The sequence below is a fragment of the Drosophila biarmipes genome, chromosome 2L (assembly GCF_025231255.1).
Source record: "Drosophila biarmipes strain raj3 chromosome 2L, RU_DBia_V1.1, whole genome shotgun sequence".
Taxonomy (NCBI): Eukaryota; Metazoa; Arthropoda; class Insecta; order Diptera; family Drosophilidae; genus Drosophila; species Drosophila biarmipes.
In genome coordinates this window covers 1,070,712-1,213,803 of record NC_066612.1, presented here as the reverse complement: position 1 = coordinate 1,213,803, position 143,092 = coordinate 1,070,712, and the positions used below count along the sequence as shown (strand labels likewise).

General features: G+C 46.7%; 5 protein-coding genes across 16 annotated transcripts; 4 read left to right on the top strand and 1 right to left on the bottom strand.

Annotated features, from left to right (window-relative positions):
- The first annotated feature begins 18,369 nt into the window (after positions 1–18,369).
- On the top strand, positions 18,370–19,247 carry LOC108029039 (uncharacterized). Its single transcript, XM_017101090.3, has 2 exons — positions 18,370–18,991; positions 19,048–19,247. Exons 1-2 carry the CDS (start codon positions 18,474–18,476, stop codon positions 19,139–19,141), a joined length of 612 nt encoding a protein of 203 aa, XP_016956579.1. The 5' UTR covers positions 18,370–18,473; the 3' UTR covers positions 19,142–19,247.
- Positions 19,248–40,425: 21,178 nt separating this feature from the next.
- On the bottom strand, positions 40,426–42,037 carry LOC108029030 (protein arginine N-methyltransferase 8). The gene is made up of 3 exons (XM_017101079.3): positions 41,765–42,037; positions 41,478–41,707; positions 40,426–41,163 (listed from the first exon to the last, which is right to left on the bottom strand). Exons 1-3 carry the CDS (start codon positions 41,975–41,977, stop codon positions 40,527–40,529), a joined length of 1,080 nt encoding a protein of 359 aa, XP_016956568.1. The 5' UTR covers positions 41,978–42,037; the 3' UTR covers positions 40,426–40,526.
- A 4,250-nt stretch (positions 42,038–46,287) lies between these two features.
- On the top strand, positions 46,288–86,830 carry LOC108029073 (protein turtle). 9 transcript variants are annotated; one of them, XR_007763575.1, is made up of 14 exons: positions 46,288–46,385; positions 47,747–48,045; positions 58,470–58,898; positions 62,614–62,735; positions 66,758–67,040; positions 68,094–68,335; positions 68,775–68,849; positions 70,696–70,966; positions 71,219–72,082; positions 72,410–72,493; positions 77,596–78,009; positions 81,681–81,812; positions 82,020–82,049; positions 82,476–82,567. XR_007763575.1 is itself a non-coding variant. In XM_017101148.3 (14 exons), the coding sequence occupies exons 3-14, from the start codon at positions 58,532–58,534 to the stop codon at positions 82,502–82,504; spliced, it is 2,937 nt and encodes a 978-aa protein (XP_016956637.1). In that variant the 5' UTR covers positions 46,288–46,385; positions 47,747–48,045; positions 58,470–58,531; the 3' UTR covers positions 82,505–82,656. The 9 variants fall into 9 exon arrangements, 6 of the variants coding, with proteins under 6 accessions (XP_016956637.1, XP_016956636.1, XP_016956640.1 ...); XM_017101148.3 differs by lacking the exon at positions 72,410–72,493 and adding an exon at positions 75,451–75,534 and having other exon boundaries at positions 81,698–81,812; positions 81,979–82,049; positions 82,476–82,656; XM_017101147.3 differs by having other exon boundaries at positions 81,698–81,812; positions 81,979–82,049; positions 82,476–82,656.
- Positions 86,831–87,694: 864 nt separating this feature from the next.
- Positions 87,695–95,592, top strand: LOC108029240 (protein borderless). Of its 2 annotated transcripts, none has more exons than XM_017101435.3 (6): positions 87,695–88,275; positions 92,412–92,919; positions 93,136–93,545; positions 94,068–94,296; positions 94,510–94,716; positions 94,777–95,592. In XM_017101435.3, exons 1-6 carry the CDS (start codon positions 88,045–88,047, stop codon positions 95,358–95,360), a joined length of 2,169 nt encoding a protein of 722 aa, XP_016956924.1. In that variant the 5' UTR covers positions 87,695–88,044; the 3' UTR covers positions 95,361–95,592. The 2 variants fall into 2 exon arrangements, with proteins under 2 accessions (XP_016956924.1, XP_043950202.1); XM_044094267.2 differs by lacking the exon at positions 87,695–88,275 and adding an exon at positions 89,397–89,486.
- Positions 95,593–97,970: 2,378 nt separating this feature from the next.
- Positions 97,971–109,311, top strand: LOC108029127 (ATP-binding cassette sub-family G member 4). 3 transcript variants are annotated; one of them, XM_017101247.3, is made up of 7 exons: positions 97,971–98,517; positions 100,300–100,758; positions 105,788–106,102; positions 106,247–107,550; positions 107,613–107,713; positions 107,795–108,083; positions 108,149–109,311. In XM_017101247.3, the coding sequence occupies exons 2-7, from the start codon at positions 100,490–100,492 to the stop codon at positions 108,358–108,360; spliced, it is 2,490 nt and encodes an 829-aa protein (XP_016956736.1). In that variant the 5' UTR covers positions 97,971–98,517; positions 100,300–100,489; the 3' UTR covers positions 108,361–109,311. The 3 variants fall into 3 exon arrangements, with proteins under 3 accessions (XP_016956736.1, XP_050740868.1, XP_016956737.1); XM_050884911.1 differs by lacking the exon at positions 97,971–98,517 and adding an exon at positions 98,542–98,665; XM_017101248.3 differs by lacking the exons at positions 97,971–98,517; positions 100,300–100,758 and adding an exon at positions 105,387–105,710.
- The last annotated feature ends 33,781 nt before the right edge of the window (positions 109,312–143,092 follow it).

The window sequence follows — 143,092 nt, the reverse complement described above, 5'->3', positions numbered from 1 at the left end:
AAGCCTTTAACCTAAATGTTTTCTTAAGTAAATAATCTCTTAATTATAAATTATAAATAGTTTTCAACTTGGTATATAGGAGTAGCTCAAATTACGACTAGTTTCAAGTAAATAATATATTCATATTAGTCTCTTAGGAGCAGCCCAAAATGTCTTCTTTTGAGCCTGCGAATTGGGATAATTAATATAAATATCGAAATACATTTTTGTTTTAGTGCACTTTCAAATTGCGGGTCACTCGCAGCATTAAGCAGATAACACATGCAAATAGGCGGCTGGGAAAATTCAGCAGTCTGTGCCGTGGTTAAAGTGCAGTTTCGGTGACTTGAAAACGCGTAAGAATCCACACATCCGGACGAGAGACGAGGTGGAGATGGTGCATAAAACTCCATTAGAGCCATAAAAGTTAAAAGCATTTCGCCTGGCAACTGGCAACTGCCAACTGCAGATTCCCGACCCGGTGCCTCCGGCTCCAGACTCCAGAATTCTGGCTCCAGGATCTGCCGCATCCAGCATCCAACATCCAGAGCCCAGACTGTCGACTGCCAAGAGCCGGGAGCGTTCGATTGTTGCTGCTCAGTGATTGGAAATGGAAAAGGACTGGGGGAAAATGGGTGCTCGGATGGCATTCTACGGGTAATGGCAAACGCAAACGAAATACAATAAAAATAAAACGAGTAAGCGAAAAGAAAACGTTTGCCGGAGGAGTGGGTTTTGCGAGGAGGAAGACGACGCATTAACCAAACACCGTGAGTGCCAGAGGCAACAATAACCATGCTGCTTGGCCCCTTCGCCGGTTCTCAAAGCCCCCCACCTACGGTGACATGTGCATGTGAGCGAGAAGGATCCTTGGTCCTGCACAAGTGTTGCCATCTGCGCGGTTCAAAAGTCATCTGAACTACTACTCCAACGTACTTAAATGGTTCTTATATAAAAATATTTTGTTGCAACTTGTATATATCTAAAATCGAAATCGTTGTCGGTCTTTTATTAACGAATTTCTAAATATATTTCTAAATGTATAAACTCTATAAAAACAAGTGGCATACATTTTTAAAAAACCTTTTTAAATAAAAGTATCAGAAGTTTACTTTTTTTTTTTTTTTTTTTTTTTTTTTTTTTTTAATTAACATCTTTATTTAATATAATCCAGGAACAGATCTAATTAAAGCCTTTAACCTAAATGTTTTCTTAAGTAAATAATCTCTTAATTATAAATTATAATTAGTTTTCAACTTGGTATATAGGAGTAGATCAAATTACGACTAGTTTCAAGTAAATAATATATTCATATTAGTCTCTTAGGAGCAGCCCAAAATGTCTTCTTTTGAGCCTGCGTAGAAGTTTACTAACGTTTTAAAATATGTTATAAAAGTGTCTAAAAGTGTGCTCTAATATTTTTCCTGCATACTTTTTTACACATTTAATATCCCGGTATTGGAAATATCTAACTTGAGTCTTGAGCACTCCTTATAGGACCAGATTGAAATTGGCAAAACTGACAGCACTGGCCTCTCGATTTCCCCTTTGACTGGCTAGAAATTTGCCACCGGCGGCAGCTGCATCCTTGGGATGCCGAGAGTCAGAGCACCGTATGGCGGATGACAGCGGAACTGGACACTTAATGCGGTTCCGCGGCGTAATTAGCAAAGCAGGCCAAGCGGGCCAAACAAATGTGAACTTTTAATGAAACGGGACGGCCCCAGAAAGGAGCTGCGTGACCGGGGTGGGTTCAGATTGCTTATGTATCGATCTGGCCTCCATGGCGGTGGCCCGGCCAAACAGGGGGCCCACGCACGTGATTCCCGCCATCTAGTCTGGTCCAGGGAGCCGGAGCTAGAGCTGCCTGGAGCTTTTAATCCAACCCACATAATAAACGAATCCGACACGTCCCTGCAGTTGCTGGTTTTCTGTTCGCCGGCATCGGGTTGTCAAAATAATTAAAGACGACAGCCGAAGGAAAATGATTATTTTTTCGATACAAGCCCGCATCCACATGCGACCCCCGGGCAGTTGCCCCTTTAGATGAGTTGGAGAGGAACACTGGAAAAAAGTGTTATCTTCATACATTTCAAAAGGGTTCTGTTAAGGAAAGAACTAATAAGTGTGTAAAAGTACGCAATCAAATATGTTCAGCTCGAAAGATCCGCATACCGACGTACCATTATTTACTGCATACTTTTAGGTGGGCTTAAAAATGATTTTGATAATAAGGTGATATCGCTGGAACCTAAAATAAAGAATACAACTCATTGATAAATTGAAAAATGAAAATCTCAATCCAACAACGATGGTCGATTTTTGCGAGTGCTAGTGTTTTATTTTCTGCATGTGCGCGGTGCCTCAGAGGTGTTCACCTCGCTCGCTGCGCTACCTTTGACCCGACCCGGCCAAAACAATTCCAGCCAACCAACCATCCAGGCCATCCATCAATAACCACATCACGTTTTTGTTATAAATTTGTTTTATATATTTTTCCATGGCAAAGGAGCTCTCTCTGCCGCCCACGAGTGCCAGCCGCTGAACACTTTATGTGCAAATTTATATGGCAATTCGGGCGAACACACACATGGAGGTGTAAATCCTATTGCCGAGCGTGTGTGTGTGCTTTTAATCAAAGTTCTTGATGCGTCAAATCCTTGTCGCGATGCCTACAAATTAACTTTTCTGCCAGCGAGCCTCAAAGTCAAGCCGAAACTTTTCAAAAAAGAAATTAGCCCGATTGCGCGCCTGTTCATTGTGCGAATGTTTTTTGCTCGAAATGGGGCTTCTCAATGAGCTCTCCTCCTCGGAAAATAAAAGGGGACGGGGATCTCCGAGCAGCACTCAAACTGCAATTATGGAACTTGAAGTAAACTTGCTGTGAAACTCAAGCTGCAGTCACAAAAGCTACAAGAGGGGGCGGTTCGGCACTGCACGTTGCATACATGGTAGTAACCATTAATGCAACATCACGGGGGGAAATACATTTGTAAGGAAACTTCTTAGTACGACGCATAAAAATTCCACACTGAAAAAAAGCGGTTAGGCAATAAAATGTCGCAGAGATTAGCTACCGAACAAATGTCATAGGGCTAAATTGACTGAAGGTGTCTAAAAGTGTGCAACAATATATTTCGAAAACCGTCTTTTAATTCTGTGGCAAACTTTTAGACACCCTTTAAGCTGATTCCAATGCCTTGGCCTTATCGAGCTGTTTTTCTATCTGTACAGCCCACTTTAAAGTGCTTCGCCCCATCGAGATCCTTCTTTAAGCTCACGTTCATTTGGGTAATGACATTTTATTCACATCGCAAGCATAATGAAAAATCTAGCGAGAAAGAAAGAAAACATTTCCTGTTTACATTCTCAAAATTGCCAAGTTGCAATTTATGGCGCGATTTGTTTATTTTCATTTTTTGCTTTGTTTCCTTTATCAAATGTGTGTACACACGCTGTGCCGAATGCATTTGTGTCTGTGTGTCGGTGTTTGTATTTGTGAGGGGGTGTCCTGCTCTGGTTGCTGTGGGCGTTGTACACGTGGGTGTGTGGGGGAGTGGGCGTGCCGGGCTGCTACATATTTTACAGCTTTGTGCGCTTAAAACGTGCCTGCTGGACATTAGTCGCCATTCGCATTGAGCCCGGTCCACTTGTCGAACGTACAAGGAAGCGGGTTTTCCAGGGGGCTACGGGTAGGGTCAAGGGGTCAGAGGAGCTGCACACATTGAGCAGAAGAATGCAATAACACATGAAACGCAGCAGGGAAAACAGAGCGGTCAGACAGGCATTTCTTCTCGAGAAGAGCGCACAATAACAAGCTAGAAATAACACTGGAAAGGTGCTTAGTCGACAAGAATATACTTAGTATTGAGCGGCCTTGTAAGGAAAATCCTGCTTATGTGAAAAATTCTGAAACTAATATGTCTAAATATTATGAATGGCAAAAAAGGCCGTAATAAAAACACCTTTTCTTTCAAATTACAAATAAGTGCGTTTAATACTATGTGACATTTCATACTTGGTGCCAAACACCAGTGGGATTATTCAAGAATTTCTTCTAAGATGTTGAAAAGTATGCAATCGTATAGTTGGGATGCAGAAGTTGGATGGTTTTATTCGGTAAGGTTGGGTAATATTTTTAAAAAATACCTACAGGCATTTATAGCTATATATGGGTGTCTAAAAGTGTGGAATTATATAGTTTTGATGTAAATGCTCGAACTATGAATTCTTCCTTTTTGCGTACTTTAAGGCATATATAGTAAGAAAAGAGGACCTCATATTACCCTTCTGATGGAAAATCTAGCAGTTTAGCCAGGTATGTGGCAGCTACCTTCTGTCGACTGCCTGGCAGAAGGCGTGATTGATTGGCACCCTCTTGCCGCGCTACGTATACGCCCCGTGGAGCCTCAACTACAAGCATCACTCATTATCTCTCGGTTCGTGGGGAAGGCATATGCACCACCCACGGAAAGCACCACACCACCACCCACTTAGAGCCACCCACAGCCCACCCACTGGCCATTTTCCACACTCTTAGATAACTTTTCACGCTGCGCTCCCTGGGCACGTCTTTTTGTTCTGAATACAAAAACGCGCACAATGTGCAAAAGTGTAATGAATTTTTCCGCTGTTGGTGCACATAAAAGAAATGGACAACAACAGGAGCCAGGAGCAGGGCGCTGGGAGCCAGGACAAGAGCAAGAAAATGAGGGAGAAGGACCAAGCACCAAGCACCAAGCACCAAGGACCCAGAGCAGCTGCATAGAAATTTACTTTTTGTTCCAGCACTCACAAAGAGCGGCTAATTAATGTCATTGTTTTTTGACAGCGCAGCGTCCGTTGCATTATTAAAAATGCATTTGGCAGAGGACGAGAGGATGCGTGGGTGTTTTGGGTGTTTTGGGTGGGCTGTTTGGGTTCGTTGGGCACTTGTGGCACTCCTTGGAAACCCTTTTCATGCGTGTCCTTCGCCTTCGGCTCCCCGCTTTTCGGCCGCTTTGTCTGGCCAAACATCACATCCCATCACTTTCCTGGGCAAATAAGCGCAGGAGACTCGCATACAAAAGGACTAAAAGGCTGTTTGCATAACAATTTCTATTGATTATTTTTGTTTGTATTGAACAACCCCCCTTCGTGGCAAACAATGCAGCAAAGTATGCCGGGAATTTCTATTATAACCGCAAAACAAAGGACGCACACAGCGCAAAAAGAAAGTTTCCAATAAAAACCCATGCTCAACTGTTAATGCGTGAAAGTTGGCAAATATTATCGCTCCGAATAATTCCCAGCCGCCAGTGAATTTTCAGGACCTCGGCTAATTGAATTAGTTAACTTGGCAGCCCATCCTGGCACCCCCTTTCGGAATGCCTCCGCCTCTGGACGTGCAACAAATTCATTTTGCAACTCCAGTCCTGACTGTCTGCTGACTCGACTGCTGGTAATTATAATAAACAACAACTGTGTCCTGTTTACTTCATCATAATTAACATAATGGGACTTCAAGTACAAAGATGTTGACAGTAAACAAGAAAAATATGACAAGATTTTCATGTTGCCGTCGCCGGTTTACGACGCTGATGCCGATGCTGGGCTCCTCCTCTCATCCAGGAGCAAGTCCTAGGGGCGAAGGAGCAGCAACTCTTTGCCGGGCTCGTCCTTGTGCCGTTTTGGCCATTTTTCCCTGTTACTCGATGTTTGTATTGCCATTGTCTTCGCCTGGGCCGCCGCGTGTGAGTCTGTCAAGTGCACGGCGCGAAAATTGGGCGAAATTCACTCAATGAACTAGAACTAGGCCCGATACATCAATTATTTCATAAACATTTGCAAACCGTTGAGAGCAGAGCTTATGAATGAAGATGACGGTGTACTCTAAGGGTACTCACTGTAAAGGTATAATATTTCTATTACATAAGGCTTTCAAAAGTAGTCACAAAATGTTTAAATCTAAAAAATATGATAGTACACTTTTAGACACATTTTCTAATGTATTTAAAGCTATAGAGATTCCTGTTTCAAGTTTGAGTTTCTAAATAACTTGATATTTCTATTAATTATTTCAAATGGTATTCCTAAGTATATGAAAAACTATTCGAACACAGGATTCTTTTTCACTGTACCCTTTCGCGACTCTAAGTGTGTAAAGGAGTTGCTGTTGGTCTCTGGATCCGCTTGCTTCGCCGGTCCCGCCAGCTCCTTGTGCTTCATCTGTGACGGCTTTGTTGCGCTCCGTCCGTGCTGCCGTGTCCTTCCGCGTTGTCCTGTGTAACGCACTCAAATTAATGCGACTTCATTAACACTGTTTACCCGTAAATGTGTCTCGTGGTCAGAGGAGGACGGCGGCGCCAGTCGGCGCGGAGGAGAGTCGGGTGTTTCCAGCATGCAAATGCTTTCACTTTAAGGCTCGCATATTCAAATTACACCGCAAAAGAACAGCACGAGGCAGCCAAAAAACCAACAAAGCACTCTAAAACAATTTAACCACCCATCTTCGTCTTTTTATTTTGTTTATTCCCTTACAGGAGCCTGGAGCCTGAGCTTGACGTTGACGTTGACGCAACTTTAAAATGCGACATGTCATTTCGTACTTTTCGGTATTTCAGTATTTCCCACCGAGCTGACGGTAATTTGGTTGGGGCCACGCCCCCACCATTTCGCCCCTGTCCCGTGGGAGTAATTTTGCGTTTTGTATTCTGCGGTTTTTGTGTGCTCAGATCCTGTTCAGCAGCTCCTTTTTTCGCGCTGCCTGCGGCTGGTTTTTTATATCACAATTTCACAAATTTGCCGAGGTCTTCATGTGCCCATATGCTTGTCCGTATGTGCGTGCACAGCAAGAAAAGCTAATTATATTTAGTTTAAAAATAATTTCGGAAAGGCTAGCCGAAAAAAGGAGTAGACTGCCTGACGGAGTGCTGTATACAATTTTTAGAAATATATCATCGTACACTTTAAGAATTTTTGTAATATATTAATCTATTATAAATACAATTTATTTGTTAATATCTTCTTCTATCTGTGTGCACTGAACGAAAAGCAGGCGACCGCATTCGGCGGAGTATCTGTTAACCGCGGCGCTGGCAGATAGGCTTTAGTGTGTCGCACTAATCAAACTTTATCTGAGCAAGTTTATGCTTGACTTTGTCCCACCCCCAAACTCAGCCCTCAGCCTTATTTTCCCGGCTCCAAAAGCCGTAGTCAAACACAAAACACACACAAAATTTTGGCCATGTAATCAAACACATGCGGACCAGGAGCAGAACGAAAAGGACGAAGGACGAGGAGGAGGATGCTCCGCTCTTACATAACAGCAAACAGACGGATATACAGAAACTGGCGCTCTCGCATGTATTTGTTTTAAGATGAGTTAGAAATATTCGTGCTTGGTTTGTTTTATGGCACCATAAATGCTTGTTTCATTGCAAAGTCGCACATTTATTTCCTTTTGGCGTTTTGCGGTTTCAGTTTGCGCCAGGCGCATCCTTCCTTTCGCATTTCTCCCGATAACCCCATCCACTCGAGCGCACATTAAAGCCAGAGCAGATTGCTTTAAAGCTTCCGCGCATGCAAGAAATCGAATAACCTTACTTTATGCCCGATTCGAGTCGGTATATTGAAGTTGATGTTCCAAAGAGCCAGAGGATGGAGGAATGGGCCAGTCAACGCGTTGTGATAATAAACGCAAATGACTGCTACGGGAATTCGGGAACAAGCGACGCCTCTGCCCCTGGACAGAAAACGGAAACAGAACAGGGAGCTGGGAGTCGGGAGCACCTACAAAGCAAGGGTGTCCGGGACGAACGGGACCACAACGGTAGCCCCAAGTTAAATACAGTGGGAGATACATTTTTTGGTTGGTTGTTCCTTCGAAGTCTTCCTTTGTTCGGAGCATAGCCTTGTGTGATTTTAAATCAGGTGTCGAAAAGTAAGCTGTAAGCTAAACAAAACGTTTCTATTTAATAAATTGTAGTATACTTTTAGACACTTTCTTTTTATTCCAGTACTTGACGAAAAAAGTCCTTTCTAAAAACGGAATTTCTTAATATACTTGCATTTCGTACAGTGTAGCACGCATTCTCGCTTTTAGAGCGCGCGGCAAAATGATTTTGAAATTACAAAACAAGAAGAAAGCGAAGAGGCAACCCGAGCCCCGGCTCATTACGCATGCCAGCGTTTTGGGAATACGGCAAGTTCAAAACACAAGATGATGCTGCAGTGGGTCGGGCGGGTGGCTGGTGTCAAACAGGAAGCAACTCCGAAAGGACAAGGGCTGCGACTCCTGGAGAGGCGTGCCCTGTCCGTCGCAGTCGTTTGGCCGTAATGAGCTAAAAATAAGTTGCCTAGACCACAGCAGAAGTAGAAGCCGGAGCCCGAGGACTGAGGTCTGAGACTAAAAACCCGGACCACCACGACACCGATGTGATGTGAGCTGCCTGCTGATGTCTGTGCATGGTTTATGCATTAGCATCAGGAGCAGCAGCAAAGTAAACCTCAATCAAGCGCGAGGGAAGATAGTACAGCGAGAACGCCCCTCGTTGGGCGCCATTAACGTCTTCAACTTCCTGTTAGTGAATATTTCAATTATTAATGCCGCCGCTCACACCGACCGCCGCCCTTTTGGCACCCGGAATACACACACACCCATAAAAATGTAAAGCAGCGTACCTGGGTCCTGTGTCCTTTATCCTTCTGCGTCTTCGTCTAGAAAACTTTAAGCTGATGACTACGGGGGCGTTTCGAGCACTGATGACGTCGTTACAGTCGTCGTTGGGTTTCCCCTTTCCTTTCATCTCCCTCTAAGCTCCGTGTGTTGATGGCACATTGTGCATTTTTCATAATATGCCTGCAATCGTAAGTGGGAAATGTCGCCCATGCCCATTAATGCAGTGGGGTTCTGAATGGGCAGCGCGACGAGGTGCAGGAGCAGAGACCTAGAGACGTCTTGGGTGCGTCCGTGGACCACACAAAAGTGGCTTAGCGCAAAGCTGGAAGAATGCGCGCTTTCCGCAGACCCAGAGACCCAGCTGAACACTCCACTTCTCCTCTTCCGCACTGGTCCTGTCCCCCGGGTTCGGTGTGCCCAGAAGGCTCTGTGGTCTGTGCGCTTTGTTAACTTATCCGCCGGGATTGAAAACAAGCTGGGTTCCTGGTTATAGCTGAATGACTCACTGACTGACTGAGGGACTGAGTGACTGACAGACTGACTAGCCGACAGATAGAGAACGGAGCAGTCCGCAGCGGCTGGCATCTTGACTGCCGTTGACATTTGAGGCAGTGGCCAACTGGGAGAAAGAGTGCCACACTCAGGAAAAAACTGGACAACTGGGGTCAGTAGGCTAGGTTTGTTGAACCATTCTAAGGGGAGAGGTTCGGAACACCGTCTTGCCGGCTACAGCTCGTCATATGTGAGGAGGGTTCTCTTTTTATGTTATTCTTGTTGTTCTACTGCTAGAAAACTTATTTTCAGCTTCTCTCGGTGTACTGAGCAATTTCTTAGGATCTAGGAAACGCCCTGGGATGCAGTGCTTTGAATTATGCAGATGGGTAGAGTCCGAGTCGCGGGTAGTGAATTAGGGGAAATGGGGCTAGGGAGATTGATGCCCTCTCTGGGGTGGACCATTCAAAGTCGGCCAGACGACAGCGAACAGACCACGTGCTCGGCATCCCGCCGTGCCCTCATCAGTCATTGATACGCCTTCGTAATCGTTGTCATTGCCGCAATCTACGCCCAGTTCGGCAGCTCGATTCCGGTCGGTGGGTCGTCTCTGGCATCTTTGGCATATACCCGGACTTCATTACGGCGCAGTGTGCACGGCGAATTCATTTACATTGGTCCTCAGGTTAATTTTGACAAATGGCTTCGATCTCCCTAATGTATTGGAGTAATTTAGCAAAATTAATGCCCTAATTAATCAGGCAGCATCTTCGTTACCATACCAGGGGGTACCAGGCCCCTCCCATTCCCAATCCAATCCCCGCCCAAAGACAATCTGTCCGTTATCTCGGCCTTATCGATGTGTATTGGCTGCCTGTCTATTTAGCAATCAGTTGCGCAGCTTGTCTGTGTCTTACCGGTACTGCGATTGGGATCGGGAGTGGAAGAGGGATGGGAGCGGGAATGGGAGCGGGAGGTCGTATAATGAGGCTTAGTTTGTAGCTTAACTCGGGCGCACGAGGATGAGGATTGGGGCACTGGGAGATGGGGGCTGCGAGCTCGGAACACGGTCTACGTGAGAGCGTGAAAGGAAGTGTGCGGCCGGAGTGAGCACAATACGCCAATCAGTGTGGCAAATAAATTGGTGTAGTTCGAGCCACCTTCGGATGGGCACCGTATGCGGGTCGGCTTGTGTGTTTGGCCTGATCTAATACGCAAAGTTTCTGACTTAATGCCGCCGACGGCGATGGCGGACAGCCGAGTCCGCATTACGGCCGTAATTTGAGATACCACATCTTGGCGGCTCAGAGTACCGAGTTTCAAGTGAGAAGGAGTAAAGGAGCTCAGAATTTAAACAATCAATGATGTATATTCAGAAGGCAATGAAATCAGTATGCGCCTGAAATCACTCATAGGGGCCTCTTAAAAAATGCCATAAGAGAAGGTTTGCATGTTTTAAGTTTTTTAAGGATATCGAAAAAGCAATGAAAAGATACTTTACTAATTTTAACGCAATGCCATTAGTCACTTTTTGACACTTGAAATTTAATCTTAAATTTGGGGAACCACACGGCGTACCGGAAACGCGACTCCTTGCCTAGGCACGAGATCGAAATCAGCAGCGATAGGCCCGGTATTTTATTGCATAATTATGTCATTAATATTGGAATCATAACAGTGAGACGGCGAGGGGCTGCTTCCTTCGCGGGGCGCAAAAACCCAATTGGTAACAAAGATATTTAGCAATTTCCGGGAGCTGCGTTCCGGGTGCCTCCACGCCGTGTTGATAAATTCGCCCGAAAATAATTTAATTTTGTAATTTTGCCGTTACGGCAACGTCGACGGCGATGACGACGTGGCGCAAAAGAGCCGAAAGACCTTGCCTCCTCAGCCGCGTAATTTTTCCACTTTCGCTATCGACTTTTCCGATGTCGCGGCGTCGTCGGCGTCGCCGTCGAGTTGTCAGCTCGCCAAAACGCAAATTGGCATAAATGCTTTCAGCATTGACAAAACGGTTTTGGCATAAACACGAAGCCCTATCGCTATCCTTGATCTAAATTGTGCACAACCGCAAGCGATCAATAAGGACCTGGACTTGGATGAGTGTATTACAGGTCTAGGCGCCTCCTATCCACGAGGTCAAGGATGAGGATGCGGTGGACGAGGTCGGGTCGTGGGAATTTGCATGGGCCGGAGCTGTGGCGCCAAAGTGCCCCTGGCATTCCGCCGCTGCTACCCACAATAAAACGGGTATTATGAAATTAACAACTTGTAAAAGCAATTTTAATAAGCATTTGTGATAGTAATTGCCGTTGTCTGCGACTTTTAGCTGCAACTGCACATTCGGGTGACAAGATAGGAGAGTGCTTCTGGCTGTCGCACGTTTTCTGCTGCGCTGGCATATTCTTTTAATTTCGCAATTAAATATTTAATGAGCTGCGCCGGGCGACAGCAGACTCAGCAGCATTGCGGCAGTCTCATTAGGAGACCAGAGAACCTGGGAATCAGGGAATCGGGGAATCCAGGGGAATCTGCAGATCTGAATAATTGTGGCCCGTAACGAGGCAGTCCTGCATTTTGGGCGCACTTTAATTGCCAGCATTTAGCATTTGACATTTAAGCCAACTTAGACACAGGCCCAGGAACAGTTCGCTTCTATGCAGCAGCAGCCGGGATCCGTATCAATGATTCACCTCGAATTTAATTTCAGAAGTGACGAATGCAGTTCTCCCTAGTTCGTCATGCAAATGAGAAGACGAGTTCAACGGCAAGAGCAAGATAATTACCCTGGTCCGTGGTCCCCATATCGATTGCATACAGATAGGAGAAAAACTTTGGCCAAAAACTTGAGAAGGCTGAAATCGCTAAAAAGGTATCTAAAAGTATGCTGTACTATTTTCTAAGATTTAAAAGGCTATGCCCTTATTTACTGATATGCTAACATCGAATCAATCGTTATTTGATATTTATTTTTAGGGCTAAAAAAGTGAAAACAGGTGCCCAAAGGTATGCACCTGTAAGGCGAAAGAAGAGAACCCACTATTTAAAGCATAGTTCTAAACACTAAGAAAAAACCATTAGATTAATCTTCCTGCATATTTCTTTTCCGTGTACCGTGTACCGAGCCCGGATTCGTGGAGCCTAGAACTGGGCCTGGTCAGGTGCTTAATTGTTCCCCTGTGCATATGGAATGTTACTGCGAATTCGAATGCCATCGTTTTATGTGCACTTCACATGCAATTGCAAAATTAATTGCATACTTTCCAGCTGCTCAGCTGACTTTAAGGCTCCGTTCCAGCGCGTTCGTGCCGGATCCCAACCGCAAAAACTGGGCTTTAATCGCTGCTCGACCACGCCCAATCGCCCACCCTCGCGATTCGCGACTCGGGACTGGCGACAGCCAGTGCCATGTGCAATGGTCTTGCAAATCGAATGTCAATTTTCGACTCATTTCACGGAACACTTGAATTGGTTTGCAGGAATAGGAATAGGAGTACGAATGGGAACAGGAACCGCCGAGCAGCACAGCAAAGCAAAAGCAGGGAGAGTGGACCGTCGACTCGTGGAGGACTTGTGTTTGTGCTCTTTTCGTTTGGCTTAATCGCAGAACTTCTGTTTTCGATGGCATCGGCGACAAGCCCACTACACCATGTCCCAGTCCCAACCCTGACCCACCATCCGGTTTTGTTTTCCCTGGCTTTATTACTGCTGCCTAGCTCAGAGCGTTTAGTGGCGAGGGCTGCTCGGAAATATATAGTTGCCATTGGCAAATCAAAATTTAAAAACATTTTACTGTCAAAAGGTGGCCACAAGCCAAAATAACCACATTTAAAACATTTTATTTTAATGCTTTAAAATCTGTTTTAAAATTACGCATGTCTCATTTTTGGCTTCCAAGAAGGTAGCTCAAAACTGCCCTTCCACTGCTTGTATATTGACTAAAAGTATCCCTTTTTAAAGGGGGAATATTGGAGTATTCTCAACATTCTGCTTTAAATGATATACTTTGTCCAATCTCTGTTGTTTTAATTCTGACTAGCTTGAAGAGGTGATCCACAACTGACCTGCAGTAGCAATAACTTGTCACATAGTATTGCGACACTACATTATGGTTCCTCCAAAAGCTTGTGGCTTTATTTCCTGTCCTGTAAGGTAGGGATTTCGAATTGCTATCCCTATAAAATCGTTGGTGCAGCCCTCGCAGTGCATGCCAATACCGATTCCGCCGTAATTGCGCCGCGGTTCGCTTTGGTTTCGCCGGTCCGCCGTTCGCTTAATGCTTTCAAGTTTCAATATATCGTCGATGGGCGCCGCGCCCACATACTTCAGCTGCAGATAGCAGATAGCACATGGCATACAGCGCAGTTCAAGGCCCGTCGGCCAGTGGTTAAGCCCCCTAATTGCGTGGCCCGTGAGGCCAGATTCTCGGTCGAGTGTGTGTAAGTGTCCCAAAAGTGTGTCAGATGGGGAAAACCGGGAGGGATGGATCGGGGGACTCGGCGGGCGGCGTGTGTTGCAATTTCTGAATCGCTTAAGTTGTTGCTGTTTCTGCGGTCGATTTTCCATTAAATCGAATCGTCCTGGCACTCGTATTGGTTTTGCGGTCATATCACCGCCGTCCGGTGGTCATCTGCCCCAGCTTCCCAGCTGCCCATCTCTCCATCCCCCCACCCAATGGAGAGCCCCCACCACATCATCGGCTGCTGTAATGGCCGTGGTCTTGGCTATCGAGTGTTTTCGGTAGTCAAGGAAATGGACTGGCTCTCCCGCTTGGGGATTCTGTTCCTCAGCTCTTCCGAGATATTGTAGGACACGACAAAGTTGCTCGCCGCATGGTAATTCCGTTCGCTGCACTGATAAAAAACTTGTAGGGTTATGGGATTCCCTAAAGAGTTGGTATGGTTGCGGACAAAGTCAATTCGATGTGTGCGAAAATGTCAGGAGTGAGAAATAGAAACGTAAACCAACTTAATACTAATTAACAAAGTCGGCCAAATGGAAGTTGGTTTTTTTTCCCGTGTATGCATATTGTCCTTGCGAGTTTTTGCAGTGACGCATTTTCATGGGAGTTCAATAAGCGCCCAAGTTGCTGGAAAAAGTGCGGGAATGGAAATGAAGTTATGCAACAATGTTTTTACCATGGCACATAAATTATTATCGCTCGAGGAGGAGCGGGTTTTGTCAAAGTTGTATTATGATGTTTAGTGTTTAGTTTTTCCCGACGCCCGGGGGATTACGATTAAGGCCCACTCCCAGCCCGCTCGGTGGCCTTGATGTAGCCCTCTGCGAAGCCGAGGGTTCGCCTTCGCCTCCATGTCCTTTGTGCAGCGAAGTGCAAAACTTTTCAATGGGCAGCCGAGTGGAATTGACTGCACACGTAACCGAACCAAGCCGAAACGCAGGAAAAGTGCTCTTGGCAATGCCAGCAGCTGGCTGCCGGGGCTTTCCACTCCTTTGGCAGGACTTTTAACGAATTTCATTTAACAAACTGAGGCTCCCCGGACACATAAAAGGTGTCGCTCCAGAAAGGGCCAAACAACAACCACAAATGCGCCAATTGTGTGTGTTATTTATGGCTTAAAGCACAGAGAGAGAAACTGGAAAGTACAAAGTCAAAGGATGAGTCACTTTAGGAACCTGGAAATTCCAACATAATAAAAAACTAATTTCATGTATGGGGCGGAAGACACTCAGTTTTTCCCGCAGTGCCGACTGCCTAGAACGCTCGTTGATTATTTATGGGCCACCGAAAACGGGAACATTCATTAAATTTGTATACTACCAACGAGTATGAGGACGTTGGATATTTATGCTGCGCTTCTGCTGGTAAATTGGTACATTCTATTTGGGGTCCTCCCGAAGAATGGGTTATGGCCACCCCTTCGGCCCCGTTTCCCCCGCCATCCGGCGTACATACTCGTATACTCATTAGCGCGTCGCCCGTTATCATCAATTTGCATTAAATAACGAAACGCTAAAAAAGTTTAACGACTAAACAAATTGCCAACTCCCCAGCACAGTCAAACAACAACAGCAGCAAAGGCAAAGTCTTGGGGGCAGGGGATTTCCCATTTGCCGTTGATTAACAGTTTGTGTGCCGTTCCCCTTTGCCCTCTGAACTCGAAGAAGGGCGTGCGTGGGGTGGTGCCTCTTGATGTATTTATTTATGCGACACGCGAAATGATAGATTTCTGCCCCCCACATATTTATCAAAATGAAAAGCAGCAGAGGAAGAAAAGAGCGGGAATGAAAACAAAGCTCAAGGGAGCTGGCATATCCGAACGTGTACGGCGCTGCAGCACTGAGAGAAAAAGGGATATATTTTCGTGTATTGTTTTTGATATTTTAAATTTAATGATCCAGCTCAAAGGACACTGAAAGTCTTACTTGATAGATATAAAAATGATATAGCTCCATGGGTTCGCGTATATTGGTTATATAATCAATGATCCGGCTCGAAGGACCAAACAAAGGGCATTTCACGGTTCTTGAGATAGAATTAAGAGTCACAGCTGTCGTAACTATCAATAGTACAATACCAGAAAGTAGTCCAACGCAATTTTACAGCGGTGATGGTTTCTGGTAGAAGCTAACCTCCGGTTACTTACTGTGCACGTTCCCATATATGGTTTTTGGCATTTGAGTTGGGGCAGGCCATGTGCCACTTGGTGGCACTGCAGGGCAGCGAGAGCAGACTTTTTTTGGCCTTTCAGGCAATGTCAGGACGCGAGTTGAATGCCAAAAATGCGCTGATAAATTATATGACATGGCATCATGTGTCACACTGGGATGGCTGGGGAGGTGGCTGCCGGGAAATAGGCAACGAATCGGGAATCGGGAGAGCAAACACAAATAGACGTGCCAGGTTTTCGAGGAGACGACGACTCCTCCTCCGAGGTGACGACTGTGACGGGCTGTCAGATTCGAGAAGTGGGAAATAATTTGAATAATCCCCATTGTTGGGGGAATTTGTCTAGCTTCGGATTCGGAATAGCGCTCGGGAGGAGGGAGGACTGTGGATCGCACCTGAAAGCTGGCGGGGAATGCTGAGCGCTGAAATATTTCATCTTTATGGCTTTAATATCCTGTGTGGCTGCAAGCAGCTGCCAATATCCTGTCTGCACTTTGCTAAATTTCAAGGGATCAAAGGAGGAGTTCCCACCCCCAGATCAAACATATTAACTTAATATTTCGCCGCCCGCCAACGCTTCTTCTCCCGACAAAAGGGAGCGTTATATGAGCTTGTTTGTATGAGTATGAAATGACATTTTAATGCCACGTTATATTTTCATTGTTGTTGCTGCTGTTTGTCGCCATCATCGTCCTGACGTCCTGCGCCCTCACGTCCTGTGACGCAAGGATTCAGTCGCCGAGCGAGAGTGAGCAGGGAACGCTTTGTGGCAACATGTAAAATCCATTTATTTTGACATGAAACACATAAATCTATATTTGATCCATTTCGCTCTCTCTAACTTTGCGGAGAGTTGAATGTGTGAAGTCATTTCCTTGGCTATAGAACTTCCCCGCTTTGTCTGCTTCGGCTCCCTTCCTTTAAAAAATCATATTTGACGTCTGCTATAGAGAATGACATTTATGCCTTTCCCTAATTGAAGTTAGCCCGGGATAATACCCCGAGTGTTCCAAATCGAATGGAATTGGATCCATATATGGTTCGCCCGCCATCGATGATGTGCTTCCGACTCCTGACAGCTGAACACTGCTTCGTTGTGGGCGAGCGTCTGGCATCGGTGGTTATAACCCATCCAGCATAATTGATTGCACACTGTGTTGCAGTTGCAGTTTCAGTGGCAGTGGCAGATACTCTCAGTGCATCTAGCTGCAACATAAAGTACGTCCTTCTGGTCTACGCCCCCGTGGCAAAACAAGTGTGTGTCATTAGTACTCTTCATTTCGGCCAAGCCCTGGCAGTGGATTTGTTCTACGGCTTGCCATATCGATTTGTTGACGCTGAGGATTTACAAACTTTTCTTTCCAAATGAAACTCTAGTTCACACCATGGTCTGGTAATCAATTTTTAAGTTTCGAAAAACAATATGTAACTTTACACTTTGTTTTAGAAGCAAAAAATAAAAAAATTGTAATCAGTATATACAATTTTCAACGAAGCACGTAAAGTATTTAAAATATTGTCCATACTTATAGAGAATCCGTCTCGAAGGACCACAGAAAACCTATGTTTCTTATTTATTCTAATCTGGCTTGCTAAGCGCTAGCAATGGCATAGGTAATCATTATTGTACCTTCTAGTACTAAGTGTTTCTGACATAGGGCATTGCACACGCGACTCTGCAGGGCGTTAATGTGAATTATGTTGTTAGCAATGCTGCAACAATATTTGCTCCGCAAATGTCATTTTCGAGGCTTGCCACGAGGGAGGTCTCTAATTCTAGATGCGATCCTGATGCCGGGACGCTGTTTCTGTTTCTGCTCCTGCTGCTCTGCTCTGCTGTTGCTTTAACAGCATGCTGTTTCTGCTTGGCCTGCTCTTCGATGATTAATTATATTGCTTTTGTTCTATTTCTGCTGCGTCCTTTGCAATCCAACTGAGTGTGCCACTATTTGTTATTGTACGCGTTCGTGTGGGCGGTTGGGAGTGGGTGTGCCAACTTTGTGGGCCGACCGCCCGTATCTCGTATAATTTATACGTATCTGCGTACTTATGTGCTGTATGTTATATTCCTGTGCTCTCGCATGTACAATTTACATTGTTCGCCAGCGCTGCATTTAAACAATGCGGTTTAACACTCCACACTCACACGTTTATTGCGTTTGACATTGTTTCAAAAGTTAAGTTGGGCTGTGGCCACATCAGCTCACAACTTGTGTCTGAAAACAAGTCTGAAACAGCCGTGTGTGTGTGGGCAATGAAATCATAAATCTGGCACGGCAATTGTAATCATGTTCTCAGTTAAATAGTATTTGCATCTGCCGCAAGCGCAGGTCCTTCCAATAAATATTGTACTCTGTTAGGAACATGCAGACATAAAACCTGTGAACACAGGGAAAAACTTTACTTCACTATATTTGTTATAAAAGTATTTAAATTTATTGCATAAATAGAAGAAATCTCTTATAAAGCTGTCCAAAAGTATGCAACAACATATTTTTAATCCAGAAAATGTATGCTTTAATTTTGGTTTAAGAATGTTTGTGGTTTTTTGTTGTTTTTTAAATGACAATGATTACCATAGCTTTTGTTTTATTATTTAGCATATAGATGGCCTTTCTAAATATTTAAAAGTACAGGGTTTGTCAAAGCTTTAGAGCCAACCAAAATTTTTCAGCAAAAAAATCATTCAAAATCAAGCAACAACAGACCATTATGCTTTCAACAAAGCGAGTTCTCTCCAAATCGATGGCCAAAAAGAAGACCACCGCTAAGAAAGTGCCCAAAACGGATCCACAACAACAGCGTTTCTTGAAGACCCGGTTTAAGGCTAATAAGCCCATTAAAAAGCAGTCCTCGGTGCCGCCTAGCCAACGGATCTGGCGCAGGACAGCGGTTCAGACGAAACCCAAGCTAACAAAGAGGATTCCCAAGCTATTTCGCATGGATCGGCACACGGGACTTCCTGTGGATTACGAAAGGACTGTTCAGCGGGTGATGCACTATGTGAATCCTCATTTGGCCAATAGACCTAGGACCGAACAGGTTCTGGAGGAGTTGCTGGCCAAATTGTTAGCCGAGGTGGTGCGTCAGGGTGGTCATCATCAGAACACCCAACTTAGGTCCTTGCTTAAGGATCACTGCAATTGCCGTAGGAAGGATATGGTTCGTAGTAAATCCGAGCAACGCAGACGCGAAGCGAACGAGAGCTTGGACCAATTTCATAGCGCCTGGTGAGTTCGCTCGAGAAGTCCATCCCTTGATTTATATATATACTTCTCCTTAAAAGCAAACGGGGACCCTTCCGGTTGGCCAGCCCCAAACTTGGTCCCACCTGCATTAGCAAGTTCAACTTTAACCAGCTGAGGATCAAAAGCACTTGAGTTAGGGATAGAAAGCGGCCTGTTAATAATATACCAAGATGTCACGTTTCGGTTCTATGAAGTAGCAAATATTGCTGAGTCCAATAAATTTCTTTCCACTTTTAAACTTTATGTTTAGTTCTGCTAGTGGTTGGATTTGTAATAATCTGAACTTCAAGCTGGGAATGAATAGTTCTTATTTCCAATTTACTAATGAAATATAATCTTCAAAATCATTTCCGTTTTTCCGTTTTTCGAGTAAACAATAATGTAAGAGTGTAGGTCTTTAAATTACCTGACCATCTAATAAGACAATTTCTTTTCACAACTTCCTTTTCTCCTATTAAAAGAGTTATAGTCTGAATATTGATAGCTTAACTCGAAGGAAATTTAATTAAACGAAAATTTAAAGCATCGATGAGTAATCGAGTTATGGAATTTAAGTCTATAAATTGGACAGGCTGCTCAATGAAGATATTTCTCCGCTCCAGCGCATTCTCCCTCCTTATGAACCGAATTTTCCACCTTCCGCAATTAAATGGCCTCAAAGGCAAACATCAACATTGATTTAAACCGAGATTCCAGAGCTGGGCCCCTAAATTAAATTCGGAAATTGCATTAGTTTGTGTGGGCTACACAGAGCTATGCAACATTCTGTGTAGAGGCTCTCGTAAAAATAACAACTGCCGTAAATAAATTCGTTCAAAGTGCAATGTCCAATGGTCAGTTAGGGTCATTCGGCTCATATCTATGAATTTATTTGCGCTGGCAGGACAAAAATGAAATGAGATTTATGGCTGGGCTGTGTGGGATGCCAAGTGGCTTTGATTCGTCGGGGTCACCAACTGCTCACCGCAGTTCATCCGGACAACCAGCTCTGGCAATTATCGCCGCAGACAATGGCACTCGAATGCATTTAACAAATTGAATACACATTCCGACGTGGCCCCGCGTTTTCCTGCTACCGTGGCCAAATACCCAATCAGTGGGCAAATCTTTTAATTAAGAAGTTTGCTCGCTCAAGGCACAGCTTTCCGCCCTCGAGTCGCTACCTGGCATAATAAAATTCACGCTAAACTTAACTAATTTCGCGAAAACCCGATTGAACGTAAATAAAACCCAAATGAAAATTTCGCAGCAAGACGCCTTTGCTCGCTTCCTTGTTGCCTTTGGCTGGAAGCCCGCGCGCGAATCAATGCGTTGGCGAATAATTCATAAAGGAGCAAAAAATAATATCAGTCGAGCGTGCTAACAACTTGGCAGCCACGCCCACTGCCCCCTCCCACGCCCACTGCCCCTCCTACGCCTCCTGCCCCAGCCCCGTTTCACCTTCATTCCGAATGGAAGGCGAAGCTGTCGGCTTTAGTTATTGATGAGGCCGCTGTGCGTGTGCCGGCAGAAAATGGCAGAAGCGTCGGCGCTTTTGCGGCATTACGTATACGTAATGTGCAATCAATTCTCGCACAAAGAAATCTGTTCGCTTGTATGCAGATTGCATAAAGGGTTTTGAGCCTGCTGTCCGGACAGCAAAAGCTGCTTTCAATATGACACGGCATGACTGCCTCCTGCAGAGAGAAAAAAGGAAGCTATGTAATAATATTCGCATTAAAGTGTACTCAATTGGGTAATTTCGTATTTTCTTTTGTTTCAACCGATAAGCCCTCAATAAAATGAGTTTCTTAGCCTAAGAAGATTTAAAGTCATTATAGGGCTTGTCTCAATAAATTTGAAGGCTTTTGTTATCAGAAACTCGTTCACCTTTTTCACAGACATCTTTTTCAGCCCAAATCTTTACAAAAATCAAAATATGAATAACATAGTCTGACGTGAAAGGTGTTTGAGTAAAGTTCATAAATCAATCAACATGATGAATCGCATCTTACAAAAACTGTCGAAATTGGATGACGGGTAATTCCTGAATCCGAATTATGAACGCTTCTGATAAACACATTAAGAATTTAAATTTAAGGTTGCATCGGTTTAAGTGTTACATTAAGCTGTTACGTTTGAATTTAAAAGTGATACATTAATATTTCGAAGCTTATATTTGTAGTTTTCGATTGGGAACAGTTTTGGATCATTTTAGCTCTATTGGTAACAATTTACATTGTTGTGAGCTAGGGCTTCTATATTTCAGACAAAATTAAGTGAATAAAAAATGAAAAACTCGAAAAAGCCTTTCTGATTTTGACACTGTTGAGCTGGTTTTTTGGAACAGTGCGCTGGGTGAAGAGGATATCGATGGCGGGGCTTGGTGCCCAAAGCGCGGGCCACGCCCATTAGTTATTCACTGGAAATTATGCCAAAGTGTTTGGCCAACACCACCCACTTGGTCCTTCGTCCCTGGGTCCTTTTCCCCGCCATCCCTTCGCCGCTCAGGGCTGCTCATTGGGCGCGACAGCTAAAAAGCCAGCTGCGATGCATTGATGTCAATGATGGCGACAAGTGCACTCCGCTTCCTCATCCGCATCCGCATTGTGCCGCTGTCAGAGGCGGGAATCGATCGAGTGGCGATGGCCCGGAGGAGCAGCTATTGGCCAGAGATTGGGGGAACCACTTGAGCCAAGTTGACAGACAGCTCGCAACGAGCGCGCATTTAACATTGTCTGAACGAGTGCCATTGTGGAGCACTTTTGCCAGCGGAGTGGCGCAGCAGCACTGCCAATATATATTTTCCCAGCAACCACCAGCCGGCAGTCCCGCTCCCGTGCGTGCGGAAAGTCGGTTAAGCGCCTGGTAAATACGCCAAGTAGCCAACTAGACCCACTTCCACTTCCCATTTGCCATTTACCCTCCAATTCCCCATCCGCCGGAGCTTTGTGTGCACTAATTTGAAGGGGCAGCTCCTCCATCCCGGAGTGGAGGCTGCTCCTCCGGCATAATTTGATGCGTTTTTAAAGGCAATTCCACGCCGTTTTGCGCAATACATTTGCCGGAACATTGCCAGCCAGCCAGGAAACTTCTGACCCGAGCAAATGTACTCGTCGTCGATGGATTGGCCAACTCGGCCAGCGGGAAGCCATCATAATGGGGAGCGAAGACGACAGGGTAAATATTCGAGTGGATAGTTATGATGGGGCCCTGCATACACCGGATGAAAAGAAGCCAGTATTTTGTTTGGATTACTTGCCAGTCTAAGACATTTAATAGTCATCATAAAATCAAATGTATCCAAGAAATCTCGAAACTAAAACAAAATGGTTTTAAAACACTCAAAAGGGTGCATTTAAGTATGCAGTAATATGTACGACTTTAAAATATATTATTGCATACTTTCAGACACCTGATGATTTCTTATAAATTAAAATTTATATTGTAAAGATACTACTTTTGCTTCAGTGTAGGAAAAGATAGGCCTCTCGACTCTCGTTCCGTTTGCTCTTGACTGGGCCAACTTAAAAATGTATAATTTAATTTTGTGGAAAATAACGTTGCGCGTGGCCGCTGAATATTCATGGCTAATTTATCATCGTCCTCTGCGCTGCGACTGTGACTCCTGCTCCGGCTCCTAATTAGCATTTACAAGAGCTAATTGGCATAAATACCCAAGGAGCTGGACAGACAAGGATCCTCGAGAGGTTGCTCCATTTGGCGCTGCAGTGCCGGAGCCTTTGGCCCTGGGATGACCAGATGGATGGCTCAATCTCCCCAAGACTCAGTTTTCCCTCCACTCAAGGCGTGTTTATTTTGGGCGAATGTGTATGTGTCCACTTAAGCTTAGCAAGAATGAGAAGGAATCGTGTTTGCCCAGCGAATGAGCACTGCTCATTGAGCAGGACTTACAATCCACAATCATCCTTATCCCCAGCGAAACGCGCTATTTGCTCGAGTCGAGCTCGTATAGGGCGTGTTCCGACCCTTGAGAGCTGAAATCGTGTTGCACTGTCTTTCGAGTCCTATTTGACTTTCCTTAAAGTTGTCTTCCGTTTTTCCGAAAATCTTTTCTTTGCCTTTTCAGGCCGTGCAACCATTGCAGGAGCACTAAAAACTTTATAGTGAAGTGTTGTTTTGTCCACACACTAATTACTATATCAAACAGGAAAATGGGTTGATAGAGTTGGTATTTAATGTCAGAATGTGTAAGGAAAATAAAACAAACATGGTGACCCAGAAAGGTGGCCCAAAAATGGTGTCAAAAATCTTTGACCAATCCAATCCCCATTTAAAAGGTTGTACTTTAAATCTTTGATATATTTTCCCCGCTTTCATATCACCAATGCTATCTCTGCTGTTCGACGGGTGATACCAGGTTGTGTACCTCGACTTCGAGGCCTTCCTTGAGAGCGTTAGGAACGAAGTGGACATGGAGCTGACTGGCCGGCGACAGATGGCTCCGTGGTGTTGCCGGTCACTTGGGAGGGCTGCTGCGTGTCGCCGGCTAAATAAACAAACTAGTGGACCCCGCACCGCATCCTTCGCCGGCATTGTGTCCTGCTGTCCCGCTGTCCTGTTGCTCTCGAAATCCCACCATCCCGTCCGCTTGATTGCTTTGTTGTCCTGTTGCTGGCGTGCAACAATATTGAGATATCGTCTCAAGTGTAAATTGTTATTGACACTCTGCGTGGCCCTCTGTTCGGCAGAAATATCACCGATGCCATCGCCCAGTTATTTCTCCATGGTTGTCGGTTGTTTACTCCGAGGTTTGTTTGCTTTGTGCATTTGATCAGCGCCAAACAACTGGGCAGATATCTTGCTCATTCGCCTGAAATTTTAATTAAACTGCAAAATTTATTTCCTTCTTCTTACGGCGCCTGCAGTTAATTAAAGTCCAGCTAGTATTTTGAGTCTCTTTAAGCCCCTTCATCTGACGAATCTGACGAGATGGATCAGAATGTCTCGTGGACTTGAGTGGGGTTCTTTGTCTCTAAGACTGAGCTCCATGAGCCAGTTGTAGAGTAGATATATAAATTTAAGACAGACGAAAGTGATTGAATGGAACGTCACCCGCCAACCCGCTCTCCTCGTGAGCTGGGAAATTCGCAATAAAGTGAATCGTTTCCTTGAGCTCATTTCAATATTCTGTTTAAGCATTTTATAATATTATCATTGTGCCTTTATATTAAATTCCGAGCAGCGCACGACCAGCAGATTCATTTTTTATGTGCCACATCCTGGCTCGACGACGACGACGACTCGAAATCGTCCTTTCGGCCTGAGTATATGTTAATAAAGTGCGTAAACTCGACCAAAATATGTACATTGGAGGCCAGGGAAATATGCATGATTGTGCCTTCCCCCCATAAAGCAAACACACGTACGGCCGGGAAATGGGAAATGCTGGCGTGCATGCGAGGAGGACATAAACCAGGCCGAATGACAAGAAAATCGTATAAAACCCGTCCGTTCTGCCCGCCAGCAGCCGTAAAGTGCAACGCAGTCGCAAAATAAAGAAATATGGAGTCAATAAAGGCAAATGTCCCACCAGCGATCCCTTGATAAGGAGGCAGGAGAACTCTTCTCCCTAAGACTCCACAAGGAAGTTCCTAAATTAGGATTTTTCCCCCAACGTATGACTTTATAGGCGCAAGCTCGCTAATCCGCTCACAAAGCCCGGCAATCCCTTATTGCGAACTAAATTCAAACCCAAAACCATTTCCAATCCAGCAACTTTCTATTAAGCATAATTTGTTTTCATTACACAAAAGTTCCTCTGGAAACTTTCCCTCTACTCCCATGGCCGGCAGAAATTTAATTGGGCCTACGCAGAGGAGTCCAATGAAATTTATTTGCCGGCCCCCCATCATCGCCAAGGCCAAAATCATACAAAATCAGAAGCCAAAAATCAAAAAATTGCCCCGGGCCTGTTATTTGTTCTAGTGGGGCAAATGGCGGGGGTACGGCCATGGGTTCGGTTCCGCAACCACAGCAAACTTACAAAGTTAAATGTAAAACTTTCGGAGGTCGAGGCCCGGGTGGAGTGGAAGTCATTTTCATTACTGTCGCGGCGATTACTCAGCGGGTGATTTGTGTTTGATCTCTGGGCCACTTTCCAGGGGCGGCGATGTTAAACAAATGATTCGGCATCCTGACGGGGCGATGGAACGGTAACAGTTCATTGCCTCGCCCGCCCGGCAACTTCTAGTGCTCTAATGAACGATATCCTGCCAGATATCCTGTCGGGTGTCCAACTGGCAACTGGTCTCGTTTCGGCCCCAAAAGCGGGGCTAATATGCAAAGGCTCTTATCTGAAGTGTGACGTGGGTAGGCGATGCTCGATGGTGGATGCTCGATGGTAGATGGCGATGGTAGATGGTGATGGCTCGGTCCAGCCAAAAACAAACCCGCACAAAGCCGGAAAACGTGGCAATTGTGTGCCGGCCCAGCATCTCCAAAGCCTCTCTCCTTCTGTATTTACACCTAGAGAAAACTGAACCCACATATCAAAGTGAATGTTAGATTAGGTAAGGTAAAATTGATACTGAATATTTCAATTTATCGATTTCCCTTATTTACTCCCTCAAGGTGTTTTCAACTATTTAATCGTGTGTTTTATTTTCAAGATATTATTATCATTAAGCCGATTGATTGTACTTTTGCTTTTAAAATAATTTTTAAATTTTATATAATATAATATTAATATTCAGCTTAGTTCTTTCGAGAAGTGGAGGCTTCCCGGAGGCTAAGGCGAAAATTGCCATTGTCTTCGACTCGTTGTTGGTGTCGTTGCCAAAATACAAATATTCATTTGTGTATAAGCTGTGAAGGTCGTTTTATGAGAGCGGCCAAACCGCAACAAGCCATTCCAGCGAATCCAGCGAAGCGTGTAGTCCTGTAGTCCTGTGGCCCCAAACCCAAGCCCGGACTCGAACTCGGGACCCTGCCATTCATTTGGTTCGTTGTGCTCCATTCATTAGCTTGCTTTCCGTTTCCGCTTCATTCAATCCACCCGATGGCTTCGCCACTGCCTTCTACTGCCTTCCACTGACTTAATGCCACCGACATCGACTTTGACTTCGACTTGGACCCGTAACCGTAGCCGAAACCGTAGCCGTGGTCTATATCCTGCGTTAAATGTTGGCTGATGTTTATTTCTATGCGGCAATTTTCGACTGACTCCCTGGGCCCCCAGCCGCCATCCTCATCCCCGTCGCCACATCCACTTCGCAATTCATTTTCAATTTATCTTGCCTAATATCGACATGCTCTTAGGTATCGCCTTGCCCAGGATGCTGGCTCCTTCTGCTCGGAAAAAGCTGCAGAAAGGAGTCCTGTGTGCTCGCCATTTCGCGTAGCTTAGCTGCCATTTCACTTCTTGGCTTATCGACTTTTATTCGAGCATTATTTCAGAATTAATAATTCAATTTCGAGACGCTGAAAGTGGAGCAGGCCGAAAGCGACGACTCTGCCTGGGGAGCCAGCCGTTCAGGAAGTTTTCAATTTGGGCGTTCCTTCTCCGCATTTTGACCCGCTTTCGGGCCGAATCGGAATCTCGAATTCCGATTGATTCATTTGTGTGTCAACTGCACTACACAACGGCCATTTGCTCGCTCCCATTGTGGACGCTGTAAATCTTTTGTTGCACTGCCGTCGCCATCTCCATCTCCATCTCCTCGAGATCCCGATCCCCCACTTTTTGTATTAACAATTCCGGCAAAGTGCTCCTCCAGCCAGCTCAGCCGGCTCTGCCCACTTTCATCTATTTTAATAAAGTTAAAAGCCACCCGAAAATGGCTTGAGCTCTGCTGCACGGATAAAAAATACTTGTTCATGGCGTTTTGATGGGTGAGTTCAATAAGGTAGATTTTAAGATCTCTAAAAATATCAGAAATACTTACTTCCAAGGTTTTTCATTGTAAAATTAAATCTATTTGAGTTTTTATTAAACCCTGAAAAATGCGTATACAAACTTTGTTGCATACTTTTAGGTACTTTTGAAGGTGCTTTGAATACCAATCTTATTTCCATTGCACCTTCTACTCTTTTGGCATATTTGACATTTAAAATTGAATTCCTAATATCTAAGTCCCTATTTTGTTACAGATGTCAGACATCAACATATTTTTCTGTGTAGACTGGTAGTGTGCTGGTCCTTTCGGATGCTTGACACATTGCCAGGCGCTCCTTGCAGCGGAGGATTCAAAAATTTAAAACAGTTTTTTGGTTATATTTACCGGTTTAGTATATTAGAGAGTGGCTGGGAAAATCCTTTCCCAGGGTGGAAAGGCGGAGAAAGCAAAAGGGAAAGCAGCACACACAGTCATTCATAAACATGGAGCTGCAGCTCCTGGTTTCTCCCGCTTCTGCCAAGTCAGCCGGCTGAGTTTTTCCAGTTGCACTTTTCACCGCTCCTAGTTCACACTCTTTCCCAAACCCTCCCCCTTTCGTCCTGCTGGCAAGTGGAAAGTGCTTACATTTTTCTGGCAGCGGAAATGCATATTGCTTCCGGCCTTTTATTCATTTCCCCTTTGCATTTTTTGCGCATTTGCCTCTGCTGCTTTTGTTGCTCCTGCTGGGCAACAACTATTCCTAGTTTTGTTTTTTGGGAGGTAAAGGAGGTTGGTTTTCAGGCTCCAGGTTTCGGGAGACCCGTCGAGGGGCTCTTTACAAATTTTTATGCTGCGGTCATGCCAAAATGCATTGTAAATGGAAGGAGCTCGACGAGTATATGAGTGTGTGTACGTGTCCGTATGGCAGCCTCAGTGTAAATAAGTTTTGAGTTTGTCTTTCGCTGATGTCGACCGCACACGGTCCCCCTTTTCAGTCTCCCTCGTTTCGAAAGGCCAGTGCGAAGAATCAGCGGCAAAAAACTGCAGATTGTTATGGCTGTCAGGACCCGGAGCGCGCTACCCACACTGAGCGAAATATTGTAATTATACATATGTTTGAAATAAGTATATTTTGGGTGAAAGCAAAATCAGACAGAAAGGTGTCTTAAAGTATGCTACGTTTTAGTCAAAGTCCGTATCAAAGACAGGCATTTATCATTTTTTAAAGCATTCTCCAAATCACCTTTTTAAAAGCCTTCAAAACTCCTAATATCTTGTCACTGTATAAACACAAGTGCGAAATTGAATTGGGAACAAAGATCTAAAAACTTTTCGTACTTTTATTTAATCCACCATTGCGAAATTCACAGCAGACTGTTTAGTATCTTTTTCCATTTGAATAAAACACAACAAAGAGAACACACTTACATTTCTTCAAAGACCACATTCCATGGCTTTCCACTTCCTTTGAAGGCCGTTTTCAAATTCCGACTCGGGCATTAGCAACACCATATCGAGTTCTTGAACAACATGACCCGTACATTTCGTTTTATGGCGGTCTAATTTAAATTTTTCCAGTGCAACACGGTTTCAGTGCCAAATTTCACACACAGATACTGAGCGGTTTCCCTTGCTTTTTCGACGTTTTTCTTTCTTTTTTAGTCGACTCGACTCGCTTTTCTCCTGACTGCTGATGATGTTTTTGTCGTTACGCTTTGTGCGGCTGTGTGTCGTTGGCTGGAGCTGATGTGTTTCTGCGGGTCAGGGGTCAGCTGCTCAGTGGAGTGGTGGTGGAGAGGGTATCGCCACGAAGCCGCTCCTGCAGGCCATCATTCGAGAGTGCTACACTAGAATTAATCTTTGTCAAACGGCGTGGCTTTCGAGTCCAGATGAGAGCCACAGCCCGAGCCCCCGCCGCATGGCAATTGAGATACATTGACTGGGTTCTCGACTGCAAATCGAAGGAGCAATAGCAGCGGCAATGGCAGTGCCGGGACCAGGATACGTGGGCACATGGATACGTGCACTATCTGTCGATCGAGTTGGACAGGCCTAAGCCGGCAATTCCGCCTGCCTCTTACATGGCCGAAAGCAACCCTTTTTGCCAGTCCATCCAGGCAGCTCATATGCATAACGTTCTCGCAAATGCTGCCCTTGCCAAGAAGGCCCGGCAAACAAATTTGCAACCAAAGTGCTCCGCTCCGTGCACATTGGCACATTTTTAATACACTCCACTCCTTTCTGAGTGGGTGGGCGTGACCTTTTGGGGTGGGGCTATGGATGGGGTAATACACCGAAAAATGGCACTGGGTGTTGTGTGCTAACCTACTGACTTTTGGACTTTAACTCAATGATTGAGAATTAAAACAGCTTAATGGTGCTGCAGTACGTTGGTGAAGTGTTTTAGATTTAACTTTTGAGTGGTGACATCTCTAAGACCTTTTTAAATAATCAATATTTATTCTAAACGGTTTTGTTTCCAATAATAATGTTATAAGATAAAGATAATCTTTAAGATGAATATACATAATAGAGCCTAAGATACGGTACATGTTTACTAAGGTTAATTATTTGTAACTTTTAATATTTCTAGAGGCTCTTTTGACAATAACTGATGGATTTGCAATGTTTTTCGCACCCAAAACTTTTTCTTCCAGGGTGCAAGGTGCCGGGTGAGTAAGTCTAATCTCGTTCCGCACACGGAGTCGCCTGCCCTCGAAATGCGGCCCTCCAGTAACACGTGTCTGGTAGTTTTCAAGTGCTTGCAGCTTGATTTGATGTAATTTATTGAAAATTTATACAAATTTGTGCTTGTCTTTGCACAATAGCCCTCGTGCCCAAGACCCCAGACTCCCAGACTCACAGACTCCTAGAGCTCCATCCCCAATCCCAGCCCGGGCAGCCTTCCTCGTCTGAACTCGTTTGTACTCTGTTATTGGCAAAAACTCCAGCCGAGAGTCTTGTGCATGTGGGTCACGTAGCCATGTGACTTATACGAAATGCAAATGAAATAGTATATTCAGTGGGTGGTGGTCCTTCGGAGCCGGGCTGGCCTGCGCTGCCCGTGTGCCTGTGTCACGGGTGCAAGTGGCAAACTGCCCAAAAGAGTCCGGCTGCCGTGTCCGTGGACACTTTGTGTGCCATGGCCATGGAATTCGAAATCCTTGCCAGCAGCTGTAATAGAATTGCTCCTCGTTCGCTGTTTCTTCTGGCTTGCATAAGATAAATGTGCGAATTTGCGCCAAGTGAAAGTGTTTTTGATAAATGTGCGAGGGATTGGGACTACGGCGGCCATCGTAAATCGTGGCCGGAATCGAAGGACGCCCGGAGTGATCCTTTGATTATTCAGCACAACAACGGGGTCCTTTAAAGAACTCGCAGCGATTTCCCGACTCCATGGCTGCGCTGCCCAGCTTCCCATTGCCCGTCGTTTTGATGCTTGTGCCATCCACACTTGTCCAGTGTTGGTGTTCCTCGAAAGGACCTTCGTCCTTCGTCCTTCGTCCCTCGTCCACCCACTCGCCTGCTTTATGATTTCGTTTGATTGTTTGGTCGCTGGCGCTACTTTGTTGCCATTCTGCGCTGGGGCCAACCCAGCTGACTGTCTGCAACTTTGCTGATTTCATTGCTTGATTTCCTCCCGTTGATACCCTGCTAGCGAACCAGGGGTTCCATAAATCATGGCAAATCAGGGTTTGAAATGTGCCTTCACTTCCTGAAGCCGAGGCGTCAGTTAACTTTGATGCTCATTAAATGTGTTGTTCCTAAACATAAAATATTTATTCAGACAAATACATATTCCATTCCATAAATAGCAACATCAAGCTATATAGTAATTACAAGTTTCAGTTAGGTAATCTTTACCCTCTGCAAGGGTATTTTCCTTACCTGCCCTTTGAAAGCCAAATTATTTTCCCAGTTTCCTGCCTTATTTTCCTTTTATTTTCCATTTCAATTTCGTTGAGTTTGGCGCTTCTGGTGTCTGTCTTGGCTCTTCCTTGGCAGATACGTGTGGGTTTACGCTCGGACTCCATAATAGAATTATTTGTATCAAATTGTGGCAACCGAAAAAACGAAGTGAAATGGAAGTGGGGCAGGAAGACAACGCAGGCACCAACGCACTCTAACACAATTGGAAACTTGCACAAAGGCATTTTTATTCGCCTATGCCCAGCAAGCCCAGAAAGCAGCCCGGAATTGAATTAAAAGTTGCCATTTTTGCTGGCTGGCTTATCTGGGCCGCAAACATTCTGCTGCTGCTTTCTCCCCTTTCTGCTTTCATTGGCGAAAAGTGTTGAGCTGTGAAAGTTGGCTCGCTGGCGCAGGGCGAAAGTAGTTCCGAATCTAAAGATTCCCGGGCAACTGACGCCGCCGCTGCTGCTGCTGCTGCTGCTGCTGCAGTGACAAATGAACCCGGGTCGGGGTCACCAGCTGGAATCTGGAGCGTATCTGGAGCATAACGGAGCCTCTGCTCCTCTTCGATTTTGGCATGCGAATGCAATCAGCACCTGGCCGCATTCCCCTGTCGTTATGACACGAGCTTTTGTGATCAATATGTTTTCGAGGACCAGGACACCACCTGCCATGCCTTGCAATTTGTTGGCGTCACCGGGGGGCCCTTTCTCTTCCTTTTCCCACAGATAGCAACTGCTGACAGGAGGAGGAGCAGGCGGTGGGTCCCCCGCCACATCCTTTTTTCCCCAGCTGCTGACAAAGACGAATGGCAAGTGCGACGTTCGCGCAATCAGCGGCGGAATAATCAAAAATGAAAATAAGCATTGCATACTCCTCGGCGCTCCGCACGAGCAACGCGCAAAAAATCGTTGCCATGGAAAAAGGCACTGCGTCTCTAGAAATATTTGCTCGGGGATTTTCAATGAAGTATGTATTTATTAACCTTTTTGCGGTTAATATTTCAGGTGCTTCGGGCTCAGAATAATACCTTTTCTTCCTTGGCTGGTCTGCTATTCCTGTTTCCATTCCGACTTTAATTTTAACAATAAGTTATTGTAGCGTTCAGGTCCAATGACTCATTATTAGCAAACCCAGGGATACACTAGTCAAATTTATATCATATTTGTGGTAAGTATATTGGGGAGCACTGAAAACTATGCTTTAAAAAAGAATCTCAAATTTATTGTTGCCTACTTCTAGCAGATCTCTTCAGCAGATGTTAGAAATTTGATCTTACTCAGAAGCATGCTTTAACTCTTAAATACAGTACAATTATCCGAATATGGCATAAAAAACGATTACTGCTGATCCCTCTCGATGCTCGGCTATTTAGAAAAGTTGCTCCCCACCATCCACAAATGACATTTCGCCCCCATTCCCTGGCGATTGATTTATTGAGAGATTAATGCCAACGATTTCCTTTACTGCCGGGCGTTAGTTTTTTTGCACTTTGCCATATTGGGGCCATGAAAGCGGCGCTGTCACTTCAATGTGCGGCTTTCTCCCAGTGAGTTTGTGTCTGTGAGTCTGGATCCTTGCAAAATCCTCGGTTTGCCAGCAGCGTACACATGAGTTATTGGCTCGATAGTGCAAACACTTGCAAATGCGGGCAAAGGGGATGCCCCTGCATGCACACGTGGGGGGTTTTAAACAAGACTTTGTATTGCACTGAAACATTCATAAGTTTCTGCGAGAATCAGGTACCCTCCTAATCAGCTGTGGGGCCTCGAAAACGCCTAACGAACTTATGCAAATTCCCGGCACCACTGTCGGCATGAATCTCAATTTGGGGGCCGCCAGCAAAACTTGGGCATCCTTTGATGTTTGCTCAATTAACATAGGCGAGAACCTCACAACCTCATCGCCTCACAACCGCCGGGCCTGCAGCACTTAAGCGGATTATGAAAGCTGGAAGTCTGGCAGCCGTAAGTCGTGGTTTTTTAATAGCTAAACTTCGACAGTGCCGCGAAAGCGAAATTTTCCTCTAAACGTGACTGATTTGCTGGGGAAACTCTCCCAACAATGGCTCATACACAATGTTTGGGTAATGCAGCAGCGCAGACCTTACCGCAGAAATCCAGAGGAAACAAAAACAAACTATTTATTCTAAAAAATCGAGACCGAGAAACTATGCTTGCATACTGCATACATTTAGACACCTCCTTAAATAATTTTCGTAGAGAATTTCGATCAGGAGGTTTATGGTACTAATCGACTCGTCTAAGTGTACAAAATTCGGAACTCACAAACAAGCACTTTAATTTAATAGAATACATGTTGTGCGTATCAGTATATTTACTACTCTTTTTTCCCCAGTGAACTCTAGCCCACCTCGAAAACTTTTGCAGCTAGAGCTTTCCAAACTTTTCGGCTATAGCCACAAAAAGAGTCCTTTTCCGTCTCCTCCCAAAATGTGGATTACGCCTACATTGAAGTGCCGAGCGTACCGCTTCTTGCACCATGGCATACCTTGCCACACCGAACCGCACACTTGGAAATGCTTAATTTGCTGCCGAATATACATATTCGCGCTGTCTGCCGCCTTCCACGGCTAACCAGAAATGGGCTTCGATGAGCCCAAATAGTTTCGTATTTCAGCCGAGCCTGCGCTGCTAAGTGCTTGTCGCTCCAAGCCATTGCTCCTCCACTCCGCCGCAACGATGCCACGTAACTTCATTAACGCTCCTCACTGCCTACAGAGAAATAAATATTATTTACACTTTTATACTTCACTTTACTGTACTGGGGATGGAATATCAGAGTAGAGGCTTTTTGTTTTACTAGATACAAGTAACGCTGCCTGTAATACATTCCAAAATATATATTTATAAACATAATGGGTAACCACTTATTTGTTTAGTCACATATTCCGATTACTGTATTTTTGGTATCCGTGTATCTGCTAGTTGCGGGTGTTGCATTTCAGGGTTCCAGGCGCTAAATGCATTTCGGCTGCTCGTCGTCAGAAGTAGGGAGTGATGTAGGTGGTGTGGCAGCCTATGGGTAATTTCCTTCACGGCGCCGCCAGCCAAAGCAAAGTTTAATTAATTTTCCTGCGGCTTTTGGCTTCGGCGGCGTGGCTCTTAAGTGGTTCTCCTCCGCCAGATGCTTCCTTTTCTGGCCGCAGGTTTTATGTCTTTGTCAAAATACGGGGCTTCGAATTTTCCAATTTTCACTGCTCTTTATTGCCTGCCAGCGGCCTCGTTCCTATTCCCATCCCTCGAAAATGGCAGTTTGAATTTATCCATAGCACCGGCAGTTCATTAACTCCAACAGCTACGTAAATTGACCGCGTTTGGCATAGTTGTAGAAATGTATTTACCACAAAATTACACAAATCAAATGCATAACTCTGCTCTAATGTCCGACCGATGAACCTGCACAAAAAGATCAAATGTAGTGACGGCATTTGTTTTAGATTTGCGAACCGCAACGCAATCAATTGCATCCAGACAGTCGGGGTGGGAGTTCCAGACAGCCAGCCATTTCACCATTCCAGCACCCATCCATCCATCCATTTCGTCATGTTGAAACGACCACAATAAAGCATGTAAGTGGATTAAACTCAACCACTCATTAAATTACGAGTGCGCTGCTCTATGAAGTGGGGACCACAGCAACCGCAAAAACATCCTTTGACTACGAAGCCCACTATTGATATGTCCTAATAACATAAATTGTCAAACATGCAAAGGCAGGGGAACTAGAAGGGCTTCTGGCCTCACCAAATCAAGATTAGACCGTGAGTTCACACACTTCTACCGCTGTTTTTGACTCGTCCGCAAGTCAAAGGACCAACGTGACTGGCAGAGACGTTCGCAGGAATATTCCATAAACTCAACGGATTTCCCGGCCATTAATGCGATTGTAGCACTGCCTGAAAAACCGCACCGTCAAGCGGCTTAAAGAACTGTCAGCTTTCCTCAAAGGCAATAACGTAGACCGACTTAAGGTTGCCCACACTCCTAGAAATGATTTGGGTCGAGTAAACAAAGCAAGATGTAATAAATATTCTAAATTGAGTATAAACAATCTTTCTTAAATAAAACTAGAATACTTTTTTATTGTAAAGCTTATTTACTATGATTAGTTAAGAAATACATATGTAGAAATTATTTTTAAGGCCGCCAAAATAAAAATAAATATGCAACTATATATTTGAACTCCAAAAGTCCGCTGCGATGGACATTGTACTACCTTAAAGCATACGTTTAGGCACTTTATATTACACATAACTTTTTATTGATCTTTATAAAAATCAAGGGAGAAACATTTTTTAAGGTGTATCAGATTCTGGAGGAGAGGAGCCACTGACGATACCATTCCGTTATGGCCTTCCGAGTCAAGTGAATGGCAAAGGGCCCCAGTCATCCTGGATGTCAATGGACATATCAGTTAACGGCGCACCGCAAGAAAGTATCCAACGGGCAGTATCGGGGAAAAAATCCACAAAGGCACATCGGACTGCCAGATGCCACAAATGGCCAGTGGGTGGTTACATAGAAGCTATCGGGCTTACCCCCCACAGTTAGAGCTGCACCATTGCCGCCAGCTTGGCATATTGATTTTAGTTTTTTGTTGAACTACATATTTGAGTCCCCCTGGCGTGTTTACCTTAACTATTTGCGTTGACCTGTTGTGCTTGGACGCTCGTTATGAATACATTGTTTGCATATTGGAGACGGTGTATTGAGCAAGGACCAACTCAGTTTCTCACTTCAATTAAAAGTGGAAAGCCATTTCCGGCACACTTCAGAGCTTTGCCGTTCACAGGATGGCATGTTGAGTCAGGAAGTCGGACAATTAAAGAAAATACTGGAAAACTTTTAAGCTGAATTAGTAGTTTTTCAATTTCCGTAGGTTTTTATGTCAAGTTTCCAAATTTACCATATTGGCTATATAGGGTCGATTTCTCAATGTCAAGTTATCTTGTGTCATTGAGTTAAATTTCTGTGTGGGGTAGAATCAGTTACTGACCAACATGTTAAGTTCCAAAAATATTCATAGTTTTAAGAAAATGATGATAATTTTCAGCGACAGATAGCCAACTAGATCCTTAACAAAGTATTTTTAATGTAATTTCTTTTTTGACTATTTATTCTCTGAGGAAAGTGCTTTGCGCCCCTTCGAAACGAAATGCCGCAAGCAAAGTGGCAGAATAAAAGGCCCCCACATTAATTGTCAGCCGCCTTAATTGCCCGTTTTCGTTGCACCAAAATCCGCAGCAGTAGCAGCAGCATAATAAAAAGTACAGTATCTGAGGCACACGAGCGAACCCATGCCCAAGTAGAAATCGCGCTGCGGATTGCTGGGTCAGGTTAGGTCAGGTCAGGCCAGGGATCTGGGAGTGGATCTGGAGTGGGATAGCCGGGTTAAGGCCGTCCGCTTGGCCAGAGGACCGGCCTCGAGGCTGTGGCTCTGTTCTATTCTGCTGGTGCTGCAGCGGAGCTGACACGGTGACCTAAAGGCGACAACAGCCGCATGCAGAATGGAGCTCGGAGCACGGCAGAAGTACACTGATAGGAAGACAGATCTATATAAATTTGGTATTCGATAAAAATTTCCTTAGAAATGGGATCTATTACAATTTAACAACGGTTTGAAATCACATATCAAAGTGTCAAAAAGTATGCAACAACACATACAAAATCCCCATGACAGCGTTCTGATTTTCATAGCATACTTTTAGTCATCCTAGCAATATTGACCGGATTATTTTGACGTGTTATTAAGGTATTTATAATTAAATGTAATATTTCTCGCAGTGTATTTACAGCAGCGGCACAATGGAAGCAGCCCACAAACAACACACTGAAATTGTTTGCTTTGTGCCTTTGGCTGGCTGGCTGGTTGGTTAGGGAAAAGCCAGCAGTGCTAATAAACAATGGGCCACGGCACGGGAAAATGGAAAACTGGGTCCGAAGGGAGGACCAGGAGCTGGGGGAGGACGCATCTGAGACTTCCTGGGCGCTGCGAGCTGTCGCTACTAGATGTTTTTAGCTGTTTTACGCTTTTAGGGCAATTTGGGGACAACGTGGCGTATGCGTGTCGTGTCTACTGTCTACGCTGCCTTTGCAGGTGTCAAGTGCCAAGTGTGTAGTTTACCGCAAAGTGCTGCCCCGTATAGTACGTAGTATATGCTATAAGCTATGTATGCATGTTTTAGTTTTCATAACCCGGAGCGCTAAAAAATAACACAACAAAGGACGTTTCCCATTCGAAAGGCACTGCGGCAGCTATAATGGCCACCGCATAACAGGCGTACAGCCGCACAGCCATACAGCCACGGAGCCGAGAAAGAACCTTAAATTGTTCAATTCAAAGGCTTCTGCGGAGCATTTACGAGCGACAACGGGAGCACACAACGAGTCCTGGGCCAGGACCAAAGGGAAACTCGTTAAATGCCAGGGCTGCCTGCCTGCCTGCCTGCCTGCATATATTGTTTGTGGCAGCATGTAAAGATGGGCCTGCTTTCCACGGAGGCGACTTCAAAGGGGAGTGAAAGTTTTCTTTGTCATCTATTAGGGCATTTCCTGCGAATGATTTATCCAGGCCGCACAACCCTTACTTTCCCCGAAAGCGAGTTGTTAAAGTGGCAGCTTCAGATGTATCCACTTTAAGGGCGACTGTAATCCTGGCAGACTTTGTGTAGCCGATCCAACAAATTAATTAGTTTTCAACACTCGAGTTACTTTAAATGGCAATTCGTATAATTAATTTCGCACACATTGGCACGAGAAGTGCAAAGCAAATCGAAGTCATCAGCAGAGTGGTCGGAAGTATTTGGCATACGTAAAAGGACCTGCTGGGCCAGGTCAGGGGTCACACATTCAGATCCAGAGCCATTGAGAGCCAAAGGAAGCAATTTTCCTGCCCAATGCGTTTGCACAAAGCGAAGATATTGCAGAGTACACAGAAGGCACGAATGGGAGCTGTGGTTACCAGGACTCTGAGGACTCCAAGGGCTCCGAAGGACCACGAAGGACTCCCTGTGCAATCACTCAAACGGCTAAGAAATCAACTGCCAAAGTCATAAATTTTCGGTTTGCAAACTGCAAATTATTCCAGCATCATCCATTCCTCTCTTTTGCCGGCAAAAGTTAAATAATGCAAGGACTGCACAACATGTGAGCTAGAGCTTGGCTTGGTGTGTGTGGGAGACTGCTACTTTCTGACTGCGGCCAGTGAAAAATAGTGCAGAAATATTTAAACTGCAATTCCAAAGCGATTTGTTGTATGGCCCCCAAGCTCGAGCTTTGTTTCGCCGCCGGCCCCGGATGCGGATGCGGATACGGATCGACTTCCGGTTTCCACTCCGCTGCCCCGGCGGCGCGGAGAACTTAACTCGGATTTGATGTGGCCAAGCAGCTGTTAATGCTGCATGATTTATGCTGCATGCAGCTCATTATATGCCACTAAATCAGGGCGGCGAAAGCTCAATGTCGCTGGGAATTTTTGGCAGTTCGTAGGGGGAGACAGGCAGAGAGAGAGACAGCGAGAGTCCTGCGAGTAGGATGTGTGGTCAATGCACTGCCGCTTCCGCTTCCGGTTCTACCACTTCCGCCCGGCGGTCGTAAATTTCGTGCAGCCGCTTTGCATGTCCTCCAGTTTTCCAGTATTCCCACTCCCCTTCACCATTTTATCGCAGCGGCGTCTGCTCTCCGCTGGAGCTGCCAATTGTCATCGCTAGCCGGCCAGCCATCCTGCCATCCAAGTCCGCGCTCGCATCCTGATCCTGGCCATCCTGACGGACCATTGTCCTCCGCCTTTGTATCCTTTCCCGAATGATTTGTTTGTCCGCCTGCAGTTGGCTTGTTTTTCTTGGCCACCGCGATAAATCAACACTCCCCGTCCTTTGGTGACCCCGAACCCAGGCGACTGAGCTTTCGGATTACTATGCATTAGTACGAAATTAGAACTATTATATTTATGGCGCAAATAGTCCGCACATCATTTCTGCAGCGCCCAGGTAAGAGGCAGAAAGGCAAAAGCCAAAGGGGTACAGCAAAAAGTAAAGAGGCAAAAAGCCTAAGCTGCTGCACAGGAAGAAATGTATTTTTACAAAGAATTGTATGAATTAAATAGGTATTATTGATGAAACACCTTTGAATAATAGTTTATATATTCGGTTTTAGGTTCATTCATCAGAATGTACTTTTGTGCAGCCGCTGCAAAGCCATGTTTTCTGCCGAGTCTCTGCCGCTATACGCACAGTACACAGCTCGAGGAGGTCTCAGGGAGGTGCTTTAACAAGGCTCTGAAAAGAGTAACCTCCGCACATCTTTCTCAGTGTATCCACAGAGCCATTAGACACGCCTAGCAGTCACTGTCTGGCGTTGGGCTGTAATAAAAACATAAAATGTTGCACATTATGCAAACAGACCCACATGCACAGTGGCTCCCACACACACTCGCACCCGCACACAGCACACACACACTCAAGCCTCGGCGATGGCGCCGCATGTCTAACGGTTTCGTTCGCCATTTGCAAACACACACGCACAAGCCGCACACAGGCACAAGGACGAGGACGAGGACGAGGACGCACAGACACGGATGGATACCTTGTGCTGAGCAAACTTTAGGCCCTGCCAGTGTGTGTGTGCGGAGAACATTAAATTTATTTGAAATTATTATTATGCGCATTTACCTAACATTTGCATAACCGTCAACGGTTTGCAGGTTCGCAGGAGCAGCCCTCCTCGGCGGGCCAATTTGCGAGTGAAATGTGGGGAACTGGGCCAGGGCGGAGGCAAAAGCCAAACAGCTTATAATGTGATTGAAAAGTCCGCGAGGAGTGATCCAGAATGAATCTTCGCTGGGGCGCGCGATTTGCCAGGACTTAAAGCGTCCTTTTCTCGCCGCAGGACCGGCGATATTTAACCGAAATATTTTGTCAACTGTTATGGCAAACAATATTATGCATTCGCTTAATGCGCTAGTTTATGGCTCCAACTACTGACCGGCATAAATAAGCAGCGGTGAAAAAATGAAAAGTGGTGGCGAGCAGAAAAAAATATACATGCCATATATGTGAAAATAAAAACATGGCGCATAAATTAAAAGCAACGTGCACTAGATTCGCCCACATCGCACACACCAAGCTGCACACACATCGGAAAATTGTTTTAAATAATTAAATGCTGGCGCTGCACTTATTTACACCGTTTACCAAACTGTGTGCACTAGGTGTGCATGGAAAACAAGCTAAATGTCGGAGTATCTCAAACTTTTGGGATACCCTTTTAGAATGTTACGTTCTGAATTACAAATTTGAGTGCTTAGCTAGACCTTTTTACAATTTAATTTCAAATTGCGATAAAGGTGTCTAAAAGTATGCTACCCAAAAATGTTCAGTCAGAGTAAAGCCATCGCCCCACTAAAGGTCACAAAATATCGCAGCATACTTTTAGTCCCACAATTAAATAATTTCAAACTCCACCGCTTTTAGGAACTCATAATGATTATATTATTATTATCTTTTATTATACCTAATATTTCAAAGGCTGACTAGATATTTTCCTGGATCCGGTGTGAGCCCAAGTTGCTGAGACCACGGACCTTATCTGAATCCTTTGCACATGTTTGCGACTGAATGCTAGCATAGAGATGTTTTTATGTACGCCTACACACAATAAAATCATATAAATATTGCGCACAGGCAATGTGGCTGGCTTTTGCTTTATTTAACTGGTCGTTCATTTTATTGTGATCCGAGGATATTTCGTGTGGCATATTCCCGTTCTCTAGACCCCATCCACAGCCAGGGAGCTGGAGAGCACGAAGAATTGCTGGCTGGTGACCGACTTCTGGCTGCCCTCGAAGTCCACATAGATGTCGACCTCCAGGTCGAAGATGCTCTGCTCGCTGGCCTTCAAGCCGAACACGCCCTTGATTAGCTCGCCCGCCTTCACGGGGAGAGGGGTCTCCAGGTAGAAGACCGTCTGATTCCAGTGGGTCCACGGGGCGCAGGGCGACGTGCTGAAGGCGATCCCTTGCGGAGTTTTGCTGAATCCCACGTCGAAGTAGGCCACCAGGGCGTGAACCCAGCCGTCCCGGGTGACCTTCAGCTCGTAGAAGGATCGAAAGTCGGAGGACTGGCGCTGCGCCTTGTAGAGGTCCAGCGATTTGACCAGGCACACCTGGCTCATCATCTGGCCACCGGTCACGGGCTCCACCACCGCCAGCGACTCACACCTGCGCCGGATGGCCGACAGGTCGAAGCCGTGCACATCGTGCCAGAAGCCGAGATCCTGGTCCCACCCCTGGATGGCCGCCACATAGAGCTGCGCCGTGTCCGGAAAGATGTGCCCTCCGGCGGACAGCCACTTGTCCCGCGCAAAAACCAGCGAGTCCAGCATATTCTCGGAGAACAGGCAGGAGCTGTGGCGAAATGGTTTCGGGTTAAAGGTTATCGGTGTGGGAAATAACTCTGCGACAAAAACACTCAGGGAGTCAAGGCAATTTGGGCATAAGCTCGGTACTCAGGGGTACACTGGTAAAAATATGATATGATAATCGTTTTTAGACTCAAAATTTCTCATGTTTGTTGTTTTACATAAAAAAATAGTTAAATAATTGAATTTAAAATTTTTGGTACCGGACATGTTGCTAAAAAATAAAATTGCTGAATATTAAGCAACCATAATCTTATGAACCTTAATTTTCAAAATGAAGGTTTTTAAAACGCAACCCACCCAATCCAATCGCAGACAATGATGTCCACCTTAGCGATGTCAGCGGGCAGTTCGATGTCCTCCACTTTTCCCCTTATCACGGTTATGACATTGCCGTATCCATTATCCTGGACAATGCGATGGGCATAGTCCGTGATGCTGGCCGCGTCCACAGCCAGGACCTTTTTGGCCCCCGCCATGGCGGCAAACACCGAAAGGATGCCCATGCCGCAGCCCACGTCCAAGACAGTCTATGGAATTGGGGACATCTTAAAAGAGCTATCTACATCGATTACCACTCTACCCACCTTGTTCTTGAAGGACTCGTTGTGAAGAATGGCCTTGCGAAAGGCCTTAACTCGCACACGATCCTTCAGCAGCCACTCGTGCACCTCGATGCGACTGTAAATATTAAAATACAAAGTCTCCTGCTGGCGGCGCTCCTTGATTCGCTCGAGGGCCAGCTCAAGGCTGCGATCCGCGTCGGACTTCAAGTCCTCCTCCGTCGAGCTTCCAAACATTTTATCCCAGACAATTTACTTTGCAACTGAACGAAACTTTCCTTACGGAAATCCCACAGGTATATGGATGTCCAAGATCTGGCTTGATTATAGGGGCAAAGGCAAAATTGCTTATTTGGCCCGGCTAGTTTTTCATAATTAATTCCTTAAATTACCGCCCGCCGCACCCCGCACGTGCATTAACTAATTAAAAAGCTCATTAGCGTACATAAATCAGCGTTATGCAGACATAAATTTCATTATTACATCCCGGCAGCGCCGCTGACCTACTCCCACAGCTCCCCGGGCCCACGGATCCGGGACAAAGGACCACGATGACGAGCTGGGGCAGCAAACAAGTTTGGTGGAGGAAGCCACCGGACGAGGGATATCATTCACTCCGCCGAAGACGTCGTCATTCCATCCAGCCCATCCCAGGCCATCCCTCCGAATCCCCAGAAAACAATGTCTTCGTCTAGTCGGGCTCGCAATTATGGCCACACTGCTTCCGGACATTCCCAATTCGATTGTGGAAACGGGAGTGGGAATGGCAGCGGGAGAGTGAAAAGTGAAAGATGCCCCTCCATTCCCCCGTATTTTGTGTCTTATTTTTTCGCCTTCAGCAGCAACAATCGCTGGATTCTTGACTTAAGCAGGGCACAGCAGAGCGTGAAAACATCATAAAGATGAGAAATTATTATCTGGTTCATATCCAGGCACTGGGACCGGGGAGCGGCATTTAGCTGCTCTGTTAGCGGCCTGAATGAAATATCACATCCTGCAGAGGAATAAAAATCAGCGTCGGTAAAAAACACACATAAGAGAAGTAGAAGTAAGCAGGAAGCATCCCCAGCTCGAACAGGAAGCCGAAGATACTGTACACACCCACTCCCCCCGACGACCGGTGAACGCTCGCAGCGTCAAAAGACAATGATGCGGCAGGATGGTCCGGGAAGGGTGCACAGTGAGAAAAGTGTGTGCGGTAAGGTGTGATTTGATATGGGATGTAGGAAGGGAAAAATACATTGTGCAAACTGAGTGCTGGGAGAGAAAATTGTATTCTAAGGGAAACATTAAAATGTTCTTCATATGTCTTACAATCATACTGATATCTACACAACCATGCTTAATTTTTAAATACGCATTTTGAGAGACCGAACTAGATTCCTTTTCTATTTTACTGTAGCTCCAAGAAATGCCTTATCCTCAAGTGACCCCAAGGATGATGCTAAACAGTTGTTTTGTGATAGCCTTCGGCTTACATGTGGTTTGATGTAGCACACCTATTAGAAAAATATATATTTCGTATCTCCGAATTTTATTCTAGCCTAAAGATACATTTTTTACCGTGCAAGGACCTAAATCGGGTGGGGAGTGTGGAAGCTGGCAAGTAGAGAAAATAAAAGCCAGCCTCTGGTCGGCATCAAAAGTGACGAAAAATTGTAAAAATAAAATATAACGGCAACGCAGGACCGACTCGTCCTGGACTTGGGCGATAATTTTTTATTTGTGTGCCGCCGAGGGGCAAAAGGGTGATGGGGCGGTGGGCGGTGGGTGGCGCTGAGTGGGCGGATCAAGCGCACACCCACCAGCACGGGAGACAAATACAAACACAAACACTTTGCGGCCATCGCCGTCAAGCTGCGCGTTATCCTTTGTGTAATTTCTGGTTTAATGAGGCGGCATTGGGACGGACACAGCCCCGCCACCCCTCCGCCGCCTGCCAGCCCATAGGTAAGCATTTTTACACTCATACATTTTACGACTCGAGCATTAAGTTAAAATTTGTGTTAAATATTTTATTGTTTTTATGGCCACATGAACACCTTGCAGCGACACGAGCCGGGTAAATTATGAGATCAAGGGGAGCCCAGCCACTGGGGAGCGGCGACTGGGACAGGGGCAATATTTCAAGGCCCTCCATGTCCCTGCTTGTTCAGGGGTGGAAGCAACCACAAGAGCGTGGGAATGCCAGGGCATTGCATTAAAGACATCATACTATTTTATTAAAAAGCAAGATAGTACGCTGCTCATATAGAACACTACTTATTTAAGTGATTATAGTAATTGTTGTGAAGGTGGTGCTTAAGATTTTATACAAAACGAACAAGAAAGGAGATTTCATAGCATACTATCCTATAAAAATGTAAGATGGTACCCGTAAATGTGGGATATTATTGATGTTACTGCAAATGGTAACTATTGCGATGCTTTTCTCGAGATATTATGTTATATAGAATGCGGAACCACAATAAAACACAGACGTATCTGACTCTACTAGAGCGTTAGATAGTACGACACTTCTGTATATACAATAGCACATTTCCTGGCCACTCCCAGCTCATTCAGGGAAACTCTGCCCCTGGATTGTCTCGCTCAAACTCGATAATCTCGACACTTCCCGGCCCGCTGAGCTAAGCAAATCGCGATTCGGGTGATTATGAAATCGGCAATTAGTAGACTGGGTTGTGACAGCTGCTCGCTCCAGGTAGAATCGACGGCGGGCAACATATGGCGGTCTAAGCCCGAGGCATCAGCCATTCAGGGAATCGCACTTGACAGCCGCGAAGCGTCGACCTGCAGACGAATAGCACTCTCTGGGAGGCATTCACCTGTCTGAAGCCAGGAATTAGTGACTTTGACTGCACTTAAGAGGGCGGACGACCGGCGCTATAATGCCAATCACATCCAGCTATTAACGGGCCGAGTGAATTATGATTGCGGGAAGGCATGCATGGGCTCGGGTTATGGCATGTTGCCCCCGAGTATTTGCAGATTTATTGCAGCTAAAAATCAATGCAAATATAATGCATAAATCAGGGCTGCCTAAGTCAACATACTATAAGGTATATGCGCCACTGCACCGGGAGCAGGTCCTGTGAACCAAGTGAAATTCAGCGAAAACGAAACATTTTGGCAAAGTCGTTGGGCGGGTGGCAAGGTGGGTGGGTTCGGGTGGGTGGTGGCACAGCGTATTGAGGGCGTCTCTCTCTAGGATACTCTCGCTTGCAGACTCTCGCGCAGGCGCCGTGGTTTACACCTTCCAGGAGCGGAGTCGCCTCTCCGGCTGCAAGGGAAATTTTTTGGGGAAACTGGGTTTTCTCGGCCACAGGCAGCAGATGTTGGCTAATTAAAGCATTACAGCGTAGGTCAGGCTCGCCTCCGAGCCGTGGGAACTTTATGACTGGCCAAGTGACGATGCAAATGGACCATCGCGGTGCACAGATCCCGAGTGCAGGTAGAGACCATAGATCACCGGCGATGATGTACCGCATTCTTGGGCATAATTAAAAAGCCATTTGGGCGGGGGGCCGCTCGAATTATCCAATTACTCGCCCCTTGGCAGAAGCCACGGTTCTATGGCCACTCAAACAGAAACGTTTTGGGTGTTTGGCACTTAACACATTTCCACATGGCTTCACTTTTCGACCTTTCGAGCGGGCTGCGCAGGCGCTTTCCTCGTTTTCTGAGCGCCAAACGGGTTGGCGGTTCGGCGGAGAAACTGGTTTTTGGGTCACAGTCACATCGAAGGGCCCGCCGACAGCCGAGAACAGGTAAACTCGAGATAATTATTCAATGAAGCCGGGAAGAACAGGGCTTCCCACACGGGGAGAAATGGGTCTGGTTCTGGGTTGATCTGGGTAGTTCACCGCTAAGCAACCTAACACCTCAGTGAACCATATGCAAGCCAAGTTATATGTTACTGATCCAAGCTCGGAATTTCCATTTTGAAGGCATGCTTTCTCTTGGGTTCTAAAAATTTTGGCAAGGAAAACCTGTAAATATTTATTTTGTATCATGGTAAGTAACCTTTCATAAAAAAGTATATCATAGTTGCTAATACTGTTAATGATATATTTAAGATGGTTACAAATAAAGGCGTTCTTAGCGCTCATTCTTCTTCTTTATAGTTTCTAACATTGTGGATATCATATTTATGATGGTTAAACCAAAGGTGTTCTTAGGGCTCATTCTCATAAAGAGTTCCAGTTCTGGGTAGTACCAACTACTGGTCTGTTTCTCCCTGTGCACTCCCTGAGCTCTCGGGTTCTCTGTGGTCCGGCGGAAAGCCATGTCAAAGGGTTAGGACAGGTTCGCTGGCGTGCTCTGCGCTACTCCCTCGGCCAGAAGCCGAGTCCGGGCCCGAACCCGAGCGAAGACCAGTGTAGACCCGACGAGCTGGCCAGCATCAGGCAGTATAAGAGATTGGGCGCGCACATGCTCTCTCTTTCTGCCCGGAGCAGCCCTCTCTTTCGCCGCGGCGGCTGCAAAGCAGTGCCGTCTCTTTTCGAGTGGCAAATAGAGCGCTCCTGACGCAGATTCAGTACTCAATTGTTGTTCCACCACGGCGTACGTGAACGCGGATGAAACCGTCTCCAGTCCAATCCGAGGCAGTTCAAATCCCACTTCTATCGCAGCGCTAGTGGCCGTAAGTGCTGTCTCGCTCTGGCCTTTCCCCGAGAGTGAGTGTGTGTGTGGCTAGGAAAATTGTACGAATTATGGATGCGAAAATTGACGGAAAATCATGAGTGAAAAAGAAAAACAAAGCGAAAGGCGGGCGGCAATCAAGCGGAACGCCAGAAATCGGGGTGGGAAAACGCTCTCCCAGTTGTGCGTGTGTGTGAGTGTGTGAAAGTGGAAATTCGCTCGCGTTTTCGGCACTTTTCAGAATCGGAAAAACAGGACCACACCCGCGCGGGTGCAAGACTTGAAAATGGGAAAAAACAGAAAAGGCTAAGGAAACAGCGCTGCAAGAAAAATTCCAGTTTCCCAAAGGATCGCTGAGAGAGGCAGAGGTTATAAGAGTGGTGCTGTGCTGCCTGGAAATTCTCAGGGAGGGGGTTTGGGCCAGGACAGTTGCGCAAGTGAGCAGTTCCCGTTATCGGGGAATTTTGGCCAGCAAGATAGAGGTTACGCATCAGCTGTTTGCCTATAGGGGGAAAGGTGGCCTTTAAGCAGGATATATTACAAAATAAGTTCAGAAACCAAAAACAATAATATTTCAATTGTTTACAACGCTTGATTGCCATCAATAAAAGATCATATCACTTAAAGCATTCTTTGGATATGCAAATGCACTGCCAAACATCTTAGGGACTCACTAGATTTTTAGGATCTATTTTAAAGGCCAGCTTCACCTCACCAAAATTGCCAAAAATAAACCCCTTATTTTCCCGCTGAGCAGGAGCAGTGTTCCCTGCTGCCTTGGAAAACTGGTTCTCTCTGTTTCTGTTTCGGCCTGTGCAGCCGCCGCGATTTTCCAGCTCGCTGTTCGACAGACCCGTCAGTCGGAGTTTTCAAAAATTGGTGGCAATTGTTGTGGCGGCGACGCACAGCTGTGAGCTTCAGTTTCCGTTTTCCGTTTCGACCTGTGATTTTGGCCCCCAAAGGGGAAAAACAGCAGAAGGATGCCTGTGAAGCAGCCCCTCGTCAAGTGACAATTATATAATGTGGCGAGGAGCAACCCCCTTCGATCCACAGCCCCATCCATGAGTCACGTGCTGCGGAGTGTGTGTGTGTCGGTGAATCCCTGAATGCCAAAGGACCTCCTTTTGTTGTTGACCAGACGCGACAATTACCACATCAAAGCGAAATACCCACACAGTATTCCTATTTTTACGCCGTATTGATTTTATTTGTTGTGCATAAAGGCATAAAGGCATATAGGCCGCGCCTGTGTGTTTTTATGCGCTCGCCATTCGTTTTACGCCTTATGTCTTATGATTTCGCCCCGTCCACCCATCCATTTCCCCCAATCAAATAGGAATAACATAAAAATCCTTTGTGCAGCCCCCGGTAAAGTCAACGGTTTCAAAGTCCTTCGTCAAAGCGCATTCGCCCAGTGTACTCGAAGTGGAAAGTGTCATAAAGTATGCGATTATCCTGTAAACAAAGTGTAAAACGCGCCCAATAAACGCCGAAAAGAAGGGCAAACAGCAAACAGCAAACAACTCCCGGATTTTACGACTTGAGCAATCAATTCCGCTGGTCACCCGGGGCTTGAGGACCCGCTCCAGGACTCGGATCTCCCCCGGAACAGAACTATAGAATCGGATCTGGGCACGTCGTATAATGGTTGCGCAAGTGAGGTGAGTCACCCGCCAGGGCAAACATCGGGTTTCCGCAACGGAACGGGCTGAAATTACTATTGCTCCTGGGGGAAAACTAAAACAAGTCGGAATTCAACTGCAGCTGACGGGGGAATAGCTAACACAAATTGCACACACATCGAACCGGACAATCAAACACTCCAAAGTCCGCAGGCTAGAATTTAATTAAAATTTATGAAATTTTCAATTACACTGGCAAGTGTAAATAAGTGCGAGTGCGGGCATTACGGGCCCAATTCAATTACGAAATAACTGAAAGGCCAGAAAAAACACTCTCGCCAGGAAAAACAAACAACCGACCGAACTGGGCCAGAAAACTGAACACTGCAAACTGAAAACAGAGAACAAACGGCAATGTTGGGAGGGATCGCTTCTGCGAGGGCCTGCAGTTCGGCAGGGGCTTGATTGGTTTTGCGGCTTGTATCCCCACTCCTCAGACTTTCGGGCGGACTGACCATCTGCAGTTTGGCATAACGAAGCAGCAAACATGTGTAACCGATGACGACGAAGACAGATACGGATGCAGATACAGATACGGATACGGGGCGAAGATAGAGACAAAGGGTTATTAGTGGTTCGGGGCCAGGAAATTGCCATTCCCATAGGGGGACACGGATACGGACCCATGGTTCGCCAACTGTGTTTTTGCGCTTCACTTCACTCGCCTCTTGGCAATCGCTTATTCGAGCTTCCCCTCCCCGGGCTGTTAGCATTGATAAATGGAGCCCACTCCTCGGGAAAGGATTCCCAGCCCCGAAAATGTATATTTGGGCTTCTGGCTGTTTTCAAGTCCCTGAACGCCAGCCATCGTCGCCGGATCGATTTGCCATTATGGCATAGTGCAGGGGAGGTATTTACATGTAGCGGCCGTAAGTGGGTGCTTGCGTGACTCCGACTAAGGTCACTTCGTAACCTATTCAAACGAGTTACGACCTCGCTTGGCATCGATAACGATAGCCCATTCTCTCCCACGAATGCAGTCGAAAACTGACGCGCAGTACGTGTAAACATAAACAAGAAATTGGGCCAAGACTCGGGGATCGAAGATCTCGATACTCTATGGTTCGGTATTGACTGCTTCCACACCTTATATGAAGCCCATGAAGTACTAGCTATTATTGTAAACAGTTTAAGTGAATTCAGCTCAGTACTATAACTCTTTAAAAGGTTTAAATCATAACAAATCTTAATTTTGTATTATAAGTATTGCGGGTCACTTAGGGTGATCTTATCAGTCTTTTGTTTTCTTTTATCTATTGAGGAACAACAGTTTTCCTTAGCTTCCCAAAACCGCCTATAGGGAAGTGTACCCCAGTTTCGTTGGGACAGTAAGCACCTAATCCCAAACAAAAGCCACGCGGGGAACGGAAGCTGTGGTCAGTCAGTCAGTGAGTCCGCTTAGGGTTTTCGTGTTTTCGCTTCTTCGCTGGAATTTCTGAGCTGCGGGGTCCGAGTCGATTATCCAACAATGTGAACTAGAGTGGACCCAGAGCCGAGACTGCGAGGCCTGAGAACTTTATCAGCGGCCCCGTGCTTGGGTATACACACTCCGCACTCTCTCGATCGGACAACTCCGGAGTTGGCGCCCAAAAAACTGGCGCACATAGTGGGACCGAGCGAAACTCGAGCCCAAAACACAAGTCCGAGATGAAGGCGTAGAAGTTTTGGCTGAGATGGGGGTCGGGAGATGGGGTGCTCAAGGGGCTGGGGGTCTCGAGATCGGCTTACACTTGGAGCCGAGTTGTACATACGGGCTATGTACATCATTGGACTTCAGGTCTTCAGGTCTTCTGGCCGTATAAGAGAGCCGCCCGAACTTGTTTTTCTTTTGCCGCGATAGATACACAGAATTTCCTGCAGCAGCCGTTTGTTCCTGTATCGACGTCAGATGGAAGCACAGCGTGCAATTGCAGTCGACGATCGACGGGGCAGTGGCAAGACGGAGGACAGGTAGATGCACAGAGAGAAAAGGGGGCTCAAAGGTTTGATATACCATTTCAAGATATGACTGAAGCAATTTCATTGGGCTATGTGCAAAGCTTAAAAGGCAATATAATGGCACACAGAGCTGATAAAAATGATCCTTGAATGTGAGGGTACCGAGTGTGGCGCTGTTTTTTTCGGTGCAGGGAAAGCAACTCTCAACATTCCCACACATCACGTTCAGGTGGAGTTGGGCGGGAACGGTGAAGTACGGCGAGGCATGGAAAGGTGGTGGCACCACATGCAGGGCTTCGCCAGAAGGCGCACCACTCGAGCCCAAGCCCATCGCACCTCTCGGCACCACTCACCCACATCCTGGTGACGCTTTGTTCTGGGCCCTTGCTCTCTGTTTTTGTTGGGTTTTTACACTCCATTGGCAGTGAAGCGTTAAAATTGACCCAGTTGTTGATTTATTTTTACAGCTCTCCGGGTTGGGCAGTGCAAGTGGAGTCGTGGCACTTCCCCTGCAATTGGATGGCCCTGCAGAAAATAATTCAAACTGAAAGGGATGCAAAAACAATGCGAATTTGCGTTTCGATTTAAATGCATGAAATGCCCGAATGTTGCACAGAGTCGGCACGACCTGCCCCGCATCGAGTCGGATCGAATCGCTTTAAGGTCTCGAGCTCCGTGCACGAATGCATTTTCAATTTGCAGGCTAAAAATTCCGGAGTCGAGATGGCTGAGAGGCAGCAAGTTTGCAGTTGAAGTTGAAAATTGTTTGCATTTTTTCGCCTGCGATAAAAAATAAGTACTGGTTGCTATATGGCAGGGCCCTCTTCCCAGATAAGAGGGGGAAAAACTCTGGCAGAGACAACTTTGCCCTCCCCCTTTCTGTCTCGTTGTTACTTCTCCTTTAATAACTATGCGGGCTGCTTTTTGTTTTCTTAGGGCCAAACTTCTGGCCAGAAAACGGGGTTGCGGAATGGAGCCGCCGGGCGGAAAGAAGCTGAAAGTTTAAGTGCAAAGCCGGGGAAATTAAAATATTTCCATACTGCACCCTAAAGTTGTGCATTTGAATAAAATGTTGCGAAATTGGGCAGTCACAAAGTGGTTAACCGATTCGCAGGAACCAACAGGCTGCGGCCTAAATACTTTCCCGGGCCCAGGACTGGTGTTCATTATTTCGCAGCGACCATTAAAGCAATTTGCCACACTTGTCGCCGGCCATTAGGCCCCATTAAAGCGCAATCAGAAATCTTGTTTGCCCCGCTCCTTTGACCAATACTCGAGTATCAATTTGGCCGGCGAGCGGAAAAGTTGCCAAAGTGTGGCCGCTGCACGAACCCTTTTTATTAGTTTCCAGATATCGGCGGGCGGCGGCAGGAGCCAGCAGGAGGCAGCAGGGGGCCTTGCTTTTAATAAGGACATTCGGGCCACAGCGGCAAATAGTTCAATGGACTCGTCAAATCGCCGGGCTTTGCGCCATAGGAAGCAGCTTAGCCCGGAAAATCAATACCCCGGCAAGGTCCCGGCTGGCTGAAAAATGTTTGAGTTAAAAATGAGGACCCGTGGCCTGCACGGTGCAAAGAAATTGAATATTTTATCCAAATACCCGGGACTTATGTTACAAAAGCCGGGAGGCAAATATCCAAGGACGAAGCGTCTCTAGTTTCCCAATTTCATGTTCAAAGTATTCGGGAGGGCTGCTTGACACACGATTTCTGTTCGAGTACCTCTATGTTCCGTGGATTAAAAACAAATAAACTTTGTAAAGTGTGCTTTAAATGTAAGAACTAGCTATGAGTAGTTTTTAAAGGCAAATATATTCCTTTTTAATGGGAAACATGGCGATTTTATATTCTATTCTATACCAGAAGATAATATATTTAAATATTTAAATTCTTGTTTTATAAATTTAAGACATTTTTCACCCGCTCTCCTCACACATTATTAGCATTGAGGAATGTTTATAACACCCAAGGCGCCCCCGTTTCGCTCTCTGCACTAAGCAAACATCTGCATCCGGCCAGGAGTAGAGGTCCTCCGGCTCCGGGCGCTGTTGTTTACTTATTCAATTTGGAGCTGTTTGAAATGCGCTGATATGCCCATTACAAGGTGCCCGGCCAGCCGTCGAGTGTACGACGTGCTCCATGGCGTATACGTAATTACGTTTGTCGCTGCCACATCGCAGCTCCGCCCCTCTCCCCCTGCGATTGCCACTTTAAAGCATGGAAATTTATTTATTGCATAATGGGAAAAGTTTTGCACTTCAGTCATGATTTGCCCCGCTCCTCGCCCCGTTCCCCTCCATCTTGTGCCATTCAACTCGCAGCATTTCATTTGATGCAGCGACCAAAAGACGTGCGTAAACAGGGTGGCCGGGATCCAGGGTCCCGGGATCCTTGGGCCCGGGCGGCGGCGTCGAGTGCTAAACTTTTTTGCCCGAATCCCGCTGGCTTTTTTCTCCGCCGAACTCGAACTCGAAATCAACTTTATGCCGAGGCAACGGCAGCAAAGTTTATGGTCATGTCCGCCTGTTTGGGGCTCGGAAAGGCGGAGAAAGCGGGCAGATTCGACGGGGGTTGGCCGTTCATTAGCGTTGCCATTACATTTATTTATTTTTCTTCATTCCGTTCTGGTTCGCTGTGCGCAGGATGTCTGATATACTGCCACATCGCCGGCAGGAGGAGCCCATCCAACTTCCTTTTACAGTGGGTCCGAAAAGTCTCGAGCAGAGAAGCCCGAGCTGAAGCTGACGCTGAAGACTAAAGTCCCCTTTAGTTAGTATGAGAGCTTTAGTTTCAACAAGTTTTAAAAAGTTAAATGAGACACACAAACTTCACATAATAGTGAGGAAGAAGTGGAGGAGATTCCGGGACAGTAATCAGGTTTCCAGAGGGGCTCAAAGTCAAAGAAATTCTGCTGCACGCATGTCTGCAGTTATTAGTCGAACTGCGGTGGAAAAGTTCTTTTTTCAGGCACTTTACAGGATTTACGGGCGGCCAGAAGACGGGGCAAAGATGGAAAAGTTTGCTAAATTTTCACTTCCGCCGCCGCCGCTTTTCCTTCGCCTTTGATATTCAGCTCGTCCATTCTCTCGGACTGCATAAATAATAACACAAACTTTTATTATTAATTTTGCTTAATCGAAATGCCGCAATTAAGCATGAAGCATAAAAGTTTGCCAGCCTTTGTCCGCGCCCCTCCCCTTTGGCACCCTGCTGACCTCTTTTTAGTTTCCGGAATAATTTTGCACTTTTACTCCGCCGAATATCTTTTCTAAGAAAAAGTTGGACGGCGGCGGTGGTTCTTTTCGCCACAGAAACAGAGCGCAAAGTTTTCTGCACTTTCCGAAATATTATTAAGAATTTAATTGCTTCAAAGCGCAAACTTTCCTCCCAGCCGGGCCCAGAGCCACGCCCATCCAGGCATTTTCTGGCAACTGTAGGGCGAACGAGCGGAAAAGTGCCGAGTCACATGGCCAAGTACAGTGACCAATAGTAAGCCTCACGAGCGAAACAATTCATTACGGAACCGCCGGCCACAAAGGCCGTGTGCTGTGAATGAAAATCTGTTGCGTAATGGGGCAGCGATAAGAAAGTGAAAACTAAATGGTAAAAAGTATAAACGATACACACGTTGCCTCATTTCCTGCCCGCCTTCATCGTGCGCCGGAGTCGTTGGAAATTAAATTTCAAAGGCCCGGGACCATTAGTGGCCTCCTCCATTGCCAGGTCCTGTCTGTCCCGTCCGCCCCGTCCCCCGCAGCTCTGACCAGGATCCCGCCCCCTCCAGGGGCCGGCCAGGAACCCACAAACATCCTGTTGATGTCAGCAAATTTTATTTATTTGTGGTTCGTGTTGTATTACAGCGTTTTAGAGCAATTAAAATCGTACAATAGCCGGGCAGTTTGCATGCTGCCCACCGAGACTGCCCAAAAACTTGGCCACAGTCTATTTGGCCGCATTTTTGCTTCTTTTTGGATCATTTAGCGGCGGGGCCAAAGTGCCTAATGATATATTGACTCTGCCTGCGCCGCTGTTATGTTTCAAACTTTTATGGCTATTCTCGGCCTAATTGCCCGCGGTGGGAAGGTAAAACTCATTAGATTAAGTGATAGAAGTTCTCTTTATGGCCCTATCTTGCTAACTGGAATTAGCTGGCCACTGAAAAGCAGGGCCAAGGATGCTGGATACCAGGCGAGGAGATATAAGGAGGCAGGATAATCAAATGGTAGTGGCTCCCACATAATGTCTGCTCCAAATGGCCGGGGACTGTGAATGCAGAGCTGCTCGGGAATTGAAACTGGTGTGGTTCCATTGTTCCGTCATTCTGGCCTACATTTCAGGCCCTCTCCGGGCTTGCTGCCTCGCTAACAAGCTTACGGACGGATGGCCTACGGGCACCGACTCATTCCCAAAATGTAAGCCAAGCAAGCACGGGGCGTTCCATTTCATTAAAGTTTCAAGGCGCCCTACGCGGCGTATGAGTGATACTAAAAACGAGGCAACAGCAGTTAAACGGGTGGGGGACACATTCTAAACACTCGTCGGGGCTTGGAGCTTTGCAACTTACACAGCGAATCAAAATTGTTGAGCCCTCTTATATAGGTGGCTAAAAGTATGCAGTAGCCTAAGTTCTGGCTTTCAAAAATATTGTTGCATACTTCTAGACATCAGTAATTGTTTATTTTATGAAATTTATTTTTTTAATAAGTTAAATTGAATGTTTTAAAATAATAATATTGACCACCTACACATATCAGCATTTTCAAGTATTATTTTCTGTTTAAAAATGTGCTTAAACTTTTGTATTATTAAATTAGTCTGCTTTTTCCCCTGTAAGAGTGCAAAACCGGCACATGAAATGGCCCCTTTCTTAGCAGTTTCCACCGCACAGTGTGCAAAAGTTTTAAAATGTGCTGTTTTGCGCCAAAGGGCACACACCCAGGCCAGGGTACATACACAGCACTTAGGGCGAAAACGAAAACTCGAGGGCCTGTCGAAATGTCTTGGGGTGTGGCAGCGACAAGTCCGTGAAGAAGTCCGTAGTCCGTAGTCCGTAGTCCGTGGTCCGCAGTTCGGAGTCCTCAGACCCCAGTCCGGGGAGTAGGCACTCGCCTTTATTGGAGTGCAATGAGCTGTAGTCTGGTTCCCGTCCCGTCCTGTTCTGTGCTGTGCTGTGCTGTGCTGTTCCCAAGTTGTTGCGCACAACATGCTTAATTAGTTTCTGAAACCAAAGGGGCTGCGGCTGAGTCCGGGTTAGAGGTCCTGGCCATGTGTGAGCCAAGCGAAAATAATTTGCGGCTTCCAGTTTCGGTTGGCCAGCGAGGGTTTTTAATTAAAAGTGCCTGCTGCCAACCTGGAGCCATCCCCCCTTGCCCTCCCAGCGCCATACCCATCCGCATCCCCATGCCATCCATCATCAGCAATCCCCAGAACGTAATGCAAATGAGCGCCAAGTAGCCGTCGTCCGTGCACGGAAGATCCGCTTCGGAGATGCGGTGGCCGTGTTTACGGCGCACTCCCGAATCCCGCATCCTGAATCCTGAATCCTGCGCCGTGTGTGCAGCCAACCAAAAAGCACCAGCAAACGGCGGCGGAAGCGGATGCCATAAAGTGCTGCCACCGCACGGGTCGAAAATAAAATGGCCGCCGTGCGAGGAGGAAGCTTTCGGGGACTCGTACACTGACCGGAAAAACATAAACTGAGACCTACAGCGGGGGTTATTGTAACGCAAATATTTGAGTAGATGCGCCTAAAAGTATGCAGTATAAAATACCTATGTATAACTGTTCACACCAACAACATTCCGTTAGCTTTTTAGGTGCTACTACAATATTAGATAAAAGATTAAATTAGTTTAGTCATTACACTTTAAATCTATGGTTCCAATCAGTTTTTATGTCAAAAAAAACAATATATTTTTATAATATATCAATATTTTGACATTGCATTTAATATTTTGAAATATGGACAGGTTTTTTAGTCTTCAACATTTTTCATACTCGGCTTGGGTGACATTGCAAATGAGTCTAAGCCATTTTCCGAGTGTATGGAAATGTGCAGCGGGCCCCGTGACGAATGCTGGTCCGTGGGAAAGGGCCCAAGCTGGCGCACACACATTTTAATGACAACGACGTGGCCGACAATTCAGTTATGGGTCTCATGGCACACCAGCCAGCACAACAGGCGGGGCAAAAGTGGGGCGGGGCGAACCAATCAACTGATTTAGTGCACGATGGGCCGCCTCCCTGTCCCCCTGTCCCCCTGTGCCCGTCCCGGCTCATCCTTTTCGTCCTTTGGTCCTGGGGTATCAGCAAATGCAATTCGTTGGCTGATTTGTCATTGTTTGGTACGGCTGGCATGGCTGGCATGCCGGCTGTCCCCACAGCTCAACTTGAGCTGATTTACAAATGAAATCATACGCCATGGCGGGCATTTCGGTAATGAAAATTCAGCCATAAGGGAAATCATTTTTCCGGCTTTTGTTCTATTTCGGCTGTGCCAGTGAATGTGGGCCCGTGCATCCTTTGCGCTCTTCCTTTTTCGGGGAGCAGGCACCGCACACTTAATGTGATTTTTGCTGCTTGTTGCCTGGGCTTTTAGTTTCGATGTGGTGGTGAAGGAGCGGGAGGACGTGGCGGACACGGAGGAGTCGGAGTGCCGAGGAGCCAAAGGACGAGCCCAGTAGCGCTGAGGGATTCGAGTGCGCTCTATAAATAAATTTCGTTTTAATAAACTTGTCATAATGGCGCTGGCAGCGCAAAAAGTTTTAATAACGCTCCACAAACCTTGACGTTATTAAAATTTTACATGTCATGCCAGAAAGGATTAAATTCAACGCACAAGGACTTGGCGTGTGTGTGGCTGTGTACTACACTGTTCTCACCGGATGTATTAAGTTATGCATTAAAATGGCACTAATGACGTTTATACAGCTCCGTCAGCCACGAAACTTTCCATCAGTCCCCCGCACACACAAAAACACATCCTGGGGGAAGCTCTGCTCGAGTTACTTAATTGCAGTGACAACACTGAGCAAGGAAAGCAAAGGCTTTTCACCCTTCTTCCTCCAGGAGTCCCCCTCCCCTCCAGGAGGGAAAATCGTTACAAAAATGCTTTGCCTGCAATTTAAAATGTCTGTGTGGGTGGCGCTTTCTGTGTTTCTGTGGCTTTTTGTGTTTTCCCCGGCTAAGAGGGGAGTTTTACGGCAGCTGCTTATATTTACGTGGCCAAGTAATGGCGGAGAAAAGTCCCGGAAGATGGGAGCCCGCCTTTCATTTGGTACAAATTGAGCGAATTCCGCTTAAAGCATTCCAAATAATTTAATTAAAAACACATTTCGGGCTTTGTTCTCGACTGAGAATGACGGGGAGTTTCCTTAACCTGTTTCTGTGTATTCTGTGCTCTGCATACCTTTGTGGGCGCCTCATAAAACGCGCTCGGATGCCATTTCAATTAACTGCAGCGGTCCCCGAAACGGGCCCCGATCACGATCCCTAGATAAAGTGGCGGGTGGAAAAACTAAACAAAGGCCTGGCCTCCGCCCGTTCGCCACCCGTCTTCGACATCCAACACGAGTTTTACATTAAAACGCAAAGTTTTATTGGGGAAAAGTTTGCTCTATTTGTATAGGAGCCTCGCAAGTTTCTGGGCCGCTCTTTGCCAGGGTCTGGGCTGCACCCCATCTCAATCTGCTAAGTGGTGTCCTTATCAGCTGTAGCTACAACATATTAGCTGCTTAATTTCACGGACGTGTGTGCGCCCTCGGAGTGTTGAAATGGAAAACTTTTGTTTATTAATTTGTCAACGGCGCTTAGGTTGTCCAAGATGCCCGATAAGGTCTACCTGTCTGGGGAAATGACTTTCTGTAATACGGTTGCGTGGGAGGTGTCTTTGATTTTCGGCCGAGATAAGCGGGGGTGTGTTGATTAAAGTAGTTAGACCAATTCCACCTTTCCACACCAAGAAAGACACATGTATGTGTAGAAAGTCCACACTTCAAACAAATTTGCCTAGCTTGGGGTGCCTTTAAATGTTTTTCCGAATGTTCTAGCTCTTGGACTTAACTTGAACCTTCTGAAACTTCTCACATTAGGAGGTAAATTAGAAAAGTTCACTGAAAGCTTAAACAGTTTTTGGGATCAAACATAGGTTTCTGGGCTGAATAACAAGTAAATATTTGACGAGCTGCACTTGAAGACGGGGTGGGTTGACCCACAGGAGATTGGCCCACCACTGGGGGTGGGGGTCGGAAGTGGGTGGCCCGGGAGGTGGCCCGGGAGGATCTCCGGTGACACCTGACGTCTGACACTGACGGCTGTGATGGATGACGGCTGAGGGACGTGACAGCTTCATCAAGTGCAGCCAGGTGCGACTGCAAGGCGTTCATTGATGGCAACATTTACCGCAATTCACTCGCAACAATGCCGATGCATCCTCTGACAGAATTCACCCCTTCTCTCTTTTTCCAGATGACGCCACTGCCGGTGAGAAGGATACGTTAGGGGCGGCGTCGAACTATGGGAACAGAGGCATGGGCGTGTGCGCGGACCTTGGGTCTCATCGATGGTGTCGGGCATTGAGCACCACCCAGCACAACAGCACCCAGCAACCGGAGGAGCAGCAGCAGCAGCTGGCTCAGCAGTCCCTGGAGATCCCCTCCAGGAGTCCAACGACGATTCCCGCTACTAAGACGCTGACGGCATCGCCGGCGAAGACGGCAGCTTTCACAGTGAAAACGACGAGGAGAAGACGCAGCCGACGAAGGGCAGAAGGCAGCTCCATCTGGGTCCCCCTGCGGAGAGGTCAAGGGTCAACGCCTACGATACAGGTGCTCCAGCTCGTGCTGGTCTCGCTGCTGGCCCTGCTAGCGAAAAATGCCCAGGCGCACAACATTCCAGGTGAGTGCCGTGCAATCAAGTTGCCTAATGAATGGCCGAAAGCCTCGGCTATTCGCGGCCAAAAATTTCATTTTGAAAATTTGATAAGCGCCCGTTCCTTTGCTCTTTTCGCCCGCCGAACTCCGAAAAGGGCGCATGTGTGGAACTTGATTTTTATTCAGTACTCCGTACTCAGTACTCGGTGCCCGGTGCTCGGAGCTCGGAAAATTTAATGGCGCACAATAAGCGGCTTACGTGCGGCCAAAGCTGATTACATTTGGCAATTAGTTGACAGTTGGGCGCAGCCCCGAGTGAACCGCTGGCCAGAAAAGAGAGAGTGGGCTTTTATTTAGACCTTTTGATTTATTCGTTCCCGGCGCATCTCTCGGTGATTACAATAGGTGGCCCCGAAAACGGTGATTTTTGTTTGCAATGTGTGATCGAATTTGCCGGAGCGGTAACGATGGTTCTGAATTTCAAAGGTTTTGGGCAGGCTTATAATTTGTTTTGCACAATTTTTGGCTTTTTCAGAATTCTGTTTTGTTTTATTTACCGTGCTGGAATTTCTGTTTTTGTTTTTCGATTTTTAAGTCAAATTGAATTTGCCGTCCTCTGATCCTTCACCAGAAATACCACGTTTCTTGGAGTTCGATTGTATTTTTAGCGTGCCTAACTCATCTGCAAGAAAGCTCTGGGGTTAACCGTCTACCAAGAACCTTTCGTGAACTACAGCCTGCCACTGAACTCAATGACCTGGCCTTCACTCGCATTTTCCGTCCTATTTCCGGATAGTCTTCCCATCCTTCCGAAGCACATTAAAAGTTGCCACTGGCTCCGCTCAATGTACCGTGGCGTTCCCCGTTCCCCGCTCGCCAAGTGAATTAATTCAATTTAATTTAGCCGAAAATTGGAAAAACCGCTTGAGATTCCTTCGCCTTGTCAGCGCAATGGCCACTTTGCAGCACGGTCGAAAGGTCAACGTCAAGTCTGGCGCGTTGCGGGGGAGGGGCAGGCCGCTGGCTAGATGGGGAATGCCGAAGTAGGTTCCTCGAAGGCGACTCGACTTGGCTTTAATCAATGAAAACAAAGTGCGCCGCGCTGAATAACTCAAGCCAGGAACTCGAGTCAAGTGCTCGGTGGGCAAGTGGAAGGGGCCTGAGTGGCGAAAACGTCTGCCTTTGGCTGAAGGACATTCTAAATGGAATAATGAAACCACTTTTGCATGTTAACGCCATCAAAAGGCGCGACAGAGGCGAAACACACGCGGGTACTTGGCGTCCTGGCCTCCCAACTTCCTGACTTCCTGCTACCCTCGAGTACTTCGCTTGGCTCTCGGCGACATGTCTGCAACATTAACACAGGGCAATAGACGAACAAGTGCCTTGGCTGTGCACCGAGAGAAACAGTTTGGGTCTTACAACGAGTTGTAAGACCGAATGACACATTAGTTATAGAATAAAAGACTGTACCAAGCTAGAGAATTTGGTACCAGACTAGTTTTTGAAGTGATCAAGGTGATTTTGACAGAAGGGCTGTATTCACAGTGTGTAGGATTAATGGAGCTGTGGACTCCTTTCTCCCAGTGCAGGCTTCCCAGCATAATCACCATTGCCAACCCCATCAAAGTCGTTGTCGTCATTGTTTTTGTGTCGCTCCTGATGTTGTTTTCTGTATTTTTTCGGGAGCAGCCGGCGGGGGCCGAGTGGCGATGCAAATAGTCTGCCAAAGCTGGCCAAGTTAACATAAATTTATGCAAATGCCAAAGTCAACAAGCGAGGAGTGCATAAAGCGAGCTGGCGAGTGAGTGAGTCAGTGGATGAGTGAGTGACTGACTGGTCGAGTGTCTGGTGGAGAGGAGGCCAACAATGACATGTGGCCGGGGTCCAAGTCCTTGACAGGCCTTTTCCCATCTCCAATGAGAAAGGCGACTGGAACGGGAATTAATGCAAAGCGCATTAAGTTGATTTTTTGCCGGACAACGCCCCACTCAGTAGTGGTTGGCCAGCCCGAACGATTGCCTTCGGACATTGGTAGTTTGCTTAACCCTATTACAGACACAGATACAGTTGGATCTGGATACAATGGCAGTGGGGGGCATGTGGCATGTGCAGGCAGGTCAGAAGTTGTTTGTTAACAAGTTTAGGGTCATCATGCCAGGGCCAGAGACTCCCAGCTCTCGGCAGCAGCTGCACCGGCTCCGTCGCATCTTCAAGTTGTATGGGACGCCAACCCCGCACAGCCACACACCCTCGCACTCATGTGTGTAACAGGATATGCTCCCTTATTGGATTGGTCTCCAGTTTGCTGTTGTAGTCCTGCTGTTTCCGACAATTCATTTGCATTTCCGTTGCCGCTTGCCGAGCTTTGAGCTCTGCTCCAATTGTAAACGAAATTTTCAGCTTGGTTGACCATGTCAACGGCTCTGAAAAGCTCATGGAGCGCCCCGGGCCGAGCGGGGTGCCAGATTGGGGGCGGTGCATACATAAATAATGCCCAGCACTCTCGCACCTCGGGGCGGGCGCCACAGCACTGAAATGAAGCGTCCGTCAAAGGCAGGAACAAGGAGCCTAATCAGCGCCTGTCAAGTGCCCACCGCAGTCCATCCTGGCGTCCCCGTCCCCATCCTGGCACCTTCCCCATGGCCGCAGACAGGTGACAAACGCTAATGAAATGTCACGACTCGTTGTCAAGGCGGGAACATTCGGTTGAAATGCCAGGAAGCAACTTTTCGTCAACCAGGGACCTCTGTCCCTCTGATTTCTCACTCTGTGTGTGCGTGTGGTCAATAAGTTTTATTCAAGGGGTCAACCAACATGCACAGAAAAAAACGATGCGCTGTATTCCAGAAAAATGTCCTGAGTAACTAGATCTAATGATTAAGAGTTAAAAGTAGGGGAGTCACAATGAACTTTGCCACCTGGTAACGACTAGTGTCCCTATCTACGCAGCTGGTAGTTGATTGTAGTGATTAATTCGGGGCACTACCTTATAGTAATAGCATTTTAAATTAGAGAACCTACCAGACTTGAAATTTTCTTATTGTCCCTATCTACACAGAGAATATAAAAGTAGAGTTTAGTGCTCACTTTTCGAAAGCCATTGGAAACACAAACCATCATATACAAACCATCAAATATCAATACACCCTGAGCTATGTTAAGTACAAGTTATTAATTATGCTGTTTAGAGCAGAATAGCTGTGGCCACTTTTAGCTACACCACACATTTTTTTCCAAGTGGCTCCCGAGTGCATTCCTCTGCATATTCAGTCCATAGTTTGAGGACCACACACATCCGCAATCACCGACGTTCAATGGGATAACTGATTTCAAACCAAAACGGAGCCGGGTCAGCTATTGGTCCCTCGGGAGGGGCGGCGGGCAGGAACATCAGTCAATGACCAGCACTTGACATGTGACCGACATAGCCATCAACAAATCCATTTAAAAGTAACCCCTGGCACGATGGGTTTCCCATTCTTACTGTCAGCGGATGGGACTGGCAGGGAGCAGGATGGGATGGGACGGGCCGGACACTCGTCCTGGCCACGTAAATCGTGCTGAATGTCACGTCTAAATAGAAAGCAATAACGAGGACGGGACTGCGGCTGCGGAATTGGCCGTATTATGGGCGCATCACGTTGGGGAATGCTCGCTGCGGTGGGATCCCATTGGCCGATGTGTGACAAGTCGTATTCGAGTGTCGCTGATATATCCTTTCTCTCATCCCTTTGCAGAAGACGCCGTGCACATCACGGCCATCCTCGGCGAGGGCGTCATCTTCAACTGCCATGTGGAGTTCCCCAACGACCACCCCGTGCCATATGTCCTGCAGTGGGACAAGAAGGTGAGCGAAACGGTACGATATCACAGTTAACATTTCTTCTCTAAACTCTCTTTTTTACATTGTTGTTCCGATACGCAAAAACAAAGCAAGAAAAAGTAAGAAACAGTCAGTCAGAACAGACAGACCACGCAGTAAACGAATAAAGAGCCACCAACCTATCAGTGTTTTTCTCAACTAATACGTACAATACCATTATTGAGCCTTGTCCCCTGAACCCTGCAGTCGGTTACTCAGCCTGAGTTCGATTACTTTTGAGTTCATTATCGCGCCTAAAGCTTGCGAAGCAGCATCCAAATTAACTTAAGCCTACCAGTCGATCCGATAACCGAACTATTGCCAATGCCCGTGTTGTTTGTTGATGTCCTTGCGATACAGATAACCATAAGTTATAGCTTGAGATGTATGTGTTTATGTGTTTCCACATTGGTAACTTGAGTCATGATTTCCTCAGTTTGGTTTCAGTTCGCCTTGGTTCTCATTCAGCCATCAACCCCATCCTCCGGCCTGAAATCGGGGGACTATCCCGCTACCGACACCCCGACCCGCCCCCAAGTCACCAGCCTCACAGCATTCGAGATAGGCAGGCTTTCGGCTTCCGGCTGCCAGCGGCCGCTTCTGATCGGTTTTGGGATCGGATTCTTTGCGCCTCCTTTAAGTTGCAGCCCACAAGACCGGCCACACAAACACACAAACACACTCGGTACTCGATACCAGATACTCGACACTTTGAATCGAATTATTTTTGCGGCATTCGAAAACACGAAAGATTAAATTAATCAAATTATTTGTCAATTGAAGGAACGGGCTTCACAGCACCCGGACCGAAGAGAGCGAAAGAGAAGAAAGCAGTCGAAAATTCACATTCCACCAATAAAAGAAATCGAAAATGAAATTCCATTTGCAAATCAAATCAAATCGAAATTCGTTCGCAATCGACAGCATACACAAAATCTAGCTTAGCTGCTCACGCTCACTGCAAACCCAAATGAAAACGAAAACAGTTTCCACTCCCGTTTATTCCTCAACCATGCAAATCCCAAACAATTAGCCACAACCATTCATAGTCGAGCAAAAATATTGAAAACAAATTAGTCACATTGCCAAGACTTTAGTTGCGAGTCTTCCGAAACTCTTTCATGCCGCCTGCACCACCCGAAACCGCCCGAAAACCACCCAACCACCCAGCCACCCAATCACCCAGCCACCCAAAGTGGCAGTCGGAGTTGGCAGAAATATGCTAATGTTTGGCAAAGTTGAGCCGCAGATAAACAGAGCACAGATTCGTTTGGAATTCCATGAGGATAACTGCGCAAACTTTTCAGCTCCGCCACTCGGACAATCGATCGGTGGCAGGGCGAGCTCAAGTGGCATATTTTTGGCATTTCAACTGCCACTGCACATCCCCGTAGGATAAGCAAATTCCACTCCAATCGATGAGCCAGGCGCAACGAAACACCCATCGCATATAGAGCACCGCCACCCAGTCACGTCTTTCTCCCCACTCATCTTTTTCATTTGCCGTTTTGTAATGTAATCCAATTATTTTCCTAGCCTCCTCTGCATGCCTAGTGAGTAGCAAACTGTTTAACCTGGCCCCAGTCTCACCGGTCAAAATGAAGTCCTTTTGCTGAAGCTCCTCAAAATTGCATTTTTCACTTTCACTCTAACATTATTCAGTAGTTATTTGTACCATATTTTACTTGAATTTCTTGGTAGCAAACCGATATTTGCAGCTGTGTGTACACTGAGCTGCAAAGTTTGGCGAAGCCAACTAACGTGGGCAACCTCAGCTCAGCGACTTCGGGCTGAACCACGACCTCAAACAGCTTACTTTCCATAATTTCCAGCACGCCTAAGCCAACTTTCTTGGGCCGAAGCCCTGCGCTGCAGCTTGATGGCAAAAACCCAGGGAAACCGCAGGGATAATAAAGTGGAAAATGCCAGCGATGGCAGCCGGGATAAGGAGGACGAAGGCTTCGTGGGCGTCAAAGTCACGACTGTCCTTCGCTCAGCGAATGCAGCCAAAGTTATGCGCATGTATGTGCCCTGGCCGGGCAGATAGCGGCCCCTGCCTCCTGTTTTTTCGAGCGAACTTAAAAGTTTTACAAGCAATTTTAATGCCAAACAAAAGTTATAAGTACTGCAGAAAGTATGTTTATGTTTTGTCGCGATAAAAATACGCACACCGCAGGGGAAACGTCGGTAAATGGCCGAATTAAAGGGATTAACATGGCTTTAGCTTTTAATTTATGCGCTCGTATTTCTCCCACTCGCATTTCTCCTGCCTTCCCCGTAATTACATACATTACTGGCCCGTAAATGCGAAAGAATTTCATTAAAGGCTGCCTGCTTGCCTGCCTTCCTGCCTGCCCTTTAAAGAGAAGGAGCCAGCGAAAGCGAAAGCCCAGGAGGACGAGGGGCGCGCGTTGCCTTAGTTGCAATCTAAATTAATTGCTACTGAATAAATTAAGCGGAAAAATGTTTGCCAAGCCAACTTATGACGCTTCTGCGAGTGCGAATATTAATTTTGGCCCGGGTCCTCGGCTGTCTGCTGTCTGCTGTCTGCCTGTCAGCCTCTGTGTCCTGTGACCTTTTGGCCCTCCTTTGGCGGGCCGAGCTGCCAGGGTGAATTATTCCATACGTCAGCCGAGGAAATTATTAAAACGTCTATAAGTTTTGATAAGCGACACACACAGGCCCATCTTCAGCCCCGCCTCAGCTCCCCCGTCTAATTAGGGAAATAAATCGATTAGCCCGGCCCGGGATAACGTGGCGTATGAGCAATTTGCTTACCAATTATTTACGTATACGCAATTACGCCGCCGTCCATGGGCCCTGGCATCTAGTACTTTCTGGGGAGACAGGGTGCTAACGCCCGGCCGGGTCCAGGTCCTGCTGGTCATGCGAGAGAATTCGAATCGAAAATGCACTCGGTTCAATGCATTTCGGGGGGCAGGTCCTGTGAATAAAATAAACAAAGGCCCGGGCGCACATGGATGGGTTGAGCTTTTGAGGGCGAGTGCAGGTTAACCCCAATTTTTGTTGCCTGCCTCGAAATTTATATTTCACATGCACATTTTTTATCTGCACAAGCTAGAATTTCAAATGTATCTCTCTGGCCCTCGTCGTTTCAGTTGTTTCACTCGTTTTAGTTGCTGTGCCACACTCACATGATTTATTGTTGCCAGCGTGTCCCTGGCACAGAACAAAAATACTCTGTGTGTGGGGTGGGGATGCCCACGGCCACCCACTTCCACCCACTTCCACCCGCCTCTCCACCCGCCTTTCCTCCCGCCTTTCCTCCGGCTGTTGATGAGCATGCAAAGGGACGGAGGAGCAAGTGGTGAGCCCAGGATCTGGGGAGTTCGTGTTGACAGTGAAAATGTGTGACCATGTCTGTGTATATATCTGGTAGTTTGTGTATCTGCGAGAGCGCATGTTTGTTTGCTGGCATGTTTACCATGCGGCAGCGCAATTTCTCCACGTTAACGTGATGAGTTTTTGTTTTGACTGTTTGTAGATTTTGCTTTTACACAGACGGAAAACGCAGTTATGTCCCCCGCAGCCGTGTATGCGTGTAGCTATGTCGCAACTCAATTTATTTCCGACAGTTGTTAGTTGTTTGCCTTGTCTCAGCGGGAAACTTTCGAGAATTCCCGATTAGCTTTAATCCCCATTTGCACCTGCATGTCGCACTCAGCGTAGACTTAAGCGTTCAGTGTATTGTAGACTGCATGTGACTAGCGCCTAAGCACACACTGTTTTCCGTAAGTGTACATATCCCCCAAGAAACCCGCGACTCATAAACCGAATCATAACCCTAGGTTAAATACTGTCTGTACCTGTAAATGTACCTGTGTACCCGTTTCCAGTTGAAGCGTACCAGAAACCAGACTCTCGTTGTCGTATGTACAAATGCCATGGCACATACTCCATGCATACAACGCATTCCAGACAGACCAATCAATAATCAACTCTGACCCCTCCGCCGACTATCGATAAACTAATGTGCGATTATGTCCTCCTCTGTCAAGGGCTCCGATCTGCCCATCTACATCTGGTATGAGAGCTACCCGGAGCACATCGAGGAGGGCTACAAGGGACGCGTGTCCCGCGTGTCGCAGGACTCGCCCTTCGGCTCCGCCTCGCTCAACCTGACCAACATCCGGGAGTCGGACCAGGGATGGTACGAGTGCAAGGTCGTCTTCCTCAACCGGGACCCCAAGCAGCATAAGAACGGTACATGGTTCCACTTAGACGTACATGCACCGCCGCGCTTTAGTGTTACGCCAGAGGATATTATATACGTTAATTTAGGTGAGTAAAAAGTGAAAATTACCATTACAATCGAAACATTACTTATCGATGAAGTATCGAACAAATTTAAGAGGTGTGTACAGTGTATAGTTAAATATGGCTATGCGTTAAAGTCATATCAAAATAATATCTACTTCATAAGAAGTATAAATTTATTCGATCGAAATAAAATTGGTTTTCGGTTAGCAGTTTTAAATATCATATCGAACAACTCGTGTATCGACATAACATATCGTTATTTCGATTTTGGCTACCATCTCAACGTTGAGCTAAAAACCAGCCGCTTTGCGCCCTGATAAATAGCGAGACCATAAATAAGCGCATATTCGGCTGGCCAACTTATTTGGGGGCTGTCATCTCGCAGAATTAAGTGGAGTGCGACCCCCGCACGCCTGTGGCCCACTTTCGAGTGTGTCAAATGGCCGGCCATTTGTTGCAGCGCCCGAATGAGTTTGTCACCTTGAGAACTTGTACTCCCAGGAGTCGTAAAAAGTGCCACCATCCTTCTGGAACGAGTTATGGCCGCCCATTTGTCATCTTCCGATTCCGAAGAGCGTGAGAGGTTGGCCCACGAAAATCGATAAGCTCTTTATGCCCTCGCAATCGTATCAAATCAAATTTCCGCCGCTTAATCAAAGTTAAAATGTTTACAAGTCCAAGTGGCGGGCGGCGAAACAATGGGCGGCTTTCGAGGGGCCGGAAATGCGTTGGGCGAAAATGGCGCTGCAGCTCATAAATCAGACAAACAATTCTGATTCAGGTCCTGAAAAGCGTACACTGTAAACCGAAAGCCGAAGACAACGGGGCCAGTGAGGCGAGTAGGGGACTGCAACAAAGAGCCGGCCCGCTTCCATTGTCTGCCGCAAATGGTGGCAGGACGAAGGACAATAGACAAAGGACAGCCAAGCCGGAAGGAGGCGGCTTGCGGCTCCTCCTCGTCCTCTTGAAACCAAAAAGCGTAACAATTGCCACCACTTACCTTATTAATTCCTTGCTCTCGCTCTCGTTCTCATTCTCATTTCGTTGTGGCGATGGCACCACATTTCCTTGCAGGTGATTCAATTATACTCAATTGCCAGGCAGATGGCACGCCCACGCCGGAAATACTCTGGTACAAGGATGCCAATCCCGTCGATCCCTCGCCCACGGTGGGCATCTTCAACGACGGCACCGAGCTGCGGATCTCCACCATTCGGCACGAGGACATCGGAGAGTACACTTGCATTGCACGCAATGGTGAGGGACAAGTCTCCCATACGGCCCGTGTTATAATCGCGGGCGGCGCTGTAATCATGGTAAAAACCTAAATACAAATCACTTATTTTGAGATATAACAGGGGGTGTCCCAGAGTCTCTTCCTAGCTGAATTCCAGTCGAAACAAGCTCAGTGTCTCCAGTTTTTGAATTTTTTACTTTAGTGCCCAGAAGTATGCAGTGAGAAAGGAAAGTATATTTTGTTGCATATTTTCGGACACCTGTGTAATAGTTTTTTAATTCTGGGACTTCGACTTTTTCGGATTTCCGGTTTCACCGGAGATTTCTGGGACATCCCTGATAGTCAACACAACCGAACCAAAAAGTGGTATTAGGGAGGGAGGAATATCTTGGGTTTTTGGGCGGGAGTTTAAGAGCATTGGCCACAACAACCCAGGGCTCGCAGCAGGTTACTAATTTATTTCTCTACCCCCACGTTAAACCAATTCCCCCAAAAACCACTCCCCAAATTAACCGTAGGATAAGGCGGCGCCCGACAAACACACACGCACCAAGTCCAAGTCGAATGCCGTCAATGAGAGGCTGACCATACGTGTAAGTCCTGAACTGAATTCAAATGAAAATCGCTCCTTGCATTTGCATTCTGGATTTCTACATTCCGCATACTGCATAATCTGTTCAACGCTTTTCCATTAACCGAGCCCAAGCCGGCCACCGCCAAATTCCCATTCACAGAACAGACCCAATCACTCTGAATGCTCTGGGCTCTGAACTTTGGGCTTTAGGATTCGGAGAGCAGCCGGTAAAACGGCTTCAGAATTCACCAGACCAAGCCATGTCCAGATTCCAGATCCCGATTTCCATGAAAGGAGGGGGTGGGAAAAGAGCAGCCCCCGAAAAAGGACGAAAAAACCGTAACAAGCGTGAAACTTTCTGTGCCTCCATGTGGCCTCCATCAGGCCCGTATTTACATGCCAGAAGGGGCAGACCCGCTATAAACCCTCCCCCCCACAAAACAGCTAAACAGAAACTGAACAGAACAACCAGCAGAAGGAGGAGCTCTCGGTACACTTGACATGGTCATTCGCCTAGTCTCAGGCAGATCCCCCTATTTACAACCTGCATACAAGCATGCTCACATGCCCACACCACTCAGACCCACCCACACCCCACCCGCTTCTCAGCCCACTTTTCCTGTTCCGGGAAAACCTTCGTGCATGTGTGGGTGCAACATGGCCGTCGTCGTCGTCTGTATAGCATACTTTTGTGCGCGCCCGCTAATGCATTTGCATTTCGGTTATTTACAGTTAGCAACTGCAACTGCGGCAGGGGGAGGGGCGGCTAAGCCTGCACAGTGAGAAAAACATTATGGTTACACAATGGTGAAGAAAATGTTAGCCTAGGCTCTGGTATAGTGTAAAGTATATCATTACATTCCATGGATTCAAATAAGGTTCAAAGACTCAATCATTATAAATAGTACCACCAAGTTAAAGTGGAATTCCTTTTTCATAGACCTAAAATACCTTCACCAATAGCTCGAAACCTAGGTAAAATCAATTTTTCTTACTGCACCTCACAGGCAACCCTGCCTTTTTGCCCTATCCTGGCTGGCTTAGGGCTTTCCTTACCGCCTTGCATGCACAAAGCGGTTGGCGTCTTGGAACTCGGCTTGAACTTTGACCTTTCGCTGGCTTTTCAGGCCAAGAAAAGCAGGCGGCAGTGGGGAGGGCAATTGCACATACCTCGTGCTTCAATTACTGCTCAACCGTTTTGCAGCAATCTGCGCATAAATATTGCAATAACATTTATCTGGCCACAGGCAAAGTGGACATTTTATGGATGACCCCAAGGGAAATCGAAGCCAGATCGGGCCAATTCAATTTACGAGGCCATTTCGGGCAGCAACAGCAAAAGCAACGGCCCAGGCAAAGCAAAAGCAACCCACATCAATTTTGGCCATAACTAAAACTAATTCAAATGAAACAGTCTGGCAGCAAATTGCCCGAAGGCAAGGCGGCGGCAAATGTGCCCATTAAATAAGCCAAGCTCCACAGAATGCACTCATGCAATTACGGCAAGGACGAAAAGGACGAAGGGGTTCGGTCCGTAATGTTTGGCTCCTGACATTTGACTGACAAGTTGTCAATGGCAGGGGAGGGGAAATCAGGCAGTTTCGGAGGGGGCATTTCATAGCTGTGACAGCGCAAAATGTTATTTCTCGGGAGCGAGTGCACACAAAGGATATCGATGACGGCGACAGCCAAAAATTAGCTGTCAAGCTCCAGGCTCCGAAGAGGCAGCGGACGACCAGGGGTGGTTCTTTCTCATGATTTGAATTAGTCAACAGTCAACAGTCAGCCATCATAAGTTTGCAGTTCGTTAGCCGTGCCTGGACCCACCTTTTCTGAAAGTATCTTTTCGCCTTCCAAAAACACAGGTGCCCCCGACCAACCAAACGAAGAACGAGGGCGAAAAAGTGATATTCTCCTGCGAGGCTAAGGCCATGCCCGGGAATGTCACGGTGCGCTGGTACCGCGAGGGCTCCCCCGTGCGGGAGGTGGCCGCCCTGGAGACGCGGGTCACCATCCGCAAGGACGGCTCGCTCATCATCAACCCTATCAAGCCGGACGACTCGGGCCAGTACCTCTGCGAGGTGACCAACGGCATCGGCGACCCGCAGAGCGCCTCCGCCTACCTCAGCGTCGAATGTGAGTGTTATAGCTTTAATTAATAATTAGGAATCAATCATAAATTTAATTTTCATGTTCAAAATCTGTTAGCTATTTATTGGATACGACTACCCCTATCTACTCTACCTCAAGCACATATCATTACTTTTTTTAATGCTGTTACCAAGTCATTTATAACTCAAACCTATCAATACCTTTAGTCCAAATGTACGATCTTTTTAAACAAAACCCACTTCAACATATTAATCCACCTCCGACCTTTCTTTCCAGATCCCGCCAAGGTCACCTTCACGCCCACGGTGCAGTACCTGCCGTTCCGGCTGGCCGGCGTGGTCCAGTGCTACATCAAGTCGAGCCCCCAGCTGCAGTACGTCACCTGGACGAAGGACAAGCGCCTGCTGGAGCCCTACCAGATGAAGGACATCATAGTGATGGCCAACGGATCGCTGCTGTTCACGCGGGTGAACGAGGAGCACCAGGGCCAGTACTCCTGCACGCCGTACAACGCGTTGGGAACGGCCGGTGCCTCCGGCATCATGGACGTGCTGGTCAGGAAGCCACCCGCCTTCACGGTGGAGCCGGAGACGCTCTACCAGCGGAAGGTGGGCGACAGCGTGGAGATGCACTGCGACGCCCTGGAGGCGGAGGGCACCGAGCGACCCACCATCAAGTGGCAGCGCCAGGAGGGCGAGCAGCTGGCCGAGTCGCAGCGCAACCGCATCAAGATCTCGGGGGGCAACATTACCATAGAGAACCTGCGGCGGGAGGACTTCGGCTACTACCAGTGTGTGGTGTCCAACGAGGTGGCCACCCTGATGGCCGTCACCCAGCTGGTGATCGAGGGCACCCAGCCGCATGCCCCCTACAACATCACCGGCAAGGCCACCGAGTCCTCCATAACGCTGCAGTGGCTGCCGGGATACAGTGGAGGCTCTGAGTACAAGCAGGACTACACCATCTGGTTCCGGGAGGCGGGGGTGAACGACTGGCAGACCATCTCCGTGACGCCCTCGGGCAGCACGCAGGTGACCATCAATGGGCTGGCCTCGGGGACCACCTACGAGTTCCAGGTGGTGGGCAGGAACGTCCTCGGCGACGGGATGATGAGCAAAGTGATGACCGTGCGCACGCTGGGTAAGTGCTCTGGATCCTTTTGTACCCCTCTTTCGTTCGCTTGCTCCTTCCGTTTTTGGGTTCTTGCTGCAGTCGCATATCCCGGCATATCCTGCACATAATCTCATGAAAACTGCACAAACTGAATCTGGATTGGCTCTAACATAACGCTCTTGTTTTTCTCTCGTTTTCTTCTCTTTTCCTCACCGACCTCCTCATCGAAAACAAACCGCTACTCGATCTCTAACTTTCTCATACTAATCATGCGCGCAATCAATGCAAACTGTCAAATGCCAAACCGCGACCACGAATTTTTCCTGGGAACCACGGAAAATTCGGGTTCAATAGAAGACGCTCCGGCAGCGCCACGTAATGTCAAGGCTGCAACACAACCGCCCGACTCATTCTTTCAGCTAATGCCAGACGAAGCTGGTAAGAGAAATCACCCACAACCCAAAGAAAATCCCTAGAGTGCGTAGTTGTACATACGAATCGGAGTAGACCGGATCAGCAATCGCAGCCGCCGACGTACAAGGGTCAAATCCCTCCTAAAAGTGGTTCCTAGGGCTATAGTTGTTGCGCCAGCAACGTGTCACTGAATGATGTACATACACAGAAGTTAAGCAATCTTTAGAGGGGGTTCTTTTTTTTGAAAACCAAAATTAAAATTATACCTTAATGCATGATTGTGTAGCTCCTGTTGTTGTCTTCTTTGTTAACAACTAGGTACATCGAGGAAAGTTAGATAGCTAGTTGCCCCTCGATTATGTTCGGATGCGGAACTATTATTTTTTCATGAGGCTAGAGCTTGTAGACACCATTTCCCCCATATAAATACGATAGTTGCTCCGCTCCCAACCCCAATCTGCATGAGGCTTGAATGTTACCCCCGCCAAAACTGTATATACCCACACTTGTTTTACAACATTTCACCAAGATCTTGGAGAGCCTGAGTTCAATCAATCTCCCGACCAGCTACTCCCCCCTCTGGCGGCGACCGCAGGGCAATTTCCCACTCTCCTCCCCAATGGATTCCATACTCATTTTGGCTTTTGGGGCCAGCTACGAAAAAAGCAACAATTAAATATTCAAAGCAATTATACAGGGCTCCCCGTTTATTGGCAGCCAGAGAACACGCCCCGAGCTCGCGCCGCTTCCCACGGGGCATAATTTGCCACATGTGCCGGGGATTCTGGCCTGCGAATATTACATTTGCGGCTCCCACGCACACGCAGGACTATCCTGATCTCCGCTCGCGTGTGTGCGTAATTAAAACAGTTCGGGCCCGCATTTAATTATTTAAATTAATTGAACTGTTTTTACAACTGGGCCGCCGTGTCTTGCAGGTTGTGTGTGCGGTCGATATGACAACGCCCCTGCTCACTCCGCGGTTTAAACAACCATATTACCAAATGCCGAGGCACACTTAGCAGGGACGCCCTGCCACGCCCCGTCCAGACCCCTGCGCCCCCGACTGCTCCGTAGGTGCGGCAATTTGAATGCCTTTGTCGACGTTGCCGCGTGTTTTTCCAACCGCTTTGCGATAATAGTTAATTTTATCCCTGCTCTCTGTCTCTTTTGCTCCTTTGATGTGTAGTTTATCCCCCCTCACTGGTTGTATGTGTGAATGTGAACCCCCACCGCCACCCCTGTCGAAACACACACACAAATAAATGTTTTCCCCCATTTAGCGTATTTAATTTGGGCTGTGTGTGTGTGCGTGTATTACAGTGCGTATACGTGTTGGCGCACGCGTAGGTTTCGAAAAATGGGGAAAAACGCTACAAAATATCAAGTAACCACGACAGCAACAACAAGGCCAGCGAAAACAAGAAGGCGGCAACTCTGGCGGCAAATGTGCGCCGTGTTGTGTAATGCAACCCTGGATTTCGTGTACGTGTGTACCTTTTTTTGGCGCTTGTAACGAAACACCTACCAACACAAGAACCATCCACCGCCCATCCTCCCACAGACACCACCCACCACCCACCGCCCTACGCCCACCGCCTCATCTCATCCTCAGCAGCCCAGCAAACAACAACAACGAGAACCAGAACAGCAACTAAAACAAGAACAGCAGCTAAAGCAAACGCCTCGCAGAAGTTGTATTTCCTTTGGCTTTTATTTTCGTTTGCGCTCCTTGGTCGCTGCTTTATTTCCTTATAATATTTCCATTTTTGTTTTAAATCCTGCATAAAACATCAACGGTAAACCATTTGCCACTGCCCCACCGCCCACTCGTGCATCTGTGTGTGTGAATGTCCGTGCCACATTTGTTTATGTCGAGCAATTTTCATACGCCATGTAGACCCGCTGACGCTGGCATTTGCCCACACTCACCCCCCAGCCACCCAGCCACCCAACCACCCGACACCTACTGAATTGAAATGGTGGTGCAGGGTGGTGCAGAGCGGTGCGAGCTGCTTTCCCTGCTGCTTTATTCATGCGGCGCAGCGCTTAAAAATTAATAACAACAATGCGAGCAGCAGGCAGCGAGCTCCTTCAACATTTGCAACACTTCTCCCTGACATTCGGGAAATTAAATAACTAGGCCACGAACGGGATATACCCTACACTTATCAGACAGTTTAGCCCTCAAAATGTTAGGACAAAAACCTAAATCACAAAATAAAGAGTCCTCCTTGATTATCAGCTTTATTTATTGAATAGGGTTGCCACCAACACTAAAAACATTAATTTTTCATTTTTTGAAGGAAAGCTGTCTAAAAGTATGCCACTCTTCTTGCCAAGAAAAGCTATCTAAAAGTATGCAACGATATTTGTATTCCGAAAAACAACATGTAATTGTTCTCTGCATACTTTTAAGCACTTAAAATGCATTTCAAGCCCTTCTGACTTTGTTGACACAGGAAACAGAACAGTTTTCTAAGTCTTCGGTAAATATAACTTCCCCTTTCCATACATTGAGATTATTGATTTGTGGGGCGCTACCTAATCTTCCCGATCAGCCTAGTATGCAAGCGCCTGGCAGGCCCAGCAGAAGAAGGAGTGAGATCTAAATGCGTGTCAAGGCTGATTATAAACGAAAGCCCGCACATGTGCACTTATGAATATTCAATGCATTTCATTGTCATAATTACAGCTCGGTCTTTGTTGCCGTGCGAGCTTGGCAGTTCTTGGGCCAGCAGCATTTGCATTCGATCAAGGCGAACTTATCGAGGACTCGGTGCGAGCGATTGAGTCTCTCCCTCTGACCTTTGAGAACGGTGACCCCGTAGTTAGCACACTATTCGGTACTTGGGCTGCACTTTCCTTCAATTTTCCAAACACGCACCTCTCCCACTTGCACACTTTAGTTTTAATTATTTACTCGACTTGATTTGATTTGAACTGTGTTTTGCGCTCTTGTGTTTCTGATTTATTTGCAGACCTCTTAGCCTATTTTGACATTTACTTTCACACCGACTCGCACGGCAAGCTAGTTTACTCGCCGCCCAAGTTGAGAGTCAAAGGTACTCGTATCGAACATCACTACATAATACACGCGGGGTGTTGAGTTAAGTTGAAAATGTGTAAAAGTTGGAGGTAATTATAAAGCGCGAGTTCTTCAGGCGAACTTGTTCAACTCTGAATGCTCGCGAATTCTTGAGTATTTGAGACTGTTCAGACAAAGTACACCAGTAAGGCTGTTCACACTTTTACACATTCAAGCGCCTACAACTTAACTGAACCGCCTATATAAGTCCTGCCTTGCATTGTTTTCCCCCATTTTCCCCGCTGGCAAGTGGCGCTTAAGTAATGTCTCTGTCTTGTGAAACAGCTAGTAATTCCTGCAAGCAAACTGCAGATTTACTGCGGGTCACCCTGAGCCCGCCCGAAACCCTGCCCGAGCCCCGGCGCTGCAGTCATAAATAACATTTAACCGTGCGACGGTGCCGTGCCTTCCGTACCCCTCCGCCGACCCTACTGCCCTTGACATTTTTACAGTCCGTCCGTCTGTGTCTACCCATCTCATTTAGGCCGCTTTTCCCAGCCAGCCCAGCTTTCCCGGGCCATTTTGCTTTTTATGTTTGTCACTTGTCTCGTTTATGTTATGTCAAATCTGCGCACATTTTTTATGCGGGCCGAGAATTAAAGGGTTGCTGCTGCCGCTGCTCGCTGCTCATTTCTGCCCCATTCGCATAATCAACTTTTGATATATGCGAGTGCGGAGGGTATGCGCTTTCCAAATCCCGCGAGGGCTCTTTAAAAGCATTTTTAATTAACATACATACATACGTAATGAGCGTGGCGTTTTTCGTTAGCGCCAGCTCCATCGTCATAATAAATGGCTTGCACTTATTGCCGCACGTGGGGGTCCGCATCAGCCCCTCCGAAAGTAAGCCCCATTTCGCACCGTCAGCTCATCCGAACTCCGCACCATGACCATACATCGTTTTATGCTGCTCAAAATTTCATAAGCGCCATTGGGAGCTGCGAATCGGGCCCCATTTACATGACACATTGTGTATTTCTCCAAGCAGTTTTAATTTGCATTTGCATGTGCGACAAGCCGAGTCCTCCAGGATGCGGAGTACAGAGTGCCGACAGTCCCTTGGAGACCGGCAGTTAATTGCATCGAGCACGAGCACGAGCACGAGTTCTTCAATCAGGAGGTCCTGACAAGCGCACCGAGAATTCAGGCTATCTATGCCTATAATTCGTTTCCCTACACTCGAGCGAATCCTTTGGTGTTTTTTTGGGCCGCCCCATCCATTTGCAAACTCAAACGGAAGGAAGTTGGGGCCCCAAGTATTCAAATGCGATACACGAAATACGAAAATGGAAAGTTTTATGTGTGTATGCTAATTAAAATGTGTTTTTGTCAATCCCCTCACAGCCGGGACTCGTTGTCATGAATAAATGCATGGTGCAAAAAGGAAAAGGTTGCAAATAGTTGCAAAAAGCCAAATGGAATTTTCATAAAGCTTTTAAGCGTAGCGAACCAGTGAAATAAGTAAAATCTAAAACAAATAGGGGCGAGGCATACACTGCAAACTAGTACGCAAGTCTTGTTGGAAATAGCTAAATACATATGGTTACCTTTAATTGGTAAAAGTAATCAAATTTAAAGTAGGGTCTTTTCCCATAGAAACAGGGGGAGGTTAAGTGGAAAATCCCTCGCGCAAATAAACAAAGCATAAAATGAAATGCAAATAAATCAAAATAAATAATGCAAACGATTTGGCCAGCATACACTGGAAATAGTTAGCCTTAGAAAAGGGAGCCACAAAAGGGTATATTTAATAGTTTGTGACACTAGTGAAAACAAAGGAGGAGACCTAGAGAAGAATTAAATGATTTACTTATAATATATACTAATACAACCCCCTTAAATGTTTTCACTGTATGCATATTTCGATGTCGGATTTCACCTTTGTACGTTTTTGGCAATCGAAATGGCTTTAAATTGCTGACTGGAAAACAAGGCAGGACAAAAGCCGGGTTCCCCCCAGCCCGTTTTTCCCATTTTCCGTGTACATACTAATGGATCGTTTTTGCTCTACCTTTCCTCCGCCACCCCCAATGTACAGGTCCCAAGCCAGGACCGCCGAGGAACGTTTCCGTGACGGAGGTGTCGAACGGGTTCCTCATCACGTGGCAGTCGCCGCTGGAGCGGGCCCACATCGTCAAGTTCTACACCATCAAGTACCGGACGGACGCGCAGTGGAAGACCCTCAACCGGGGACAGATCCGGCCGGAGGAGACGCAGTATCTGGTGAAGAACCTGGTGGGCGGCAGGACCTACTACTTCCGGGTGCTGGCCAACTCGGAGAAGTCCTACGAGTCCAGCGACGAGGTGAAGTTCCCTGTGCCGGCACGTGTCAAGCACAAGGCGATTACCGCCGGCGTCGTTGGGGGCATCCTGTTTTTTATTGTTGCGATCATTTTATCGGTTTGTGCCGTAAAAATTTGCAATAAACGTAAACGACGAAAACAGGAAAAAGGTAACACTGAGGCTAAAGCTAACACACACACTTGAAATGGTTTTTGATGACAATCACTAAAATGCTAATGCTAATGATAATGCTAACGATATAGATGTACCGATAACGATAACGTTCGATCACAAACAGTAATCGTAATAATCGATGACGATGTCCCTGCTGTTGCCGAACCCAAAACCATTATAATTGGAATTATAACTAACCCCCAACTAACTGCCTAACGTACTGTTAACTATATACTTTTCGGGTTTCCGACGGCGCAGGCCACCCAATTATCGATAACTTCGAACTGATTACCGATAACCATTACTTGCCGTGCTTTTATGAGTTCAAATTTCCCCTTTGGCATTCGAGATTAAAATATTGGTTTGTTCGACAACAACAGCACATTGGAATTTGCATTTGAAACTGTCTGTTTGCTGAGAGTAAAATATTTGACAAAATTTCCGAGCCGTCCAGGCGTTTGATTTGAAATTCTCCATAAATTATGCCTGTCTGAGATTTTGTATGATTTGTACGTTTTCGTTGTAGTTGTGCAAGTAAAATTGAGTTAAAATTTGGCAAAAGTTGCTGAAAAATCTCTGTATATATATTTACATACTAATTGGATTTCGGTTTGCTTTGCCTTATTTGGTTATCCTTCCTTCTTGGTTCATGATTTCGTTAGCCCTGAGTTCTGAGCTCTGAGTTCTTCTTTTCTGGGCCTAAGACCCCTTGTCCCCTGCTCGTCCCCGCCCCTGTTCCACCCAGTCCATTTCCGTAGACAAAAGTGACTCCCTAAGATCTAAGTTGAAAATCGGCCATCAGACCTCTGAAATTATCAGTTTTTGTTTGCATTCCATTACTTAGCCTTCTGTTCGTATGTCATTGGGCCAAAGTATCTACCTTCTTTTGTGTAAACTCAATCTGGCTTCATAGCGCTTTGCAGCCTGTTTGTTTTCGAATTCAACGCATGAACATATTACTAGTTGTTGCCACTTTAGTTAAGCAATCGATTAAGCTCCGTTTGTGGGGGAACTCCTTTCGAAAGCAGTACGAAAACCCGGCCAAAGTTGAGCGGAAATTGAAAATGCCAGGGCCAGAGGACCCGAACCAGGACCCAACCAGGACTTCCAGGACATCCATTATTTGACGCCCGCTGGCTTTAATGCAATCGAAGCAAAACCCGGACCGAAAACCGACCGTTTCGAACCTCTGTCTCTGCCTTTTGTTATGGTTTTTGCTTTAAACTGTATTTTAAGTGGATTAATTAATGTTGCGTTGTTTAAATCAATTATTTATGTATTCTTTCCGAGACCCCCTCCCCCACACACTTACACAACACAGAAAAAAAATAACAAAGAGCAGGGAAATTGCGAATTTTTAAATCAATGCAGCCCATTAACTGCGAATATGATGTACATACGTATGTCCAATACCGAACACATTGTTCTACATTTTTTTCCGTAGCTACTTTTTTTTTTGCTGTGGTAGGCACATTACGATAGATTAACGTAAAACCGCTAATGATATAAATGTGACAAGCTGATAACGCTGGTGATGATAGAAATACCTTTATCTCCGAACCATTGACAAGCATGTTCTTGGCCAAATCGTCGTTGTTTCTGCCCAGGGCTGAGTTCATGACAGATAAAGGTATTTGCACAGACATTTGCAGACAGGAACCACATCTATATACATGGCGAATGACCATTTATATAGCGCAATACTGGGCAGACGTTTTTTGTAAACAATTCACGCACAAAGATGGTAAAAAAGGCCCACAAACCAAGATAGAGCATTCGCATCTAGATACCAAAACCGAAACCGAATCCGAGGCATAAAATGATCGCGTCGTCAATTGATCGGTTATATCTGGGGTCCTCCGCCCCTGTCCGCCCAACTACGGGGACTTCAGCGGGGTGTTACCATACCCCTTACCATGTCTACTATATCTCTCGGGGTCCGAGTTGGGCAGTCAAAGGGCGGAGCGACCGAGCAACCCAAGATATGAGTAATGCTATAGTAAGACCCCCTAAAACCCCAACATCGATGCAAGCAAGGGTAAGTTTTTGCAATCATTTTAAGTCGATGTCGTGTGCCACAGATCCTGAGTACTGACAACTAAAGGTTATTTTCAGACGAGTTCCCACCACCCCACCAACCAGAACCAACCTCTCAAGAACCAACAACCAACTAACCAACACTGACATCACCACAAGCATCGATTAAGCATCTGCAATCCACTAACAGTCCGCAATCCGTCGGTCACAAGTTGTCAGTGCCCCCCTCGGGCAGATCGCTCAGATACTGCCGCATATGTATCTCAAGCACCCCACACATTCCACAGATCTCATAATTACCCAAAAACCAAAACACAAGCACAGCCAAACGGACAAAAACAATACTTCTCGAACACTTTTCGTTTTTTCGTGTGTGAATCACAGTTTTTTGTCGCTTCTCCTCAGTTTTTGTGTTTTTGCATCCCCCATAATCCCCATATAATCAGCAATATTTGTTTTTCGATTGCATTAACTTGAGTTCTTATCTCTCAGTCTCTCTCTTTTCCGTTGGCACAATTCGTAACTTGACCATTTAAAAGCCATTTCACGTGTCATTGTTTTTTCCAACCATTCGAAGCCAGATCCTAAATAAAATACTGCGAAGAGCACACGGCTGTGTATATACGCACCTCGGAGTGTATATATAGCAATGGTATATAGCAGGTTTTCGCATATAGCCGTATATACGTGGGTATCCCTGAATAGTTTGTCACCGACAACCGTCAACTGGCCTGAGGAGCATTAAGTTTCGACTATGTTGGCCTTGTTACCCTCGAACCCGTAGCCGCCGTTCAATTACCCAAACTCCGAATCGCTAATTGGCACCGCTCCTCTGCCCCCAACATGTAATTGCAACCCAATCAACGGAAACTAAAACTGAAACCAACTAACAACATAGTTTAGTCGTAGTCATCTAACTGCTAACTGGTAAATGGCAACTGTTATCTGCTAACTGGCGACTGTTTAGTGTCCCCTAGTAATAGCCTAGTTACTGCTAAAATTTAAACAATCTAAACTTATTAGCGACGACAACTGAAACAACATTAGTGTGTAATCTGGCGATGCTGGCATGCAAATTGGCATAATCGACGTGGCCAGGTGCACAGCGAGAAAGCTTTCGAGTAAAGTTAATTTGCAAACAATTTGGATGTTCATTAATGCTGGGAGTTATCAAATCCCTTGGTAAGGTGCCTAAAAGTATGCACCATTGACTTAGAGATAGCTACATCCATAGCATACTTTTAGACATTTTTATGAAAGAAGTCAAATTCCTAATGCTTTAATGAAATATCTTACATTTTTAAATCAAAAACCGAAGACAACATTTTAAAACACCTTTCTCTCTGTGCCAAGGACCTCAATTTCAACCCCATCTCGACCGAAGTCAACCAACAGCCGCGCTATGCCAGTTTGTCCTTGATTTAAGCAGAATTTCGAAAGAGTGTAATCGCATTTATATACGTCTATATGTAGAGAGCACCGTAGTAGATATGCATATGCATAGACATATATCCGTGAACGTCGTGTGTGTATATATAGAGTGTGTGTGCTTGGTAGCTATACGTACGGTGTACGGGTATTTTATTTACCGGATAGGACGGCTCACGCTGCACGCCAAATTAATTTTAGAAATTATACGTTTGCAGAGTTCAACATGGTAGCTTGCAGGATAACGGACGCTCGTAACATTGCCGCCAATAATCATCATTTGCACAATCGCAGTACGGGCTCAATTTCCTCTGGTCAAGTGCCTTTAAAAAAGTGAGTATCCCCCTGGTGGCATCTCTAATCTGACTCTAAATTCTCCCCCAAATTCGCCCAACTGCAAACCTTATCTGAATCTGTATCTTGTCATCTATCTGTCTACCCATTTCACTCTGATTGGCATCCGCCATGCACGTTCCACCGATCTACTCTCGCTCCATAGCAATACTGAACATTACCGTGATTATGAAAGCGTTTTTATAGTTCCAGGTCCATCCTGTCATAATCAAAATCGTAAGCAAACTTTTCTCAAACTGAATCAAAGTTTTCTTTTGTTGAGTTGGCTTCAGTTAAGTGATTTCTTGGTTTTCCCTTGTGTTTAGTTTGCATGACGGTTTAGTTTTTCATTCCTTAATTCCCCTTAAAAAAGTGTTTAAGTATATACAAAGCGCTGGCTAAGTCGAAAAAACATAGACGATAAAACAGTTTCATATGGTGTCAAAAAGTATGCTTCAGAAACATTCCGTAGTTGTAGCATACTTTTTGGCACTGTTTTTGGTTACTTGAAACTCGGAAGATTTCTATGCAAGCCCAACTTTCTCGTTTCTGTTTATTTCCTTTAATTTCTAAATACCTAGCTTCTTTTCATTCCGTTTTTTTAATTTTTTTGTTTATTTGTATATATTGCCGTTATTAAAACCATTTCTTCCCGACGCCCAGGTACAAACAAACCCGAATATCAAGTCTAAACGCCATTCTCATTGCCATTCTCCACTGGATCTGGCCACCTGATCGCTGCACCAACTGCCACTCCATCTACAGTTCTCCGAACCTCGAGGATGGCGATGAGGAGGGCGGAGCAGGACGGAGGCGTTCCGTAAGCCGCATCCAACGAAGCCTCGACGGACGCTTTGTGCTGGATGTGGAGGGGGTCTCTAAACTGGGATACTCGCAACAGACCCTGGAATCGGCCAATGTGGATGTGGTGGACGGCGCAGGTGGTGGTCTCTTCGAACGGCGCAACAGCAACGTCTCGCAGAAGTCCTCCAGCGATGATGGAGGATTCCTGTCTAGGCGGAACTTTATCACTGCTCGGGCTTCCTGGCGACGTCCCCTGGTGGCCTCCTCCAGCCAGCTGAGTCTCCAGTCGGCGGCAGATTCGGCCAGGGGCTTCCTCCAGGGCCTGCTGAAGATCGGGGGCAAGCAGGCCGCGGTTCCCAATCCGCAGTCCTACTTCGATGAGGCGGTGAGTGGCGCCCGCTATCAGAATGTCCTGCGTCCCTACACGAGCAGCAACAATTTGTACGGCAACGCGGATAGAAGTAGGCCTCTGCATATTAACACGATCAGTGGCAGCCTCAGCCAGCAGCAGCAGCTGTACACCCCCTCGAGGATCTCCAGGATATTCTCCAGCTCGCCCCAGCAACTGCAGCCCCATCATCAGCAACTCTTGCTCACCAGTGGTGGTAGTGGAGCCTATCCCACGCACTTCAGCGACCTGAGCACCGTGTATCCCCCGAATTCCTCTGAGCGATCTTCCCACAACCTCAGCAGTAGGTATAGATACTACTCCCAGGAGCTTCCTTCACTGAGAACCATCCAGGAGGAGACTCGCCGGCAGCAGCAGCAGAAGCAGCATCCCCTGGAGGACCACTTTGTGCCGCTCCAGCTGCCATCGCCTCCCTCGTGGAGGAGCTACTACCAATCGCAGGCCAGCTATCGACCAAGAACACGCTGGTATCCCCGTCACCACTCCAGGCTCTTCAGCAATCGTCAGCAGCAGCACGAGATGTTGTCGCCTCTGCCCCAGCTGAATCTCAACCTGCGCAACTCCATGAATCCCGGGGGCTTGGAGGCCTCCCCAGAATCCCGCTCCAGTTCGAGTGGGTTTGGCTCGAAGAACACCTCAAATCACCCGGGGAGCACAAGTGAATGGAGACTGCTGCCACCCTACAGAGCACCTCCCTTTCCGCCCAAGCACTCGGGTTACTTTGGAGGACAGCAGGCCCAGGGACAGACGCCACACGGCTCCTACTCGTATCCCAGGGCCACCACGCCGCCCTACACGATGGCTCACTGGCTGGAGATGATCTCAAGACTGAACGCGGCCACGGATAGCAACCTCCCGAAGGCGCCCTGTCCCGTGGACGTGGGCAGTGTGGATGGGCACTACGAGTTCGACCCGGCCACGCCCACACCCAGTGCATCCAGCATGCTGCGCGAAGATCTCAACCTGCACATAGACACGCACCCCTATCACCACCACACCCTGGGACCCCTGAGCGGGAGTCTGCTGCACAGCCATGCCCCCTACAGCGGGGGACTGGGAGGGGGCAGGAAGCCACGATCTCTGCCGATTCACCTGCCCCGCTACGACAACGTGGAGGTCAGACTGCAGGCCATGAGGGAGGAGTTCTACGCCTACCGCAAGCGCCAGGCGATGCAGCAAATGGAGAGCGTTTGCTGAGCCAATGAAGCATTTAATTGAGCCCCGCCACACCCACTTGCCAGCCCCAAACCACTCCCACAGAGAGCCAGATTCACGGATGATAGATACACCGACAAAGTTGGACAGCAATCAGACGCGATATGATATTGGATCAGGCCCCCGCAATTCAGAGATGAACTTTAAAAGTTTGGCCCCCTGCAAACTCACACCCAGAAAAGCAAAGCAAAAGCAAAAGAAAACACTTAGAAGCCAGAAACAATTAGTAGATTTAAAAAGAGATGAAAGCTGTGTACATACATTCGGGGGCGGAGAGCCCCCAGGAGTTTAAGTATAATATTTAACAACTATAGCAATTATAGCAACATATTATTACAGAAATCGATAAACGTAAAATTGACATTTAACGCAAGTAAGTGAAGCAACACAAATTACAATTACAATTAACTATTATTTACGAGTGTATTAGATATTGATACTTAACGTAACACAGATCGAGATATGTTAAACATTGAGCATTAAACATTAATTAACAATCCACAAGCGTAAGCCTAAATTATGTTACCTTACAACTAAACTAAATTAATACGGAATATGCTAGCTGTTAAGCATTTAGTTGTTAACAACGAGAGAGCAGAGCGGAGAACGAAGAGGCGACGACTCAAAATAAAAGCGCTAAAAGTAATTAAAACCACATATAGAGAAATTGTTTCATAATTAAATTATTTAACGACAAGAAACCTACAAAGCAAAAAACAAAAACGAAAGCGGAATAAAACCAAAACAGTTTAACGAAAATTAAATGAAATATAACTGCTGCATATATGTTTACTGTTGACCTACACACGATAATTAACTCGAACAAATATTTATTAACCCAAAAGAAAAGCAAACACAAAGAAATCTAACGAAGAAAGAAAGGAAACCCAAGGAGACTTTTCTTTCCGGTTAGGATCAGAGCCCAGTGAGAAAGCTAGACGAAGGACCCCATATGATAGTTTCCCGGGTTCCCCAGGGCGATGGTATTTGGTCTTAGGTTATAGGTCAGTTGTGTAAAGACAGCTCCCCGGATGCAGCTTAGTTAACGAGGCGAGGCGTTTCTGTTTTTTAAGTATTGTTAACGATAAACGGTAACTGATTAACGATTAACAATTAACGATAACGATAAACATGTCTAAGATCAAATTGTATGGAATGATGGTTTGACACAACTTGACGCCAAAACACTGCCAGAGCGAGAGAAGCGAGGAGACCGCGAGTGTGTATAACTTGTGTAAATTACAGAGCATATACAACATAATATGATAACGATAACGATAATAACGATTACGAGGACACTATTCAGGGGACGGTTGGAGCGCGAAACAAATCAAGAAATCTACTACGAATCAACCGAATAATGATCTCAAGCATTTCTGTTGGCCTTCAACTGCGAACGAATCCGTTTGCCAGCCCCGTTTTTTCCGACCTCTGATTTTCCCCCTAAAGTATGAGCCCGTCTGTCCGCCTGTCAGTTCTTCAAGTTCTTCAAGCGCTACCTCTAAGACCTATCCAGATCAAAGGTGATTATCCCACGGAGTAGGCCTTGCAGATCCGCGCTTGTTGCATTCTTAGGCCGCAGAGAAGATCGTATTTAAATTGAGATATGATAAACTAGCATAGAAGTTCTGAGAGGGGAGGAAAACTCGAGTTGTGTTGCATGTATTTTGTAAATGTTGAGGGTATTCAAGTAAATAAGTTGATTTTTGTAATGCCTAGGACACCCACACTCTGACACGCCCACACTGAGAACAGAACACACACATTAAGCGTTTAACTAGAACGAAATAAATTAATTAATTAACTGAGCATTAACGGAAAGCGAACGAAGTGAGAAAAGCGCAAGCGAATAATTGCAAAATGACAGCATAAATTGAATTTTAATTGAGCCACGGAGCCGAGAGACGTTAGGCGCAGGACTTTGAGGCAAATAGATACATATATGATTATTTATACGAGTACGAGTGCGAGTGCGAGTACGAGTGCATGTGTTATGTACTCCGTACGTGCGGCACGTATATATGGATACAGATACTGGATTACACGGCATGTACATTAAGTAAGAGGATACATTAAATCTAAGTTAAGTAAATCTAACGCTTTAGTCTGCCACTTTGATTTTTGGACAAGGTGCGCCAGTTAACTTTTCGACTCAGCTCGACTCGACTCAAATGAAATGAACAAAATAGGAACTATCAAAGGAAACAAAATAAGAAGTATAAGAAAGGGAAATCTATATTCTTTTGCACCTCCTTCCACTTCGACGACCATTTCGCCAACATTTCCCCGGACACACAACTTACCAACTTCGCCTCACTTCCCTTGCCCGCCAACACACTTTCACTTTCCCGACTTTCCACACTCCACTTTCCCCACTGCAATTCCAATTCAGCATATATAAATCGTACAAGGATAAATCAGTTTAGAACGAAATATATTGTAATTAATACAGACACACAATTATAAAGAGAAATTAGCAAATTGAACAAAATTTTTAAACAATAAAACTTACAAAACGAAGCAAAAAAAAACAAACAAAAACCAAACAAAAAACAAATAAAAATACAAAACTTGAAATTGATCAAATAAACCGTAAACCTGTGTTTTCACTGCCCATTCCATCCGAAATATCCCGGAAGTTGGCCTTAATTGATGCCCCTTTGCTGCCGCACAGAAATATCACTCATACGCCACCGCGGCCAACCTGAAGATGACTGCCTGGCATTGGGGCAATTAAGGTAATGAAATTCACAAAAATTCCGTATAAATAGCTCGCGGATGAACACTGGATGTATCCGACTTGGAGGAACGATCGACACAGTTCTTCAATGAACGAACACCATAAGTGGGAATCTATGGCGAAAATGGTTAGTCTTACACCGCTGGGATAGTTCACTCCGGGCCAAATGCTATCCGCAACACTTTGGCGATCGCCTAATTATTTAAGTGGATAAACGTCTGCGAAAGCGAATTGTGGGGGAGACGCTTCCCAGACAAAGGAGACCTCATCAAAGCAGCTGGCGTGGGCGTGTGTCAAATGTCAAATGCAGTCAAACGTTTGACAGGCGAGAGAAAAGAGAAGACCGGTGCTCTGCAGCATAGATCGGCTGGGATCGCGGCTGGTCGGCTCTTTGTTCTGCCACACTGAAGAAAATAAACCCGTATCTTTAAGCCAAATATCATAAAAAATGTAGAAAGCCCGGGCGCAATCCCTTAGCCATCGAAATGATTTTTATTTAAACTTAATTAAGTACCTTTAATAAATTGTTACCTTAGCTCATTGCCGTCCTGCCGTCCTAATGTTACTGAAATACCCATTTTTATGGTACGTAACTAGTACGAAGTAATATCATCAAATGGATCATAACATATCATCGTGTTCTTTCAGTGCACCATAGATCGCCGCGAAAGCCCGGCCTCATCCGTCACTCGTTCTGCAGTCTGATCTCGGTTCGTTCTCGGCTTTCAGTAGCGCTTCTCCAGCCACTCAGTTCAGTTCGCAACCCTCGAAGAGCGCCACAACACAGCCGTCTAGTACCTTACTATACCATACTATACCTATACTATACCTGAACGGAACTGCGCACAAAGATATAGTACACAGCGGATCGGGTTTCGTGCGCCTTAGAAAATCCGAATTCCGCGCGAGAGCTCCGCTTCGCTTGGGCCAATTGACCTGATTTCGGGCTGGGGTTTTAATTTGATTTTGCGCATTCTGGCAACGCGGAAACATTATGCAAGACACCGCGCGCGAGTGACCGAGTGCAAGTGCAGTACCCACAAGGAGCAAAGTATCTGAGTAAAATGCCAGCGAAGCGCAGCAGAACACTCCGGCAGAGCGGGTCCATGGGGTCCTCGCTGCTGGCCCTTCTGGCGGCTCTCCTCCTAGCGAGCTTGTCCTCTGCGAGCGGGGCCCGCGATCACCGGAGGCAGACCAACCTGGAGGCCAAGGTGGGCTCCCACGTGGTCTTCAACTGCTACATCGACTTCCCCTTCGACGCCCCCATTCCGTACTTGGTGCACTGGAGCAAGGATGTGAGTCTGAGTGGGGGAAACAAAGTGATGTTTTTAGTAAGCCAATCACTTCAACAGAACTATTTACCAAACAAAGTATCCGAAAATGTAAACATCGAGCGAACTTTTTGTCTGTGCTGGCCCACTCACTTATTTATGGCCCACGCCGACGCGCACGCAGTTCTTAAATGAAATTGTCGAAATTATTAATTTATCAGACACGTAGGTGGCCCAGACCCCGACCCCTGGACCCGGAACCCGGGCTCTGCAGCTCCGGCTGGCTGACTGACTGACCAGGGCCAGTCCGGAATGCTTGGTTAGCCTTAATTGCGTCGCTGGATGCTGTCGGCGCAGCGCAGCGTGGAACGCGGCTCCCACATTCATTAAAAGGGTCGAACTTTACGACCGCACTGCAAGAATCCCGGTGGCCAAATCGGCTTTTACATGAGCAAGATACTTATAATTGCCCCTGATTAGGGACTACAAAAATATAAGTACTTACTTTGGGCTTATTAATAAGTTTGTTTAATTTAAATGAAGAGTAAAGGGTATCGGAAATATATTTTGGGCGCTGCAAATATTGATGGCCCATCCCTAGGTACTTTTTATGGACTTAATAGATGGTTATAGTACATTATATATAACATCTACTAGGTATAATTTCTTGGGTAATTTTTCTAAATACATACTTCTGAATAGCTAAGGAATGCCACGTTCTAACCTTATCCATGGATAACATTCGTTTTTTTAAGGCAAATTAAAGCCCCGTAAAATCTTTTGTATTGTTTGTATTTTCGACAAGTGCACTCAGCCAGTGCATCGCAGAAAATGCAATCGCCGTGCCAGTGGGGAGGCTCCCCATCCCCATCCCGTCCCCATCCCCACGGAGCACCACCGAGGTGGTTGTGTTGGTGGTTCGGCGGACTGCAGGGTGGCTGGGCTGCTGGATCCCGCCCTTGGCTACTAATTAAAGCGCAACCACATGCAGTCGATCGGGTCGCATCCTGGCTGCATGCCTGCATTCCTGGCCTGCACCTCCTCCTGGCTTCCGCTTCCGCCTCGCCGCTCGCCATTCGCCATTTCCCATTTTCCATATAAAATTAAATTTAATTTGACGCGCCGAGGAGTGATTTCAGTACGGCAAACACTTTAAATTACCAACACATCACGTCGGGGCAGAAACAAATCGCGAAAAGAGTGTCAGTGTGAAGTGTGACATCAAAGACAGCGGGGTAAGTGAACCAGTTGAAATCAATTTCAATTGGATTCAATCGAATTGAATGGCTGGCATTTTGTTGACAACTGTGAGTAATGCAATTTAATTCAATTGCAAATTCATTGCAATCCTCGCAGACAATCAGAGCGATTTCAGCGATTTCCATACAGAGCAATATGTCTCGGCGTGCGTAGTGTTTAAATCGACTGAATTACCATTCATCGCACACGCCCGTCATCAGTGGCCATCAGATGTCCGCTCCGGACCCCTGACCCCTTAACCCCCGTCAGTCTTTGATTCAGATCACATCGCATTCCCATCGGCAATCGGTCCCGCTTATGTTTTTGCCTATTTAGCTGGCTGCTTAATTCGCTTTTTTGCCGCTGGTCACTCCCCTTTCATTGTGTCTCTATGCTTTTTGTCCACTCGGTCAGCGGGTCATGATGTCATTTTGATAGATACACTTTAATTGCGCTCGAAAAAATGGGTTTTCTCGGCCATAATTAAACAAATTCGTACGCGCGGTTTGGAGTCCACGGGCATGTGCATAAACTGCCTGATTTATGGCCTTTCCTATATCTCTTTCAGTGTGTGTCTGCAAATGTATTCCACGTTCTACGTGGAATACTGCGGAGCGACTTTCACGGCCACCGCGAGCCTGGGTTGCAAATTTTCGCGCCGCAGCGACGGCAAAATCACCGGATAAATCAAGTTACGTTTGTAATTTGTTAGATAATGCTGATGCTGATAAATGTGTGTGCGGCGGCAGACGACACTTGACACACAGTTGGGTGTACATAATCATAGTTATGGCTGGGGACGGCGGATCTTGAGTGCACCATAATCTACTCAAGGCGGTTTCGCCCCGGGTCCCATCCACGGGTCCCCGTCTCATCCCATCCCATCCGATCCCATGCCATGAAGCGGTGAGGTGATGTGGGTGACATTGACGCCGGGCGGTGCATCTTTCGCGATCTCAATTAAAGCACAAACCTAATGTCAATAGATCAACCGACACCCACTGCATCCGATGCAGGAACAGCTCGCAATTAAACGTATCCCATGCAGCACATCCGATATCCCATGGCACAGCTGCTTTTTTTGCGGTCGGAGGCTATCAATAACCGGGAAAACAGAATCCCTAGCATGCGGTTTATGGGGTGTGACAGTCCTAGCCCGGCGAATAGAGTGCAGCACACTGGTGCACAGTACAGGGTGTGGCACACATAGGCGAAAGTCAAGTGCGCCAGCAAAGCGAGCATAAAAATGTGTGTGCCAGAGCAATTAGAACGGCGGCCGGCGACCGCAGCCGATTCAATTGCATTTAAATAATTTAAGCCTAACGCAGTTTTTTGCGACTCTTTGCCATATGATGCAACGCAAACACATTCTGTTTACCCGCATGCCATTATTATTTTTTCGCTTTTTAGCCTATGCACATGTATAATTGCCAGGCCATATATTTAATAAATATTGACAAATATTTTCAGCATTAATTAAAACAAAAATAATTTAATATGCCACCAGGCCGAGAACCGCAAAAAACTGCAAGGAGGCAAAAAGCCGCTTTCGAATTGAATTATTATCCGCCCATAAAGCGATAATCTATGGCCCAGATTAGATCTTTTTATGGGCGAGTTAATGTTTTGTACTTCCACTGATTTAGCCCTTGCCAGCCGCAAGGCAAGCCATTTTTTATGATTCCCCCCTAGATAGTTGATTGATCTAAAACACAAGCGCATTTTGGGGTATAAAATTAATTAATGATTTTCCCCATCATCAATAGTGGGAACGGTAAGCACACTAATCAAAGCGGACAGTTTGATGCGTTTAATGGTTGTCACAATGATATTACAAACCCGGAACGCTACGCTGTCAAAATAATGAATTGAATCAGTGTTTCGCCATCAAATAAATTGTTTAATTCGGCCATTCAAACGCGAAGTCTAATTTATTCGATAGGGTCATATGTACAAGATAATATAGCGTCCTCTATCTGTACACGTTACGCATCTTGTCAAACTACACACGGTTTTTATCGATTCTTTGGGAAGTATAAGCACCCTTATTAAACTGAACAGTTTAAAAAATTACATTATCCAGAATTTTAGATTATCAAATAATAAAAGCTATATCATTACTTCCCCATCAACCTAATTATTCAAGTCACCCATTAGGGCGCGAAAAGTCGTGCAATCTTTAACATAATGAATATGACGTTGCGCATCTTGGCATTATTATCTCTTCGGTCTTGAATAGTACGGTGTGCGAATTAAACTCAAATTCTATTTCAGGGGCGGCTAGCATTGAGCACTTCAAGTGCGCCGCGCCACGTGAGCCCATTTAAATTTGTCAACAAAGTAGCGGCATGGGCTCCCCACACCCATTCCCCTTCCCTGGTTATTGTTATATTCTTGTGGGGTTTTGGGGTCTTTGAAAGCCGTTGGCCACCGCTGCGCTACGTCACAGTCGTGGTCGGGGCCCTGAAAGGGGGCCCCAAAAGGGGGACTGCCGTTGTTGGGCTCAGCGGGAGTTTGCGAAAATTATAATGGCGCATGGGGAGAATCGGGGGCATAAACAATCGCACACACACGTCTGACTTAAACTGTTACACAGCGAGTGTGTGTGGGCGTTTCTCTATATAGATTCCGCATTGCTCATGATTTATAACTGCAATTGCAGCCCCGAGATGGCGGAGCCAAATCATAGCCATGCAGGGAAATTTGTATCTAGGTATTTCGTACTCGAGAGTTGCAATTCTCATTGCCATTTCATGGTTCAGCTGGCGTTTACAACAAATGTGCACTTAAATGTGTACTTTCCCGGGGGAAGATATGTTTTACTCACAAATTATTAAAACGATGGCTCAGGGAATCTGGAGAAAATCTTGTAAATAAGTAGTTTTAATCTTTATAACAAAGAATGCATACTCTACCCCCAGAGCAAGAAAATCTTCACCTGGTATGAGCAGGAGACCTCCACCAACGAGCTCTTCAATGGCCGACTGCACCTGGTGGAGAACCACCCGGAGTTTGGAAGGGCCTCCGTCAACCTGACTGCCATCCGCGAGTCGGACCAGGGCTGGTACCACTGCCAAGTAAGCTTCCCCAACCGCTCGCCCTCGGTCCGCAACAATGGAACGGCCTACCACCTGGCGGTCCAAGGAGGATCCCTCATCCGCATCCCGCCCGTAAACCAGACCATCCAGGAGGGACAGACCGCCTTCTTCCACTGCGTGATGAAGTACCCGGACAACTCGCAGGCCTCCTGGTACAAGGACGGGGTGCTGCTGCAGGAGGTCCAGGACCTGGTGAGGAGATCCTACATGGGTCCCGACGGCAGCCTGAGCATCGATCCCACCATGATGAGCGACCTGGGCGAGTACGAGTGCAAGGTGCGCAACAGCGAGGGCGATCTGCAGACGGCCAAGGCCTTTCTCAACATACAATGTGAGTGGTTAAACAAATAATAGGAGCAAAGGGATCAAGATTCACCAAATCATTTAATGAGGAGCCGTGAAGTATGCAGTAAAAATAAATCCTTTAAAATCCATGAAATATATTGTATATCTTTAGACACTCTAAATTATACTCAATCAAAAAGGCTTCTTTTTCACAATAATTCATTGATAATTTTCAATGACTATTTACTCCTCTCTCTCCCAGATAAGGCCAAGGTGATTTACGCCCCGCCGGAGGTTTACCTGCCCTACGGCCAGCCCGCCGTGCTCGACTGCCACTTCCGGGCAAATCCGCCGCTGAAGAATCTGCGCTGGGAGAAGGACGGCCTCCTGTTCGACTCGTACAACGTGCCCGGGGTGTTCTACAAGATGAACGGCAGCCTGTTCTTCGCCAAGGTGGACGAGAACCACGCCGGCAGCTACACATGCACGCCCTACAACGACCTCGGCACGGACGGACCATCGCCGGTCATCAGCGTGATTGTGCTCCGGCCGCCCATCTTCAGCGTCACGCCCAAGGCCATCTACATCCAGAAGCTGGGCGAGGCGGCAGAGCTGCCCTGCGAAGCCATCGACCGGGACGGAAACAATCGACCCTCCATTGTCTGGAGCAGGGTAAGTCCATATTGTCCGCATTGTCCGTATTGTCCGTATTGCCCGTACTGTCCGTATGGTCATTGTCATCTGGCATTGCCTAAAATGGCAAAAGACAGCTGCCGCATGGTAATGCCTAAAGGGGAGCGCATGCAGTTTCACTTGATTGCATTTTTAATTATGCATACAGGCAGTTCTACCTGACCGGGCACTGTGAGAAAAAACGGATGATACGGGAAGTTGCTTACAATTTTCATTTCACTTTTTTCAAACTAAAAGGTTTTATAATCAAAACATCAAATTAAATTTAAACACCTTTTTATCGAAAAATTAAGGGGTGGCTAAAAGTATGCAACGAAAAACCGTGTGTGGCGCTTACGATAAATGGCTGCATACTTGTTGGCATCTTAATAAAACTAGTTATTTTCTGTGCAAATCCTCCTTAGGATCAGTTAATAACCCATTAAATCTCTTTTTTATCCGTGTAACTCTGATTTTGGCTCCGCTTCCCTAACTCTCCTTGCGCACCCAACCAATTTGCAGAAGGACGGGACGCCACTGCCGGCGGACAGGTTCAGTCTCAGCGGCGGCAACCTGACCATCACGGGCCTGGTGGAGGGGGACCGCGGAATATACGAGTGCTCGGCCACCAACGAGGCGGCCACCATCACGGCGGAGGCCGAGCTGATGATTGAGAACATCGCGCCCCGGGCGCCGTACAATCTCACGGCCAACAGCACGGAGACCTGCATCACCATACGCTGGCAGCCAGGTGAGAAAATGGGTGTAATTGGGTGTGGAAGTGGACGGGGAAATTTTCGGTGCCGCACGCTGAATTCGAAATGCAGCATGAATGGATGGGAGGTGTGCATAAAGCAGTAATTTATTGTTCAACATGTGCTCTTATAGCTCCTCCACTCTAGGGATTTGCACAAGGAAACATGTTATTGTTAGTGACAGGGACTTTTTAAAATTATCCCTTCAGGATACCTTCGCCCCCACTTGGAGTACACAGTGTGGTACCGCCTCATGGAGGCCCCCGAGTGGCGGACCCTTCGCGTGCTGGACAAGAAGGTGATGGAGGCCACTGTGCAGCACCTGCAGCCGGGCAAGGAATACGAATTCATGGTGCTCAGCCAGGACAAGTACGGAGACGGGATGTTCAGCAAGCAGTTCCGCTTCCAAACGCAGCGTAGGATTATCTGTAGGCCACATATCTGAAAATATGGATACTAAGAACATATTCTTGCAGCCTCGCCCATCAGAGCGGAGGACATTGATGCCCAGCAGCTGCAACATGACCTGGGTCAGGTCACTGCCCCTGCGGGGGGACTGGGAGCTCCCTGGAACCTCACTGCCATTAGCAACCAGCAGGGCTGGCTCCTCCACTGGGAGCACCCCACCCAGGGCCTGGAGGGCCTGCGCCTGTACGCCGTCCGCTGGTGGAAGGAGCCGGAGCACTTCCTCATCGGCCACGCGGAGACCTTCGACAACTACTACCAGCTGCGCCACCTCAAGGAGGACACCCTGTTCAAGGTGCAGGTCCTGGCGGTGGGCACCAACACCCAGCAGTCGGTGCCCAGCCACGAGCTGCTCATTGACGTACCCTCCCAGCGGAAGGTTCGGGCCCTGATCATCGGCAGCTCCGTGGGGGTGATCTTCCTGCTCTGCGCCCTGTGCGCTTTTTTATACGTGAAGCGGAGCTGCCTAAGGCACCTGTTCGCCAAGGATAGCTCCGCTGGCGAGGACGAGGACACCGCCGAGAGCGGCGACTGCGACAGCGACGAGCAGGACCAGCGGGATCGGGACAGCATCAAGATCCGCCAGTCCACCTGAGGATTGCTCCAGATCCGCTGGCGATTTGAGAGCAACCAGGTTGGCCAGTGAAAGCGAGGGAGGGTGGGCAGAGGAGGATGGAGACGAGGGTTGTTCACCGTGCACCAGTCCGTGGGAAACTGACTTTTAATATACGTCTAGCTGCTATCTGTACCATAAACTCTACTAATCGTAACGCCAAACTAACCGAATTCGAAAACCAAATAAAACAGAAAAAAAAAAATTTTTAAGGTGTATTTCAGTGGGGTGTATTTAAAAGGTCACTTTTGGATAGGTAATAGGGGATGGTATGGTGGATATTATCATTAGAGGAAGCAAGTTGAGCCATGATAAAATATGTTAGACTAATTTGATTTCACATATGTCAGCCTCATTCAAATAACCCGCCTTATGGGCATCACTCTTCGAACAGAGCTTTTTCGAGGTATCTTTCGGGTTCAAAGATAATTGCGAGGTAGCTTCGAGTGGGCGAGCTTTTTCCGTTACGGCTGGGTGCATTCAAATATTAGTCACCAGTGGTTCCTGGACTGCGTTCTGCGTCGCCCCTGAGCACTTTGTCTGTCACGTATTCCACCCACTGACGTCGCCTTCGTTGGGATCCAATTATCCATTACGATCCGAGGCGTTGGCCATGCACCGACAGTTGGCAATTGTTTTGGGAAGCCATTGCGTTGCAGTTCCAGACTCTAAGTCCGCAAAAACACCTGGAGGCACTTCGAACGCACCCAACTTGGCTTGATTGCCCAATGTACCTGGCAGATTCGCGTTAAGCGGGAGTGCGGCTGCACCTGAAATAGGAGCCGAACCCAGTCCCCCTACTGATAAGACCCGATGACACTCCAGCCTAAGAGGGCATTCCCATTTGATTCGCCTTCCCATCGAAACCGAAACTGAAATCGAGACCGGCTATCGTCCATTGGCACTTCCATTTAACTCGAATTGAATTTGGCGCACAGTTCCACCAGCCATCATGATTGTTACATGCTCCGGCCAAGGCTGACGGACAATTTAAATAGTCGCTGAAAACAATGTGCGGCTGATATGGAAATAAACTATTATTAAGGTCGCTGCGATTAGAAGTCCCCGACGGCGCATTTTCGCCGAGAGTTACAAGTCGGTGGGTATTGGGGATATGGAATCGGCAGCTCACGTTTTACCTTTGTCTGAGATACTCGGTCGGTTGGGGGGAGTGGGGGAGGATTACTCACACTGATATCAGCTCCCGCCCTCCACTTACCCCCCGCCCGGGTTCCTCGAGGAAATCGCAATTGTTTTTGTTTGCTTCCAGCGCTTTGTTCTGCGATCGTGAGGTTCAAAGTTCGCTATCACTCAGACTCACAATGTAGTAAGTGTTTCTCTCCGGGGATATCTGATCATTACAGAGGAAGAAATAACGTTGATCTTTGTACTGTATGTTCTCTAATATCGCTTTAGTACAGAGCCGCAAATGATGTTGATTAGTCTGAGCCTATATGAGCCATCAGTAGTTGCTCTGTAATGGGCAAACACTGCCACCTGGCCTTTGGTAGTTTCAATTTACTGGCCGTAAAAACCGAAAGTGCCCAGTTTAGTTACGAAATACCCGCTTTTTCGCCGTGTACTGCCGCTCTCTGTCCATCCGCTCCTCTGGGGAGTTTCGCCCCATCAAATCCAAGTGCAGCTGAACCCAAATCGCACTGGATTTCCCACTGGGCCGCCGCTCTTTGTGTGTGTTTACAGTCAGCTGTTTTCAGAGCGGCGGAACCCCCACGCACACTGCTGCGCCATGCGCACTACCGCTCACACACACTCGGGCTAACCCAAGTGTATGCCAGCGTTTGAATTGAACGTCGGACTCGGCGAGAGAGCCAAGACTTCCCCATTGACGAAACCCAAGTAGTGGCTGCCAGTGCTGGGCAGGTACTCCGTACCCCGCTGAGGCAGAGGCTGTGGGTGTCAGTAAGTACCTAGGTTACTTTCTAGGGTAGCAGAGCTATAGAAAATCTCATTACAGCTGAGGGTGTATCATATTTGAACAAACAACTGACCCAATCAGTATGTGAATTCCAAAATATTCCGCACTTTCTGGCAGTTCCTATTCACGATTAGAGGGACCGGGGTTCGAGTCCCTCCATATAATACTTTTTAGTTTTTAAATACAAACAAATTTGAATAGGTCCCGAAGATATTTTTTTGATACTACTTCAATATCAATGAGTAAATGATTTACAGGGTGACAAATATGATATACAGATATGATATTAAGGTATTCCAGGACCCAGATCTCTTCTACTGATATAATGGATTTCCAATATTCCACCATCCAGCTCAGTTCTTTCCATCCAAGGTACCTATTTATCAAAACCGTATCTATTTATCAAACCATGCTAGGCGATTGTCACCTACTGTTTACCTTGGTCCACACCTAGGTACAAGAGTGCCAGTCAACCCCCAACTCTGGTGGCAGACGAGAGCTGCTCCGGCTCACACAGATACGAGTACAGGTACCCGAAAACAGTGCCAGCGACCAAAGTATCTGAGGCGGGAGCGAAAGCGCTCTCAGCTGGCAGCTGGTAGCTTAGCAGCCCGCAGTCTCGCTTCTCGGCCTCAGTGGCTGTTTCTGTGTCTGCTGCGGATTCGGTCAGTCAGTTCTTCGACGTTCGCGCTGCCTGAGTGTTGTGCCTCCTGCGATCGAGCGGGCCTCTCCGGGATTTGGGAATCGAGTCCAATCGAAACGGATCGGATCGCACCGCGCTGAATAAAACACGTTTCGCCCGGAACAAGATACATTTTGCGTGTTCCTGGAGTGCCTCGCATACCATCTGGTGTCTCGGTTTCTGGTTCGGTTCTCTCCCGTGGAACCGCCATGCCCTTGTGGCGCATTTGAATAGCTGGCGTTGTTTGTTTGTTTGCTGGCTGCCTCGACCATAACAAAAAATAACAAAGAGTTCATGAGCACGAGTGCGAGTATCTGAGTATCTCAGTAGCTCAGTTTCTCGGCGTTCGAAAGATCTCTACAAAGTAGAAAAAGTATCTAATGTGCTAGGCGGCGGGACTGTGAACCATCTCTTCTGGCAGCGGCCAAAAAGATATAATGCTAATAAACCAAAAGCACGTTTTATGCCGTCTGTGTTTTGCTCTTCTCGGAAAAAGGCCTCATCTTAATAGCAATCCAAAGGTGAGCACGAGCACTACTAAGGCCTTTATTCGAGTGAAGTAATTGCGTCGTTCCGAGGCCTTTTCCTCAGCAGTCTGCAGTCGCAGTTCCACCACCCCGACGAACTCCAACTTCCCAGCCGGAGTTACTCTGACGTACCTCCCCCTAGGTAGACCCATATGTATCTTTAATGTTTTCCTGCCGTTTCTATCTGCAAAGAGCGCCTGCGCTCTCTCGGGAAGGTGGAAATTTTGCAATGTTCTCCGGCGGTGGCTGCTGTGCTTCAAATGTTTATGCCCGCGCGCCATTTGTTAATAGCATATGACACATCTGAAATCTGGCAGGTTATGGTAGCGCCATCCGAAAAATGCAAGAACGTGTCGGGCCAGAAAAGTATCTTTCGGATCGCAGTCTGGGGGGGGTTCCAAAACTGACCTACTTTGAGTGCTCCGGTTAGGGTAGGACCTCATCTCGGGTCATCCACCCACGGAAAGCGCGAGAGAAGTGCGGGTTTGCGAGAACCCAAAAATCGAAACTCCCCACCGTCCGGCGGATTGATTCCCAGATTAGACAATCCGCAGCTGTGCGTGGCCAGCTGCGAGTGCCGGTGGCAGCTCCACTTCCCAGATAACGAGTCGATGGCCGACAACAGCTGGCAGTCATATAACTATAAGAATAGTAGTGTGCGATTACGCGCCTTACATCTGCGGCACTTGCGACTAGCGAAAAGGAAGCCGGCGCCCAGTAGCAGGAAGCCTATCGGCCGGCCCATCTAATCGCTAATCAATTTGCAAGCAAATCTTTAATAAAACTCGTGTACACTGGCAGAAACTCGAACGATGGGGGATACGATCAGTATATATCATGCTCTAAATATAAACAGACATCTGTGGGAACATTTAAATATTAAATAGTAAACATCCTTTTTTAAATGTTTATGGACTCATGAAGTGTGAACTGTTTCCCATTACATAAGCAAGATAGTACTTTGGGTTCTTACAGGAAAATCTTCTACTTATTATTGTAAATAAACATCATATCTAAATAGACCATTAAAAACTATTTCCCTTTGCAACAAACACATTTGAATGCTGTTTTAGGAAGCCATAAAAACGTTGGGCAATATTATTCATACCATCCCTATATAGTGTTGAAGTCTTGTAGGGAAGGCAAAGCTATTAACACGCTTCCGATACCCAAACTTTCCTCTCAGTGCACGAGTAAGTCTGAATCCTCATCGCCAAACGGCTCGCGTAGAAATCTTATCAGACGGCCACCTGCAAAATTGGTTCCCAGTGCAGGCAAACCCAGCCCGCAACTCCCGATGCAGTGGACCTGGCGAGGGCTACGAGCTCTGGGGCATGGGCAGGGGCAGGGGCTCGTGTGCCCGGGTACCAGTGCACCGGCCACTGGTTCTTGGCCGGACAGCCACAAACAGCTGTTTGCGAAGCCGATTCCCCGGGCCCTCGAGTGTCTGGCATTGAATTCAGCGTTTATCGGGTGTCGGCGTTTCTCAACTGGGCCTGTGCTTGTAAATTTGTGTGTCTGGGTCTCCGGGCATTATTCAGTAATTAGAAATTCATGCTAGCTGCCATGGGGCAACCTCCAAGCCGGAGGCCTCCAGAACCACGGGGGTGGTGGGCGGCACTTCCTGGGCTGTGATGTAATGTATGCTCTGCTCAAGAGTGCTCGGTCCACTCGTAGGTACACATATCTGTGTGAGCTCGACGAATCAATAGCGGCAACACCTCCACCTAAATTATGCTTGATTTGCATCGCTTTCCCATTTCCCTTTCATTGCAGAGCTGAACTGAGAGCAACCACCTACATTTACATGTACTTCCAATGCAGATGCCAATCCTCAGTGTATTCAATTAAATAGGAGCTATTGAGGGCCACAAGTGACGATCGCAAACCAAATGCTGACGCCATATGCCAACAACACAGCCAAGAACTAGACGGATTCACAAAGGAAACGCCACAAACTAGAGCCATGAACGAGCTGCAGGCCTCCAGTGTCCCGCTGGTGGACAAGTGCTCCTCCCACGCCGTCATCCTGCCGGCGGCCAAGAGCCCCAACAAGGTCTCCGATTCGGCGGCCACCACGGCACCCAATGCGGTGCTCTACACGAGCGGCAACATGTCCCTGTCCACGCTCTCCACGGGCAGCAATCCGAGCCCGCTTACCAATCCCCGACAGGAGCCAGTGCCGCTCCTCAGCCAACTCAAGCTGACCAACGACCTCAAGCAGAACAACCACGGGTGAGTCTCGATGAGCCGAGAATATCTTATTTTTCAGAGATATTGGTATTGGGACCAGCTTTAAATTCCAATAGATGTAGATAACCAAGTATTTGGATAGATTGCCTCTTACTAAAATTCCTTTTCATAATATTGATAACAATGTTAAACCGACTTACAAAGAGGAACCACCCCCTCCATGCGCTCCTGCGTAGCGTACGACAATTGCATTAGTCGGGATTAGGCTGGCGGAGTAGAACAGCGGGGTTTTGGGTTACCCGGGAACTGTCACTCCGGCTGTGGGGATTATAAGCGGGAATGAATTGAATTATGTCCCCTGACCCTGAACTGCTGTATAGTATTGCATTATTTCCTGCGGCCACCGCTCGCGGCAGCCAAGGACACGGGCTCTCCTGTGGGGGCGGTGGGATTTGTGGCCTCGTGGAAAGGTGGTCGAGTATCAGCTAACTAATCACACTGTCACAAGTCACTTTTCCTCTGAGGTGACACTTCTATTTTTGGCATCTGCCCGCACAAAACCATTAAAAAAATCAAAGCAGTGGAGGGGAGTGGAAGCTCGGGGGCAGCTATTAATAAGACCCTGGAGTCAAAATTAGCACGCATCTGTAATGCTCGTATCTTCCTTCCGTTGTCGGAACATGCCACCTGCCAGGACATTTGAGGTGTGTCGCGGAGCAGGAAAAGGAAAAGGAAGCGGGAGCAAATGCCCTGGAAAATCGATGGCTCGACTCCGTCTCACTAATCGCGTGTCGGCCTGGAAACGGTGCCAGCCACGCCCCCCTAAATTATGCATCATTGTAGAAATAAGTTTAAAGCCACTGCCCAAGAACTGAAAACTTTGGGCCTTAAGTTGCATTAGAGTTGCGAAACTTTCGGGCCGGTCACTCGGCCGACCTTGAACTTTTTCTAGTGACTTAATTAAAATGCAAATTGAAAGTCTATTGGTAGCACGCCCACGAACCAATCAGTGCAGGTACGCCAATCTAATTAAACTTGCGGGCAGGCGGGGCCTTTTGTAGAGGACAGCCTTGCGAATGCTGCACAATCCTGGCAATCAGGTTGGCGGGCCCGGGTCCAAGGATTCGATGGGAAGCGAACAGGAAGGCAGCCGTAAAGAGCGCCTTAAATGTCAACCTATCCTACGTGTCCTTTCGACCCGGCCCGCCCCTTTCTCCCGCCCTGTCGGCACTGCCATAAATAATAAGCCACAAACAAACGCACATATGTGCGCAGGGAGAAAGCCAGAGAAAAACATGTAACAGTGAATGAAACGCCGCCGAAAGGCAAAAAGCCGTAAAAGCCATAAGACCAAGCAAAACAATACAAGGCGGGCGGACAAAAGGGGTCCTGGGGCCACGGGAGTAGCAACGAATGGGGGTTTCCCTCGCTCGAGGATTTTCCATTGAAAATAGTGGTATACTGTGCGTGTCGTGGGCGGAGCCCCGGCAGCTCATCAAATTCCGTTTTCTCGAGGTGGGCGCGTGGGTGAAACTAATGCTCATATGTTGAACTGTTACCCGAATAATATTAATGAATCTAAAAATATTAATATTTAAATGAAAGCACAAGGAAGCGTCCTAACTGGATTCCTAAAAGGGATTTCATATTTAGAACAATACAGTTTTTCTTCGTCCAATTTACACGGTAGGTCTAAGAACGAACCTCATTCACACCATTGCCAAACCCAACGTCTTGCCTAGTCGATAGACCCCTTTCACGAGGCAGGAGCACAGTGGAGGACCTCGCGGCGCCGCGTGCCTGGAAAAATCGAACAAGCCGCCAAGCTGTCCAAAGTCGTGCCGCAGTCAGCAGTTGGACTCCGTTCGGCTTTTCAGCTTTTCAGCTTTTTAGTCCTGCGGCAACATCGCGTCAGTGTGCGGCACTCCGTCAGTTGGGTTTTCGGCCCTAAAATATTTATGTGCTTATTAGAAAAGTGCTCCCACAAATAGGGGGAGAGAGTGGAATCAGCCGGTGGTGCTCCACGTGGTCGCCGTTTACGTGTGATTTCTGCTCTTGGCAAGCGGACAAGAAGACTACGTATACTACGTGTACGCCGGTCGGTTATGTAACGCGAAGTTGCCGCAAACTCAAAACCGATAAAAGTCCGAGTGCAGTGCCAGACTTGAAGGCGTCATTGCTTCCCAAAGTTTTGCCCCGTCGAATGACAACCTGTGCATCCTTGAGGCAAAAGTCAGCCGGCCAACACACTCGAGGCATGTTGACCTTCTCCCCCGCCTCGAGGGCACAGCAAAGTGGCAGCAGCGGTCCTGGACTGGACCTTCTCCCACGCCCAGGAGCAGTCCACCCACGGCCCAGTCAGCGCCCACCCACAACCGCCCACACATCCGTTTCCATATTTGATTGACCTTGCCGCGCTTCCTTAATAGCCAGAATGGGCCGCGAACAAAGGCCACATGGCGGTTCCCATGCATAACGCTTGAATAATTGCCGTAGGTTCCTAGACTCCTTGAAGGAGTAGTTGGTGCAATACCAAGCCAAGTAATTTTCACTTACTGAGAATGATTTATTCATTGCAGGGAAGCCGGGACCCGGTTCAAATGGCCCTATAAATGAGTAATAATAAATAATATTTGATGCGTATTGGTTTAATTAACCCCACATGACGTCTGTTAGCATAGTCAGATGCTTAATTGAGTTCTCCTTGACAGCATTTTAGAGTGGGTTCTTGTTGTTTCAAAGACAGGATCTCCCCAATTCACAGAAATTCCCCCGAACTCATCAGCCTCAATTGAGGCTCTCTCAAAGGCGACTCTCCTGCGCTGTTCAAGATACCATCGCAGGCCCACTTGCTTTTATTAATACTTTTATTAATCGCAACGACTGGCCTCCGCCCCGCTTCTGCTGACATTTATGAATCGCTTAATTGTCGCTAAGCGGGATGACCTAACGCCAGCTGATATTTCCGGTTGTGCCTAATCAGTGCGAGCACAATGTAACTGCCCCGTGGCCCAAGGTCCAGAAACTCGGAGCCAGAAAGCCAGCACCAAGGTGGAAGTAAGTAGCTAGTAGCTAGTAGCTAGTCGGCAGATATGTATTGGCTTACCAGCAGCTGCTGCTTTATGGCCGGCCATCAATCAATTAAGTAGGGCCGCAATCGATGCCTCCGAGCCTGGCAACAATTACCACGCATTAAGATTGATAAGCAGTCGAAGAAGCCCGGAAGGGATTGCGTGACCGACTCCATTTGAATCCAATTGAACGGGTGAATCCGCAGGAAGACAACGTGGAGTTTCTACGCCACCCCACCCCGTCCCCAAGGGGAACTGTCTTTATTCCGAGTGCATTTCGCAAGCCAAGTGCTTTAAACCTCGTCGAGTCTTCGTTCAGTTGGGAATGGCGTGGCGCGGCGGGGGCGCTGGATACTGAGTACAGGGCTATGCACTCTGGGTGCATGCGCACTCGAAATGTACTCGCTCTGGGTGCTCGTGCACCGAGATATTCGCGGGAAATGATTCGCAATACGAGTTCGCACACCGACACAACGAACCCCCGATACTGGGGCCGCAGAGAGCCACATTTATCGTACTGAAAGAGGCCAAAGCAAAGCAAAAGCACAAAGCAAAACAAAGCGAAGCGTGTGCTGGTGCTGTCTCTCAGATGTATCTGTATTCACTTAGCATGGCCCACAGCCAACAACAGCTGACTGCCCCTCCGCCCCAGCGCCCATTTTATTTTAATATCTTGCCATTACGCCGCCTCAAAATTATAGAAATTATATCGAGGCGGAATCCAGAAGGTAATTGGTTACTCTGTAATTGGAGAAGCAAACATATGGGGCTCCGTAATGCGTGCTGGCTGGGGGAATGTGGAAAACAGTGCTCATATAGGCAGGCGAAAACAAAGCAAACTCTGTGATAGAGGTGCCAACTTTTTATGAATTTATATCCAGCTTGGCCTCTAGGTGGAGTAGCTCTATCCCGTGTGTACAGCGCCTTTCCAGGAGTGCTCTTTGAAACCATTTATGCTTCTAAGAATTTGGAAACATTCTATAATGTATTCCATCTGTATGGGCAGTGCTTACTTTGTAACCCAAAAATAGGTCTACCTTGGGAACAAATATGCTGCATATCATTGCCCTGTCCTGACAGTGAGGCCTGACTGTACCGCTTTATATTTTCATTCCTGAGTGCTCGACACGCCAGTGATAAGTAGTTCAGCTGGATACACTGACCCTTAATCCCCCACGCTGACTCCCAGCTACCTTCTAATTACTTGCCGCTTGGCACATTGAATGGCTTCCCAATCAATCAATTTCGACCAACTAGCTCAACAAACTTGCACCCAAAAAGATGTAATGTTAATTGGCATGCCCCGCTGCAGTCGGCGTCGGCGGACTTATCAATCGAAGTGGCCACTAATGAAAACGCACTCGGCTCTTTGGCTTTGGCTCTGGGCCAAGGTATGAGACGCGAGTGGAACCCACATGCGACGGAGGTTTCATGAATGAAACAAAAACCCGAGCGAACTCTGGCCTTTCTGTGGGGAGGTGGGTGAATGATGGGTGGCGGTGGGTTGACAGCTGTGAGTCAATGGAAGACATTGAAGTGGGCACGAAGGGGCCGTAAATGACTGACGCTGCTGATTGATCCATTGATTGACGATTTAGGTCGACTTGGGGGCGGCACCATGAGCCGCTAAGGAGTGGGCTCCAGGTTTTTGCAAGCAATTATGGAATTGAAGCTCACCCGCTGCGTCAGCGCGGAAAGTGGGGGCATCCGGAACTCTAGTTTCGAGATAGCTGCATCTCAAACTCAATCGCAATCGCAATCCCAGGAGGATGTCAATCGGCGGAGATCCGCTGCCTATGCCGCGGCCTATGCGGAAATGCTGCAGGATGCAGGACGCAGGGAACAGCAGCGCTCCATGTCCTTGGTGCAGACCCAGCTGACCAAGAATGGTGGCTGTATCAGTTCCCTGCAGAAAAGGCCCAAGTAGGAGTCGAATAAGTCCCTGGAGATACCCTGCAAACTAACCACAACTAATCCAAATCCGTTCTGTGTTCTTTCAGGTCCCAGAACAACCTGTGCAATGGCGGCTTGGGCGGCAACAACCATGCCCTGGCCCCCAAGGTGGCCAACAACAGCGGCGGAAGTCCCAATGGCAATAAGAAGGGCACCATCGCCTTGTCCCATCTCCCCCAGAGGCCGCCGGTGGACATTGAGTTCTGTGATATATCCTACTCGGTCACCGATAGCCATCGGCGCGGATTCAAAACCATACTCAAGAGCGTCTCGGGGAAGTTCCGGAATGGCGAGATCACGGCCATCATGGGACCTTCCGGAGCCGGAAAGAGCACCCTGATGAACATCCTGGCGGGCTACAAGTGAGTTACCTTTCTGAAGGTTACAGTTTAGTTGATTTAAAAAGTTCAACTTATGAACTTATTCGTGTTGGTCCTACGAAATAACATCGACTAAGCCCTTTTCAAATTTGAACATTCACTGAGTTATTTATTTGCCTTTCCCAGGACTTCCCAGCTGAGTGGATCCGTGCTGATCAACAGCAAGGAGCGGAACCTCCGGCGCTTCCGCAAGCTCTCCTGCTACATCATGCAGGACGACGTGCTGATCGGCAACCTGACCGTTCGCGAGGCCATGATGGTGGCCGCCAACCTCAAGCTGGGCAAGAACATGATCAGCTACGCCAAGGTGGTGGTCGTGGAGGAGATCCTCGAGACGATAGGCCTGAAGGAGTCGGTGAACACGCTGACCTGCAACCTGTCCGGTGGCCAGAGGAAGCGGCTGTCCATCGCCCTGGAACTGGTCAACAATCCACCCGTGATGTTCTTCGACGAGCCCACCTCGGGACTGGACAGCTCCACCTGCTTCCAGCTCATATCGCTGCTGAGGTCGTTGGCCCGAGGAGGACGCACCATCGTGTGTACGATCCATCAGCCGTCGGCGCGCCTCTTCGAGAAGTTCGATCATCTGTACTTGCTGGCCCAGGGACAGTGCGTTTACGAGGGCAGAGTGAGGGGCTTGGTGCCGTACCTCTCGTCGTTGGGCTACGAGTGCCCCTCGTACCACAATCCCGCTGACTACGTGCTCGAGGTGGCCTCTGGGGAGTACGGAGATGCTGTTCCCAAGCTGGTGGAGGCGGTGAAGAGCGGGGCCTGCAAGAAGTACTCGCACAAGGACTACGTACTCACGCTGGCCCAGAAGATGGGCAACAACGACATTATCAAGGGCAGCGGCAGTGGGGCGGAGAACACGGCGGCCACCCTGACCCTGGAGGATGAGAAGCCACCATTGGAGGATAGAGGACAGCTGGAGCCCTCGATCCTGGTCGAGGATCCCGCCGAGGAGCTGAAACCACCGAAGACGCTGGAGTCGCAGCAGTCCCAAAACTCCGACTGCAGCGTGGTCAACATGCCAACCACTGCCGTGGACGACAGCTGCAGCTTCAGCTCCTCGAAGGGCACCCACAATGCGGTGGGCTCGGGATCCGGGGGACCCAGTGCCGTGGTGGGCTGCATGACCTCGCTGCTGGACTCGCACGAGAGTGTGGTGACCCTGCCCAACAAGACAGGATTCCCCACCTCCGGCTGGACGCAGTTCTGGATCCTGCTCAAGCGCTCATTCCGCACCATTCTGCGCGACAAGATGCTCACCCATATGCGACTCTTCTCCCACGTCATCGTGGGCGCCATCATCGGGATGATCTACTACGACGTGGGCAACGAGGCCAGCAAGATCATGAGCAACGCCGGGTGCATCTTCTTCGTATCCCTGTTCACCACCTTCACGGCCATGATGCCCACCATCCTGACCTGTGAGTTGATCGATTTCGGGGTTTTTGGCTGCCTTCAATAATCTGGAATCTTTAATTCGCAGTTCCCACCGAAATGTCGGTGTTCGTGCGGGAGCACCTCAACTACTGGTACTCCCTGAAGGCCTTCTACTTTGCCAAGACCTTAGCGGACATGCCGTTTCAGGTGGGTAGTAGTTGTGAAGAGGCTTTATGTTATACCTGTAAGACAAAGTTCCATTATATATCCCTATATACTCTCCTGCAGATCGTCTTCTCCAGCGTCTACGTTCTGGTGGTGTACTACCTAACCTCCCAGCCAATGGAATTGGAGCGGGTCTCGATGTTTGTGCTGATCTGCGTGCTAAACTCCCTGGTGGCCCAATCGCTGGGGCTGCTGATCGGGGCGGGGATGAACATCGAGACGGGGGTGTTCCTCGGCCCCGTGACGACCATACCCACGATATTGTTCTCCGGGTTCTTTGTGAACTTTGACACCATTCCGGGCTACCTGCAGTGGGTCACGTACGTCAGCTATGTGCGCTACGGCTTCGAAGGTGAGTGGGATCGGACATCGCCATTTCTACCTTATTATATTGTATGATATCTAACATTTCCTCAGGTGCCATGGTGGCCATCTACGGAATGGACCGCCCCAAGATGCACTGCAACCAGATGTACTGTCACTACCGCATGCCCAAGAAGTTCCTGGAGGAGATGTCGATGGACAATGCTCTGTTCTGGGTGGACGCCGTCGCCCTCATCGGAATCTTCTTCGCCCTGCGCATCATCGCGTACTTCGTGCTGCGATGGAAACTGCACATGATCCGCTAAGCGGACACGTCGAGGGATTTGTTCATAATCTAGGGATATCATTATTACCACACGTTAGAGATCACCTGTACATAGAAAGGGTTGGGGGCTTGTAGGCTAGTAGGAAGGTGGGATCCCAGGGTTGCAGCTAGACGTAGCTTTACCGCATTCTCCAACTTCTGCCGTCGGGCTTTGTACGTTTATACAGACAAAGATGCGGACAGGAAGAAAGGGCGAGCGCACCGCCTCGGTATCTAGAAGAGATTCTAAATATATACCCTTGGATATGTATACACACCACCCGTACAGTAGCTGTTCTGCATACCAAACAAATGGAATTTACTTAGATCTATATATAACTAGGAGTACCCACGTAGAGCCCCACTTCGACACACACTTAAATTGAGGAGTAATTCTTGTGACCAAGCAGAAAAGAGTCTGAACTTAAGTAGGTTGAATCATAACACATTGTAACCAAGATCAAGATCCTTCGGAGCGGGAACCGAATCGAGCGAGGTTCAGGACACGACTTTCCCCAACGTTCTTCACTCCGTCCCTAAGTTGTTCTCCCAAATGTTCTCTTTCTGCGAGGGAAGAAGCCACCTTTCTCTACTCCCTACTTTTTTGGCCATCAGTTCGAGCCCAGGAGGGACCCAGCGTGCAACGACCGGAAGTTGAGGCGAGTGTGGAAAGCGGAAGCGGAAGTAGAAGTAGAAACCATTCCCTTGTGATAGAAGCGGTGCAGTCCGGGTTGGGAAGTCCATTTCCCGGACAGGGGAGGTGGAAAAACACGAGGAGGAGGGAACCTGGCCAACTGGTGATATAAAGCAATTACTATTATTACGGTGGGATGCAATCGGATTTGTGTTAGCTACGCGTATTTGTGATTATTACATTTTAATTTAGTACATGTTTAGTTTAATTTTATACGTCTACATTTATCATGCCAAAATAAATGCAATTTTCATTTGAGCCGCACACGTTCCTTCCTTCTACAGTCCCTTCCCGGTTGTTCTTTAGCTTTACCTTTGGACTCGGAGTGATATAAAAACGAAGTTTATCTCTGTTTGAAATCGGTGGCGTCGTATCAGACCTCCTTTGAGGAGGACATTGAAGTATTGTAATTGTTGAATAAGCAATCCCCAGGATATATCTGTTGTATATGGCGTATTGTATATTTCGGTAGTTCTTAGCGCATGTTGTACATTAAATTTAAAGAATGGCCATTATTGTACACGAAACCCATACTGATTACTGTCAAAATCTGGCAGAGTATTTTTAATAAAGAGCCCAAATATCATCAAGTCAATAACTGACGGTTAAGCAATTTTTTTTAACTTTAAAAATATTTATACAAGCTAAAATAAATAAAATCACATTTAATATAAGATCTGCAGAGGCTAAGATTGCTATAAAACGTTGTGTATGTATGCTTGAAAAGGATAGGGCTATAGACCGTTGTATTCCCCAAGACCTTGTATATTTCCATCCACCAAAACAAAACAGATCCAAATGACGAAGTTTCCAAATAGTACACTTTTTTATTTTATTTCGAGACTATCGATTAAGGTTTTATGTAAATATACATGTACGCGACATGTAAATGGATCATGCCTCGGATACACTAGCCCGCCATCTACCGAGGAATTTGCTTGTGAGCAGCAAGGACGAGAACCTTTTGACATTCTACATTTCTCTCTGTAGATAAGACATATTTCACCTTACGCTCTTTTACACTTGGAAAAAAAACAGTATTTTCCCGAAACAAATAATTAAATTGATCAAATATGAATCGCATGCGTCGCTAGGCTTGTATTAAAATTCCCTGTCGAATGGCATCCAAACCTAAAACGATAATGTTTGACGATTTTTGTCAAAAATTTGTGATTATTTAAAAAATATAATATTTTCAATAGTTTTATTTTACACGGAAGTTATATGGCTCGGTACCCTAGATAAAAGAACATAAAACTATATGTCCCCTAGCTGGGAAACCTATTAAAAAAAATACGACAAAAAATCTCAGAAGAAAACTTATTTTTTTGCAATAAATCCTCCATCCGAATAAAATTCCCAGTCGATTTTATTTTGGAAAAATGCTTTTTAAAGAATTGTTTATTGTTTTTCTTTGTAAGTAAACTAAGCTGCTCAAAAATCTTACTGCCTTTTTACATTTGTTAGGGTGGGCGGGAAAGGTCGAACTAAGCCCGGGGAAGAAGGCGAGGCCAAAAGTCAGATTAATCAGATTGGAATGGGGAAATGGTATGGCAGAATGGCAGTCGCAATGTCACCGGTCAAACGGAGTGATTTTTATTGGCTTGTTGCTTTTTCGATTCACTGATAAATTGTTAATGTCCCCCTGCACAGGCGAACACAATCATGCAGTCTGGCCATAGAGACACAGGCGCACAGCCGTGCTGGTAAAATGCAAACGTTGCAAATTTATTATTTATGTCCCGCTAAGCTTTGTGCGCATAGGCGTCGCGTGCAGAGGGGGTAGGGGCGTGAAAGGGGCTCAGGACTAACATCCCGCGACAATATCAGCGCTGCAGATGCGCCAGAAACGAAAAAAAGCGCAGAAAACACACAGAAAAATAAAGAACACCCAGAGGTATTACATCGAATAACACATTTTGATAATCTTGAAAAAAAGGTGAGTCAGTGAGTCAAAAGTCAAGCAGCCTCGGTAAATATTTCGTAATTAATTTAAAAAATTTTACAAAATCTTCGGAAATTTTTTGAGTGCATTCCCCGCAGGAAAATGATATTATTTTGGGCCAGAAGTTTCGGCGCGCCGTATAAAAAGGCATTTTATGTGTGTGCATAGAAAATTTGTCCATTTTTGAGAGCAAGGGCAGGGGCTGCGACCCAGCAGCAATTTCAATAAATCAAACAAATCATTTGGGTATATATCTATCTGGCGGATGGGGGTCGAAGGTTGAAACATGTTTACTGCCATGGCCCGGCAATTAATGCCCGCTGCCAAATCGAGGAGCCCAACAATGGGCAAAGTGCAGTTCGCACTTTAATTAATTAGACATTCATTTGCAGCATTCCCCGAGGCCTGCGTATCTGGCTCCCTGTCCCGCTGCCCCTGCAGTTCAGTCGCTATCCTTTGCCGATTTGTAATGTGGCAGTTTCAGCGCACTCTGTTCCCATCGGCACAAATTGCTGGGGAGCGCAGAGGTGGCAGGTGGCAGATGGCAGGAGGCATTATGCTTCGCAGGCGTAATAAATTAGCACAAACATGCCACTATAATGGCACCACGCCCACCTGCTGCCCCCGAAGGCGCTGCCGAGTGACCCGCTCTAAAATGCTGTCAATGCAGTCCGCATGCCAATGCAATACCACACTGAGAGCGAATTCGTCTAAATGTTAATGTAAAACACAAATCACCAAATTCCACAGGATTAAAACCTGTTCTAGCCTTCTTTTCATTCGATTTGCGAAAGCTTTCGATGTCGAAAGAATAATCCTCTAAAGAGCTATAATGTATCTAAGTATCTTGTAGATACCAAGTATCTGCCACTTTTCTATCGGTGCATCCTCATCACTCGCATCCATTTCGATGCAGCCCAGCAGGCAGAATAGCACGCCTGGGATTTGGCCTGGGATTTGCGCACAATGTGTTTAGTGGCAGCAACACCAGCTCCCTGGGTCCAGTGGCACCAGCCCCACCTGGAGGAGTAGCCTCTCCGCCCGTGACGAGGACATCTAAATCAAATGAAATGGATGCAATGCATAGCCAAGTAACGGGCCAGTCGCCTTTGTTGCTCGGGGACCATGACACTCATTGCAAGGCAACTTTAGGGTACCCAGCTTGATGATTTTAATTAGAAAATAAAAGTAATAATAATATTTCAAATGCATTGAATTCGGCATGCGGTATGAATAGATAAATATACAGTTTATAGGAAAACTGGCACGCTCTTCGAGGAAGATTCGACTGATCAGCGATGGAAAATGGCTGGTCATTTCCTTGCTCTGCCTTCTCCTCCGAGATGCAGCTCGTGTTCAAGTTTTCCCGCCACCGCCTCCGACTTCGCGCTGCATTCGGAATTTATGGGTTTTATTGTGTGATTTATGCATCGCTCGCCGAAAGTCCGAGTGGCGGAGTGGCGGGAAATATGGCCATTCGACTCCGGAGCACGCAACTCCAAGAGAGAATGGCGCGGAGGATATTTTTACGCCGGAAATGCGCCCATCGACTGCGTGTTAAGTCTCGCACACACTCGCACGCACTGTCATGGTCATCAGTATGTAGGGGGTTTCCAGGGGGTGAAACTTTTTTATTGCCGTCAGTTTTTATTGCCGGCCAGTGCAACTGAGCAGGGGCCGCTCGTGTTTTACTTATTTAATTTCTCAGCTCTGGATGTCCGTGTCCATGTCGCGGGGTGTTTGGCCAGGGGGAGGGACGAGGGCCCCACGACCGAGAGCCCAGAACCCAGCAGGATCCAGCCCAACCCGGTAATTGACAGCGGAAGGAGCACGTGTGAGGTCATTGATATGGCGCTCTCCCTGGCCCGCTAATGTGTCTGCAACGGCCCAATCCCAGTCCCAAACCCCGCCAAGAGCACAATGGCAATGCCGGGGAGACGAGGACGTGCCATAAATCCCAATCAGGAGGTGGCGGTACTAGGCCATGTCCACCTCCCTGCCAGTCCAGCCAACAATCTGGCACATTGCGCATACGCCCCGTTTGCCAGTCACAGATCATCGCGGATCCATCAGTTCGAACCGCTGATTATGCTAAACTCCTGTAAGGAATTTATAACTTGCTATAAATTAAATTGAGCCTACAAAAATAAATTCATTGAATGTGTGACAATGGTAATATATTAATAAAGGTGCTACTGCAAGTGTGGTGATAAAATAAGTATTAAATTTTCTCAAAATAGATGGCTAATCGGCAAAAATAGGTCTTGCCCAAGTACTGCTCCCAGATGGTAATAACACATTCGTGTGCGGCTTAGAGAGCCTGAAATCGACCCAGGTGCATGGAAATGGATGTGAAATACAATACACTTGACCCCGCCCACGGCCTGGCGGCTTTTATGGCCTCCGACTTTGAGTTTAAACCCAGAAATAAAAGAAATTTATTGCACTTTTGCAATTATTGCAAACCAAAGCCATAACCCCGGCCGGAGTTCCAGTGCCGGCTCCACCTTCAGTCCCATGTGCTTGACATTGCCGCGGGGCAAGCGTTTCACGCCTCGCTAACTTGTCGGCCCGCCTCCGTGGCCTAAAGGCTCGAGTTGCGACTGAAATTCCGCTTTTATTGTGCTCGACACTTAACTTTATTAATTTTCCAACCAATGACGATTGCGGGGTGCGTATGGCGGATGCCGCATGCCGTATGCCGCCTGGCGGAGCCGTGCTTTAGTAATCCATTACCGCAGGTGCCGTAAAAATGCTTAGTTTACGGTTTGCGATTAACGCGAAACAAGTGCGCCATAAAAGCCACGGAGTCGAGTCACTCTCACAGCCCCGGAATCCGCACCTTCTGTCCTCCGTTGTTAGCCCTCTTCGATCCTCCGGCTGGCATCTGGCCATTATTCGATTAATTTCAATAAAACGGATCGAAATTTTAACAGCCAGACACACAGTTGACAGTCTGCAGCTTGGCGGACATAAAAATCCTTGTAGCGCAACAAATTCCGGCTACGAAAGTGACACTAAATCCCTTCGAGCGCCTTTAATTAAAACTTGCGACTCGTGAGTCAAGTTTTACGAGCCCCCTGGGAATCGGGGGAGCTCCGCTGCTGCTCCTCGGACCAAAATTAGGCTGACAAATTATGCAAAAAGCATAAGTGCAAAAAGCGGCCCACTTAATCACTCAACTTCCACTTCCTGGGCCATCTTTTCCCACCGCCGCGCAGCCAAAAGAAATTAAAGTGAAGTATGCCCAAAAAACTTTGGCTGCCTCTCAAATGGCTGCTCCTCCGGATGGCGGCCAAAACTAGACGACAACGTTGAATGGCTCCTTCGAAAGCACATAAATTTTAATAATTTATCCCATATTATTCCACTTAAGTCGTTTAGATTTTCATAATAAATTAATAACGACAAGCGCTGCGACCTTGCCGGAACCCATATCCCGCCCCTTGAATTTTTACAGGGAGAGAAAATGCTGCTTGAACTTTAGATCAAACGAAGTGGTTTCTCACTTTGAGGCAACGAACAGAAGTCACTTAGCCATGGGTGCTGCGCTAAGAACTATCCGGCTTGAAGGACCAACATTCAAAAAGGAACGGGTAGTTTAAGAAATATTTTTCAGTGCATTCTGGGTCCATTTCCAGGCCCATTTGAGTCGCAGAACGGCGGCCACGTCAATTGCCAAAACACAAAGTTCCAAGATTCCGCAGGGAGGGCGACTATTAAAATGCCATGGCAACGGTGCAGACCAAAAAACAGGAACGATGCCGATGATGATGAGCGAGGCCTTGTCGCAGGAAATCCTGGAATCGGGGCAACCACTGGGCCACCGGATGTGCGTCGCCCCCTTGGCCCACTTGTGCCCACTTCCATGACCACGTGCGCCGGGCGCTGTTCGTGGCTTATTTATACGCTTAATTTGCGCCACAATTTTATTTACAAATTGTTGTTGGGACCCTCCCAGCGAGCGGCAAGGCCAAAGGTTGTCTTGTGGTCTTGGTCTCTAGGCTGTTTGGTTGTTGGCCCGGCTGAGATTTGCGGCATTTCGGTTTATGAGACAAAGGCGAAAATTTATCGTTGCGAGGGGGTTGTGGCCGGAATTTATTGGCTCCCGCCCCACCGACCATAACAGCCAGCTGAAGTGGCTCCAGCTTGGAGGTGCAACGCCTCGTTGATTAGCCTTCAGATTTATTTTAAGCAGGGTACAAGAATGTAAGGGAGTGCACTTGGAAAAGCTTCTATTAACAACTCTTCAGGGATTAGCTTTGCACTTCCTTTAGTAATACTTGAAAAAAGGTTCATAAAATTAAGGACAATCAATTACATCAGATATACATTTGAAGTGCGATTAATTAATTAGAGTTTTTATTAAGATGTAAGGAGTGGTCCTTCGAGCCGGATGATATTGGTCCTTCAAGCCGCATTTTTGGCATAGGGAACTCTAACGTTGTTCCCGTCGAAATTAGTTGTAACATTTTGTTTGAAGTTATGGTATAATTTAGATTTTCATTTCTTTGTAAATATTGGTCCTTCAAGCCGCATCTTTTTTGGACCTTCAAGCAGCATTGTCTGGCATAGTATTCGTAATATCGTTGTTATCGAGATTACTTGAATATGTACTGGCTCCTTCCTCCCTCCCCCCACTGCTTTATATTTTCCTTAGTCCACCTATCATTGCTGTTTATCAAATTCCGGCTGATACAGCTAAAGGGACTGGAAAACACACACGGCAATCACGAAACGTTTTATTATAAAAGATGTGCTGGCCACTCGAACAGGACGCCCCGACCCACTCCCACTTGCATATTTACAACATTTATCGGGCTGCCTTCAGCCTTCGAAGTTGACTCAAGCGGTCAACTGGCTGCTTGACATGCCTCCCCTGTCTGGTGTTTTTCCAGGGGGATAAAGCCATCGAAGCTGTCATTATAGATTTGCTATGATGGAAGGCCCGAACAAAAGTTGTTGATGTGCGTCTGCCTGGTTTTGTCTGTTCCCAGCTCCTGATGGCTGAGGAATACCATTTTCCTTTACCTTCACCCAGCTGGACACGAAACCAGAGCGCTCAGGATCAGGTATGTGTGTGGTTTCTGGTTTCCACCTGCCATCCCCATCCCCATCCCCTGGCCAGTCCTCCCCGGCCCCCGTGCTGTCGTGCACTAAATATTGTGGCTGCCAGTGTCTTCCCCTTTTCATTACGGGCTCTTCTTGTGTGTGTTCATTTGGACCCTCTTAAATTTGAATGGCATGCTGCTCTGTGCGTCGCTATCTCGCATCTACGGTATATGTATCTGTATCTTCGGCAACGCATCTGGGCGGAGTGTGTGTGCCTGGTTTCAAGTACCATTGAATTGATTGATGTTTGATGCACTCAACCACAACGATATGCAGCAAACCGCATCGCTGCTGCGGCAGCTTCTTGCAGTCCCCTCCCCTGCCCAGAAATCCAGTCCCTTGTCACTGCGCATTTGAGTTGCATACTTTTTGAAGTGCCCCAGGCTGACGGGCACACAGAAAGAAAAAACTAGCTTGTTTCGATGAGAAAACAGATTCGGAATAACTGATACACAGCTTCTATTTCAAAACTAGTGAAAGCAGCCACAGGAATCATTATTCTGCTATTTGGTTCAAAGTACCTCCAAGAAGTCCCCTGCTTCCCCGTAGAAAACGCATTTTGTTGCTGTGTAGCCTGGTCTGTCCGCAAATGCGAGAGCAAATGAATTTTGAAGTCGTCCGCCGTCGAAGATGGGCACATCCATGGGTTACACAACGGTCCTGCCCCCCAATTCCGAGTGCAGTAATCTGACCGCACATAAATTCTCGTTTCCCAAGCTTCCTATACACATTCGCACATAATACTTTATATTCGGCCGAGAGGATGGGAGAAATTGGGGATTTGGCGAGCTGTATCGAATAATAAATGTGCAAAAACGTTTTGATTTACACCACGACTTCGCTTTTTTAATCATATTTAAATAAATTAAACATTTATTATAGAAACGCAGCCATAAATAAATTGAGTAAACACACGGAAAACCGAGAAAAACAAAAGCCTGGCTGGAGCAGCAGTGGCGCCCGGGCATTCCGGGTATTCCATGGCCAAGTTGCTCGGATGCGGATGCGGAATTGGCCATCAGTGGCCGCTTAGCCGCAGATGCCATGAAATTGAATGCCGGCAAACAAAATGCAATGCGACCTCATGCAATGGGTCAATTTATCGTGAATTATTTGAGGGATTTTTAATCGCACCCTCATAACTTTCAGCTCCATTCTAGGGTATTCAATGAGTATCACTAATGGACTGCTTTTCGAACACAGTTTTTTCCAGCTCGGTTATTCAAATGACATTTGGTTAAGCATTAAATTGATTTTCATGACTTGTTTACTCAAGGCTTAATCAGGAGCCCCCACCCACCAGACATTTGCATAATTGCCACCCAGCTGTTGAAATTAACCGCATTTATCACAAATCGCAATGGAGCGTTCGACAAAAAAGCTTCCAAGTTGGTAACTTTTTGCCGCCTTTGCGCCGAGTGCAGTGTGCACAACTATTTTCGCATTTTGCACTTCCGCTATAAATTCAAGAATTTATGGTGCGTATCACTCGCCCGAATGTTTTACATGCGATTCTTGGCCTGCCCCGCAACAACTCAACTCGCAACTCCAGCGAGCAAGGAGGCAGACATGAAACACCCTGAAAAATAGGATTGTAGAGGGTCCTCGGGTATCCTTTACTTATGACTTAAGATTATTAGTATCTTTGAATATACAAAAGAAAATAACATACAGCTAAAAATGTATCAGAATACTTGTATATAGAAACAGCTCGTTAAATGCTGAATTAATCTATCTATATTTTAAAAATGTATCTGATGAGAACACAACGTGTGATACCGATTTTCCCAGCTGTAATCCCTCCGAGCGGCTAAATTCCCTTCGGATCTGGGACAGGGCAGCTCAAGAGTTATGCGTCTCCAAGTGAAGCCGAAAAACTTTAACGTCTTGGAGTTTTTGGCCGCAGAAAAAGGGAAAAGTCGTAAGGAGCAAAGAAGGACTCAGAACAGAGGTTCACTCTGCCTGGATAAAATATGAAAGCCTGGCTCCCTTTAATGAGCTCTTTGCAGTCGCCTTCGAAAACAGGGGAGGCCCCAGTATCCCAGTACCCCGTATCCCAGCTTCCCGGATCCCAGTTGGGACAAGTTTAAGCCACAGATGGCTTGGCGACGCGTCGCTGCAGCTGACTGCCCCTCAATTCGCTGCCGCATTGCGATTTGCGCTAATTCACGTGTTTCCGCTTGCTCAAGTTCGGGTTGCACTGCCCTTCAAAGTCGGAGGCCTCCTCCACTCTCTGGATCCCATTTGACTCCTCTTTGCCACATTACTACACAGAGAGAAACTAGATATATATGTGGCATAACTATAGAAATTGTTTAACTCATAAAAAACCAATAAATCCTTTTAAAAGCCACATAATACTATTCATTATTCCTTATTTAACACACTTATTTTTATGTAGTTTTTTATCAAACTTCACACCCCACTTCCCGCCGTGTAGAGGTCCTTCTCGCGCAGCTCTTGTGGCTGGTCAAGGACTCACTCGCAGAGATGCTGCGGGATTGCTGCAGTTGTAGCAGCGGTCGCGGCTTGGCGCTCGGCTACTCCCTTTCTGGCCAGGTGGAAAGTTAGTGCTGCTGCCACGGTTGTGATTTCAGCCAAGTTGCGATGAATTACCATTAGCCCAACTTGCCGGCGCATCGGAGTTGGCAATGCACAGCAGATGGAATCCCGAGTTAATTGTTCCCGGCATTTCGAACACAATTACGAAAACTTTGAGGATTTGCACTGGCTCCGGGTCCGAAGGACATTTAACGAGCTGTCTCTGGGTTTTGAGTAGCGTATCAATGGCTGTCCGAGTTGCAAAACTTTCGGAGCAGATCGAATTTGCCTCAACTTTGACCCGAAATGGCTCGGCATTCAGGGTCCAGAGAATCCCGTTCTGCCGCCTTCCACCTCATTTGCCCCTGCATTGGATCCTCTGCTCGCTCAGCATCATTATTTATCCGAAATTTGCTTACAAGGTGCTTACAATTTTTCCCAATATGCCAGCCAGAACAGACAGAAATAGCCGCACTCAAAGTGTTATTAGTTGGCTAGGGGAGGAGCTAGAGAAGGGGCACTATTGACAGCCAATGCATCGATAGCAGCTCCGAAGGGGCCAGGGTGCACTGAAAACAATTACGCATGAGTTCCACTAAGTGTTCTGATTGTTGCTCTAATTTAGTTCCAATCGATAGATGTATCTATGAAATCATGGCAACTTATTAGTACAATTTATTTTATTTTTAGGACTTTTTCATTTACTTCAACATGTTCTGTTACTAGATGGCAAAATAGCAGACCAATAAATAACAATTTATGAGTAACATTTTACTTTGCAGTGCACCCAAGCGGGGCATTTGCATGGCAGCATTTGAATCATATAAAAAATGAATTGCCATCGCCTTGCCGGGTCGGGCAGTATCCATTTGATTTCATTTGCCTGTGGCCTGGCACCTGGATGGCCATCGATTGGAGCAACCTGCCCTCCCCCGCCATAGCGGGATGCATTTTATTCGCCCGCCAAGTGGACGCCACTTTAAAGTGGTTTAAAGTCTCCGAGGCATTAGCAATCAGCTCCTGATGGATCGCCGGCGATGCGGGAAATGTCGATGCCCGGACTGCGAATACAGATGCGCAATCGGACGTCGATGCAGCGATATATTGAAATTCCGGCGTGGTCGGAGCTGTCGAGTCCTGCGGTCCGGCGGCTGAAGGATGCGCGCATCCGCTGGATCCGAAAAAAGGAAAGAAAAATAAACAAAATTAACGGCGTTTGCCGCTGCTCCTTTTCCTGTAGTGCCATCGCGTTTTTGGGCCCTGTTCCCGGCCGCTCTTGGTCATTAGAAGTGACGGTGCCGCAAAGCCACGCACCGGGCACCACCCCCCTTTCAAGCCGCCCCCTGCACGCCACCCATGTCACAGTGAATGGTCAGCGGGCCGTTGTCCCCCGTCGGTCATTTGTCGTGCCTCAGTTTTTGGCCTGAGTTCAATTTTCTGGTCATGCACATGGCAGCCGCTGCTGCATCTACGTCGAATTTTGTTCATTAGGCACGCACACACACGGCTGCCGCCCTTCAGCCAGCAGCCCACCCCCCGCAGGCCAGGAAGAGAATGGGGTTGGGATGAGGATGACCTGGCCATGGCGATGGCGCTGGCGACTAGAATGGTTCCGCAGGGAGGCGCACAGCCGGGATCCGCAATGTAATCAACGAAATCGCTCGAATCGCCAGAAATCGGCGTTTTGTCTAGGAGGCAGCAGCAACAATGGAAAAACAACGAGCGAGGCTCCGGATTCGGATCCGGGTCCAAAGCCCGGACCCGTGTCCGCACCCGCCCGAAGCAACACGAGTGGAAAAACAGGAGGGAAGGGCTGGAAGGCGGCCTCGACACGGGAATACCCTAAGGTGTACTACGTTGTGTGCTGTACTCGCAGCTGATGGGAACCTTTTATCTAAATATAGTTACAACTTACTACTTACCTGGTATATATATCAACTTTGTTGCGATTGTAATGGGGAAAAAGACATAAGAGTAAAACAGAATAGTTCAGCGTTCTAAAGACACTACTGATACTTGGTGCAGCGTTACTCTCTTGATCCTTAATTCCATTCTATAATATATTTCTTAGTCCCAACTTCCTGAATTGATCTCAGTAAATAAAAAAAGTACACATTTATTATACAGAATATTAAATATCTATTTTAAAATCTCTTACTTCTGCGCTTATAGCTTGCTAAGTAATTCTTTGTGGTTCTAAAAGGCCTAATTTGCATCCCCAACTCAAAACCATAATACCCTCTCCTAGGGTGTGCACAACGGGGGGCACTGTTGCTCTTGCAACTGCAACTGCGACCATTAACGGTAATTCCGGCAGCGCTTTTAATTGCGCATACAAAGAGGCAATAGCATGGAAAATGAGTTGCGGCCCGGATTTTGAACCAGCTATGGCAGCGGGCCCGAAATCAACAGATTATGATTACGGGCCCCGGAGGAGGTCCTCCTCCTTGAAGTGCTGACGAGGCAGAGTCGGAAGTACCACCGAACGACAGGTTTATTAATACTGCGGCCAATCTAAACAGACTCTACTTAAATCCACCTTAATTAAGATCAATTCAATTAGTATTGTACGAAAATTGATTTAATGGCACATCGAACTCCAAATTAAAAGCGCTCTAATGCCAGTGCTCCATAGAGGCATAAAACATTTATTTGTTTGTTGAAAACCAAGCACATAGATCAGTTGTGTAAGGCCCATTAAGGCTAATCACGTTCTCCATACATCGCTGTTTTTCCCAATATTATATTGATATTTTCAACTAATCCCACTCTCGAAATGCAACAGTGCGGCCCAAAATTATGCGCCAGTTCATCAAGGCAGACACTTCCAATAAACTGCAGACTAATTCGCGCAATTACGTATTGGTGGCCTGCCAAGGGACCCAGAGCCAAGGAGGGGCCCCGTTTCCACGATGGCAATGTAATGAAAAACTCATAACCTGTGGCTTTTTGTCATGCGGTCACACGCACAGCCAGACAGACAGCCGGGGAAGACCCATGCCAGGGCACGCAATCCTGCCAAGGATGTGGATAAGAAGCCCGAGCATACGGAGAACTTTTCCTTCGGCCTTTGCCCCGGACTTGCCCCGCGCCTCCGCCGCCTTTACTGTTTCTGTTTCACATTTCACTGCCAACTCTGGGGTCCCCAAACGAGTTCGGGCCAAATTGAAACCCGAAACCGAGGACCAGGAAGCGGGAACCAAGACCCAGCCACCCCAAGTCCCACTTTGACATACTGAGAACGCAACGGAAACTTCTGTGCCGCGCTGACAACTAAATTCGATATCGATTTGATTTAGTTAAGCGCTGAAGCGCTGAAGCGCCTCCTCGACGACTCGACGGCCCGTCGGTGGGAAATGGAGGACACGCTTTCCCCGAAGCGCCCTGGGCAATGAAATTCCGCATGATTGTCGCCTTATGCTGTGAAAATAAACAAACAAACGGACGCAGGCCCAGAGCAAATAGAAGGACACTCAGATAAGCAACTGCGATTGAAATTGGAACGGGGATTGGTTGGGCTTGGGCTAGCACTGGGGGAAAAGGTGTTGAGATACAGTTTATACAAGTATGCATCTTATTTGGTCATTTACATTCATATTTATTGTATAGGGATATAGTACCTTGTGGCTAATGAAATACTTCGCAGAAATCCCCAATTGCATTGTAATTTTGTTAATAATTTTTGGGATCTTCGGATCCGAATGAACTCCTCAAATTTTTATGGTAATATTATATATATATATAATTAATACTGTATCTGAGACACGGAAATGTTCCTAGAACTCTTTCCTTTCCTTGGAAACCTCGATGTCAGAGCCACAAGAAATTTGTATCAGTAAAGCCAAGGCTTCCCCGAATTTCTTCGAGTGCAGCGTCGATAACTGACATTGGCTTTGGAGTGTGGGTCCAACAGACCATCAGCTTAGGCGCGCGAAAATGACTCGAGGGTCGCACGGAGTGGCTTGGATGTGTCGGAGTGGAGTGGAGTGCCGTGGGCCAAGGAGGACTCCTCCTTCGATGACCCGCCCGATAGCCGCAGAGCCGAGATAGCAGGGGGCGTGGCTGCGATCCCGGAGCTCCGAGTGCGTCTGTGGGGCCATATGCAAATTAGTGCAGCTCCTGCATGTGGCCACAGGCATTACCATTGCCGCCGGCTCATGTGAATTTCAAATGTGCGCCATGTTCCGCATGAGACCGCCTCTTCTTCGGCTCCTTGGGCCTCCGGCTTACTTCTGGGCCAGCTTGGATTAAGTTGCCGGCCGCAAAGATGCGGGGAGCGTGGGGGCGTCCCCGGACTGCCGAGAGAGATCCCTTTATCTGGCATTTTTATCTACATTTCTTTCACATTTCCACCGACTGCATCATAAACAACGACGAGTGCGAGTGTGCGGCAACAAAGCGAGCATGAACGGAGCCAAAAATTAACATACAACACTGTTCCCAGTCCGAGTTCCGAAGGACGAACATGCTGCCACAAACGTTTTGGCCGGCGCACAGGGGAGAGCCAGGCGAGGGCCAGGGGAGGAGGCCAACAGACGCCATCAAGCGAATTAAAACCAAATCACTTACAAGCGGCCAAAAGTGTTAACGTGTAAATTTCCATTTACCAAGATCGAAGCGCTCTGATAGCACCAGACACTATAAACATGCAGGGGCGGGCCAGGTGGCAGAAGGGGGAGGCGGAGGCGGAAGGGCTCACCACCCGAGTGGGAGTTAAAAATAAAACTAGTGGCCCGGCCAAAAGGATATTTAGAGGTGGAACCTAAGTGTTGTGCACAGAGAAAGAAAAATCGCTGAAACTGTTTTTAATGATCTGTACTCGAACCACAGGCCAGCATATCATTTGTCTTGCAAAACATTTAGATATTATTTTACAAAACGCATAAGACTTATAGACATACAGACAGACAAACAAAAAAAAAGTATTTTTACAAAGCCTATTTTTACCAAAATTAATTAGAATTCTGTCCATAGAAAATGAACAAGTTGTCTGAATGTGGAATGTCGTACCGCGTTGAGTTCGTAATGAAATTCCCAGTCGACTGGCGTTCAACTCTAAACATTTTAATTTTTGAAGATTTTTGTCAATTTTTGTGATGTAACCCCTTATCAAAAATTCAAAAAAGTGACAAATTTTAATTTTTTTTTAATCCAACCAAAAAGGTTTTGAACACTTAGCGTGCGTTGTAAATAGCGTAAAACTGTGATCCGTTCACCTGGGGCACCCATTTTAACAAAACTACGATAAAACAAGCACATGAAAACCCGTGATTGTTGCCATAGAGCCGAAGTACGAACTTTTCACCAAAAGTATCTGTATTGTGTCCGAACCCACACAACAAAATATGGCATTTCTTATCGAATTAAGCATTTGAAACCGTCAAGTTGCACTGCTTTCTTCTCCGTGTAGGAGAGTTCCTCGGCGGGGCAGGGGCGTGGGCGGGCTAAGGGAGGAGGGGGCAGTTAGGGCGCACACACACATCTACATGCATAACCAAGCAAGGAGCCCAGGACTTCTTAACTCAATGAATTCTCCTGCAATTTCGTAAATTAACACTTTGGACGTGGGAGAAGGAATCGAGCTGTGAAAATCACACAGGGGCGTTGGCAGCAGGCACAGGCAGGGGGAGTCGTGGGGCATAGACATTCTCGCACTTACTTCCGAGTCATTGGAGCTGCCTCGCTCCCTCCCCTCCGGGGATCTGTATCCAGTGTTCCGTTGCCAAAAAGTCTACAACAGCGGAAACAATCTGCTCGCCGCGCGTCGAGGCAGCAGCCCATAAACAGTGAGCCCCCCTGGAAGACCCCGATTCTTTCCGCTCCGAATTTGCATTTTCGCTGAAATTGATATTTTTATGCCATGGCTTCCCTGGCGCAGTGTATCGGGTATCCCAAAAGAGGCATTTTCGAAGAGCGTGTAAATTACGGGCGCCAGGGAACTTCGATGGCACGGCGATTGGCTGTACGACTGTATGGGAAGTAGTTTTCGATCTGATCTGTGCATATTTGGGGCCCTTCTTTATTTTTATTTTGTCTTGGAAACACAGTCAAGTTGTAAATAAGATGGCACAAGTCGAGGTGGAAGAGCTCTGCCAAAATACACACACTCTTGACTAGGGGAAAAACTTTAACCTTAAAAAAAAAACATAATATTTGTTCCGAATTTAATTTGGGTATACAAAATATATGATCTGTAAAATTACATTTTCAAGAGCGTTATAAAACTTTTTTCATTTTACAAAGCCCTTTACCTTAACCAAAAATGATTTATTCATTTTATTAAATTTCAAATTTAAAGTGAACTGCGTATCAGCTCACCCAAAAAGGCGGTTTCTCTCGTTTGAAAGTGACGAAACCCGCTCATATTGGCACTTCATTGCCGAACCATCCCCTTCTCGCACTGAATCCAGCGACCCCTTTCCCCCTGCTCGACGTCCTTGTCGCCTGATATCGAAATCTGTTTTATCAGCCCAACGTTATTGCTTTTGTTACTGTGAGACCCCCACCCACAACCCTTTTCGTTCCCACTCGTACATAAATTTATTCGCGATTTTGTAATTCCCTTTTTGGTTATAAATTTCGCTACTGTTTCGGTCTCGGTTGAATGCACCGCATGCCACCCCCTCGCCACCACCCGCCCCCGCTGTCACATCCCCGTGTGGTTGCAATCAGTTTATCAGTTTATTTGGGCTCCGGTGTGGGCGAGTGGGTGGCTGGGCGAGGGCGCCTGCGAGTGTGTTTATTTGTTGTATGCAAATAGGGGTGGGCGCCGAAGGGGCGGTGGCTGCATATCCTCGTCACCTCCGAATCCGATTGCTTTTGGGGCGCGGGAAGGGGCAGGGCTTCCTATCCCTGCCATTGTGTGCGCTAAAAATTACGCCGGTCCAAGTCAATTTCGATTTCGGATGCAACTCGAAGTGGGTGAGTCAGAGTCAATAAAGACAAGGTGGGATAATATTTATTTGTAGTACCCCCACTCCTTGAACCTCCTCAAAGGAAGGATCGCTTAAAAGTGAAAGATCATATAATAACTTGAACTGGAAAATGCCAGGCCTTGCGTTAGGCAATGTAATATAAGCTTCTGGGTCGAGGCCAATTTTCAACGACAATTTATTAAAGTCCCCGTTTCCGATTCGGGTGCCCCTCCGCCTCAGTGACCCACCCAGACGCCTTTTCACTTTCGCTCTACTCAGCCTGGAATCTCGACGGGCTCCAAGATATTGTGTTAATTTGCCGCAGTCATGAGCCTCTGAGGTTGCGAGTTGCAACGGCAAATTTGTTGTCGTTTTAATTTTTCTGTCAGCTTGCGCTCGAGCGCCTCCCCTGCCGTGGCCCCACCCCCGACCTCTGACCCCTTCAGCCTTGCATGCCGCATGCGAGGGCTTTTAATTGTTGCAGCTGCAGCGAGAAGGCAGCCACAACTTAACAAGAACGCGTCCAGCTGAGGAGTCAGTGCATAAATTAGAAATTGGCGACCTGCACGGGCGCGCCTGAAGAGCTTTCGCAGCCCCCGACCCCACGACCCCTTGCATTTTCCGCTTTCCCGCTTGAAGTGCCTCTTTGCATGTGTTGTTACGTTTTGCCACTCGACGGGCTTTGTGTACACACACAAATTACTGGCAACACAGCAACGAACAGAGGAGCTCCTCCCCCTCGTTTCCCAGCATTTTCCTCCCGCTTGCATGTCCTGAGTAAGGGTTAACCCCAGAGTAAGCATTGTTAACAGGACTGGGCTTAAATGGCACACTCGGGGAAATCGCTAAGCATAATTGGAGATCGAATTTGCAGGCAAGAACTGTGGCCTAAGTTATCACAGCTATGTGTATCTCCAAGATGCAAGCTTAGACTGAAAGATTCAACGTACTTTAGGAACAAAAAACAAAAATATTAATATAACATTCATGGTTTCTTAGCAGTTTTTATGTGTAAAGCCAAGAATACAGATATCAGGTGTTACTGTAATCTGCAATGCTATCAAAAGTGAGTTCTTTTTTGCAGTGCACTCCCCCTCTATCCCTCTCTCTTCGGGGAACGGCTTACCTGGCTTTAATTAATAAACACATTTTGATTAGCGTGTCAGCACCCGCCCCCTTCCGTCGCCCAGTCCAATCACACCGACTTGACCCCCTGCCTGCGACCTTCGACCTGACTTACTAACCCCATTCGCTATCCCCTATTATTTTGTTCCGTTTTGCTTGCCATCATCATTAGTCACTCTCTCTCCTTCCTCTCTCGGCCACCCACACTTGTCTCCTCCCAATAAGATGCCCGTTATTTGTTTTGCTGTCAGATTAGACTCACTTGTTGATGTGCTCTCTTATTTATACATGGATATGCACGTTCCAATAGGAATCACTGTTCGTCTCTCTTTTTCGCAGTTGCTTCGCACTCACCTTCTCTTTTTTAATATTACTGTTTCGTACCTAGAGATACTTAGATACATTTACCTTATAGATACATATTTGTTTTTTGTCGTTAGTAACTTTTGAAATCTATTTCAATAATGCGAGATTTCGAATAAAAGCTGATTAAATCTGTTCCAATTAAAAATCTATTCAAATTAAGCTTTCATTTAATAGTACTAAATTGCCAGTAGCATAGTTTTGCCTTAATTGCGTTAGTAATCCTTGTCCCCTCGAAAGAATTTGTAATTAGTGGGGCTTGTTTCGCTCCATAAACAAGCCTCATTTTGCACTCCTGATTTTGCAGCACATGTGCAGAGAGCTATTGTAATTGAAATTCCTGCTACATTTTTGGCTTGTAATTTGATTTTAATGTGGGTCAAATAGTTGCCAGGGCCCGTCTTGTTGAAGAAAAAATACTGAAAAGAACGCTGCGCTTAAAATATTGATTTGAAATTTAAAATATCATAACATATACGTATTTTTTAAAAGACAAATTATTTTGAAAAATGTGCATTTGATTTCTTATATTTTTTGTAGTCTTAAGTTATTTATTATATTAAAACTGGTATTTTCGTTGTGTTCACCTGCGAACAGCCGTAACTTGTGCCGAACTGGCAAATGGTCCCAAAAGCCGCTACCCCGTTGATTGCAGGGGCGAAGTGCATAGAAGGGGATGGGAGGCTAACACACTTTGTGCAATTTAGCTTTTGGCCAGAGTCATTAAGTTTGATGTTAAAGCCACCGCCTTGCCGAATCCCTGGCTGCTTCTGCTCCTGTTCCTCTTCCAGGACCTCGGTTCCGGGTCCTTCTTTTCGAGAGATGGTTGGCATGTCAACCGGCGCTGCTCTGCTGCAGGCAGATTTACAGTCAGTTGCTTTTTCACTCCGTCCGTCAGTTATTCCGTAGCACTGTCCGTCCGTCCATCTGTCCGTCCGCCGAAAGCGGATGCATTACAAAGGACATCAAGTCGGGATATTGAGTTTTGTGTGCAACAAAGAAAAGCGCATACAAAGCCGGGCGCAAAATAAATGCTTCTTTGTTGGATTGTTTCGGCGGCGGAGGCAGGGGCGGCGGGCGGTGGGCGTGGCTGGTCGGTAGATGGCAGCGGGAAAAAATTGAATTACATGCGAGCCAGCAGCTTCTATGCCCCCCTTCCGCCGCCTTTGAATCCGTATCCGTCCGAGTTTACCGCAGGCGCAAAACTACTGTGATTGCGTGGCGAACACTGCAAGAAAATTCTTACAAAAGGAGAGAAATCTACTAAATGTTTTCAAATGTTTGTGAAACCAAACAAATTGTGCGGTAAAGGGCTTTATAGCACTATTATGTGTAAAGTTTATAGATTTATTTTTATTTTTCCACATGATTGATGTATCTTATTTATAACTATTGGCATATTTACACAATAATTCGTATTGTCCCTCAGAAGTTTCTCCCAGTGGAATGGCCGGTGGGCGTGGTCGCGAGCTGAGGCGGATATGATGAAGCAGCGGCATAAAAATAAGTACAAAAGCAACGCAGCGCGAGGCGGGCAAAAGGAAAATGCTTTCTCCTCGACTGCCGGTGATGCCTCTGCCCATGCCCCGTCCACCGCCCTCTCCTTGGGCTGCCTGCTTTTTTGTAGCTTCATAAAAAATTTCCCAAGCGGAAATGCAATTTAATTAAAAATGTCCTGCTGCTGGCGAAGGAGTCTCCTGCAGTCCGCACTCCTTTTGTGCCCCCAGACCCGTCGGGTCTGAAAATTCAGCTGGAGCGCCACGCTTTCTCCACATTTTGCTGCGTTTGTCTGCGGAGCAACTACTTGGACACTGAGTTGTAGGCAAACATGATGAATCTCTTCCACAGATTTCCCGCTGGACTCCCGCCCTTCTCCCCTTCCTAGCTCCTCCCCCACATGCCCCTCGCTTTTCCGCTTTCCCTGCCAACAAAATCGTTTAAGATTAACAGCTAGCGATAAACAGGCGGCCACTGGAAATGCAGCAGAATTAAATGGCCTGGCTGACCGAAGGCCCTCGATCCCAGATTTTGCTTCTCCGGCTTTGGTTAAGTGAATTACCATACTCAATTAACGTTATGCTTATTACGCCCTAGCTTCTAATCCGATTCGACTCTGAATGCAATGAAAATAGTTGGGCGTGGGGCGGGGAAATGGGGGGATTGGGACGGAAAAGCCAGCCATTGGTCTCCACGGAGGCTGAAGGACGGCATTCACCGAATGGGAAGGCTCGGCCAGGGGCATTTTCCGAATGCCAAACAAAATTAGCCCACCATTTATGGCGACAGAACAATACACGACTCAAACCTCAGCTAATCTTTGAAAATTCCTCTTTCAATGCGTCCGAATCAAGCATAAAGGCAGCCTGCTTTTGAGAACGAATTCCTTTCTGCTCCATTTGGGTTTTAAATAGCGCGGAAGGTTCTCAGTGAACTGAAGTAACTTTAAGGGCATAATTCTGTATCATCAAATATTCGTACTACAAAATAATGTGAATATGAATGGCTAACCCGTTGCAAGCAACCCTTACGTTTCTGATAACTTTATTTATTCAGCTCTTTGCGGGTAAGTCTTTATCAAAATCCGTGGAAAAAACAGTGCCTTCCCAGAGTTAGTATCTATTTCAGTGGCAATTTTTCAACCGTCACCTGTGGCGTCCATGTAAATTCGCATGTTTACAATGAAGTTTTACACGCTGCTGGTTGCCAACCGAGGTAGGGATATATATTTTTTAGCTGCACCAGCTGCTGTGTCTGTGCTGCAAAATCAGCAGCAGCAGCAGCAGCAGCAGCGGCAGCAACAGCAACACCATAAGCCACAAAGTGACATTGGCAGTGCCACGCCCACAACGGCTGCTTGCGGTTGCGCCCTAAACCGAGGTTTCTCCGCAGAATCGGAATTTATCTTTTGCCAACCGAGGTCCTCGGTAGCTGTTTGCTGTCAATTAAATTATGCCATTACTTTGGGGTCAAGTGTGGCCGGCTGCCGCCAGCCACGCCCCTTTGGAGCACCCACCGCCCACTCGAAGTTTATTTGTTTGCACAGTTTTCGTTGATTGTTAATCGAATCAGGACGGCCGGACGAACGGCAGGACCCGCAGAAGGACAAGGACACTTCGTTCGATCTCCGCAGCGAGTCCTCCAGACTTTAATTAAATTTAGGCCTCCACTAGGGTTACAGATTTGCACAGAGACAAAGAAGCTGTGGAACAGCATTTAAAGAAGATATATTATTTATTTTTAAAAATTACCTCTTAGCAGCAAGCTCTGAAAGGGATTACAAGTCATGTGAACAAAGTCCTTGATCATTTGAAAGGATCCAAGTTTAAGTGCCCACTCTAACCCTAAATCTGTTAATAGGTATACATATGTTTTACAAATTTTATATTGTTACAAACACAACTAAGTATATTATTTTATATTTTCTTAAATTCGTATTGTGCTGCTCAAACTTTTCTTGCAATACACCATTTCGCACATCTGTGCCTCCGCGACGGCATATGGGGCTCATTATGCAGCTGGATAGTGTAAATGAGGCAGCCACGAGCCCGGCTGGCCACGCCCACCTACAGCCTCCCCCCCGCTGCCTCCCCATCGCTTTCTGCGGCTGCCGCAAGCGCACTTTCGTTAATTACGCAACAACAACGGCGGCCAAGAACAAGGGCGTCGGAAAGAGGCAACTTACAAATCCTCCGCGCCATGCTCCGTCAGCGGATGCGTTGCATCACTTTATTGAACTTAATTGCATGCAATAAACCGGGCGCAGGGGATTCGAGGTGTCCGGGAGGCTCTAGAGATGGCAGCGTGAGGGGAGGTGCATCCGAGTGCAGCTGCTCGTGGAATCAAATTTCTTGAGATCAGCACGGGGAAGTAAATAAAAAATTATTATACCCTCCGCAAGGGTATAATGAAGCGCTGTACAATTAGTTTTTTTCTGATATGATAGAAAGTACTTCATAAGCTGGACTGCTGGTCAACACAAAATATACATTTTTCATTGAAAAACGCGCAGTCTTTAGATCCCTGTTTTTACTGTGTTGTGGATACAGCTTTAAGACGTAACTCACGCTTGCCGCGCTGGTGTACATTCAATTACTCGGCTTTTTGGCTGCATTTCATTTGCATTCAAAGGTTTTTACGTGACTTTCGTGCGCTGCCACCGCCCCGCTGCAAATTGAATTACCACCCTTCTTCCATTAATAGATATACATATACGTATAAATTTATACATATGGAGCTGCGATTGTAATTTGAGTGGGTGGCAGGGGCGGGCTATCATTCATCCGCCATTCATGGATGATCACCCTTTCGGGGGCAGCGAGGGAAGTGAAAAGTATCGGTTGGAGGCACTCATTTGTTGCGCTGCTTTGTCCTCGACTTTTGTGCGTTGGCAGTGCGACGTTTCCGGTTCCGGCCTTTGTCCGGACCTCATTGTTGTCCGTCCGGAAGAACGAGCGGCCAGCACGTGCCCGTCTCGAGCGGCTTTTTGTCGTCACGGGCCATATTTTATTGTAGCATTTATGATATATATTTGAATTATCGCATTAAATGCACTTTGATTCGCAGGCGTGCTGCATTATTAAAACTTTTGTGTAAAATTTAATCAACTTGGAAGGTACGCGCTCTCTGCCATTTTCGCCTGCAGCTAGTAACTAAATTATGGACTATTTTTGTTGCATTATTAAACGCAATTTTCGACTATAAATGCAATTTGCAATATTCACAGGTTTTTTATGGTTCTCTCAGCGGTCTTTGTTTTTGTTTTAATTGCATTAAAAATACGCCATCGCTGCGGAACAAAATCAACAGCAACAATCGCGATAGAGAAGCGCATATGCAAAATCAAATCAACTCGTAAAGTTGGAAAGATGGGAGAGACCGTTTGGAGATTTTTAAAGATTTAAAATATTAACATTCGCAAATTAATTTTTTGATTTAAAAAATTTTGAAGTGTCATATCTTATCTAGTATCCGGCTTGAAGGACACGTTCCCCATATTCTCCACGTCTATTGATGTACTTCATTATTTCATTTTGGTGGCAGGAGTGGCCTGCCGAAAGTCACCTTAAATTATTATTGTCATTTGCCGTGACACAATTAATTGCCATTCGATATGCCGGACAATCCAAGGGAGCAGAGCCCATCAATTTATATGAAAATTGCGTCAGCACACATGGCTCAGAAGTCAGGAGTCGGATGAGGATGAGGATGAGGATGAGCGTGCAGATGAGGAGCAGGAACAAATGTCAGAGGGAAATGAGGACAACAACATGAGGTCGGAGGCCTTTATGGATATACGGCGAGCTTCAATGCAATTTCCGTAATATAGAGGAGCCGGGATCTCGACTGGAGGATGAGATTGAATGAGATGCAAGCGGCAGCGCATGAATTTAATTACCAGGCGCAAGGAGCCAGCGAACTGCTCCGTCCCGCTTCCGTCCCACTGTCTCTATCCGCGTCCCAGGCTCCGCCCGGGCGGCGTGCTCGTGTTGTTGTCACTCCTGGCTGCAATGTTAATCAACTTCATTACCACAAATTGCTATTAGCATATGTTAGTGTGTTCCTTCGCCGGAGCGAGCAGGAAGTGCCGTACAAGCACTGCGAAGTTCGAGGGTCAACAGTCAGAAAGTGGAGTGGAAACATGCATTTTAGAAGCCCTTTTTGAAGACTGAATGACTTGGTACAACGGCGTTTAAATTGGTTGATGATTGAATGATTTTCCTTTCCTTAAATTTTAGGTGCTGCTATGAGGCACTTTTCTCTCAGTGGAAGCTGAGCTGCGGAAGCACACACGCAGACACTGGGACAAATGCACTTGTCTCGGCTGTCAAGGCGGCAGCCCAGCAAACAACATCAAATGATGCAATTATAGCGACAGGCAGAAGGAACAGGAAGGGATGTTAAGCGGGATGGACTGCAAGTCACGTGGTGGCGGCTCGTTGCCCCCAATTTTCGCCATCCTCGGACCCACAAATCGAAATCGACCGCCGCTAATATAATTAAAAAGCCATTAAGCACCAAACAGACAACCTTGAGACGCGGAGGAGGAGACTTGACTTGGTAAACCCTAGCCGAGGGAATCAATCATGGCCACTTGCAGTTTGGGATAATCGAATAAAAATTAAAGTCCCCTCTTCAATGTTCTAATAGAATGTGGGGTGCATCCCTTTAAATTACGCTTTTTCAGGCTAGAGTGCCTGAAATTCTTTCCCCTGGCCTTGGTGGCTCTTTTACACTTTTTCTGCACCAAAATGACGGCACTGGGGATGAGTCCTTGGTGGAGGAGACTTCAGACATCGCCTGCCATCGCCATAAATTATAAGTCATTGGCTGGACTCGTCGGAAAATGGGGATAAGGGTGAATGCGGGCGTGGCGGATGTGGACGGGCATTAATATCCCCAACATGACTATGACTTTGAGTGAATGCCTCAAATTAAAAAGAAATTTACCATTTACCGCAGTCGGGACTTGGATTAAAGCCATCGCAGCCATAGCCATGACCACGGCGTATACGTAATGTATCAAAAGTTGAGCGCGTGTGTTAAGGTCCCTTGGTCCTTCGAGCAGCAACAAAATGATTACAGCCAACTAATGACGCTGTCTAAAATGATTTATCTCGTTATGGCCGTAAGAGGGCGGGTGGCTTTGGCCTGCTTTGGCTCGTAGTTCTGGTTCAGTGGGAGTTTGAGCAGGAGGCATCGGCATCTCTTGGCAAAAGTCATATAAAAAAGCGGCCATAACTCAAACGTGTTTATGATGTACACAGCCGATTTGGTGCGTACATAAGCTATGCTGAAATTGCGACACAAATCCCGAAAAGAACAAGAAATGGCTGGACAAATCCGCGTCTGAGGACAACTAAGAATGGAGTACAGTTCTCAACGCTTTAGTGCCAGTCGAGCACGGTTTAATGGGAAATACGGAGAACTGCTGGCCAGGAAAGCAGTATTAACATGCTGGCCAAATAGCACAAATGCTTGCCACATACAAATCCAAGCTCCCTACAGCGAATGGGTGTTTCCTGACAGGTATTTTGTTTGTTTTGTTACACTGTATCAAACTTTTTATCAAACTATAAGCTTAATATATAATTTTAACGGACTATATGTTAGATCTTAAAGAGTTTTAAAAATATTTATAAAGCCAACTGAAAGTATGCAACATAATATTTGTAATACGATCGTTTTTTCACTGCAAACTTTTCGACAACTTTAGAAGACTTCTCAGATTTACAAAGTATTACCATATTTCTAGCAGTTTTCAGATTATTTTTGGGTTAGTGCCCCTCAGTCTCCTCTTGGCGAGAAATCCACTCCGTTCTTCTAGTTCTCTCCATATGCATGGGTATTTGTTGTGCTCAAATCGTACGTATAAACGATGGCATCGTCCATAGATGCCATTTGAATGTGGATCTGCAAATGGTATGGAGACTGGGACTCCGACTGGAACTGAGACTGAGACTGGGACTCTGGTAGTGGCAGTAGCATCTGTTACTAATGGATAGTAGCAGAAAACAAATGGACAAGCGCACAGATTCGCATACACTCAGATACACACCCACACTCCTAGATGGACGTCAACAGCTCGTGCAAACATCTTTGTAGATTTTATTTCTAAATCTCATTACCAAATGGTGTCCCTTTGGGGGTCGAAGGGAGGGGGCTCTACGTGCGTGGGTGCCAGTGTGCCAGTGTGTGTGCGAAGGACTTACTTACCCACACAGACGCACGGCTATAAATGCAATAAACTGTAAGTGTGTTACGGCTTTCCGTCCTGCGAATTGTTCTTGTTCTCGGACTCGGGACAACTTCAGTTTCCGAACTAAATTTCGTTGCTTTTCTGTGTGTGAGCACCCGGTACACCCATCAATTTGAGCAGATATCAGCTGTTGCAAATGTTTTTATAATCGCAACAAAAGCGAGACGATATAAATTGTCTCAGAGTTCCCTAAGTGCTCGGCAAAAATACGGCAAAAGTTGAATGAAATTCTGGCTCGAAATTGAACTAAGGACTTAGCTTAGGTTCAACTAAAGGTTTTGCAGCATTCTGGTATACTATAGTTTCAATTGAAGATTTGCTTACCCTGGAAGCCATTTCTAAGTTTTCTTTTTAACGTGCTCAGCTGCCATTTGCAATTAAAAAATTAGCACTTAAATAGGAAATTAATTCTTATGTCCACTCTGGAAAATAACTAGAAACGAACACAACATCTAGAAATCGCTGCAAAAACAGAAACAGCGAACGAAAAATTGTTTCAAAAACACACGACAAAAACTTAATCGCTCGTGTAATGACTACATTCGACTTTTGTAATTAGCAGCCCGTCGCTGGGCAGGCACTTTTCTCCATTTCCCTGCATCCCCCAGTTTCCATGTTGCCCCGTTTGCCAGAGAATAAATATTAATTTGCCAGGGCCCCCAATTTCGCCCATCTGCCCCCCTTTTCCCAGCCAATGCAGCACGAAATTTATGTGCAACGTACAACAAATTTTCAGTTATTGCCACACGGAAAAATAAGCATTGAATTTGAATTTGATCAAATCTGTCACGATGGATTTGAAGTCAAGATTAACACAAATAAAACATAGTTGTTAAAAAAAATCTAGTTAAAGGTTGGTAAATATTTGAACGCTCTTTTTATTATTGAAATCATTTGTTTCGCTCAGTGCAGATCTGGGGACGAAACGGAACGGAACGGAATGGAATGTGTCGTGGCACGGATCCGGAAGCGGGTCTAACTGTACTTTGCAGTGGGTTGTTTGTCCGGCGCTGCTGCTCCGTGACAAGAACCCGCGCGAATGCAATAAATTGTGTATTTAATTTTCAATTCGTTTTGCTTTCATTTGGAGTCCTACGGTCCCGGAGTCCTCCAGTCCTCGAGTTCTCGAGTCGTTTTGGCCGGACGCCAGCTCTCACGGAGCGTGGCTGTAACTTCCGGTCGGAGAACGGAGGAGCCCGCAGCCCCAGGGTCCGGGTGCTATCGTTTTTAATGGTGCACGTCCAATTTGATTACGACTGTCATCTGTTCGGGCAAGTGCGAAGCACGGCCAGGAATTGGCCAAAAAGGGCAAAACACAGGCGGAGCCACCGTCTAATGAAGTAATTTCAATTAGAGGCCGGCGAGGGGGTGACCAAGCCCGAAAATAACAACCATTTAGGGGTGACCAAACCACTAGAGAATGCGTTAAATATATATTCCTTTTTTATATAGCTCATAGTACTAAATAACCGAAATAGTAAGACAAATATTCATTCTTCTCCGATGGTTTGTGAAATATGCCTTCTTTTCACCCTAAAACATGTCAATAGTCGTGAATTTAAATATTCAAGCCTGACTTTAAGGGACCTTTCCGGCATGTTGCCCCATTAACTCAAATGGCTTACGTAAGTTGACCCAAATCAAGGGGATTCCCAGCTTGGCAGCTGCGTTTCCTTCGGCCACGCCCCTGGCAGGTTCCTAATTATGCTAATTCTCCCGCAGAATTGGAAGTCGTTAGGGAAACAAGTCGGTCTCTCGTTTTGGCTTATGAGAAGGTGTCGCCAGCTAATTTCTGCACACCCCATCGATTCCACAGATCCGGGCAAGCCTTCTTCTCGTTATAAGCAGTTGAATGCATTTATCAGCACTTATCTTTCTGACTTCCAGCCAAAGCCAAAGTCAGAGAAGGCAGCCACCGAAAGCCAAAAGTGAAAATTTGCTTTTATCACGCAAACAGCAGGCATTCCCCAGCAGCAGCAACAGTTTAGGAGTTTGTGTGGAAAATATATATTTTTGCCAGTTTGGAAATTGGTGTGGGGAGGACCGAGGAAAAAATCTATCCACGGGGGCAAAACGACGAAACGCAGTCAACTTCATTAAAGACGGATGAGCGACAAAAGTCCAAGGATCGACTGCAGAAATGAGCAGAGACCTAAAAACTGAGAACCGAGCAGGGAAATGGAGAACAAGGAACAAGGAAAGCCAGCGGTGGGCGAAAAGTTTACATGAAGGATTTAAGGAGCTTAGCGAGTCAAAGACGAGCTGCAAAGTCTGCACTTCAAAAAAATTTAAGAACTTAGGTTTATATTACCATGACATTAGGTCTATGGAAAGGTTGAAGGCCTTCGAGATAACAAAACTTGAATTTTTCGAATAGTCTTTAAGGATGAGCACCCTAAATTTAAAGCCCACCAATGATATTTTCTATAGGTAAACCAATTTCCAATATATTTTCATCTTTTCAAAATATACTCAACCTTTTCCCTCGGTGTCGCATTCCCAAGCTCTATTTCGCCCATTCTCAGCTACTTTTCTCCGGCTTTCTACGACAGCAATCGAGGTAAAAGTTTTGTCGCTGGCTTAAAAACGTTTTCTCCAAAAGTACTTGGGAACATATTTGCTATCAGTTGGCGTCCAGTTGCTGCCCCAGCTCCCAGTCTCCCAGAACCCAGCGCCCCTGCCCCACCTTTGTTCGCGACTCCCTCTGTTTGTCTCCCTCTCTATCCTGCTGTCTGCCTGTCGTTTTGTTTGTTTGTCTGTCTGTTTGTTTGTTGCCACTTTCGGCAAGTTTTTCCAGCAATTTTTCAGCCACGTCGTGTCTGGCTATAATTTTGTGCTGCCTGTGTCTACGCACAGTGGCTGGAAAGGGGTTTATAAGTAGCACAATTAGTATGCCACTGTTGGACTTTCTGATTAAAGTGATACAAGTAATGCAATCCCACCATTTTCTCCTATTCCAAGCTTTTTCAGGTATATATATATATCTTATTTAAACCATTTTAAAGTCGATATACGTACTTAACCATCGGGTACTGAAGAATTCGCTTGATAAATTTGCCTTCGAAGTAGAAGCCCTGCAAAGGTATACTAAAATCCCTGAATCATACGAAAACGAACTATTCGTTCGCCACCTTTGTGAGAATTATTTCGGTGCTCTGGAGATAAATAAAAAAGAAATCCTAATGGCCAGTGTGCGGAGGGTTCGACGTCGTCGTGCGGTTGGCAGCGCTGCCAAGTGTTGCATCCGTTTCCTGTTGATAGTCAGTGGCGTGTAAATAGAATGTTCTCGTACTTGAATTTATTTGCCTCACATCTGCCACCCTCCATGCGGGGCTTGCGTTTCGCTCCCCCTTCGCTTTGGCTCCACTCGATCTTTCTGTTTAACAAAGTCAAACAATTTCATGCAATTAAAACCGTTTTTCATTAAAAATGCAAATTTCAAATGCAAAACGAACTCGAGTCACGTCAAGCATCAACATTCGCCCCCAAACCATCCCCGAACCACCCACACCCACCCTCCTCCAAGTGTTCGTACTCATGCAAGTTGGCCGGGATCCTGGGCCCAGGTACTTAACTTGATGTCACCAAACAAAAGCACTTTGTTTCAACATGTGCCTGACACTCCACCCCCTTTTAGCCACCCCTCCTTGGGGTTAGAGGTTGCAATGCAGCGTGCTTAAAAGCCGCTTGTCTTGTAAACAATCATAAAAAATAATAAAATGCCATAAAGTCGAGAATGTGGGTGGGCTGTGGGTTGTGGGTTGCTGGGTGGCCGAGCCCTGTCTCTGGAAGTGTGACGATTTAATTTAAACACGTCTCGGGTCCTTTTGCACGGAAGAAAATATAATATATTTAGGAGGAACCATTAACCTTTTCAAAACATTCCTTTCCCATTTAAGAAGGATATTTAAACAACCAAATAATTTAAAACACTTTTGAGAACGTCAACTTGTCTAAAACTAAGCAAGAATAAATTTAAGTTCGTTCTCCTCTTTTTTTAGAGTGTGATTCCCCTTCTCCGTGTCTCTGAATCTAAGGATCATTGTCTTTCTGCTCCTCGGCTGAGTCTGGAGCAAAAGGGAAGTTGCTTTGTTTTCGCCGAGTGCTTTGAATTTCTATACACCCCCACTCACATGTCTGCTGCAGATGACAGTGCCATGCTCTTGGCTTCTTGCATTGTTGTTCGCTAATGTCCTCCCCAAACCCTATTACCCCATCAGCCCATCTCACCCCATCCCTCCGTCACGTAGGGCATTGTTACATTTGACAATTTTAAGCGGATTTTGGACAGGGAATGGTACGATAGGAAAGGGAAGTCTGGTCAACTGACAAAAGGGGTTCTTGGGACATATCAATGAGAAAGTATTGAGTTTAATACCTAACATTGAATACCTATTCTCCGTTTCTATTGGTATGTATAAGGATTGGATGTATACTTTATTCTATTCAGCAATAATCTCTAAGGGGATGATCTCTCCCTGGTCACAGATAACTTAAATCTCCTTCTAACCATTGACTTTCTTCCTTCCCATTGCATCAAAAACACCTTTCTGCCCTTACTTTTTCTCCACCTGAGCTATTTGGTTGACACTCGCTTCATTTTGAGCATTTTAGCTTGTTTGTAAAGTGGCTTATGAACTGTGTGTGCCGTCTGCCTCTTTCTCAGTGCTTAAGCCTTACTTGCCATTTAGCCCGGCTCCCGAAGAGGAGCCAAAGTTTCTGCCAAGGTAAGCCCTGGAGTTTTTTGGCCAATTGTAGGCGCTTCTTGGGGGTGGAGGGAAAACTTCACCTGGCCCACGCTTCATTGGAAAGCGTTTAGGAAACTTTTTCAATGCAACAAGGCAACTTTAATAAACGCCCCGCACAGGATGCGCCGTGAATTTAATTTTCAACTTGTCTGACATTCCGTAATTGAAAGCACAGACATTGACACTTGACACAAACACCCGGAGCAGTCAGTCGATGGGCTGAAAGGACGAAAGGACGAAGACCGGCTTTTTGGACTGCGTCTGCAGCGATGCTGCGTATGGCGCATTACTAATACGCAGTGTGTGTCAACCACAAGAGACAATTTGGCAGCTGCCAAAGGGTTGGCGGCAGAAACACAGGCTGCCACACACAGACGCAGGCGGGGTGGTGAAAGCGGTTGGGGTGGCGAAAAAGGGGCGCAGAAAGGGGGCACAGAAAGGGAAAGCTGAACATAGGCGGCAACCGGAAAGGCTGCTGCCGTTGCAGTTAAACATTCTGCACTGTCAGACACACACGCACCGTGGGCTCAATGTCAGCCTTATGATTTTCGAACGTTTAGAAGAAATAAAATATTGAAGAAAATAACTAAACTACCCACTAAAAGGACTATATATTAAACCATTTTGTTGATTTAGTAACGCAAAAAAGTATGGATTTCATTTTAAAATTCATTGAAAAGGCTACTCTCAGATAAGATATTATCTTAAAGGCAGCAATGTCCATTAAGGATTTAGAAGGAGCATTATCAACCGTTCGATTTGATACATTTTTAAGTACATTTAACGGGATCCATAGTACAATGCCTGTGCTACGAGCAGAGTCACGCACACATGGATTCGAGACGCGGGCGTGACGGGATCTGGTTTCCATATCTTTTTCTTGGGGATAGGAGCAACACTATCGCTTTTGGCCAAAACTTTGCAGAAAGAAGTCGACCAACCACTATTTAATTTGAGGTATTAAATATTTATTTTGATAAAATTAGGGGTTCTCCATATACTTCTTCAACCGTTCAACCTCATCATTAAAGAGATTATCATTTTTCTGTAACATTATAATGTTAAGCCCACATACTGAAATGACTACTTTACGGCCCAATACTTTGCAATAAGTTGTGAAATTCATTAAGTTAGACATCTACGAGTTATAGTAGAAAAACCAGAAAGCCCATTTCTGTAGTTCCCACTCACGCTGCCATCTCTTGGGCAGATTCAAATCCGAATCCAGAAGCATCCACAGGCGCGCAGGCATTGTGGCTGTCTCGAAAAACCGAAAATCGTGAGGATTTGGCTGCTGTGGGGGGCAGTGGGTGGTAGGGGGCCAAGTGGGCGGATGACATGGAAGTGGAAGGTGAGGGCGGTAGGTGGCGTGGCCTTCCTTTCCTGGCCGTCCATTCGTTCGCCCGATGCTCGAGTGGCCGCAGGGCAATTGGATATAATTTCTAATTACACGCTTGGACGGACTTTTTACTGTCAGCTTAGTTTACTGATGTCTCTATATTTTGCTCCTTGTGCCCTCCGCATACAGACACTCGCATGTGCAGGGCTGTGTGTCGTGTGTGCTGTGTAATTTGGTGAATGTACAAGTGTAATTTGGCATTTTGATTTTTAATTGTTTGCCCATACAGCTGGCAGGCATGGAAAAATAATATCCACAGTTCGGTTTCTCGGTTCTTTAATTCAGACAGGACAGTTGCTGCGCATGGTAATTGTGGAACAATTACAAGACCCACACATGAAATTTGCATATTATAATTCCGGCTGTAGTTGCTGTGTAGCTGCAAAGTGCAGTTGGAATAGTGCAATGTACATCCAGTGACAGACGACCCTCATCTTGTCCTGCTTCTTGGCCATAAATTGCTGCTGCAATTGCAATTGTCGTAGCTTTCCTCCTTTTTCTGCTGGCGATGTCAACACTTGAACACGCGCGCGCAAAAGCCACACAGCAGCAAGCTGAAAAAAGCTGGAAAAGCTGAAAAAGCTGAAATTATGCAACAGATTCGGAAATTTTTGGCTCACAAGCCGGGGGAGTTTATTTTTGCGCAATTACAAAAAGCGGCAAAAGAGTAAAAAACTGACATCGCCAGCTTCAACTGTCAACTGTCGCAGACATTTTTCAGTCCTGCGAGTGGCGTCCTTTTTGTCCTTGTTGCTGTTGCTGCTGTGTATCTCAGATGTTGCTGTTTCACGCCATTATATTGCAATATGATTATTATGCGAGCGCCAGAGTGTTGACGTTGTCACGTTTTTCAGCATGTCAAGTGCAACTTTTCGCGGTGCGGGGTCCCAGATTGGAGGCTCACGAAAGTGTTGCGTACTTTCGCTAATTAGCCCATTTCCCTTTGCACAGGCTGCACATCAGAAGTCGCAATTGTCTCGTATTTCAAAGCTGGCGAGGAAAGTGGGAATTACTTAAATCTCTATAGACTTGGCCTAGGGCATTGTGCAGACCATGCTGGAAAATGCCTTTTATCATCCAGTAAGTATACCGGTACTTATCTTGTAACACTTTTAAGAAATTAGGTTCCTATAGGTGCCAGTCATATTATAGCAATTTAGAGGAATTCTCAAAAAGGTTCCGTATTTTATTTAACGTATGAACATACATTTTTGTAGAGAAAATTTGTGTGAAAACTTCCCAACTCGGAACACACATGCTGTATGAGCAACTACTGAACCTCTGGCCTTGGGCTGCACCAGCATTGTCCGCTCCCCACTATGGTTAAACTTTTGGAGTTGACCGAAGTGGTCAGGCGGGAGCATTTGCAGGTCTCCCTCCGACCTCCGACCTTTCGCCCCTGACCCACCAGACCACCCCCTGCCTATGCTATGCCGTATTCCCATGGCGACCCTCATCAAAAACGGTTTAGAAGCAAGAGCGGCCAGCAAAGTTTTTCCTACTTTTGGCAAATGTGCAAATAACAAATGATTTCGGATCTGCCATCACCCACTTGTAAATAAAAGTGCTTCTCCCCCGCACCACCGCCACCCGTATGTTTGTTTGCCTTTGTTTTTTGCGCCTGTCATGGCCGTTGTATTTTGTGAGCATTTGCCCTTTGGCCAAATCAAACGTAAGCCACAATTAAAACATAAAAATACCAAAGCGATTTTGCTTTTGTTGTCCAGTGGGAGCGGCATGACCACTCCCCCAGCTTTACACATATCAAACATTGTGTAAGCTTTTTTGTCGGCTGTCGTCTTCAGTTCACACAGCCCCAGGCCATAATTAGCTCGAATTAGCTGCGTCTGTTGCTGCACTTGGCAGGTGGGCCCTCTGTCCTTTCCCCCTGAATAGTCCACACTCCTGAGACCCCAACCAACCTCCTGCTCTATAAAGCAGGTCCAACCCATTGTCCGACAAAGCCTCCAATTACCCTATAGCTGTATTAAGGAAGGACTTTAAGAGAAAAAGAAGATTTACTGAAGTATCGGAAACTACTAAAATCGGTGTTGGTCTCTTGCTAAGACCCATTATTATCGCTTTACAAACAGACTTTCTACAAATTAATTTTTAATAAAACCAAAATATTAAATA

Coding starts and splice junctions, on each gene's coding strand:
- LOC108029127 (XM_017101247.3), top strand. CDS start 100,490: ATGAACGAGCTGCAGGCCTCCAGTGTCCCGCTGGTGGACAAGTGCTCC. Junction 107,714..107,794: donor TAGCGGACATGCCGTTTCAG/GTGGGTAGTAGT, acceptor ACTCTCCTGCAG/ATCGTCTTCTCCAGCGTCTA. Junction 108,084..108,148: donor TGTGCGCTACGGCTTCGAAG/GTGAGTGGGATC, acceptor ACATTTCCTCAG/GTGCCATGGTGGCCATCTAC.
- LOC108029073 (XM_017101145.3), top strand. CDS start 58,532: ATGGGCGTGTGCGCGGACCTTGGGTCTCATCGATGGTGTCGGGCATTG. Junction 68,336..68,774: donor CGGGCGGCGCTGTAATCATG/GTAAAAACCTAA, acceptor AATTAACCGTAG/GATAAGGCGGCGCCCGACAA. Junction 81,813..82,475: donor GGTCAAGTGCCTTTAAAAAA/GTGAGTATCCCC, acceptor CCCGACGCCCAG/GTACAAACAAACCCGAATAT.
- LOC108029030 (XM_017101079.3), bottom strand. CDS start 41,977: ATGTTTGGAAGCTCGACGGAGGAGGACTTGAAGTCCGACGCGGATCGC. Junction 41,708..41,764: donor ACGAGTCCTTCAAGAACAAG/GTGGGTAGAGTG, acceptor CCAATTCCATAG/ACTGTCTTGGACGTGGGCTG. Junction 41,164..41,477: donor ATTGTCTGCGATTGGATTGG/GTGGGTTGCGTT, acceptor ATTTCGCCACAG/CTCCTGCCTGTTCTCCGAGA.
- LOC108029240 (XM_017101435.3), top strand. CDS start 88,045: ATGCCAGCGAAGCGCAGCAGAACACTCCGGCAGAGCGGGTCCATGGGG. Junction 92,920..93,135: donor GGCCTTTCTCAACATACAAT/GTGAGTGGTTAA, acceptor TCTCTCTCCCAG/ATAAGGCCAAGGTGATTTAC. Junction 94,297..94,509: donor CACCATACGCTGGCAGCCAG/GTGAGAAAATGG, acceptor TTATCCCTTCAG/GATACCTTCGCCCCCACTTG.
- LOC108029039 (XM_017101090.3), top strand. CDS start 18,474: ATGCTTTCAACAAAGCGAGTTCTCTCCAAATCGATGGCCAAAAAGAAG. Junction 18,992..19,047: donor GACCAATTTCATAGCGCCTG/GTGAGTTCGCTC, acceptor TCTCCTTAAAAG/CAAACGGGGACCCTTCCGGT.